The sequence below is a fragment of the Salmo salar genome, chromosome 01 (assembly GCF_965601325.2).
Source record: "Salmo salar chromosome 01, fSalSal1, whole genome shotgun sequence".
NCBI classification, from domain to species: Eukaryota; Metazoa; Chordata; class Actinopteri; order Salmoniformes; family Salmonidae; genus Salmo; species Salmo salar.
The window spans coordinates 183,040,688-183,184,866 of NC_138291.1; the positions used below are offsets into that span (position 1 = coordinate 183,040,688).

General features: G+C 44.6%; 2 protein-coding genes across 2 annotated transcripts in view; one reads left to right on the forward strand and one right to left on the reverse strand.

Moving 5' to 3' along the window:
• Positions 1-15,023: 15,023 nt before the first annotated feature.
• Positions 15,024-115,784, forward strand: LOC106572527 (lysophosphatidic acid receptor 1). Its single transcript, XM_014146771.3, has 3 exons — positions 15,024-15,295; positions 55,287-56,046; positions 111,229-115,784. The coding sequence occupies exons 2-3, from the start codon at positions 55,308-55,310 to the stop codon at positions 111,534-111,536; spliced, it is 1,047 nt and encodes a 348-aa protein (XP_014002246.1). The 5' UTR covers positions 15,024-15,295; positions 55,287-55,307; the 3' UTR covers positions 111,537-115,784.
• Positions 115,785-131,623: 15,839 nt separating this feature from the next.
• The window catches only part of LOC106572540 (muscle, skeletal, receptor tyrosine kinase), a 77,903-nt gene continuing 65,347 nt past the window's right edge, over positions 131,624-144,179 (reverse strand). Inside the window, exons 16-18 of the mRNA XM_082957075.1 lie at positions 137,528-137,676; positions 136,604-136,800; positions 131,624-135,376 (exon numbers count right to left, since the gene is read on the reverse strand). Of these exons, the coding sequence (XP_082813201.1) occupies positions 134,711-135,376; positions 136,604-136,800; positions 137,528-137,676 (1,012 nt within the window). The 3' untranslated portion in view covers positions 131,624-134,710. The remainder of the gene's footprint in view (positions 135,377-136,603; positions 136,801-137,527; positions 137,677-144,179) is intronic.

Consider the following 144,179-nt stretch of genomic DNA (forward strand, 5'->3'; position numbering starts at 1 on the left):
TTGCTAAAATTGAGAAAAACTCGTTTTCACTGTCATTCTGGGGTATTATGTGTAGATTGATGAGAGGAAAAAAATATTTAATCCATTTTAGAATAAGGCTGTAATGGAACAAAATGTGAAAAAAAATCAGGGGGTCTGAATACTTTCAGAATGCACTGTATTACACTTGATTTTTCTTGAATAAGTTCCTCCATTTATTTAAGTTTGTCCTCTATTGAATTCTGCACCTCTATGGTACACAATCTATTACTATCTATCGGCACCACTAGTCCATCTATTTCCTTTGTTATTTAATATGAACTCTTTTGACCTAAATTGATTTTTGTTTTAAACATTTGTATTGAATTGCATGGCCTCTAAAAGGCGCATTTGAAAGTGTCCCATACAATAAGGGGATCTGCTGTACCTATGTTACGTCGGAAAAAGTCAGTCATAAATTCTTCTGTCGTGGTTAAAAACAAGTTGTCATCCAATAAGCATAGAGGAGGAGGTGTAATGGTATCTTTGCTGGTGACACGGTTTGTGATTTATTTCGAATTCAAGGCACACTTAACCAGCATGGCTACCACAGCATTCTGCAGTGATATGCTGTACCATCTGGTTTGCGCTTAGTGGGACAGAAATAGTTTTTCAATAGGACAATGACCCAACACACCTCCAGGCTGTGTACGGGCTATTTGACCAAGAAGGAGAGTGATGGAGTGCTGCATCAGATGATATGGTCTCCACATTCCCCCGACCTCAACCAAATTGCCATGGTTTAGGATAAGTTGGACCGGAGAGTGAAGGAAAAGCAGCAAACAAGTGCTCAGCATATGTGGGAACTCCTTCAAGACTGTTGGAAAAGCGTTCCAGGTGAAGCTGGTTGAGAGAATTCCAAGAGTGCAAAGCTGTCATCAAAGCAAAGGGTAGCTACTTTGAAGAATCTCAAATATAAAATATTTTGGTTTGTTTAACACTTTTTTGATTACTACATGAAAACATCTAAACTCAGCAAAAAAAGAAACGGCCCTTTTTCAGGACCCTGGTCTTTTAAAGATAATTCGTAAAAATCCAAATAACTCACAGATCTTCATTGTAAAGGGTTTAAACACTTTCTCATGCTTGTTCAATGAACCATAAACAATTAATGAACATGCACCTGTGGAACGGTCGTTAAGACACTAACAGCTTACAGACGGTAGGCAATTAAGGTCACAGTTATGAAAACTTAGGACACTAAAGAGGCCTTTCTACTGACTCTGAAAAACACCAAAAGAAAGATGCCCGGGGTCCCTGCTCATCTGCGTGAACGTGCCTTAGGCATGCTGCAAAGAGGCATGAGGAATGCAGATGTGGCCAGGGCAATAAATTGCAATGTCTGTACTGTGAGACGCCTAAGACAGCACTACAGGGAGACAGGACGGACAGCTGATCATCCTCGCAGTGGCAGACCACGTGTAACAACACCTGCACAGGATCTGTACATACTAACATCACACCTGCGGGACAGGTACAGGATGGCAACAACTGCCCGAGTTACACCAGGAACTCACAATCCCTCCATCAGTGCTCAGACTGTCCGCAATGGGCTGAGAGAGGCTAGACTGAGGGCTTGTAGGCCTGTTGTAAGGCAGGTCCTCACCAGACATCACCGGCAACAACGTTGCCTATAGGCACAAACCCACCGTCGCTGGACCAGACAGGACTGGCAAAAAGAGCTCTAAACTGACGAGTCACGGTTTTGTCTCACCAGGGGTGATGGTCGGATTCAGGTTTATCGTCGAAGGAATGAGCGTTAAAACGAGGCCTGTACTCTGGAGCGGGATCGATTTGGAGGTGGAAGGTCAGTCATGGTCTGGGGCGGTGTGTCACAGCATTATCGGACTGAGCTTGTTGTCATTGCAGGCAATCTCAACGCTGTGCGTTACAGGGAAGACATCCTCCTCCCTCATGTGGTACCCTTCCTGCAGGCTCATCCTGACATGACCCTCCAGCATTACAATGCCACCAGCCATACTGCTCGTTCTGTGCGTGATTTCCTGCAAGACAGGAATGTTAGTGTTCTGCCATGGCCAGCGAGAGCCCGGCACGTCTGGGACCTGTTGGATCGGATGGTGAGGGCTAGGGCCATTCCCCCCAGAAATGTCCAGGAACTTGCAGGTGCCTTGGTGGAAGAGTGGGGTAACATCTCACAGCAGGAACTGGCAAATCTGGTGCAGTCCACGAGGAGGAGATGCACTGCAGTACTTAATGCAGCTGGTGGCCACACCAGATACTGACTGTTACTTTAGATTTTGACCCCCACTTTGTTCAGGGACACATTATTCCATTTCTGTTAGTCACATGTCTGTGGAACTTGTTCAGTTTATGTCTCAGTTGTTGAATCTTGTTATGTTCTTACAAATATTTACACATGTTAAGTTTGCTGAAAATGTGTTATTTCATATTTGTGATGTCTTCACTATTATTCTACAATGTAGAAAATAGTAAAAATAAAGAAAAACCCTTGAATGAGTAGGTGTGTCCAAACTTTTGACTGGTACTTTATATATATATAAAAAATCTTGCATTCCACCTCCTGAGTGGCACAGCGATCGGAGTGCTTAAGGTGTCACTACAGACCCGGGTTCGATCCTAGGCTGTGTCACAACTGGCTGTGACCGGGTGTCCCACAGGGCAGCGCACAATTGGCCCGGTGTCGGCTTGGTTAGGGGAGGGTTTGGCCGAGGGGGGGGGGGCTTTACTTGGCACATCGCGCTCTAGCGACTCCTTGTGGCGGGTCGGGTGCCTGCAGGCTGACTACGGTTGTCAGTTGAACAGTGTTTCCTCCAACATGGCGATCAGAGAAGAGAAGAGCGATCAGTCATGTTTTTCCATTAGGGAGTTGCAGCGATGAGACAATATCATAATTGGATCGCAATTGGGGAGGAATGTAAAAATGTTTTACTTGCATATCTTAATTTATTTCCACAATTAACGACAAATAATGTTGGCAGTTCATACGAAGGATTTTTACCTATAACCGGGATTTGGTATTACAAAAATAAAATTTGTTGGCAAACAATTACTGTGATTCATCCAATACATTCCCATAGCAACAGATGTGGGATACATGCACACCCACCACAAAAACGCACACACACACACACACACACACACACACACACACACACACACACACACACACACACACACACACACACACACACACACACACACACACACACACACACACACCACCATTCCCCCCACAAACAACCACAAGCTCAGATGTTCAACAGTTGTTCCATCCTGAGCCCAACTCAACAGATGACTTGATGTGTGAATGCATATACAGCTGTAGCTGTTTGAGAAGGCATGCAACATGGAGCAAGAATGTGGAGATTTGATTAACCAATGATATGTCCTAGCTGATGGAGCTCAGACACACCCCCCCTACCCTAGAACACACACACTGGTCCCCCGTTGTGACCATTTTCCACCGGGGCCACAATCATTTGCCCCCTCTCTGATTGTCAGAGTGTTACCCCCTTCCCCATGGGTTACTGCTGCCAGCACTGCCACTACCTGGAAGGGGACAACCCACTGGAATTCACATTCCTACTGAAACGAGATCAGATATTTACAGTCTCAAACAACTGAGGAAACTATTTCAAAGAAAAAAAATGGGGAATGACAACTGCAAGGGTAAGTTTGATCAACAATCCAAGCGTTGGAAATATCAGGGAGGAATTTACCAGTAATGAGGCGCATCATCCAAATCAAATCAATTTGTATTTGTCACATGTGCCGAATACAACAGGTGTAGACCTTACCGTGAATTGCTTACGTAAAAGCCCTTAAAACTTCTTAAAGCATTGTTGGTTAGGGAAAGAAAGTGTTAACTTTTGGAGGCTATATACAGGATGTACCGGTACAGAGTCAATGTGGAGGCTATATACAGGATGTACCGGTACAGAGTCAATGTGGAGACTATATACAGGGGGTACCGGTACAGAGTCAATGTGGAGACTATATACAGGGGGTACCGGTACAGAGTCAATGTGGAGGCTATATACAGGGGGTACCGGTACAGAGTCAATGTGGAAGCTATATACAGGGGGTACCGGTACAGAGTCAATGTGGAGGTTATATACAGGGTGTACCGGTACGGGGTCAATGTGGAGGCTATATACAGGGGCTACCGGTACAGAGTCAATGTGGAGGCTATATACAGGGGGTACCGGTACAGAGTCAATGTGTGGGGGCACTGGTTAGTCGAGGTAATTGAGGTAATATGTACATGTAGGTAGAGTTAAAGTGACTATGCATAGATAATAAACAGAGAGTAGCAGCAGCGTAAAAGAGGGGTCTGGGTAGCCCTGTGATTAGCTGTTCAGGAGTCTTAAGGCTTTGAGGTAGAAGCTGTTAAGAAGCCTCTTGGACCTAGACTTGGCTTTCCGGTACCGCTTGCGGTGCGGTAGCAGAGAAAGCAGTCTATGACTAGGGTGGCTGGAGTCTTTGACAATTTTTAGGGCCTTCCTCTGACACCGCCTGGTATAGAGGTCCTGGTTGGCAGGAAGCTTGGACCCAGTGATGTACTGGGCCGTACACATTACCCTCTGTAGTGCCTTGCGGTCGGAGGCTGGGCAGTTGCCATACCAGGCAGTGATGCAACCAGTCAGGATGCTCTTGATGGTGGAGCACGTTGAGAGCTTCAAAGTCCTTGGTGTCCACATCACTGACAAACTAACATGGTCCAAACACACCAAGACACTCATGAAGAGGGCACAACATAGCCTTTTCCCCCTCAGGAGACTGAAAAGATTTGGCATGGGTCCTCAGATCCTCAAAAAAGTTCTACAGCTGCACCATCAAGAGCATCCTGACTGGTTGCATCACCGCCTGGTAAGGCAACTCAGAGACCAATTGGTAAACTCTGATTTACCACCCCAAGATATCCCTGAACAATGTCTATTTGCGCCCCTACTGGATGGAAACTACAAGTGTAACGGCTGTGCTCAATGCAATGGCTCTTTATAAATGTAGATCCTTCAAACACCCCCAAACAGGGAAATCGATCCCAATAAAAGGTGTTATTACTCCACTAAGGCAGTTATTTATCTTATAACTTGTCCTTGTGGTAAAAAAATATGTTGGTAAAATGAAGCGCAAATTAAATTAAAAGTACGAAAAAAAATGCCAGAACTAGAAAACATGAAGTAACATGAAACAGGAGTAAAAACCGCTGATAAGCTTGACGTGACAAGACGAACTGGCAACAGACAAACAGACAGGTATAAATACACAGTGGGATAATGGGGAAGATGGGCGACAAGCACAAGACAGGTGAAACAGATCATGGTGTGACAGTACCCCCCCCTTAAGGGACGCTGCCTAGCTGCTCTCCATTTCTTCAACCGTACGTAGAATAAACTATTATTATAATTTTCAACTTCCTCTGAACTCTTCAGGAATTCAGAAACTACTTCAAAACACATTATTTTCAAGTACTTCTAGTATACTTGATCACTCACAAGCAGAATTTAATTTACAACTCCAAGTGTATTTTGAATCAATATACTCGGTTACAATGAAACCGTATGAAACTGAAGAACACTTTTAAGAGTTTGTGTTTAATGTAATGATAGTATATTCATAGTATACTTAAGATAACACATTGAAAAGTACAGCTTGTATTTGAAGTATATCATTTGAATTTGGAGTATACTTTACAAATACTGGTACTATATTCAAATATACATAGTTTTTCTCTTGAGCAACTGGCTGCTTTGATGTCTCACACATACAACACCTCTGTTTCACACACACACACACACACACACACACACACACACACACACACACACACACACACACACACACACACACACACACACACACACACACACACACACACACACACACACACACACACACCACCCCCTCTGGGTGTGTGTTCACATGACCACTTCCTTGCCATATGGCCAAAACACCCTCAAACCTACTTTTCACAGCCAACTAATTTTCAAACTACCATCAAATGCTGTACGTCACCTGCTACAACTCATCATTATAACCAGCTGAAATCACATCAGGTTGCCTTAGTCGATCCCGAGCAATAAATTAGAAAAATTACTATTTATATTTGTTACTGTACAGAAGAAGTAAAAGGTAAGGGATTGTTCCCTTTTTCTAAAAGTTTTCTGTGTTATCAGCATACATTTTACACATTTTACACTTTTGACTGACCCAAACTTAAGGAAAGCTTTGACTATGTACAGACTCAGTGAGCATAGTCTTGCTATTGAGAAAGGCCGCCGTAAGCAGACCTGGCTCTCAAGAGAATACAGGATATGTGCACAGTGCCCACAAAAATGAGGTGGAAACTGAGCTGCACTTCCTAACCTCCTGCCAAATGTATGACCATATTAGAGACACATATTTCCCTCAGATTATACAGACCCATATAAAATTTGAAAACAAACCCAATCTTGATAAACTCCCATATCTACTGGGTGAAAAACCAGTGTTCAATCACAGAAGCAAGATTTGTGACCTGTTGCCACAAGAAAAGGTCAACCAGTGAAGAACGAACACCATTGTAAATACAGCCCATATTTATGCTTATTTATTTTCCCTTTTGTACTTTAACCATTTGTACATCATTGCAACACTGTGTATAGACATAATATGACATTTGAAATGTCTTTATTGTTTTGGAACTTCTGTGAGTGTAATGTTTACTGTTCATTTTAATTGTTTATTTCACTTTAGTTTATTATCTACTTCACTTGCTTTGGCAATGTTAACATGTTTCCCATGCCAATACAGAGCAATGTTAACATGTTTCCCATGCCAATACAGAGCAATGTTAACATATGTTTCCCATACCAATACAGAGCAATGTTAGCATATGTTTCCCATGCCAATACAGAGCAATGTTAACATATGTTTCCCATACCAATACAGAGCAATGTTAGCATATGTTTCCCATACCAATAAAGCCATAGATCGATAGATAGATCGATAGAGAGAGAGGTGCAGTGTTGTGTGTGTGTATTGTTGTGTGTGTGTATTGTGGTATATATGTATTGTTGTCGTGTATGTATTGTCGTGTATGTATTGTCGTGTATGTATTGTCCAATGCTTACTGTGAATTGAGCCGTCAGCTTGTAAATATTTAAAATCTCACCTTGTGCAGATTCTGTACCACCAACAACAAAACACACAATAATACACAATTTAACACATAGACTGGCTATCTTAGCAAACCTAACATGGACATTTCATTATTGTCAGCTTGCATGGTAAGACTTTACTTGACAAATAAATAAATAATCCAAATTGCATTTGTCACATGTGCCGAATACAACAATGAAATGCTTACTTACAAGCCCTTAACCAACAATGCAGTTCAAGAAGAGTTAAGAAAATATTTACTAAATAAACTAAAGTAAAAAATAAATAAAAAAGTTACACAATAAAATAACAATGTCGAGGCAATATACCGGGGATACCGGTAACGAGTCGGGGAGGTTAGTCGAGGTAATTTGTTAATGTAGGTAGGGATAAACTGACTATGCATAGATAATAAACAGCGAGTATCAGCAGTGTAAAGACAAAGGGCATGTAGGGTGTGTCAATGCAAATAGTCCGTGTGGCCATTTGATTAATTGTTCAGCAGTCTTATGGCTTGGGGGTAGAAACTGTTCAGAAGCCTTTTGGACCTAGACTGTTCTCTCTGCTACCGCCGTGCAGTAGAGAGGACAGTCTATGACGGGTGACGGGAGTCTTTGACAATTTTTTGGGGCCTTCCTCTGACACCGCCTGGTATAGAGGTCCTGGATGTCAGGAAACTTGGCCTCAGTGATGTACTGGGCCGTTCGCACTACCCTCTGTAGCACCTTACGGTCAGATGCCAAACAGTTGCCATACCAGGCGGTGATGCAACCGGTCAGGATGCTCTCGATGGTGCAGCTTTACAACTTTTTGAGAATCTGGGGACCCATGTGAAATCTTTTCAGGCTCCTGAGGGGGAATAGGGAAAAGGCTTTGTCCTGCCCTCTTCACAGCTGCCGTGGTGTGTTTGGACCGTGATAGTTTGTTGGTGATGTGGACACTAAGGACCTTGAAACTCTCGACCCGCTCCACTACAGCCCCGTTGATGTTAAAATGGGGGCCTGTTCGGCCCTCCTTTTCCTGTAGTCCACGATCAGATCCTTTGTCTTGCTGACATTGAGGGAGAGGTTGTTGTCCTGGCACCAAACTGCCAGGTCTCTGACCTACTCCCTATAGGCTGTCTCATCATTGTCGGTGATCAGGCCTACCACCGTTGTGTCGTCAGCAAACTTAATGATGGTGTTGGAGTCGTGACTGGCCATGCAGTAATCAGTGAACACGGAGTACAGGAGGGGACTGATCACACACCTCTAAGGGGCCCCCGTGTTGAGGATCAGCATGGCAGATGTGTTGTTACCTACCCTCACCACCTCAGGAAGTCCAGGATCCAGTTGCAGAGGGAAGTGTTTAGTCCCAGAGTCCTTAGCTAAGTGATGAGCTTTGAGGGCACTATGGTGTTGAACGCTGAGCTGTAGTCAAGGAACAGCATTCTCACATAGATGTTCCTTTTGTCCAGGTGGGAAAGGGCAGTGTGGAGTACAATAGAGATTGCGTTAACTGTGGACATGTTGAGGCGGTACATGAATTGGAGTGGGTTTAGGGTTTCTTGGATAATGGTGTTGATGTGAGCCATGACCAGCCTTTCAAAGCAAGTCATGGCTACAGACGTGAGTGCAACGGGGCGGTAGTCATTTAGGCAGGTTACCTTAGTGTTCTTGGGCACAGGGACTATGGTGGTCTGCCTGAAACATGTAGGTATTACAGACTCAGTCAGGAAGAGGTTGAAAATGTTAGTGAAGACACTTGCCAGTTGGTCAGCGCATGCTCGGAGTACACGTCCTGGTAATCCGTCTGGCCCTGTGGCCTTGTAAATTACCTGTTTAAAGGTCTTACTCACATTGGCTACGGAGAGCGTGATCACACAGTCGTCCAGAACAGCTGGTGCTCTCATGCATGTTTCAGTGCCATTTACCTCGAAGCGACCATAAAAGGTATTTAGCTTGTCTGGTAGGCTCGTGTCACTGGGAAGCTCTCGGCTGTGCTTCCCTTTGTAGTCTGGAATGGTTTTCAAGCCCATCCGACGAGCATCAGAGCCAGTGTAATACGATTCAGTCTTAGTCCTGTTTTTATGAGTTGCCTGTTTGATGGTTCGCCTGAGGGCATAGCATGATTTCTTATCAGCGTTATTATATGTACAGTACCAGTCAAAAGTTTGGACACACCTACTCATTCAAGGGTTTCCCCCTCCCAAGGAGGGAGGGGCAGGCAGGGAGGGAGGGGCAGGGGCCAGGGAGGGAGGGGCAGGGGCCAGAGAGGGAGGGGGAGGGAGGGAGGGGGAAACAGGGGCCAGGGAGGGAGGGGCCAGGGAGGGAGAGAGAGATGGGGCAGAGAGAGGTAGAGAGATGGGGCAGAGAGAGGTAGAGAGATGGGGCAGAGAGAGGTAGAGAGATGGGGCAGAGAGAGGTAGAAAGGTGGGGTAGAGAGAGGTAGAGAGGTGGGGAAGATAGAGGTAGAAAGGTGGGGCAGAAAGAGGTAGGGATGGGTATAGAGGTGGGTAGAGAGATGTGGAGAGGTGGGGTAGAGAGAGGTAGTTAGAGAGGATGGGGTAAAAAGAGTAGAGTTAGAGAGGTGGGGTAGAGAGGTAGTTAGAGAGGATGGGGTAAAAAGAGAGGTAGAGAGGTAGAGTTAGAGAGGAGGGGGTAGAGAGAGGTAGAGGCAGAGAGATGTGTAGAGGTAGAGAGAGGTAGAGGAAGAGAGATGTGTAGAGGTAGAGAGAGGTAGAAGAGAGAGGTGTGTAGAGGTAGAGAGATGTGTAGAGATAGAGAGAGGTAGAGGTAGAGAGGCAGAGAGGTGTGTAGAGGTAGAGAGATGTGTAGAGATAGAGAGAGGTAGAGGTAGAGAGAGGCAGAGAGGTGTGTAGAGGTAGAGAGAGGTAGAGAGGCAGAGAGGTGTGTAGAGGTAGAGAGATGTGTAGAGTTAGAGAGGAGGGGGTAGAGAGAGGTAGAGGCAGAGAGGTGTGTAGAGGTAGAGAGAGGTAGAGTGGGGGTTTAGAGCCAGTGTGTGGAAAGCAGGGTAATTGTTTCCTGATGTCAAGTCTCTGCTCTTTGCTTCTCTAAATAATAGGCCCTTTTCCAATCCTCCGATCTGAGGGTGGCTGGAATACCTTCTAGAAGTATGTGTGTGTAGCAGTTTAGCGTGGCGCTAAAGATGCTAATCAGACTCATGTTTCAGCTGCTGCTCTACCCCATCTCCACTCAGTCTCCCAGTCAGACAGCCCTCTGAATGACTCAACTCTGGAGAATGTAGTTACTACTAGGTTTTTTCTAACACAAGGCTAGCCTATCACACTACTGCTACCACTAGGTTACTGCTAACAAGGCTAGCCTATCACACTACTGCTACTGCTAGGTTACTGCTAACAAGGCTAGCCTATCACACTACTGCTACTGCTAGGTTACTGCTAACAAGGCTAGCCTATCACACTACTGCTACCGCTAGGTTACTGCTAACAAGGCTAGCCTATCACACTACTGCTACCGCTAGGTTACTGCTAACAAGGCTAGCCTATCACACTACTGCTACCACTAGGTTACTGCTAACAAGGCTAGCCTATCACACTACTGCTACTGCTAGGTTACTGCTAACAAGGCTAGCCTATCACACTACTGCTACCGCTAGGTTACTGCTAACAAGGCTAGCCTATCACACTACTGCTACTGCTAGGTTACTGCTAACAAGGCTAGCCTATCACAGTACTGCTACTGCTAGGTTAGTGCTAACAAGGCTAGCCTATCACAGTACTGCTACTGCTAGGTTAGTGCTAACAAGGCTAGCCTATCACAGTACTGCTACTGCTAGGTTACTGTTAACAAGGCTAGCCTATCACACTACTGCTACTGCTAGGTTACTGCTAACAAGGCTAGCCTATCACAGTACTGCTACTGCTAGGTTACTGCTAACAAGGCTAGCCTATCACACTACTGCTACTGCTAGGTTACTGCTAACAAGGCAAGCCTATCACAGTACTGCTACTGCTAGGTTACTGCTAACAAGGCTAGCCTATCACACTACTGCTACCGCTAGGTTACTGCTAACAAGGCTAGCCTATCACAGTACTGCTACTGCTAGGTTACTGCTAACAAGGCTAGCCTATCACACTACTGCTACTGCTAGGCTACTGCTAGGCTACTGCCACCGCTAGGTTACTGGCTCCATGAGGTTATATTGTTGTGAGGGTTGGGTCTGGTCCAATGTAACATCGCTCTACTCTGAGTTGAGTCATAATGGCTGTCTAACGGACAGGGAGGTTGTAAACTCTACTCTGAGTTGAGTCATAATGGCTGTCTAATGGACAGGGAGGTTGTAAACTCTCATCTCCATTATGTTACCATTTCACTATGTCACACTCTGTCCTCAAACTGCTATCACTACATGACTACGTCTCCTGGCTGGAGAGTGGTCAGACCAGACCGGCGGGGAAGAAGTGAAACACATTCAGTCACTGACTCCTCAGCATCTGGGCTGTGCCATTTAGACTGACAGACATTAATTACATAAAACTCTCTAAAGCCACAAGAAACTCAGAGCAAACTGAAGGAAACAACACTGACATTCAACTTGTTGACGATTCCTGACTGACGGCCACTGGGGATCATCTCAGGTAGTAGGAAACGTGGAAAAACCAATCAGGAAAAGACAAAAGGAAGAAGAAAAAAACCCAGGATACCGAGAGACTGAGTTCCCCAGGGAATAGGGTGCCATATGGGACCTACCCTTAGTTCCCCAGGGAATAAGGGTGCCATATGGGACATACCCTTAGTTCCCCAGGGAATAGGGTGCCATATGGGACATACCCTTAGTTCCCCAGGGAATAGGGTGCCATATGGGACATACCCTTAGTTCCCCAGGGAATAGGGTGCCATATGGGACATACCCTTAGTTCCCCAGGGAATAGGGTGCCATATGGGACATACGCTTAGTTCCCCAGGGAATAGGGTGCCATATGGGACATACAGTGGGAGAAAAAAAGTATTTGATCCCCTGCTAATATTGTATGTTTGCCCACTGACAAAGAAAGGATGTCTATAATTTTAATGGTAGGTTTATTTGAACAGTGAGAGACAGACTAACAAAAATATCCAGAAAAACACATGTCAGAAATGTTATAAATTGATTTGCATTTTAATGAGGGAAATAAGTATTTAACCCCACTCAATCAGAAAGATTTCTGGCTCCCAGGTGTCTTTTATACAGGTAACGAGCTGAGATTAGGAGCACACTCTTAAAGGGAGTGCTCCTAACCGCAGCTTGTTACCTGTAAAAAAGACACCTGTCCACAGAAGCAATCAATCTATCAGATTCCAAACTCTCCACCATGGCCAAGACCAAAGAGCTCTCCAAGGATGTCAGGGACAAGATTGTAGACCTACACAAGGCTGGAATGGGCTACAAGACCATCGCCAAGCAGCTTGGTGAGAAGGTGACAACATTTGGTGCGATTATTCGCAAATGGAAGAAACACAAAATAACTATCAATATCCCTCGGCCTGGGGCTCCATGCAAGATCTCACCTCGTGGAGTTGCAATGATCATGATAACGGTGAGGAATCAGCCCAGAACTACACGGGAGGATCTTGTCAATGATTTCAAGGCAGCTGGGACCATAGCCACCAAGAAAACAATTGGTAACACACTACGCCATGAAGGACTGAAATCCTGCAGCGCCCGCAAGGTCCCCCTGCTCAAGAATACATATACATGCCCGTCTGAAGTTTGCCAATGAACATCTGAATGACTCAGAGGACAACTGGTGAAAGTGTTGTAGTCAGATGAGACCAAAATGGAGCTCTTTGACATCAACTCAACTCGCCGTGTTTGGAGGAGGAGGAATGCTGCCTATGACCCCAAGAACACCATCCCCACCGTCAAACATGGAGGTGGAAACATTATGCTTTGGGGGTGTTTTTCTGTTAAGGGGACAGGACAACTTCACCGCATCAAAGGGACAATGGACGGGGCCATGTACTGTCAAATCTTGGGTGAGAACCTCCTTCCCTCAGCCAGGGCATTGAAAATGGGTCGTGGATAGGTATTCAAGCATGACAATGACCCAAAACACACGGCCAAGGCAACAAAGGAATGGCTCAAGAAGAAGCACATTAAGGTCCTGGAGTGGCCTAGCCAGTCTCCAGACCTTAATCCCATAGAAAATCTGTGGAGGGAGCTGAAGGTTTGAGTTGCCAAACGTCAGCCTCGAAACCTTAATGACTTGGAGAAGATCTGCAAAGAGGAGTGGGACAAAATCCCTCCTGAGATGTGTGCAAACCTGGTGGCCAACTACAAGAAACGTCTGACCTCTGTGATTGCCAACAAGGGTTTTGCCACCAAGTACTAAGTCATGTTTTGCAGAGGGGTCAAATACTTATTTCCCTCATTATATCTATATAGGGAATAGGGCTGTGGTCGAAAGTAGGAGGTTGGTGGTATCTTAATAGGGGAGGACAGGCTCGTGGTAATGGCTGGAACAGAATAGGTGGAACGGTATGAAATACATCAAACACATGGTTTCCATGGTTTTGATGCCGTTCCATTTACTCCATTCCAGCCATTATTATGAGCCGTCCTCCCCTCAGCAGCCTCCTCTGATACACACACACACACACACACACACACACACACACACACACACACACACACACACACACACACACGCCTCCAGGTCTATAGATAATCTGTTAATAACTCAAGGTACTGATGCACAGTCCTCTATAGATAATCTGTTACATCAAGGTACTGATGCACAGCCCTCCAGGTCTATAGTTAATCTGATAATGAGGTTATACTGAAACACAAACAGAACACAACTATAGAGTTTTAGCTAGGTAATGCGTGTTTATGTAAACATATCTCATGTTCAGAATACTTCCACGTTTCTGACAGCCCCCATCCTCCCTGAAAACATGTCACTAACTGTTGCATAATATAAACCTAGCCATGTTGTTCAAAGCAAACTTTATCAGGAAATTATGCAGATATCTGTTGTCACCTGCTTAATTTAAAGGAAGATGTGCATTTTAAACAAAGTAGGCCTGCATGAGCAGCAGTTCTGCCTTAAATTCATTTTCAATTTGACTGGCTGTGATGCGTTTCATGTGATGGCTTCCCTGTGACTCAGTTGGTAGAGCATGGTGTTTGCAACGCCAGGTGTGTGCAACGACAGGGTTGTGGGTTCGATTCCCACGGCGGGCCAGTGCAAAAAAAATGCATGAAATGTATGTATTCACTACTGTAAGTCGCTCTGGATAAGAGTGTCTGCTAAATTACTGAAATGTAAATATAATGCTTCTGCATTGCTTGCTGTTTGGGGTTTTAGGCTGGGTTTCTGTACAGCACTTTGAGATATCAGCTGCAGATCTATAGATAATCTGTTACATCAAGGTACTGGTACACAGCCCTCCAGATCTATAGATAATCTGTTACATCAAGGTACTGGTACACAGTCCTCTATAGTTAATCTGTTACATCAAGGTACTGGTACACAGTCCTCTATAGATAATCTGTTACATCAAGGTACTGGTACACAGCCCTCCAGATCTATAGATAATCTGTTACATCAAGGTACTGGTACACAGTCCTCTATAGATAATCTGTTAGGGCTATATAAATACATTTGATTTGATTTTCATAAGCATCACTGTAGACCTAACGTTTGCGTGCCAATACGACGCTATTAAAAAAACAATCTATATTTAACCTTAGCCTATAATATCACAGAAAGAAAAACACAACTACCCAAACTAGAACATATAGAAAGCTAATTGGTAAAGAATACAATCGCGTGTCTCTCCCCCCCTCTCTCTCTCTCTACAAAAAAAAAAAAAAAGAGTGTTTTCAATTATACACTCAAGAGAACCGTGTGACGTCATACGCGTACAGCGGTCCCGGTCGAGTGGCAGCAGGGCTCTGAGACGCTGGAGAGGAGAGAGCCACCATAACTATGCAATCACAAAAGCACACTCGTCTCCATGGACTGTAAAATGAAAAGATCACACATCCTCGACTTGGATTGGAAGAAACAACACATGCGACTCTGATGACCAACACAATAACGGAATTCACTTTTTGGAGTTTGAGAGTTGACTCCGAAATATATATATATATTTTTTTGGCGTTTCAAGCAACAGTTTGTAAATATCGCTGAGACAGAACGACTGTAAGTAGGAATTCATTTATTTTTTTTATCTCGAACATAAAACATTTAATCTCCAACACGTAGCCTATTATACACGAGATGTGTCCGTTTTTCCTTCTCCCTTGCGCACCGTGAGCTGCATCTTCAGGTGTCTATGAAACCGTAGGTAGGTTGTTTACAAAAGTCGGACTAGTATGTTACCGGCCACGTATTATCATTCACAATCAATTGACAACTGTTTAAATGGTAGTTACCGCCGATGTAGTGTTCCTGGTCAACGTCTATTTAATATGTCCGAATCTCACGGCAGGAAACCGTGCAGCTGAATCATAACTTGTTGCGCCTGTGCAGTGCCTGGTAAAACTATTGAATATTTTCATTTGTTCAATTTATGATGCTTCGTTTTTCCATGGACAAAAAAAAAAAAAATAACAGATGAAACGTGGGCTTTGGAAAATGGGAATAAATGTTACCTGGGTTGATAGATTTGGGCAGCTTTTTTCACTTCGATGAATCCTTGGTAGACTTATTATTCATAATAAAACACCTGTAGTTCTGTATTCCTCCAGGCTCTATGCTGTCCCGTAGTTCTGTATTCCTCCAGGCTCTATGCTGCCCTGTAGTTCTGTATTCCTCCAGGCTCTATGCTGTCCTGTAGTTCTGTATTCCTCCAGGCTCTATGCTGTCCTGTAGTTCTGTATTCCTCCAGGCTCTATGCTGTCCTGTAGTTCTGTATTCCTCCAGGCTCTATGCTGTCCTGTAGTTCTGTATTCCTCCTGGCTCTATGCTGTCCTGTAGTTCTGTATTCCTCCAGGCTCTATGCTGTCCTGTAGTTCTGTATTCCTCCAGGCTCTATGCTGTCCTGTATTCCTCCAGGCTCTATGCTGTCCTGTAGTTCTGTATTCCTCCAGGCTCTATGCTGTCCTGTAGTTCTGTATTCCTCCAGGCTCTATGCTGTCCTGTATTCCTCCAGGCTCTATGCTGTCCTGTAGTTCTGTATTCCTCCAGGCTCTATGCTGTCATGTAGTTCTGTATTCCTCCAGGCTCTATGCTGTCCTGTAGTTCTGTTTTCCTCCAGGCTCTATGCTGTCCTGTTGTTCTGTATTCCTCCAGGCTTTATGCAGCCCTGTAGTTCTGGGTCATATATTCCTCCAGGCTCTATGCTGTCCTGTAGTTCTGTATTCCTCCAGGCTCTATGCTGTCCTGTCGTTCTGTATTCCTCCAGGCTCTATGCTGTCCTGTAGTTCTGTATTCCTCCAGGCTCTATGCTGTCCTGTCGTTCTGTATTCCTCCAGGCTCTATGCTGTCCTGCAGTTCTGTATTCCTCCAGGCTCTATGCTGTCCTGTAGTTCTGTATTCCTCCAGGCTCTATGCTGTCCTGTCGTTCTGTATTCCTCCAGGCTCTATGCTGTCCTGTAGTTCTGTATTCTTCCAGGCTCTATGCTGTCCTGTAGTTCTGGGTCATGTGTTCCTCCAGGCTCTATGCTGTCCTGTCGTTCTGTATTCCTCCAGGCTCTATGCTGTCCTGTAGTTCTGTATTCCTCCAGGCTCTATGCTGTCCTGTATTCCTCCAGGCTCTATGCTGTCCTGTAGTTCTGTATTCCTCCAGGCTCTATGCTGTCATGTAGTTCTGTATTCCTCCAGGCTCTATGCTGTCCTGTAGTTCTGTTTTCCTCCAGGCTCTATGCTGTCCTGTTGTTCTGTATTCCTCCAGGCTTTATGCAGCCCTGTAGTTCTGGGTCATATATTCCTCCAGGCTCTATGCTGTCCTGTAGTTCTGTATTCCTCCAGGCTCTATGCTGTCCTGTCGTTCTGTATTCCTCCAGGCTCTATGCTGTCCTGTAGTTCTGTATTCCTCCAGGCTCTATGCTGTCCTGTCGTTCTGTATTCCTCCAGGCTCTATGCTGTCCTGCAGTTCTGTATTCCTCCAGGCTCTATGCTGTCCTGTAGTTCTGTATTCCTCCAGGCTCTATGCTGTCCTGTCGTTCTGTATTCCTCCAGGCTCTATGCTGTCCTGTAGTTCTGTATTCTTCCAGGCTCTATGCTGTCCTGTAGTTCTGGGTCATGTGTTCCTCCAGGCTCTATGCTGTCCTGTCGTTCTGTATTCCTCCAGGCTCTATGCTGTCCTGTAGTTCTGTATTCCTCCAGGCTCTATGCTGTCCTGTAGTTCTATATTCCTCCAGGCTCTATGCTGTCCTGTAGTTCTGTATTCCTCCTGGCTCTATGCTGTCCTGTAGTTCTGTATTCCTCCAGGCTCTATGCTGTCCTGTAGTTTTGTATTCCTCCAGGCTCTATGCTGTCCTGTAGTTCTGTATTCCTCCAGGCTCTATGCTGCCCTGTAGTTCTGTATTCCTCCAGGCTTTATGCTGTCCTGTAGTTCTGTATTCCTCCAGGCTCTATGCTGCCCTGTAGTTCTGGGTCATATATTCCTCCAGGCTCTATGCTGTCCTGTAGTTCTGTATTCTTCCAGGCTCTATGCTGTCCTGTAGTTCTGGGTCATATATTCCTCCAGGCTCTATGCTGTCCTGTAGTTCTGTATTCCTCCAGGCTCTACGCTGTCCTGTAGTTCTGTATTCCTCCAGGCTCTATGCTGTCCTGTAGTTCTGTATTCCTCCAGGCTCTATGCTGTCCTGTAGTTCTGTATTCCTCCAGGCTCTATGCTGTCCTGTAGTTCTGTATTCCTCCAGGCTCTATGCTGTCCTGTCGTCCTGTATTCCTCCAGGCTCTATGCTGTCCTGTAGTTCTGTATTCCTCCAGGCTCTATGCTGTCCTGTAGTTCTGTATTCCTCCAGGCTCTATGCTGTCCTGTAGTTCTGTATTCCTCCAGGCTCTATGCTGTCCTGTCATTCTCTATTCCTCCAGGCTCTATGCTGTCCTGTCGTTCTGTATTCCTCCAGGCTCTATGCTGTCCTGTAGTTCTGTATTCCTCCAGGCTCTATGCTGTCCTGTAGTCCTGTATTCCTCCAGGCTCTATGCTGTCCTGTAGTTCTGTATTCCTCCAGGCTCTATGCTGTCCTGTAGTTCTGTATTCCTCCAGGCTCTATGCTGTCCTGTCATTCTCTATTCCTCCAGGCTCTATGCTGTTCAGTATTCCTCCAGGGTCTATGCTGTCCTGTAGTTCTGTATTCCTCCAGGCTCTATGCTGTCCTGTATTCCTCCAGGGTCTATGCTGTCCTGTAGTTCTGTATTCCTCCAGGCTCTATGCTGTCCTGTAATCCTCCAGGCTCTATGCTGTCCTGTAGTTCTGTATTCCTCCAGGCTCTATGCTGTCCTGTCATTCTCTATTCCTCCAGGCTCTATGCTGTTCAGTATTCCTCCAGGGTCTATGCTGTCCTGTAGTTCTGTATTCCTCCAGGCTCTATGCTGTCCTGTAGTTCTGTATTCCTCCAGGCTCTATGCTGTTCTGTAGTTCTGTATTCCTCCAGGCTCTATGCTGTCCTGTATTCCTCCAGGGTCTATGCTGTCCTGTAGTTCTGTATTCCTCCAGGCTCTATGCTGTCCTGTAATCCTCCAGGCTCTATGCTGTCCTGTCGTTCTGTATTCCTCCAGGCTCTATGCTGTCCTGTAGTTCTATATTCCTCCAGGCTCTATGCTGTCCTGTAGTTCTGTATTCCTCCAGGCTCTATGCTGTCCTGTAGTTCTGTATTCCTCCAGGCTCTATGCTGTCCTGTAGTTCTGTATTCCTCCAGGCTCTATGCTGTCCTGTAGTTCTGTATTCCTCCAGGCTCTATGCTGTCCTGTAGTTCTGTTTTCCTCCTGGCTCTATGCTGTCCTGTCGTTCTGTATTCCTCCAGGCTCTATGCTGTCCTGTATTCCTCCAGGCTCTATGCTGTCCTGTAGTTCTGTATTCCTCCAGGCTCTATGCTGTCCTGTAGTTCTGTATTCCTCCAGGCTCTATGCTGTCCTGTATTCCTCCAGGCTCTATGCTGTCCTGTAGTTCTGTATTCCTCCAGGCTCTATGCTGTCATGTAGTTCTGTATTCCTCCAGGCTCTATGCTGTCCTGTAGTTCTGTTTTCCTCCAGGCTCTATGCTGTCCTGTTGTTCTGTATTCCTCCAGGCTTTATGCAGCCCTGTAGTTCTGGGTCATATATTCCTCCAGGCTCTATGCTGTCCTGTAGTTCTGTATTCCTCCAGGCTCTATGCTGTCCTGTCGTTCTGTATTCCTCCAGGCTCTATGCTGTCCTGTAGTTCTGTATTCCTCCAGGCTCTATGCTGTCCTGTCGTTCTGTATTCCTCCAGGCTCTATGCTGTCCTGCAGTTCTGTATTCCTCCAGGCTCTATGCTGTCCTGTAGTTCTGTATTCCTCCAGGCTCTATGCTGTCCTGTCGTTCTGTATTCCTCCAGGCTCTATGCTGTCCTGTAGTTCTGTATTCTTCCAGGCTCTATGCTGTCCTGTAGTTCTGGGTCATGTGTTCCTCCAGGCTCTATGCTGTCCTGTCGTTCTGTATTCCTCCAGGCTCTATGCTGTCCTGTAGTTCTGTATTCCTCCAGGCTCTATGCTGTCCTGTATTCCTCCAGGCTCTATGCTGTCCTGTAGTTCTGTATTCCTCCAGGCTCTATGCTGTCATGTAGTTCTGTATTCCTCCAGGCTCTATGCTGTCCTGTAGTTCTGTTTTCCTCCAGGCTCTATGCTGTCCTGTTGTTCTGTATTCCTCCAGGCTTTATGCAGCCCTGTAGTTCTGGGTCATATATTCCTCCAGGCTCTATGCTGTCCTGTAGTTCTGTATTCCTCCAGGCTCTATGCTGTCCTGTCGTTCTGTATTCCTCCAGGCTCTATGCTGTCCTGTAGTTCTGTATTCCTCCAGGCTCTATGCTGTCCTGTCGTTCTGTATTCCTCCAGGCTCTATGCTGTCCTGCAGTTCTGTATTCCTCCAGGCTCTATGCTGTCCTGTAGTTCTGTATTCCTCCAGGCTCTATGCTGTCCTGTCGTTCTGTATTCCTCCAGGCTCTATGCTGTCCTGTAGTTCTGTATTCTTCCAGGCTCTATGCTGTCCTGTAGTTCTGGGTCATGTGTTCCTCCAGGCTCTATGCTGTCCTGTCGTTCTGTATTCCTCCAGGCTCTATGCTGTCCTGTAGTTCTGTATTCCTCCAGGCTCTATGCTGTCCTGTAGTTCTATATTCCTCCAGGCTCTATGCTGTCCTGTAGTTCTGTATTCCTCCTGGCTCTATGCTGTCCTGTAGTTCTGTATTCCTCCAGGCTCTATGCTGTCCTGTAGTTTTGTATTCCTCCAGGCTCTATGCTGTCCTGTAGTTCTGTATTCCTCCAGGCTCTATGCTGCCCTGTAGTTCTGTATTCCTCCAGGCTTTATGCTGTCCTGTAGTTCTGTATTCCTCCAGGCTCTATGCTGCCCTGTAGTTCTGGGTCATATATTCCTCCAGGCTCTATGCTGTCCTGTAGTTCTGTATTCTTCCAGGCTCTATGCTGTCCTGTAGTTCTGGGTCATATATTCCTCCAGGCTCTATGCTGTCCTGTAGTTCTGTATTCCTCCAGGCTCTACGCTGTCCTGTAGTTCTGTATTCCTCCAGGCTCTATGCTGTCCTGTAGTTCTGTATTCCTCCAGGCTCTATGCTGTCCTGTAGTTCTGTATTCCTCCAGGCTCTATGCTGTCCTGTAGTTCTGTATTCCTCCAGGCTCTATGCTGTCCTGTCGTCCTGTATTCCTCCAGGCTCTATGCTGTCCTGTAGTTCTGTATTCCTCCAGGCTCTATGCTGTCCTGTAGTTCTGTATTCCTCCAGGCTCTATGCTGTCCTGTAGTTCTGTATTCCTCCAGGCTCTATGCTGTCCTGTCATTCTCTATTCCTCCAGGCTCTATGCTGTCCTGTCGTTCTGTATTCCTCCAGGCTCTATGCTGTCCTGTAGTTCTGTATTCCTCCAGGCTCTATGCTGTCCTGTAGTCCTGTATTCCTCCAGGCTCTATGCTGTCCTGTAGTTCTGTATTCCTCCAGGCTCTATGCTGTCCTGTAGTTCTGTATTCCTCCAGGCTCTATGCTGTCCTGTCATTCTCTATTCCTCCAGGCTCTATGCTGTTCAGTATTCCTCCAGGGTCTATGCTGTCCTGTAGTTCTGTATTCCTCCAGGCTCTATGCTGTCCTGTATTCCTCCAGGGTCTATGCTGTCCTGTAGTTCTGTATTCCTCCAGGCTCTATGCTGTCCTGTAATCCTCCAGGCTCTATGCTGTCCTGTAGTTCTGTATTCCTCCAGGCTCTATGCTGTCCTGTCATTCTCTATTCCTCCAGGCTCTATGCTGTTCAGTATTCCTCCAGGGTCTATGCTGTCCTGTAGTTCTGTATTCCTCCAGGCTCTATGCTGTCCTGTAGTTCTGTATTCCTCCAGGCTCTATGCTGTTCTGTAGTTCTGTATTCCTCCAGGCTCTATGCTGTCCTGTATTCCTCCAGGGTCTATGCTGTCCTGTAGTTCTGTATTCCTCCAGGCTCTATGCTGTCCTGTAATCCTCCAGGCTCTATGCTGTCCTGTCGTTCTGTATTCCTCCAGGCTCTATGCTGTCCTGTAGTTCTATATTCCTCCAGGCTCTATGCTGTCCTGTAGTTCTGTATTCCTCCAGGCTCTATGCTGTCCTGTAGTTCTGTATTCCTCCAGGCTCTATGCTGTCCTGTAGTTCTGTATTCCTCCAGGCTCTATGCTGTCCTGTAGTTCTGTATTCCTCCAGGCTCTATGCTGTCCTGTAGTTCTGTTTTCCTCCTGGCTCTATGCTGTCCTGTCGTTCTGTATTCCTCCAGGCTCTATGCTGTCCTGTATTCCTCCAGGCTCTATGCTGTCCTGTAGTTCTGTATTCCTCCAGGCTCTATGCTGTCCTGTAGTTCTGTATTCCTCCAGGCTCTATGCTGTCCTGTATTCCTCCAGGCTCTATGCTGTCCTGTAGTTCTGTATTCCTCCAGGCTCTATGCTGTCATGTAGTTCTGTATTCCTCCAGGCTCTATGCTGTCCTGTAGTTCTGTTTTCCTCCAGGCTCTATGCTGTCCTGTTGTTCTGTATTCCTCCAGGCTTTATGCAGCCCTGTAGTTCTGGGTCATATATTCCTCCAGGCTCTATGCTGTCCTGTAGTTCTGTATTCCTCCAGGCTCTATGCTGTCCTGTCGTTCTGTATTCCTCCAGGCTCTATGCTGTCCTGTAGTTCTGTATTCCTCCAGGCTCTATGCTGTCCTGTCGTTCTGTATTCCTCCAGGCTCTATGCTGTCCTGCAGTTCTGTATTCCTCCAGGCTCTATGCTGTCCTGTAGTTCTGTATTCCTCCAGGCTCTATGCTGTCCTGTCGTTCTGTATTCCTCCAGGCTCTATGCTGTCCTGTAGTTCTGTATTCTTCCAGGCTCTATGCTGTCCTGTAGTTCTGGGTCATGTGTTCCTCCAGGCTCTATGCTGTCCTGTCGTTCTGTATTCCTCCAGGCTCTATGCTGTCCTGTAGTTCTGTATTCCTCCAGGCTCTATGCTGTCCTGTATTCCTCCAGGCTCTATGCTGTCCTGTAGTTCTGTATTCCTCCAGGCTCTATGCTGTCATGTAGTTCTGTATTCCTCCAGGCTCTATGCTGTCCTGTAGTTCTGTTTTCCTCCAGGCTCTATGCTGTCCTGTTGTTCTGTATTCCTCCAGGCTTTATGCAGCCCTGTAGTTCTGGGTCATATATTCCTCCAGGCTCTATGCTGTCCTGTAGTTCTGTATTCCTCCAGGCTCTATGCTGTCCTGTCGTTCTGTATTCCTCCAGGCTCTATGCTGTCCTGTAGTTCTGTATTCCTCCAGGCTCTATGCTGTCCTGTCGTTCTGTATTCCTCCAGGCTCTATGCTGTCCTGCAGTTCTGTATTCCTCCAGGCTCTATGCTGTCCTGTAGTTCTGTATTCCTCCAGGCTCTATGCTGTCCTGTCGTTCTGTATTCCTCCAGGCTCTATGCTGTCCTGTAGTTCTGTATTCTTCCAGGCTCTATGCTGTCCTGTAGTTCTGGGTCATGTGTTCCTCCAGGCTCTATGCTGTCCTGTCGTTCTGTATTCCTCCAGGCTCTATGCTGTCCTGTAGTTCTGTATTCCTCCAGGCTCTATGCTGTCCTGTAGTTCTATATTCCTCCAGGCTCTATGCTGTCCTGTAGTTCTGTATTCCTCCTGGCTCTATGCTGTCCTGTAGTTCTGTATTCCTCCAGGCTCTATGCTGTCCTGTAGTTTTGTATTCCTCCAGGCTCTATGCTGTCCTGTAGTTCTGTATTCCTCCAGGCTCTATGCTGCCCTGTAGTTCTGTATTCCTCCAGGCTTTATGCTGTCCTGTAGTTCTGTATTCCTCCAGGCTCTATGCTGCCCTGTAGTTCTGGGTCATATATTCCTCCAGGCTCTATGCTGTCCTGTAGTTCTGTATTCTTCCAGGCTCTATGCTGTCCTGTAGTTCTGGGTCATATATTCCTCCAGGCTCTATGCTGTCCTGTAGTTCTGTATTCCTCCAGGCTCTACGCTGTCCTGTAGTTCTGTATTCCTCCAGGCTCTATGCTGTCCTGTAGTTCTGTATTCCTCCAGGCTCTATGCTGTCCTGTAGTTCTGTATTCCTCCAGGCTCTATGCTGTCCTGTAGTTCTGTATTCCTCCAGGCTCTATGCTGTCCTGTCGTCCTGTATTCCTCCAGGCTCTATGCTGTCCTGTAGTTCTGTATTCCTCCAGGCTCTATGCTGTCCTGTAGTTCTGTATTCCTCCAGGCTCTATGCTGTCCTGTAGTTCTGTATTCCTCCAGGCTCTATGCTGTCCTGTCATTCTCTATTCCTCCAGGCTCTATGCTGTCCTGTCGTTCTGTATTCCTCCAGGCTCTATGCTGTCCTGTAGTTCTGTATTCCTCCAGGCTCTATGCTGTCCTGTAGTCCTGTATTCCTCCAGGCTCTATGCTGTCCTGTAGTTCTGTATTCCTCCAGGCTCTATGCTGTCCTGTAGTTCTGTATTCCTCCAGGCTCTATGCTGTCCTGTCATTCTCTATTCCTCCAGGCTCTATGCTGTTCAGTATTCCTCCAGGGTCTATGCTGTCCTGTAGTTCTGTATTCCTCCAGGCTCTATGCTGTCCTGTATTCCTCCAGGGTCTATGCTGTCCTGTAGTTCTGTATTCCTCCAGGCTCTATGCTGTCCTGTAATCCTCCAGGCTCTATGCTGTCCTGTAGTTCTGTATTCCTCCAGGCTCTATGCTGTCCTGTCATTCTCTATTCCTCCAGGCTCTATGCTGTTCAGTATTCCTCCAGGGTCTATGCTGTCCTGTAGTTCTGTATTCCTCCAGGCTCTATGCTGTCCTGTAGTTCTGTATTCCTCCAGGCTCTATGCTGTTCTGTAGTTCTGTATTCCTCCAGGCTCTATGCTGTCCTGTATTCCTCCAGGGTCTATGCTGTCCTGTAGTTCTGTATTCCTCCAGGCTCTATGCTGTCCTGTAATCCTCCAGGCTCTATGCTGTCCTGTCGTTCTGTATTCCTCCAGGCTCTATGCTGTCCTGTAGTTCTATATTCCTCCAGGCTCTATGCTGTCCTGTAGTTCTGTATTCCTCCAGGCTCTATGCTGTCCTGTAGTTCTGTATTCCTCCAGGCTCTATGCTGTCCTGTAGTTCTGTATTCCTCCAGGCTCTATGCTGTCCTGTAGTTCTGTATTCCTCCAGGCTCTATGCTGTCCTGTAGTTCTGTTTTCCTCCTGGCTCTATGCTGTCCTGTCGTTCTGTATTCCTCCAGGCTCTATGCTGTCCTGTCGTTCTGTATTCCTCCAGGCTCTATGCTGTCCTGTCGTTCTGTATTCCTCCAGGCTCTATGCTGTCCTGTAGTTCTGTATTCCTCCAGGCTCTATGCTGTCCTGTAGTTCTGTATTCCTCCAGGCTCTATGCTGTCCTGTCGTTCTGTATTCCTCCAGGCTCTATGCTGTCCTGTCGTTCTGTATTCCTCCAGGCTCTATGCTGTCCTGTAGTTCTGTATTCCTCCAGGCTCTATGCTGTCCTGTAGTTCTGTATTCCTCCAGGCTCTATGCTGTCCTGTCGTTCTGTATTCCTCCAGGCTCTATGCTGTTCAGTATTCCTCCAGGGTCTATGCTGTTCTGTAGTTCTGTATTCCTCCAGGGTCTTTGCTGTAGTTCTGTATTCCTCCAGGCTCTATGCTGTCCTGTATTCCTTGCAGGGTCTCTGCTGTGCCGTAGCTCTTACAGATTATTTCAGTACTTTGCTTAAACATTGGCTAGGACAGATTGATAGTCATCAAACATTCCTGCAGTTTTTTGGCGTGTCCCCAAAGTCTACGCCTTGGTGTAGTCTATCTCAGGCTCTGAGAAGGCTGTGTTCAATGCTGGGTGCCGGTCTGAGGTCTCAATAACTACGTTTTGGACATTTGACAAAATTACTCAGGTTTTTACACTTTGTTTTGCTTTAAATCAGAACCTATATTTGCCAATGCATTAACATATACCATGGATTTGATAAGGTGCTGACCATGCCTTACAATTAACAGAATATAGAAAATAGGATTAGTCAGATACTGTCTTCTAAAACATGCACTACATCACCGAAAGTATGTGGACACCTGCTCGTCAAACATCTCATTCCAAAATCATGGGTATTAATATGGAGTTGGTCCCCCCTTTGCTGCTATAACAGCCTCCACTCTTCTGGGAAGGCTTTCCACTAGATGTTGGAACATTGCTGCGGGGACTTGCTTCCATTCAGCCACAAGAGCATTAGTGAGGTCGGGTACTGATGTTGAGTGATTACACCTGGCTCGCAGGCGGCGTTCCAAATCATTCCAAAGGTGTTAGATGGGGTTGAGGTTAGGGCTCTGTGCAGTCAAGTTCTTCCACATCGATCTTGACAAACGATTTCTGTATGGACCTCGTTTTTGTGCACGGGGGAATTGTTGCCACAAATTTGGAAGCACAGAATCATCTAGAATGTCATTGTATGCTGTAGTATTACGATTTCCCTTCACTGGAACTAAGAGGCCTAGCCTGAACCATGAAAAAACAGCCCCAGACCATTATTCCTCCTCCACCAAACTTTACAGTTGGCACAACGCGTAGCCTTCTCCTGCCGTCCACCAAACCCAGATTTGTCCGTCAAACTACCAGATGATTGAAGCGTGATTCATCACTCCAGAGAACGTGTTTCCACTGCTCCAGATTCCAATGGCGGTGAGCTTTACACCTCTCCAGCCAACGCGTGCCTGGCAGAATAGTTTTCTAGGACAAACCGTTCCAGATGATTTTGTGAGAAGACCGTTTTTTCGTGATGTCTCATGGTCTGTGCAAACACCGCTCTGTCATCTTTCACAGCAGATGCGAAATTGCGACATAGGCGGATGTGGTAAATTGAGACGCATCCAATGCAAAACAGACAGATTGTTATGTTTTTTTGTTGTTGTATTATGCTAATTAGATTTCCGCGGGGGGCGTAGAAATAGACCTTAAGGTTAAGTGTAAAAATTTGCCCTCTGAAAATGTATCTGTAATCGGCTTTATAGCCGCTAGTCAAAAACACTGCATGGGTTTCACCATGTTAACACGATGGGCATCATAGTAAGAAGGCCCTGGCATGGGTTTCACCATGTTAACACGATGGGCATCATAGTAAGAAGGCCCTGGCATGGGTTTCACCATGTTAACACGATGGGCATCATAGTAAGAAGGCCCTGGCATGGGTTTCACCATGTTAACACGATGGGCATCATAGTAAGAAGGCCCTGGCATGGGTTTCACCATGTTAACACAATGGGCATCATAGTAAGAAGGCCCTGGCATGGGTTTCACCATGTTAACACGATGGGCATCATAGTAAGAAGGCCCTGGCATGGGTTTCACCATGTTAACACGATGGGCATCATAGTAAGAAGGCCCTGGCATGGGTTTCACCATGTTAACACGATGGGCATCATAGTAAGAAGGCCCTGGCATGGGTTTCACCATGTTAACACGATGGGCATCATAGTAAGAAGGCCCTGGCATGGGTTTCACCATGTTAACACGATGGGCATCATAGTAAGAAGGCCCTGGCATGGGTTTCACCATGTTAACACGATGGGCATCATAGTAAGAAGGCCCTGGCATGGGTTTCACCATGTTAACACGATGGGCATCATAGTAAGAAGGCCCTGGCATGGGTTTCACCATGTTAACACGATGGGCATCATAGTAAGAAGGCCCTGGCATGGGTTTCACCATGTTAACACAATGGGCATCATAGTAAGAAGGCCCTGGCATGGGTTTCACCATGTTAACACGATGGGCATCATAGTAAGAAGGCCCTGGCATGGGTTTCACCATGTTAACACGATGGGCATCATAGTAAGAAGGCCCTGGCATGGGTTTCACCATGTTAACACAATGGGCATCAGTATCACAGGGACGTGAGGTAGATTAATGTCACCTCGGTGGTTTTCTAAATGGCATGCTATTCCCTTTTATAGGGCTGTGGTCTAAAGTAGTTCACTGTATAGGGAATAGGGCTGTGGTCTAAAGTAGTTCACTATATAGTCCTGTGGTCTAAAGTAGTGCACTATATAGGGAATAGGGCTGTGGTCTAAAGTAGTTCACTATATAGTCCTGTGGTCTAAAGTAGTGCACTATATAGGGAATAGGGCTGTGGTCTAAAGTAGTTCACTATATAGTCCTGTGGTCTAAAGTAGTGCACTATATAGGGAATAGGGCTGTGGTCTAAAGTAGTTCACTATATAGTCCTGTGGTCTAAAGTAGTACACTATATAGGGAATAGGGCTGTGGTCTAAAGTAGTTCACTATATAGGGCTGTGGTCTAAAGTAGTTCACTATATAGGGCTGTGGTCTAAAGTAGTGTACTGTATTGGGCTCTGGTCTAAAGTAGTGTACTATATAGGGCTCTGGTCTAAAGTAGTGCACTATATAGGGAATAGGGCTCTGGTCTAAAGTAGTGCACTATATAAGGAATAGGGTGCCATTTGGGACTCTGACTGTGTTTTTGTGAATGTGACAAATGATGAGTGGTGATAGTGATTTGTTAGTGCTGTCAAACCAGGTCAGTCACAGGAGAGACCTGAGTCCTGTCCCAGCCTCAACCCCCTTCCTAAGCTCTCCTAAGGGATGGCTTCATGTTCATTTTGCTAGTAAACATGTAATAACCCTCACACTGTCTGGTGTATTATATACCCCCGTCGGCCACACGCCCAACTTGGAGGGAGAACAACACGTGGTTACTCTTAAGACTCAGTGCAAATAAGTAATGCGCTTGAGTCAATCAAGTTGTGTTGTGACAAGGTAGAGATGGTATACAGAAGGTAGCCCTATTTGGTAAAATACCAAGTCCATATTATGGTAAGAACAGCTCAAATAAGCAGAGAGAAACGACAGTCCATCATTACTTTAAGACATGAAGGTCAGTCAATCTTGAAAGTTTCTTCAAGGGCAGTTGCAAAAAACATCAAGCGCTATGATGAAACTGCCTCTCATGAGGACCACCACTGGAATGGAAGACCCAGAGTTCCCTCTGATGCAGAGGATACGTTCATTAGATTTACCAGCCTTAGAAATTGTAGCCCAAATAAATGCTTCAGAGTTCAAGTAACAGACATTTCAACATCAGCTGTTCAGAGATTGCGTGAATCAGACCTTCATGGTTGAATTGCTGCAAAGAAACCACTACTGAAGGACACCAATAAGAAGAGACTTGCTTGGGCCAAGAAATACGAGCAATGGACATTAGACCGGTGGGAATTTGTCCTTTGGTCTGATGAGTCCAAATTTGAGATTTTTGGTTCCACCCGCATTGTCTTTGTGAGACGCAGAGTAGGTGAAAGGATGATCTCTGCATGTGTGGTTCCACCGTGAAGCATGGAGGAGGAGGTGTTATGGTGTGGGGCTGCTTTGCTGGAGACACTGTCAGTGATTTATTTAGAATTCAATGCATACTTAAACAGCATTGCTACCACAGCATTCTGCAACGATACACCATCCCATCTGGTTTGCACTTCGTGGGACGCTGATTCGTTTTTCCACAGGACAATGATCCAACACACCTCCAGGCTGTGTAAGGGCTATTTGACCAAGAAGGAGAGTGATGGAGTGCTGCATCAGATGACCTGGCCTCCACAATCACCTGACCTAAACCCAATTGAGATGGTTTTGCATGAGTTGGACCGCAGAGTGAATGAAAAACAGCCAACAAGTGCTCAGCATATGTGGGAACTCCTTGTTGGAAATGCATTCCAGGTGAAGCTGGTTGAGATAATGCAAAGCTGTCATCAAGGCAAAGGGTGGCTACTTTGAAGTGTATTTGTATAACACCTTTTTTGGTTACTACATGATTCCATATGTGTTATTTCATAGTTTTGATGTCTTCACTATTATTCTACAATTTAGAAAATAGTAAAAATATAGAAATACCCTGGAATGAGTAGGTGTGTCCAAACTTTTGACTGGTACATTATATTTGTGGTAGTGTCTACAGTGGTAGTGGTAGTGTTTGCAGTAGTAATGGTAGATATAGTAGTGGTAGTGTCTGCAGTAGTAATGGTAGATATAGTAGTGGTAGTGTCTGGTTATATTAGTGGTAGTGTCTGGTTATATTAGTGGTAGTGTCTACAGTAGTAATGGTAGTGTCTGGTTATATTAGTGGTAGTGTCTATGGTAGTAATTGTATATATAGTAGTAGTAGTGTCTGCAGTAGTAATGGTAGATATAGTAGTGGTAGTGTCTGGTTATGTTAGTGGTAGTGTCTGGTTATATTAGTGGTAGTGTCTACAGTAGTAATGGTAGTGTCTGGTTATATTAGTGGTAGTGTCTGGTTATAGTAGTGGTAGTGACTGGTTATAGTAGTGGTAGTGACTGGTTATAGTAGTGGTAGTGACTGGTTATAGTAGTGGTAGTGTCTACAGTAGTAATGGTAGTGACTGGTTATATTAGTGGTAGTGTCTGGTTATAGTAGTGGTAGTGTCTGGTTATAGTAGTGGTAGTGACTGGTTATAGTAGTGGTAGTGACTGGTTATAGTAGTGGTAGTGACTGGTTATAGTAGTGGTAGTGACTGGTTATAGTAGTGGTAGTGACTGGTTATAGTAGTGGTAGTGTCTGGTTATAGTAGTGGTAGTGACTGGTTATAGTAGTGGTAGTGACTGGTTATAGTAGTGGTAGTGTCTGGTTATAGTAGTGGTAGTGACTGGTTATAGTAGTGGTAGTGACTGGTTATAGTAGTGGTAGTGACTGGTTATAGTAGTGGTAGTGACTGGTTATAGTAGTGGTAGTGACTGGTTATAGTAGTGGTAGTGACTGGCTATAGTAGTGGTAGTGACTGGTTATAGTAGTGGTAGTGACTACAGTAGTAATGGTAGATATAGTAGTGGTAGTGTCTGGTTATAGTAGTGGTAGTGACTGGTTATAGTAATGGTAGTGGTAGTGTCTGGTTATAGTAGTGGTAGTGACTGGTTATAGTAGTGGTAGTGTCTGGTTATAGTAGTGGTAGTGACTGGTTATAGTAGTAGTAGTGACTGGTTATAGTAGTGGTAGTGACTGGATATAGTAGTGGTAGTGACTGGATATAGTAGTGGTAGTGACTGGTTATAGTAGTGGTAGTGACTGGTTATAGTAGTGGTAGTGACTGGTTATAGTAATGGTAGTGACTGGTTATAGTAGTGGTAGTGACTAGTTATAGTAGTGGTAGTGACTGGTTATATTAGTGGTAGTGACTGGTTATAGTAGTGGTAGTGTCTGGTTATAGTAGTGGTAGTGTCTGGTTATAGTAGTGGTAGTGTCTGGTTATAGTAGTGGTAGTGACTGGTTATAGTAGTGGTAGTGACTGGTTATAGTAGTGGTAGTGACTGGTTATAGTAATGGTAGTGGTAGTGACTGGTTATAGTAATGGTAGTGGTAGTGACTGGTTATAGTAGTGGTAGTGTCTGGTTATAGTAGTGGTAGTGTCTGGTTATAGTAGTGGTAGTGTCTGGTTATAGTAGTGGTAGTGTCTGGTTATAGTAGTGGTAGTGACTGGTTATAGTAGTGGTAGTGACTACAGTAGTAATGGTAGATATAGTAGTGGTAGTGTCTGCAGTAGTAATGGTATATATAGTAGTGGTAGTGTCTGCAGTAGTAATGGTAGATATAGTAGTGGTAGTGTCTGCGGTAGTAATGGTAGATATAGTAGTGGTAGTGTCTACGGTAGTAATGGTAGATATAGTAGTGGTAGTGTCTGCAGTAGTAATGGTATATATAGTTGTGGTAGTGTCTACGGTAGTAATGGTATATATAGTAGTGGTAGTGTCTACGGTAGTAATGGTAGATATAGTAGTGGTAGTGTCTACGGTAGTAGTGGTATATGTAGTGTCTACGGTAGTAATTGTAGTGACTGGTTATAGTAGTGGTAGTGTCTGCAGTAGTATTGGTAGATATAGTAGTGGTAGTGTCTACGGTAGTAATGGTATATATAGTTGTGGTAGTGTCTACAGTAGTAATGGTGTATATAGTGTCTACGGTAGTAATTGTAGTGGTTATAAACTCGGCAAAAAAATAAATGTCCTCTGTCAACTGTGTATATTTTCAGCAAACTGAACATGTGTAAATATTTGTATGAACATAAGATTCAACAACTGAGACATAATCTGAACAAGTTCCAGACATGTGACTAACAAATTGAATAATGTGTCCCTGAACAAAGGGGGGGTCAAAATCAAAAGTAACAGTCAGTATCTGGTGTGGCCACCAGCTGCATTAAGTACTGCAGTGCATCTCCTCCTCACGGACTGCACCAGATTTGCCAGTTCTTGCTGTGAGATGTTACCCCACTCTTCCACCAAGGCACCTGCAAGTTCCTGGACATTTCTGGAGGGAATGGCCCTAGCCCTCACCCTCCGATCCAACAGGTCCCAGACGTGCTCAATGGGATTGAGATCCGCTGGCCATGGCAGAACACTGACATTCCTGTCTAGCAGGAAATCCCGCACAGAACGAGCAGTATGGCTGGTGGCATTGTCATGTTGGAGGGTCATGTCAGGATGAGCCTGCAGGAAGGGTACCACATGAGAGAGGAGGATGTCTTCCCTGTAACGCACAGCGTTGAGATTGCCTGCAATGACAACAAGCTCAGTCCGGTGATGCTGTGACACACCGCCCCAGACCATGACGGACCCTCCACCTCCAAATCGATCCCGCTCCAGAGTACAGGCCTCGGTGTAACGCTCATTTCTTCGACGATAAATGCAAATCCAACCATCACCCCTGGTGAGACAAAATCGCGACTCGTCAGTGAAGAGCACATTTTGCCAGTCCTGTCTGGTCCAGAGACAGTGGGTTTGTGCCCATAGGCGACGTTGTTGCCGGTCATGTCTGTTGAGGACCTGCCTTACAACAGGCCTACAAGCCCTCAGTCCAGCCTCTCTCAGCCTATTGTGGACAGTCTGAGCACTGATGGAGGGATTGTGCGTTCCTGGTGTAACTCGAGCAGTTGTTGTTGCCATCCTGTACCTGTCCCGCTGGTGTGCTGTTCGAATGTACCGGTCCTGTGCAGGTGTTGTTACACGTGGTCTGCCACTGCGAGGACGATCAGCTGTCCGTCCTGTCTCCATGTAGTGCTGTCTTAGGCGTCTCACAGTACGGACATTGCAATTTATTGCCCTGGCCACATCTGCAGTCCTCATGTCTCCTTGCAGCATGCCCAAGGAAAGTTCACGCAGATGAGCAGGGACCCTGGGCATCTTTCTTTTGGTGTTTTTCAGAGTCAGTAGAAAGGCCTCTTTAGTGTCCTAAGTTTTCATAACTGTGACCTTAATTGCCTACCGTCTGTAAGCTGTTAGTGTCTTAACGACCATTCCACAGGTGCATGTTCATTAATTGTTTATGGTTCATTGAACAAGCATGGGAAACAGTGTTTAAACCCTTTACAATGAAGATCTGTGAAGTTACTTGGATTTTTAAGAATTATCTTTGAAAGACAGGGTCCTGAAAAAGGGACGTTTCTTTTTTTTGCTGAGTTTAGTAGTGGTATTGTCTATGGTAATGGTAGTGACTGGTTATAGTAGTGGTAGTGACTACAGTAGTTATTGTAGATAGATAGGATAGCCTAAACATATATGAAAGTTGGTTTGGTGTCAATAGCTTGAACTGTAAATGAGTTACTGTTAGTGAGTTATTTTATGCAAATGTATGTAGTTAAAGTTGATAAAGATTTAAGAATTGGAAGTTAGGATTGCCTGAACACGAGAGTTTGTTTGTTGTCTCTAGATTTATATATGGTTATAGTTGATAAATGTTTTTTATAATTTGAACTTGTAGCGACAAAAGTGCAGTAATGTCTAACCAGTAATATCTAACAATTTCACAACATATACCCAATACAAACACATCTAAGTAAAGGAATGGATTTAAGAATATATAAATAAATGGACGAGCAATGTCAGAGCGGCATAGACTAAGATGCAGTATATTCATATGAGATGAGTAATGCAAAATACGTGAACATTTTTAAAGTGACTATTGTTCCATTTATTAATGTTTCCAGTGATTTCATGTCTATGTATGTGGGCAGCAGCCTCTCTGTGCTTGTGCATCTAGTTCCGACCGTGCAGTAATATCTAACAAGTAATCTAACAATTTCACAACAATTACCTTATACACACAAGTGTTAAGGAATGATTAAGAATATGTACATATATGGATGAACGATGGCCGAACGGCATAGGCAAGATGCAGTAGATGGTATAGATTACAGTATATACATATGAGATGAGTAATGTAGGGTATGTAATCATTATATAAAGTGGCATTGTTTAAAGTGGCTAGTGATACATTTATTACATCAATTTTTCCATTATTAAAGTGGCTAGAGATGAGTCAGTATGTTGGCAGAAGCCACTCAATGTTAGTGATGGCTGTTTAACAGTCTGATGGCCTTGAGATAGAAGCTGTTTTTCAGTCTCTCGGTCCCAGCTTTGATGCACATGTACTGACCTCACCTTCTGGATGATAGCGGGGTGAACAGGCAGTGGCTCGGGTGGTTGTTGTCCTTGATGATCTTTTTGGCCTCCCTGTGACATCGGGTGCTGTAGGTGTCCTGGAGGGCAGGTAGTTTGCCCCCGGTGATACAGTGGGCAGACCACACCACCCTCTGGAGAGCCCTGCGGTTGAGGGCGGTGCTGTTGCTTTACCAAGCAATGATACAGCCCGACAGGATGCTCTCAACTGTGCATCTGTAAAAGTTTGAGGGTTTTAGGTGCCAAGCCAAATTTCTTCAGCCTCCTGAGGTTGAAGAGGGGTTGTTGTGTCGCCTTCACCATGCTGTCTGTGTGGTTGGACCATTTTCAGTTTGTAGCCTGAACATGTCGGTTTGGTGTCTCTAGCTTGAACGGTTCAAGAGTTTTACTGTTGGTGAGTTTATTTCTGCAAATGTGTGTAGTTATATTTGATAAAGATGTTTAAAGAATTTGAAGTTAGGAAGTTAGCCTGAACATGTTGATTTGGCGTCTCTGGCTGGAAATATTCATGAGTTATTTGTTAATTGATGCAAATCATATTTTAATTTATTTTATTTTATCAAGGTTTGAGAGAATTTTAAGTTAGGATTGCCTGAACATTTTTAAAGATGGTCTTGTAGATGAATTGACCAAGGAGCAGGACCATTTTGAATAGCAACCATTGTATTCCTATGGTTCTCATTTAAACCCATGTTAATTTATACACATTTACAATGGTTATAGTTCCGAAAGTATACATAGTATCAGCTCACCTTTGACAAGCCATGTCAGTTTGGCCATTCTGAATATCTCAACGTTGGTTTGGTGTTGATGGCTTAAACGGTGTAGGAGGACATAGGTCTAGAATTTATATTTATTTTTTAGCATTGAAGTCTATGGACCTTTTTTTTGTCATTTGAAATGCATTGGGAACTCATTTTAAATATTGTTATAATTCAAAAAGTATAAATGCTATCAAAATCATTTTCTACAGCAACCCGGACAATCTGAACATTTGGAAGTTGGTTTGGTGTTTTAATATCGTAAATTGTTTAAGCTCTAGAGCAGGCTAACAAATACATTTCTATGAAAGAAATCTCAAGTTGAGAAGGAGGTTTGAGCTCATTCAGCAGTTTTTACCTGATTTCTGTTGAAAAATAAATGCTATCGTTATATATTGCTAAAACATCAGTTGGAAATGATACTGTTGATGCTTCCTGTTTAGTATAGCTGGGTGTCAAAACACTGGTTTTCAATGTCCAAATTCATAATCAGTAAGATGTGATATGTTGAAGACCAAGACATACATATTACTCCCTACACACGTGTCACACTTGTGTTCAGATGACTTACACTGTGTTTAGCTAAATTACTACCTTTTTAGAAACTACACAACAACATTTACCAAGCGGACACTCTAAACCGGAATTGATTAGCTTTTTCTACTGTAATCAATAGTGTGTGCAAATGAATCGCTCACATCGATATTGTATTGAAAACAATCGAACTGGGACAATAACTGTGGTGACATGTACTGTTTGCGCTCTTCTAAAAGTAGTGATGAACCACATTTTTGTTTATTTATTTTTTGTTTATTAAAAAACGAATTGATATCTGTTCAATTACTTGCATTCCATGTAGTTCTATTTTTTTAAGTGCCAGCTTATTATTTTTATTGTCCTGAGGTGGAATGTGTACAGCAGTCACGATAACAGATGAAAAACTCCCTCGGGAGGTAGAAAGATCTGCATTTGTCCATCAGGTATTCCAAGACGGGTGAATAGTGGGTCCACAATTCCACCACTAGCGTCCCACCATGACAACATCCGGTGATATTGCACAGCGCAAAATACAAAAATCATAATATTAAACATTCATGAAAATAGAAGCGTCTTACATTGTTTAAAAGCTTAACTTTTTGTTAATCCAAGTGCATTGTCAGATTTCAAAAAGGCTTTACGGCGAAAGCATACCATGCGATTATCTGAGGACAGCGCCCCGCATACACCAGCATTAAAAACATTTTTCAAACCAGCAGAGGCGTCAAAAAAATCAGAAATGGCGATAAAATAAATCACTTATCTATGAAGATCTTCCTCTGTTTGCAATCCCAAGGGTCCCAGCTACACAACAAATGGCTGTTTTGTTCAATAAAGTCCTTTATATCCCAAAAAAGTCTGTTTAGTTGATGCGTTTGATTCAGTAATCCACTCGTTCAACATGCAGACAAAGGAATCCCAAAAGTTACCGGTAAACTTCTTCCAAACAAGTCAAACAACATTTCTAATCAATCCTCAGGTACCCTAATATGTAAATAAATGATACTACATTCCGTCTTAAATTGTATGTTCGATTCCGGATATAAATAACGAAGTGCGTGCCCTCATTCAGAGTCCTAATGAGGGACACCTTGAAAAACTACAACTACTTGCTCATTTTTCAAAAAACAAACCTGAAACCCTTTCTAAAGACTGTTGACATCTAGTGGAAGCCATAGGAACTGCAATCTGTGAGGAATTATTTTAAATATCCCATAGACTAGCATTGAAATGGCCTGCCACCTCAAATATTTTTTCCCAAATGCATTCTCCTTGGGTTTTCACCTGCCATATCAGTTCTGTTGCAGTCACATACATTATTTTAACGGTCTTAGAAACTTCAGAGTGTTTTCTATCCAATGGTACCAATATATATATGCATATCCTAGCTTCTGGCCCTGAGTAACAGGCAGTTTACTTTGGGCACATCAGTCATCCGAACTTCCGAATACTGCCCCCTAGCCCAAAGAGGTTAACAAACTATAGTTTTGGCAAGTCGGTTAGGACATCTACTTTGTGCATGACACAATTATTTTTTTCCAACAATAGTTTACAGAAAGATTATTTCACTTATAATTCACTGTATCACAATGGGTCAGTGGGTCAGAAGTTTAAAGGCACAGTCAACTTAGTGTATGTAAACAGCTTGGAAAATTCCAGAAAATGATGTCATGGCTTTAGAAGCTTCTGATAGGCTAATTGGCATCATTTGAGTCAATTGGAGGTGTACCTGTGGATGTATTTCAAAGCCTACCTTCACACTCAGTACCTCTTTGCTTGACATCATGGGAAAATCTAAAGAAATCAGCCAAGACCTCAGAAAAAAAGTTGTGGACCTCCACAAGTCTTTCATCCTTGGGAGCAATTTCCGTGGCCATAATGACCATTGTTATGTTTGGAGGAAAAAGGGGGAGGCTTGCAAGCCGAAGAACACCATCCCAACCATGAAGCACGGGGGTGGCAGCATCATGTTGTGGGGGTGCTTTGCTGCAGGAGGGACTGGTGCACTTCACAAAATAGATGGCCTCATGAGGAAGAAAAGTATGTGGATATATTGAAGCAACATTTCAAGACATCAGTCAGGAAGTTAAAGCTTGGTCGCAAATGGGTCTTCCAAATGGACAATGACCCCAAGCATACTTCCAAAGTTGTGGCAAAATGGCTTCAGGACAACAAAGTCAAGGTATTGGAGTGGCCATCACAAAGCTCTGACCTCAATCCTATAGAAAATTTGTTGTCAGAACTGAAAAAGCCTGTGCGAGCGAGGAGGCCTACAAACCTGACTCATTTACACCAGCTCTGTCAGGAGGAATGGGCTAAAATTCACCCAACTTATTGTGGGAAGCTTGTGGAAGGCTACCCAAAACATTTGACCCAAGTTAAGCAATTTAAAGGCAATGCTACCAAATACACAATTAGTATGTAAACTTCTGACCCACTGGGAATGTGATGAAAGAAATAAAAGCTGAAATAAATCATTCTCTCTACTATTATTTTGACATTTCACATTCTTAAATAAAGTGGTGATCCTAACTGACCTAAGACAGGCAAGTTTTACTAGGATTAAATGTCAGGAATTGTGAAAAACTAAGGCGTATGTGAACTTCCGACTTCAACTGTACTTTCTTTAGGCACTGTAGGTAAGTCAAAAGGAGATTTTCATCATGAGGTGTTTGTGACAAAACAGACATTGTTACACAGTGTGACTAACAGATATCTCACTAGGTTGTATTACCACGCAGCAGTATTGAAACCAGACATTGTGACACAGTGTGACTAACAGATATCGCACTAGGTTGTATTACCACGCAGCAGTATTGAAAACAGGACTTTTCCGTCTGGGCTGTGTTTTTCTGAGTTTTCCTGCTTTAAAACTCAACAGAGGAACTCAGTCAGCAGAGCAACGCACTGGTTGAGTTAAACGCAGGCTCTCTCTCACACACACACACACATAGTGTATGTCCAGTGTATTCAGGCCAGAGCTCTAGAGTTGAATTGGCCGATTCTCTTCTCCCCCAACACCCTGGCAGGAAGTAATGGGCCTCTGGGCTGTGCCTGGAGCACGTGCACATGTTTGTGAAAAAGCCTGGAGCCTCAGCGTGGGTCTTGTAATCGAATCCTTATTATTTACGCACAGCAATGTGGATGTGTGTGGTCATCTTATATGTTCACATTCCTTACAGTGTCTCTATGGCAGCGTGACACAGCAATTCGTAAACTATACTGAAAAAAAGATATAAACTAACCCTGTTTGGACCCCAGGAAGAGTAGCTGCTGCCTTGTTCAGGTGTAACTGTTCCAACCCTGTTTGGAGCCCAGGAAGAGTAGCTGCTTTGGCAGCAGCTACTGGGGATCCTAATTAATACTAAATACTATATAAACAAAAGTATGAAAGCAACATGTAAAGTGTTGGTCCCATGTTTCAAGAGCTGAAATAAAAGATCCCAGAAATTTTCCATATGCACAAAAAAACATATTTCTCTCAAATGTGGTGCATAAATCTGTTTACATCCTTGTTAGTGAGAATTTCTCCTTTGCGAAGAAAATCCATCTACTTGACAGGTGTGGCCTTATCAAGAAGCTGATTAAACAGCATGATTATTACACAGATGCACCTTGTGCTGGGGACAATAAAAGTCCTCTCTAAAATGTGCAGTTTTGTCACACAACACAATGCCACAGATGTCTGAAGTTTTGAGAGAGCGTGCAATTGCAGGAATGTCCACCAGAGCAGTTGCCAGAGAATTGAATGTTAATTTCTCTACCATTAAGCCACCTCCAACATCGTTTTAGAGAATTTGGTAGTATGTCCAACTGGCCACACAACTGCAGACCACAAGTAACCACGGCAGCCAAGGACCTCCACATCCTTCCTCCTTCACCTGCGGGATCAACTGAGACCATCCACCCGGACAGCTGATGAAACTGTTTGCACAACCTAATCATTTCTACACAAACTGGCTCAGGGAAGCTCATTTTGTTCAGTATAAGTCCTAAGCTATGTCAGGCAGTTCAGGGGTCTGTATAAGTTATGGGATAGGGGTTGGGGTGGGGGGGGGTCTGACTAAATACTATAAACTGTGGAATTCATGGGCTGTGTCTGAAATGGAAGACTTTGGGGGTTGGGTGTGTTAGCACAACCTAGTGTTATATCTGTCAGTATCTGAAACGTTTCCATCTGTTCTGCTTTTATGAGTACGGCCTGACGCAATTTCAGATCCCCGTTCTTAACAGCTGTTTGTAAAATAATGATGTAAAATCTTCCAACCTTCTGCATGGCTCTTGCACAACACCGAAAACAGCTCTGGTGAAAGGAACTAACAATCTACAGTTGACTGCAGATTCTGGATCTCCCAGCATTCTCCTCTTTTCTTTTTTTTATTTTTTTTCTTGAGCGGTTGGTCTGGGGGCTGGAACATAATTACAAATAATTTGTAGACTGCAAAGTAAACCTTACGCATTGGAATACTTGGGAAAATATTTCTTAATTAAAATCACTTAGATCTGATTTACTGGTGTTTTTACAGTCTATTGACCATCCCAAAAAAAAAAAAAAAACATTTGCTCAAATCTTGGGGGGGGATAAATAAAACGGCCCGCGTGCCACCAGTTGGGAACCCTGCCGTACACCATCGTCTTGCGGTGTCTGAGAGCACACTGCTGCAGTCTAGACCACACCATCCTCCTGCGGCGTCTCAGAGAGCAACACTGCTGCTGTCTAGACCACACCATCCTCCTGCGGCGTCTCAGAGAGCACACTGCTGCTGTCTAGACCACACCATCCTCCTGCGGCGTCTCAGAGAGCACACTGCTGCTGTCTAGACCACACCATCCTCCTGCGGCGTCTCAGAGAGCACATCCTCCTGCGTTGTCTCAGAGAGCACATCCTCCTGCGTTGTCTCAGAGAGCACATCCTCCTGCGGTGTCTCAGAGAGAACACTGCTGCTGTCTAGACCACACCATCCTCCTGCGGCATCTCAGAGAGCACATCCTCCTGCGTTGTCTCAGAGAGCACACTGCTGTCTAGACCATAGCATCCTCCTGCGGCGTCTCAGAGAGCACACAGCTGCTGTCTAGACCACACCATCCTCCTGCGGTGTCTCAGAGAGCACATTCTCCTGCGACGTCTCAGAGAGCACACGGCTGTCTCTGGAACAACTGGTTTTCCTATCTCTCCAATGGGAAGCAATACATCACGATTGGAGAGTCCAGATCGGAGGAGTCTGCAGTCACATGCAATGTCCCACCGGGTATGTTTCTGTCCCTCATTTACATGCTCCCTCTCGGCCAAATCCTTAGAGACCATAATATCAACGTCCACGGCTGTTAAGCTACACTGACGATACCCAGGTATATATTACCATCTCGGCACTATCGTAAATTGGCAGCTGCCTAGATGACATCATGGTATGGATGAAATGACTTCCTCCAGCTGCAAGACTGAGGCGATGCTTATTTGAGACACCCAAGCAGGTCAGCAGTGCTGGAAACATCTGACCTACAATTGTTGGTCAAGACATCTATCTGTTCCCTGTCATATCCAACCTGGGAGTCAAGTTTGATCCTTCGCTGTCCTTTTAATGCTCATATTGAACATATCTGCTAAAGATAATGTTTCCATCTGTGAAACTCATCTACGCCTTCATCTTCTCCCGGGTTGACTACGGCAATGATCTGTTCGAGGGGCCTACCAGACAAATCACTTCAGAGGCTACAACTTCTCCAGAGTCCTGACCAAGAAGTCAGCCCACATTAACACCATCCTTTCTGTACTCCAGTGAATACCAGTCCACTGTGGGATTAACTTTTAAAAGCCTCCAGGTGTTGAAAGCCTTGAATGGATTGAGTCCCACCTACAGCCACCTCATTTCTACCAATGAGCCACCTCACACTCCCTGCTCCACTGCTTGTCTTACTGAATACTCAATAAATTAGCTGGAACACTTAAAAGAAGTCCCCATTTTTAATGTTCCCTCTAAGTGTTTCTTTCATCTGTCTGTCATTAATCAGGATACATCCCAAAAGGCACCCTATTCCCTACTTAGTGCACAACTTTAGACCAGGGTCTATGGCACCCTATTCCCTACATAGTGCACTACTTTTGACCAGAGCCCATAAAGATACAATAGGTTGCAATGTGGGACTCTGTCTTGGAGGAGCGTTATGTGTGCGAGCGTTGCAAAATTCATTTACATAAGCATGTTATTCAATCATTTCATCCAAACTGCTCGCGTGATCTTGCAGGTGAAGAAGTAGGATTTGTTCCCGTGGTTACACATGGTCTGCGGTTGTGAGGCCGGTTGGACGTACTGCCAAATTCACCAAAATGACATTGGAGGCGGCTTATGGTAGAAAAATCTACATTTAATTCTCTGGCAACAGCTCTGGTGGACATTCCTGCAGTCAGCATGTGGATTGCAAAAGCAGCTGCTACTCTAACTGGGGTCCAGACATGGGACCAACACTTTACATGTTGTGTTTTTATATTTTTGTTCAGTATTTTTTTATTTCACCTTTTATTTAACCAGTTCTCATTTACAACTGCGACCTGGCCAAGATGAAGCAAAGCAGTGGAACAAAAAACAACACCGTTTCACATGGGATAAACAAAAGTACAGTCAATAGCAATCTATATACAGTGTGTGCAAATGGAGTAAGGAGGTAAAGCAATAAATAGGCCAGTAGTAGCGAGGTAATTACAATTTAGCAAATTAACACTGGAGTGATAGATGTGCAGATGATGATGTGCAAGTAGAGGTACTGGTGGGCAAAAAAAGTAAATGAAAACAGTATGGGGATGAGGTAGGTAGTTGGATGAGCAATGTACAGCTGCACTGATCGGTAAGCTGCTCAGATAGCTGATGCTTAAAGTTAGTGAGGGAGATATAACTCTCCAACCTCAGAAAAAAAAAAAAAAAAAATATATATATATATATATATATAGACCACACCATCCTCCTGCATCCTATATATATATATATATATATATATATAGAAATTATGCAGTTTGTTCCAATCATTGGCAGCAGAGAACTGGAAGGAAAGGCGGCCAAAGTAGGTGTTGGCTTTGGGGGTGACCAGTGAGATATACCTGCTGGAGCGCGTGCTACGGGTGGGTGTTATGGTGACCAGTGAGCTGAGATAAGGCGGAGCTTTTCCTAGCAAAGACTTATAGATGACCTGGAGCCAGTGAGTCTGGCGACGAATATGTTGCGAGGGCCAGCCAACTAGAGCATACAGGTCGCAGTGGTGGGTGGTATATGGGGCTTTGGTGACAAAATGGATGACACTGCGATAGACTGTATCCAGTTTGCGTGTGTTGGAGGCTATTTTGTAAATGACATCGCCGAAGTCGAGGATCAGTAGGATAGTCAGTTTTACGAGGGTATGTTTGGCAGCATTAGTGAAGGAGGCTTTGTTGCGAAATAGGAAGCCGATTTCTAGATTTAATTTTGGATTGAAGATGCTTAATATGAGGCTGGAAGGAGAGTTTACAGTCTAACCAGACACCTAGGTATTTGTAGTTGTCCACATATTCTAAGTCAGAACCGTCCAGAGTAGTGATGCTAGTCGGGGGTGCGGGCAGTGATAGGTTGAAGAGCATGCATTTAGTTTTACTAGCGTTTTAAGAGCAGTTGGAGGCCACGGAAGGAGTGTTGTATGGCATTGAAGCTCCTTTTGAGGTTTGTTAACACAGTGTCCAAAGAAGGGCCAGATGTATACAGAATGGTGTCGTCTGCATAGAGGTGGATCAGAGACTCACCAGCAGCAAGAGCGACATCATTGATATATACAGAGAGAAGAGTTGGCCCGAGAATTTAACCCTGTGGTACCCCATAGAGACTGCCAGAGGTCCGGACAACAGGCCCTCCTATTTGAACTCTATCTGAGAAGTAGTTTGGGAACCAGGCAAGGCAGTAATTTGAGAAACCAAGGCTGTTGAGTCTGCCGATAAGAATACGGTGATTGACAGAGCCGAAAGCCTTGGCCAGGTCGATGAAGACGGCTGCACAGTACTGTCTTTTATCGATGGCGGTTATGATATCGTTTAGTACCTTGAGCGTGGCTGAGGTGCACCCGTGACCAGCTCGGAAACTGGATTGCAAAGCGAAGAAGGTGCGGTGGGATTCGAATTGGTCCGTGATCTGTTTGTTAACTTGGCTTTTGAAGACTTTAGAAAGGCAGGGCAGGATGGATATAGGTCTGTAACAGTTTGGGTCTAGAGTGTCACCGCTTTTGGAAAGCTGCCATGGTCATCCCCCTCTTCAATCTTTAGGATTCTCGGATGATACGAAAGAGAGATTGAACAGACTAGTAATAGGGGTTGCAACAATGGCGGCGGATCATTTTAGAAAGAAAGGGTCCAAATTGTCTAGCCCAGCTGATTTGTACAGGTCCAGGTTTTGCAGCTCTTTCAGAACATCTGCTATCTGGATTTGGGTGAAGGAGAAGCTGGGGAGGCTTGGGCATGTAGCTGCGGGGGGTGCAGAGCTGTTGGCCGGGGTTGGGGTAGCCAGGAGGAAAGCATGGCCAGCTGTAATGATGCATATTGGAATTCTTGATTATCGTGGCTTAATCGGTGGTGACAGTGTTTTCTAGCCTCAGTGCAGTGGGCAGCTGGGAGGAGGTGCTCTTATTCTCCATGGACTTTAGTGTCCCAGAACTTTTTGGAGTTAGAGCTACAGGATGCAAATATCTGTTTGAAAAAGCTAGGCTTTGCTTTCCTAACTGTCCGTGTGTATTGGTTCCTGACTTCCCTGAAAAATTGTATATTGCAGGGACTATTCGATGCTAGTTCAGTCCGCCACAGGATGTTTTTGTGCTGGTCGAGGCCAGTCAGGTCTGGAGTGAACCAAGGGCTATAGCTGTTCTTAGTTCTACATTTTTTCAAAGGGGCATGCTTATTTAAGATGGTGAGGAAGGCACTTTTAAGGAACGACCAGGCATCCTCTACTGACGGGTTGAGGTCAATATCCTTCCAGGATACCCGGGCCAGGTCAATTAGAAAGGCCTGCTCGCAGAAGCTCCCTCAAACACATTTGTCAGTGATGAGGGGTGGTCGTTTGACCGCGGACCCATAGTGGATACAGGCATTGAGGCAGTGATCGCTGAGATCCTGATTTCAAAACAGCAGAGGTGTATTTACAGGGCAAGTTGGTCAGGATAATATCTATGAGGGTGCTCATGTTTACAGATTTAGGGTTGTACCTGGTAGGTTCCTTTATAATTTGTGAGATTGAGGGCATCTAGCTTAGATTGTAGGACTGCCGGGTGTTAAGCATATCCCAGTTTAGGTCACCTAACAGAACATTTACATTTAAGTCATTTAGCATACATTTCATTTCATGCATTTTATTTTTTTGTACTGGCCCCCCGTGGGAATCAAACCCACAACCCTGGCGTTGTACACACCATGCTGGCATTGCAAACACCATGCTCTACCAACTGAGCCACAGGGAAGACCTTTGAAGATAGATTGGGGGCAATCAATTCACATATGGGGTCCAGGGTGCAGATGGGGACTGAGGGAGGTCGAAAAGAGGTCGGCAACAGTGAAAGATTTATTTCTGGAGAGATTCATTTTTTTAAATTAGAAGCTCGAGCTGTTTGGGCATAGACCTGGATAGTGTGACAGAACTCTGCAGGCAAGCTATCTCTGCAGTAGATTGCAACTCCTCCCCCTTTAGCAGTTCTATCTTGACAAAAAATGTTGTAGTTGGGTATGGAAATCTCCGAACTTTTGGTGGCCTTCGTAAGCCAGGATTCAGACACGGCAAGGACATCCGGGTTGGCGGAGTGTGCTAAAGCAGTGAGAAAAACGAACTTAGGGAGGAGGCTTCTGATGTTAACATGCATGAAACCAAGGCTTTTTCAATTACAGAAGTCAACAAATGAGAGTGCCTAGGGACACACAGGGTTAACCTCCACATTACCCGAGGAACAGAGGGGGAGTAGGATGAGGGTCTAGTGCGTTGGGGACAGAGAATAAAGGAGCAGATTTCTGGGCGTGGTAGAAAAGATTCAGGACATAATGTACAGACGGGTATGGTAGGGTATATATTTACTAAGATTTCAGTATTTATACCAAAGTATAAAAAACAAACTCTTGTATTTTTTTCATGTCAAAATGAATAGAATTGCAGGACATTATAATTGATTTATTTTTTATCTCAGGCAAAATTAGTAGATATGCGTGGTATTCGTTATAAAATTGCAAAGTTATTTCCGCCCTATGCGGAAATGCGTGGAATTGCAGAAAACTTCCTTTAAAAACTGCAACGTTCTTTATGGTCCATGGCAAAATGTGTAGATTTGCAGGAAATTAACATTACAACTTATCTTTCCACCGTGAAGAGGGGGGCGACTAAAATATTTTGCCGTGAGATGGGGTTGGGGCCCAACCAAATCTTGCGTAGGGCCTCCAAAATGCTAGGGCCGGTCCTGTGTGTGAGCTGTTTGATGAGACTGTGTTGAAGTGAAGGGAGGACAAAAGCTTTCTATGCTTAACTGTGTGCAGACAGTCCTCTCTCTCTCTCTCTCTCTCTCTCTCCTCTCTCTCTCTCTCTCTCTCTCTCTCTCTCTCTCTCTCCGTCAATGGGATAAAAAGACCAGGCTAGGTGTATCCCAAATGGCATTCCATTCCCTATATAGTGCACTACTTCTCACCAGATGCACATGGGCCATTTGGGACACGTCCATTCGTCTTCTCTTGTAGACAGGACCACCCTGGAGCACCCTGTGTCTAGCACTGATGAGGTCACAGCCTGCCTATTATCCTGTCGCTCCCTATGGTCAAAAGAGACAGAACAAAGGAACTCTTATCTGGTCGGATTTACAATTAAACACAGCCATTCCATGAGAATCAATGGATGCGTCCCAAATGGCTCTCTATTCCGTATTTAGTGCACTACTTTAGACTATGTCACAGGGAATAGAGTGCCATTTGGGACACAGTACCTCCATCCGCCCAGCAGAAGGTAATACATGGATAATACATATGACTGGAGGAGGAGAGGAGGTATGTCTGTAAAACATATGACTGGAGGAGAGGTATGGCTGTAATATATATGACTAGGGGCAAAGGTATGGCTGTAATATATATGACTAGGAGCAGAGGTATGGCTGTAATATATATGACTAGGGGCAGAGGTATGGCTGTAATATATATGACTGGAGGAGGAGAAGAGGTATGGCTGTAATACATACAGTGAGTGGAAAAAAGTATTTGATCCCCTGCTGATTTTGTACGTTTGAACAGTGAGAGACAGAATAACAACAAAAAAATCCAGAAAAAACTCATGTCAAAAAAGTTATAAATTGATTTGCATTTTAATGAGGGAAATAAGTATTTGACCCCTCTGCAAAACATGACTTAGTACTTGGTGGCAAAACCCTTGTTGGCAATCACAGAGGTCAGACGTTTCTTGTAGTTGGCCACCAGGTTTGCACACCTCTTAGGAGGGATTTTGTCCCACTCTTCTTTGCAGATCTTCTCCAAGTCATTAAGGTTTTGAGGCTGACGTTTGGCAACTCGAACCTTCAGCTCCCTCCACAGATTTTCTATGGGATTAAGGTCTGGAGACTGGCTAGGCCACTCCAGGACCTTAATGTGCTTCTTCTTGAGCCACTCCTTTGTTGCCTTGGCCGTGTGTTTTGGGTCATTGTCATGCTGGAATAAACATTTTCAATGCCCTGGCTGAGGGAAGGAGGTTCTCACCCAAGATTTGACAGTACATGGCCCCGTCCATCGTTCCTTTGATGCGGTGAAGTTGTCCTGTCCCCTTAGCAGAAAAACACCCCCAAAGCATAATGTTTCCACCTCCATGTTTGATGGTGGGGAAGGTATTCTTGGGATCATAGGCAACCTCTTCCAAACACGGCGAGTTGAGTTGATGCCAATGAGCTCCATTTTGGTCTCATCTGACCACAACACTTTCACCCAGTTGTCCTCTGAATCATTCAGATGTTCATTGGCAAACTTCAGATGGACATGTATATGTGCTTTCTTGAGAAGGGAGACGCTGCGGGCTTGAGATGTCTGTTACTTTTTAATTCTGTGACTCATTTATTTGGGCTGCAATTTCTGAGGCTGTTAACTCTAATGAACTTATCCTCTGCAGCAGAGATAACTCTGGGTCTTCCTTTCCTGTGGCGGTCGTCATGAGAGCCAGTTTCATCACAGCACTTGATGGTTTTTGCGGCTGCACTTAAAGAAACGTTAAGTTGTTGAACATTTTCAGGATTGACTGACCTTCATGTCTTAAAGTAATGATGGACTTTTGTTGCTCTTTGCATTTTTGTGCTGTTCTTACCATAATATGGACTTGTTTTTTTTACCAAATAGGGTTATCTACTGTATACCACCCCTACTTTGTCCTAACACAACTGATTAACTCAAACACATTAAGAAGGAAATACATTCCACAAATTAACTTTTAACAAGGCAAACCTGTTCATTTAAAATAGTAAAAATAAAGAAAAAACTGTAATATGCCTGTGTGTAGCTGGTGTAGAGGAGTCAGGCGCAGGACAGCAGATATAAGTAATAAACGTAATTACTCAAGGAATCAATAATACAACGCAATAATCTAGCACACAATAACGGACCGTATTACATACAATCACTCACATACAAACGTGGGGGAACAGAGGGTTAAATAATGAACAAGTAATTGGGGGAATGAAACCAGGTGTGTAAGACAAGGACAAAACAAATGAAAAATGGATCAGCCATGGCTAGAAGGCCTGTGACGTCGACCACTGAATGCCGCCCGAACAAGGGGAGGGACCGACTTCGGAGGAAGTCGTGACGACAACCCTTGAATGAATAGGTTTGTCCAAACTGTTGACTGGTACTATATCAAACAAACAGTGCATTCGGAAAGTATTCAGACCCCTTGACTTTTTCAGCATTTTGTTACTTTACAGCTTTTCTAAAATGGATTAAATAAATAAAAATCCTCATCAATCTACACAATATCCCATAATGACAAAGTGAATACAGGTTTTAGACATTAGACACAAAATTACAAACCGATACCTTATTTACAAAAGTATTCAGACCCTTTGATATCAGACTCGAAATTGAGCTCCGGTGCATCTTGTGTCCATTGATCATCCTTGATGTTTCTACAACTTGATTGGAGTCAACATGTGGTAAATTCAATTGGTTGGACATGATTTGGGAAGACACACACCTGTCGAGATAAAGTGCTGAAGTTGACAATGCATGTCAGCAAAAAAAACAAGTCATGAGGTCGAATTAATTGTCCGTAGAGCTCCAAGACAGTATTGTGTCGAGGCACACATCTGGTGAAGGGTACCAAAACATTTCTGCAGCATTGAAGGTCCCTAAGAACACAGTGGCCTCCATCATTCTTAAATGGAAGAAGTTCAGAACCACCAAGTCTCTTCCTAGAGCTGGCTGCCCTGCCAAAATGAGCAATCAGGGGAGAAGATCCTTGGTCAGGGAGTTGGCTACATGATTCCATATGTGTTATTTCATAGTTTTGATGTCTTCACTATTATTCTACAATGTAGAAAATAGCAAAAATAAAGAAAAGCCCTTGAATGAGTAGGTGTCCAAACTTTTGACTGGTACTGTACATTTAAATATACATTTTACATACATTTGTACTTTTCTATACAGCGATCACATAACAATAATACGTTGCTGAACATAAGCTCTTTATCCTCTTTATCTTTATCTCTTTATTTTAAAGTCTTTATCTTTATTTAACATATATTTATGTTCAGCCACTCTCAGACCATCCCACCTGTTTGGTTTCCATGTGCCATATATATTTTTCAATTGCGCTGTGATGTTTTACATTTTTGCCAAAGCTCAAAACCTTTACAAGTGTATATATATTATATTTATTTACTATCAGTTTCTTTCAGCCAATCCTCAGTCATTTGTGTCAGTGCTGAGCATGAGTGCCCTTTCCTATAAGCATTTTCTTTTGTAAATTAACTTTGTATTTGATCAAATATATTTTTTCCCAAAAGTTTACTAAGCACTGGTAACAGGCTGATTTGATTGGCTGTTTGAACTATTAAAGGGTGCTCTGCTATTCTTGGGTAGCTGAATGACCTTTGACTACCTCCATGTCTGAGGGCACACACCGTTTTCTATGCTTAAAATGAAGATGTGCAATACAAGTCACAATGTATTTCTCTACCAATCTCAGTAATTTACCATCCAAAAAGCCTTTCGACCATCTTGAATGGCCTTTTCCATTCAAAACTTTGGAAGCGTTCAACTTTTACAACCTAAATAATAAAGGTAATAACAATATTTATATAAATGTCCTGAGGCAAAAATATACACAAATAATACATTATCTGATGAAATTGCTTTAGAAAGGGGCACAAGACAGGGATGTCCTCTCTCCCCTCTCCTGTTTGCACTGGCAATTGAACCGCTTGCAGAAAGAATTAGACAGGACCCAAACGTAACAGGTAAACATTAAAATAAACGTATTTGCACATGATCTCCTGATATACCTGACCAATACTGAAAACTCGATGTCCCCCTTGCTATAAATATTTTCAGAATACTCTAAAATCTCTCAATTATAAAGTTAATGTGGAAACAAACAGAAATAATGGCAATAGGAAAAATTTTAAGAATAACTCACCATCTACAGCAATGCTTTAAGTGGACCACAAAAAATATCTAATACTTAGAATGCTTAAGGATCAAACACTTTTTTTTTTCAATTTTCGCCTAAAATGACATATCCAAATCTAACTGCCTGTAGCACAGGACCTGAAGCAAGGATATGCATATTATTGATACCATTTGAAAGGAAACACTTTCACGTTTGTGGAAATGGGAAATTAATGTAGGAGAATATAACACCTTAGATCTGGTAAAAGATAATATAAAAACATGTTTTCTATTTGTTTTTTTTGTTTCATCTTTGAAATGCAAGAGAAAGGACCATACATTGAGATTTGGATTTTAGGTGTAATTTAGATGTTGTCCACAAGATGGCAGCAGTGTGTGTGAAAAGTTTCAGACTGATCCAGTGAAGAATTAAATCACTACACAATATTTTCCATCAATTTTGCACAAATGTGCTGAATTGGTCAATTTATACATTCTCAACTACATAGAGACTAACTACAGAGAACATACAAACATGCTATCGTAATACATGTTTTTTTTTTGTTTACACGATGGATCATTAGCTTCCCTACAGAAAAGACACTAACCTTCACACATCTAGATGGCCGGGTGGGTGTGGAGCCAGACACAGCAGGGGTTCAAACTGTAGAACTGTAGATAGTTCCTACATTTGAATGTAAAAATTGATTTTATCAAACAAAACTATGCTGCATTTTACCTCTGGGACCTTCAGGATGACAAATCAGAGCAAGAATTGCCTTGACAAGTGTTTTATTTTTGCAATATCCTCAAACAATAGCATGTTATTTTTTTTGCTGTGATAGCTACTGTAAGGTGGACACTGCAGTTAGGTTAACACAATTCTTCCCATACATCTTAAAGTTAGAATAAAACTCTTCAGAATGCTCCCAAAGTTTTAATTTTTATTCTTGATAATACCGAGGACATTCTTTTAAAAAGTATACTCGGTCATAACAGACTTTTTATATGGGCAAATTAAGTTTTAAGTCTTCCTGAGTCTGTGGGTGGTTTTAACCTTCCAGATTTGGAATTGTATCAACTAACCACCCAACATATAGTTAAATCACTAAAGAGGAACAATGGGTTCATATTGAAAATGCACATCCCCAGAATATACACAACCCTATGGAACGATCCTTGGATAGATTTTCACAATTCACTGATACATTGACCCACATGGAATACTAAAGGCATAGAAACCGTAAATTACTTTTTAAAAGGAAATGCATATATTTCCATGACGGAATTAAAAAGCAATTTTGGACTGACCAATGTGCCTTTCAGAAAGTATTCACACCCCTTGACTTTTTCCACATTGTTGTGTTAGTCTGATTTTAAAATTGATTAAATTGAGTTTTTTGGTCACTGGCCTACACACAGTACTCCATAATGTCAAAGTGGAATTATGTTTGTCAAAGTTTTACAAATGGATTAATAATGAAAAGCTGAAATGTCTTGAGTCAAAAACTATTCCACCCCTTTATGACAAGCCTAAATAAGTTCAAGGGTAAAAATGTGCTTAACAAGTCACATAATAAGTTGCATGGACTCACTCTGTGTGCAATAGCTCGTCCCGTATGCGGGATCAACATCCAGCGTAAAATCATTTTGCCATATTCATAACCAAACAATAGATTTTTTTTTGTAATAATTTTTTTTCAAATATAGGACAATTTTATATCGTTTTATAGATACACCTCTCCTGAATTGAACCACGTTGTCCGATTTCAAAAAGGCTTTACAGCAAAAGCAAAACATTAGATAATGTTAGAGGAGTATATCGTCAAAGTATTCACATAGCCATTTTCCGACCAACCACATGCATCACAAATAACCAAAAAACAGCTAAATGCAGCACTAACCTTTGACAATCTTCATCAGATGACACTCCTAGGACATCATGTTACACAATACATGCATTCTTTTGTTCGATAAAGTTCATATTTATATATAAAAACAGCATTTTACATCGGCGCGTGACGTTGAGAAACTATTTTCCTTCAAATGCATCCGGTGATCAGTGCTACAATTTACTAAATTACTATTCGAAAACATTTTTAAAATGTAATATTGTCATTCAAAGAATTATAGATGAACATCCCGTGAAAGCACCTGCATTGCCAGATTTTAAAATAACTTTACTGGGAAATCACACTTTGCAATAAAAGGGGATGCTATACTCAGAAAAATAGGCAAGCAATACAGGTCAGCGCCATCTTGGAACAATCGAATATCAAATCTACTCTTGTATACTATTGTAAATATTCCCTTACCTTTGATTATCTTCATCAGAAGGCACTTCCAGGAATCCCAGGTCCCCAACAAATGTAGTTTTGTTCGAAAAAGTTCATAATTTATATCCCAATAGCTTCTTCTTGTTAGTGCGTTCCAAAGGCACCTCAAAATGTTTCGTCATGCACGGGACTTCTCCTCACGAAAGCCCCCCCCAAAAAGATTTAAGTTCGTTCAAACATGTCAAATGTTGTATAACATAAATCTTTAGGGCCTTTTTCAACCAGAGCTTTAATAATATTCCATGGGGACGATTGCATTGTCTTTCAAAACGTTTCGAAAGGGGAGGGTAGCCAGGGGCGCCCGCATCATAATGGTAACGGCCCTCCCCATGTGACCAAGATCAACAGCCTCTCATTCGGTCAGTTTTCACAGTAGAAGACTCAAACCACTTTGTAAAGACTGGGGACATCTAGTGGAAGCCATAGGAAGTGCTCAATGAATCCTAACTCACGGTGTGATTTATAGCCAAAGTGCTGAAGTTGAGTCCGCAAATCAGATTTCCACATCCTGTTAGAAACTGTCTCGGGGTTTTGACTGCCATATGAGTTCTGTTATACTCACAGACACCATTCAAACAGTTTTAGAAACTTTAGGGTGTTTTCTATCCACATCTATTAATTATATGCATATCCTAGCTTCTGAGTTTGAGTAGGAGGCCGTTTAAAATGGGCACATATTTTTTCAAAAATCGCTGTAGCGCCCCCTATCCTGGGCGTGCGTCAAGAGGTTAACATGAATTTTGAATGACTACCTCATCTCTGTACCCAACACATACAATTATCTGTCAAGCAGTGAATTTCAAACACAGATTCAACCACATAGATCAGCGCGGTTTCCCAATGCCTTGCAATGAAGGTCACCTATTGGTAGATGGCAAAAAAATACATTGAATATCCCTTTGAGCATGGTGAAGTTATTAATTACACTTTGGATGGTGTATCAATACACCCAGTCACTACAAAGATACATGCGTCCTTCCTAACTCGGTTGCCAGAGAGGAAGGAAACCATTCAGGGATTCCACCATGAGGCCAATGGTGACTTTAAAACAGTTACAGAGTTTAAAAGGCTGTGATAAGAGAACTGAGGATGGATCAACAACATTGTAATTACGCCACAATACTAACCTAATTGACAGAGTGAAAGGAAGGAAGCCTGTACAGGATAAAAAAAATATTCCAAAACATACATCCTGCACTAAAGTAATACTGCAAAAAAATGTGGCAAAGCAATTCACTTTTGTTGTGCATAGAAAGTGTTACGTTTAGGGAAATTCTAATACAACACATGACTGAATACCACTCTCCATATTTTCAAGCATAGTGGTGGCTGCATCATGTTATGGGTATGCTTGTAATCGTTAAGAACTGGGGAGGTTTTCAGGATACAAAATAAACAGAATGGAGCTAAGCACAGGAACAATCCTAGAGGAAAACCCTGGTTCAGTCTGCTTTCCACCAGACACTGGGGGATGAATTCACCTTTCAGCAGGACAATAACCTAAAACACAAGGCCAAGTCTACACTAGAGTTGCTTACCCACCTTGCAGCAAAATATTTTATCCCCCCCCCCTTCACGGTGGAGAAAAATTACAATTACAATTCTGCAAAAAAATTAATTGCGGCGTAAAGAAAATGTTGCCGTCGTTTTAAAGGCAAAAATGTGATTTCCTTTGTTTTATATACAGTGCATTCAGACAGTATTTAGACCCCTTCCCTTTTACCCCGTTTTGTTACGTTACATCCTTATTCTAAAATGGATTAAATAAATAAAAAATCCTCACCAATCTACACACAATACCCCATAATGACAATGTGAAAACATTTTTTCTGTAATTTTTTGCAAATATATTAAATGTAAAACATGAATACCTTATTTACATAAGTATTCAGACCCGTTGCTATGACTAATACCATGCTAATATGATGTCTGAGTGAGAGGTCAGGGCCCCTGCAGTTGGTCCATGATTACTACTAACCCCTGTCTCCCTAACAACCTACTGTGACTCTCTCTATCCCCTGTCTCCCTAGCAACCTACTGTGACTCTCTCTAACCCCTGTATCCCTAGCAACCTACTGTGACTCTCTCTAACCCCTGTCTCCCTAGCAACCTACTGTGACTCCCTCTAACCCCTGTCTCCCTAGCAACCTACTGTGACTCTCTCTAACCCCTGTCTCCCTAGCAACCTACTGTGACTCCCTCTAACCCCTGTCTCCCTAACAGCCTACTGTGACTCTCTCTAACCCCTGTCTCCCTAACAGCCTACTGTGACTCTCTCTAACCCCTGTCTCCCTAGCAACCTACTGTGACTCTCTCTAACCCCTGTCTCCCTAACAGCCTACTGTGACTCTCTCTAACCCCTGTCTCCCTAGCAACCTACTGTGACTCTCTCTAACCCCTGTCTCCCTAGCAACCTACTGTGACTCTCTCTAACCCCTGTCTCCCTAGCAACCTACTGTGACTCTCTCTAACCCCTAACAGCCTACTGACTCTCTCTAACCCCTGTCTCCTCTCCTCCAGACCCCCTAACAACCTACTGTGACTCTCCAACCTACTGTGACTCTCTCTAACCCCTGTCTCCTTAGCAACCTTCTGTGACTCTCTCTAACCCCTGTCTCCCTAGCAACCTACTGTGACTCTCTCTATCCCCTAACAGCCTACTGTGACTCTCTCTATCCCCTGTCTCCTCTCCTCCAGACCCCCTAACCTACTGTGACTCTCCAACCTACTGTGACTCTCCAACCTACTGTGACTCTCCAACTTACTGTGACTCTCTCTAACCCCTGTCTCCTCTCCTCCAGACCCCCTAACAACCTACTGTGACTCTCTCTAACCCCTGTCTCCTCTCCTCCAGACCCCCTATCCAGCCTTCAAGATGGAGGAGGAACAGTGCTTCTACAATGAGTCCATTGCCTTCTTCTACAACCGCAGTGGAAAGTACCTGGCTACAGAGTGGAATACCGTCAGTAAGCTGGTGATGGGGCTGGGTATCACAGTATGTATCTTCATCATGCTGGCTAACTTGCTGGTCATGGTGGCTATATATGTCAACCGCCGCTTCCACTTCCCTATTTACTACCTGATGGCCAACCTGGCCGCCGCGGACTTCTTTGCCGGCCTGGCGTACTTCTACCTGATGTTCAACACGGGCCCGAACACGCGGCGCCTCACGGTCTCCACGTGGCTTCTCCGACAGGGTCTCATCGACACGTCCCTCACGGCGTCCGTGTGTAACCTCCTCGCCATCGCCATCGAACGCCACATCACCGTTTTCCGCATGCAGCTGCACACGCGCATGTCCAACCGGCGTGTGGTGGTGGTGATTGTAGTCATCTGGACCTTGTCTATCGTCATGGGAGCCATCCCGTCGGTGGGGTGGAACTGTATCTGTGACGTCAGCACGTGTTCTAGCATGGCGCCGCTGTACTGTAACTCCTACCTGGTGTTCTGGGCCATATTCAACCTGGTCACCTTCTTGGTCATGGTGGTGCTGTACGCTCACATCTTTATGTACGTGAGACAGAGGACCATGAGGATGAGCAGACACAGCTCTGGACCACGCAGGAACAGAGACACCATGATGAGCCTGCTGAAGACTGTCGTCATCGTACTGGGTAAGAACCTCGACTACCTTCACAACAGACACTATGTGTTAGATTCTGGTACTGGGTAGGTTAGAGTTAGGACCACATAGGAATAGACACTATGTGTTAGATACTAGTACTGGGTAGGTTAGAGTTAGGACCACGTAGGAATAGACACTATGTTAGATACTAGTACTGGGTAGGTTAGAGTCAGGACCAGACACTATGTTAGATACTAGTACTGGGTAGGTTAGAGTTAGGACCACATAGGAATAGACACTATGTGTTAGATACTAGTACTGGGTAGGACCACGTAGGAACAGAGACATCATGATGAGCCTGCTGAAGACTGTCATGATTGTACTGGGTAAGACCTTACCCTTGACATCCCATAATAACATAACACAGTATCCCTGTGAGACTGAGGTTAAAGAACCTTGAGTAAGGACTAGGGATGTTGTCATGACCGTATTACCGCCACACTGTAAGTCGTCAGTCACGACCGCAGTAAAATTCCACGTGACCGTTGAGCCCAGGTAATCCCCTCTATTGTCCCTCCATCAGGACCTAATGGCCAGGTAATCCCCTCTGTTGTCCCTCCATCAGGACCTAATGGCCTGGTAATCCCCTCTGTTGTCCCTACATCAGGACCTAATGGCCAGGTAATCCCCTCTATTGTCCCTCCATCAGGACCTAATGGCCAGGTAATCCCCTCTGTTGTCCCTCCATCAGGTCCTAATGGCCAGGTAATCCCCTCTGTTGTCCCTCCATCAGGTCCTAATGGCCAGGTAATCCCCTCTGTTGTCCCTCCATCAGGACCTAATGGCCAGGTAATCCCCTCTGTTGTCCCTCCATCAGGTCCTAATGGCCTGGTACTCAGGGCTCTGTTGTCCCTACATCAGGTCCTAATGGCCTGGTACTCAGGGCTCTTTTGTTCCTACATCAGGTCCTAATGGTCTGGTACTCAGGGCTCTGTTGTCCCTCCATCAGGTCCTAATGGCCTGGTACTCAGGGCTCTATTACTACCATCAGTTCCTAATGGCCTAGTACTCAGGGCTCTATTGCTACCATCAGGTCCTAATGGCCTAGTACTCAGGGCTCTATTGCTACGATCGGGTCCTAATGGCCTGATAGTGCATTTGTATTTAATTTTGTATAACCTAGTGAGAGGGCGTTGTTTTATATTTTCATAATTAATTGGGTGACACATTAACCTGTAGCTCCAGAATCTCTCCACCATGCGTTTCCATCTCCTCCCCTCTTCTTCATTCCTTTCTCCAGAACATCTCTCCACTATGCGTTTCCATCTCCTCCCCTCTTCTTCATTCGTTTCTCCAGAACATCTCTCCACCATGCGTTTCCATCTCCTCTAGAGGTCGACTGATTAAACGGAATGGCCGATTAATTAGGGCCGATTTCAAGTTTTCATAACAATCGGTAATCGACATTTTTGGACACCGATCATGGCCGATTACGTTGCACTCCACGAGGAGACTGCGTGGCAGGCTGACTACCTGTTATGCGAGTGCAGCAAGGAGCCAAGGTAAGGTGCTAGCTAGCATTAAACGTATCTTATAAAAAACAATCAATCTTAACATAATCACTAGTTAACTACACATGGTTGATGATATTACTAGTTTATCTAGCTTGTCCTGTGTTGCATATAATCGATGCGGTGCCTGTTAATTTATCATCAAATCACAGCCTACTTCGCCAAACAGGTGATTTAACAATCGCATTCGCGAAAAAAGCACTGTCGTTGCACCAATGTGTACCTAACCATAAACATCAACGCCTTTCTTAAAATCAATACACAGAAGTATATGTTTTTAAACCTGCATATTTAGTTTTAAAATTCATGTTTGCAGGCAATATTAAGCTAGAGAAATTGTGTCACTTCTCTTGTGTTCATTGCACGCAGAGTCAGGGTATATGCAACAATTTGGGCCGCCTGGCTCGTTGCGAACTAATTTGCCAGAATTGTACATAATTATGACATAACATTGAAGGTTGTGCAATGTAACAGCAATATTTAGACTTAGGGATGCCACCCATTAGATAAAATACAGAGCGGTTCCGTATTTCACTGAAAGAATAAACGTTTTATTTTCGAAATGATAGTTTCCGGATTTGACCATATTAATGACCAAAGGTTTGTATTTCTGTGTGTTATTATATTATAATTAAGTCTATGATTTGATAGAGCAGTCTGACTGAGCGGTGTTAGGCAGCAGCAGGCCCGTAAGCATTCATTCAAACAGCACTTTACTGTGTTTGCCAGCAGCTATTGCGCTGTTTATGACTTCAAGCCTATCAACTCCTGAGATTAGGCTGGCAATAATAAAGTACCTATTAGAACATCCAATAGTCAAAGGTATATGAAATACAAATGGTATAGAGAGAAATATTACTATAATAACTACAACCTAAAACTTCTTACCTGGGAATATTGAAGACTCATGTTAAAAGGAACCACCAGCTTTCATATGTTCTCATGTTCTGAGCAAGGAACTTAAACGTTAGATTTTTTTACATGGCACATATTGCACTTTTACTTTCTTCTCCAACACTTTTTGTTTTTGAAATATTTAAACCAAATTGAACACGTTTCATTATTTATTTGAGACTAAATTGTTTTTATTGATGTATTTATATTAAGTTAAAATAAAAGTGTTAATTGTTCATTCAGTATTGTTGTAATTGTCATTATTACAAATATATATATTAAAATCGGCCGATTAATCGGCAGCAGGGTTTTTGGGCCTCCAATAATCGGTATCGGCGTTGAAAAAAAATCATAATCGGTCGACCTCTAATCTCCTCCCCTCTCCTTCATTCCTTTTTCCAGAATATCTCTCCACCATGCGTTTCCATCTCCTCCTCCCCTCTCCTTCATTCCTTTCTCCAGAACACAGAGAGGGGCTGTCAACAGTTTAATGAAATATGTGTCCTTGTGAAAACATGTTACTATTGATGTTCCCGAACAGATTTCACTTTGTTTTCCCACATTATTCACTGGGTAGCTGCACGAACAGGGTTAGGGAGCCCATGGCATCCAGAGTACTGGGTAGCTACAGGAACAGGGTAGGAAAGACCATGGCATACAGAGTACTGGGTAGCTACAGGAACAGGGTAGGAAAGACCATGGCATACAGAGTACTGGGTAGCTACAGGAACAGGGTAGGCAAGACCATGGCATACAGAGTACTGGGTAGATGCAGGAACAGGGTAGGAGAGTCCATGGCATACAGAGTACTGGGTAGCTACAGGAACAGGGTAGGAGAGTCCATGGCACACAGAGTACTGGGTAGATGCAGGAACAGGGTAGGAGAGTCCATGGCATACAGAGTACTGGGTAGATACAGGAACAGGGTAGGAGAGCCCATGGCATACAGAGTACTGGGTAGCTACAGGAACAGGGTAGGAGAGCCCATGGCATACAGAGTACTGGGTAGCAGCAGGAACAGGAACAGGGTAGGAGAGTCCATGGCATACAGAGTACTGGGTAGCTCACCTCATGTTTCAGCATGATAATGCACAGCCCCATGTCGCAAGGATCTGTACACGATTCCTGGAAGCTGAAAATGTCCCAGTTCTTCCATGGCCTGCATACTCACCAGAAATGACACACATTGAGCACGTTTGGGTTGCTTTGGATCGACGTGAATGACAGCTTGTTCCAGTTCCCGCCAATATCCAGTAATTTCACACTGTGGGACAACATTCCACAGGCCACAATCAACAGCCTGATCAACTCTATGTGAAGGAGATGTGTCACGCTGCATGAGACAAATGGGGGTCACACCAGATACTGACTGGTTTTCTAATCCACACCCCTACCTTTTCTTTAAGGTATCTGTGACCAACAGATGCATATCTGTATTCCCAGTCATGTGAAATCCATAGATTAGGTCCTAATTCATTTATTTCAATTGACTGATTTCCTTAAATGAGCTGTAACTCAGTAAAACTGTTGAAATTGTTGTGTTTACATAGCGTTTTAGTTAGGTCCTAGCGAAGAGAGATGGACTCTTAAGCTTCCTGCACAGTGGTTAATGTGTCAGGGTTGGGGAGTTGAACAATACAGCTGATTGTCTGAGCCTACTGCAGTGTCTGACACCATAGCAGCCCTGCTGCCAGAAAAGTCCCAGTGTCTGCATAGCACGGCATAACGTCACATTGTTGAAGCACCAGAACTTTCAGTCTTTACAGTAGTACAGGACATCGGCCAAGCCATGAGCCCCGGGCGGAGGCCAGCCCCCGGGCGGCGTAGGCCAGACCCCGGGCGGCGGAGGCCAGCCCCCGGGCGGCGGAGGCCAGCCCCCGGGCGGCGGAGGCCAGCCCCCGGGCGGCGGAGGCCAGCCCCCGGGCGGCGGAGGCCAGCCCCCGGGCGGAGGCCAGTGGTTTGTTAGACTTACCATTGCAGTTTCAGCATTATCTCAGTCCCTTTCTCACCGTACTGAAGATCATTTAAAGTCAAGCACATCCAATTTATATATATTTTTTTCTGTCAGATTTATCGCAATCAACCAACACTACAATTTGTTTTCTAAAATGACATAGAGCTCTAAGTTAGATAAATTGACCACCAGGTACACTAGTGATATCTATTTTGTAGAATGAGTTATGAGATTCTCATATCATCACAATATATCACTTCTCAAAGCTATTGTTTGCTTCAGCCTCCTGCCATTACTAATGGTGTGTGTGTGTATATTTCAGAGGAAGCACGGTGGGTGGATTTGAAGTTTTCTCTCTTCAGCTGAAGTGAGTTTAGTTTAATAGTTGGAGGGAAAAACTTAACATATTTCCAAGTAACACATCTGGAAAGCAGATGAGGTGCGGCAGATTCCAGCTTTCTGGTACTGCTGTAAAATATGTTATTCCTGATTTCTCCTGGGAACATCTATCAGAGAAAAGAGCAGGATCCCTAACTAGCACCAACCCATCTGCCCATAGCTTAATAAACATGTTGTGTCCATCCCACATGATAACCTGTTCTGGGAATAGTGCACTACATTTTGACCAGGGGCTCTAAAGTGTAATACAAAGGGAAAAGGTTGGCATTTGGGACGAAGATGTAATACCCAGGCACATCCACATTCACCTGTCACTTCTTATTGGCTAATGGAAGACCAGAGGTCACTGTGATGAAGATCCACTCAGGTGTGCGTGTGAAACAAACCAAACTTTATTAGTACCAGGTGTGTTTCCCAGCAGCTCCTAAAGATGACCGAGATGGAGCTATGGGACCTGGGCTGGCTGGCACGGACACTCACACTAACACTCACTCATTCAGGACTGTAACCTGAATCTGATTGATTGTCCGTGTTAATGTGTCTGTAATAACACCAAATGTAAAGTTTCAGATTACTGCATAACCCTGTCTAATTCACTATTATATCACTCTTTCACACGCGCGTGCACACAGAGGGAGAGGAAGGAGAGAGAAAGACAATAATACTGTTCTAGATTCAGACACACTGCCTTTGAAACAATGAGTTGTGTGTTTCTGCCCTGTGAATTCAGAACAAATGACTGGCTGCGTCACAAGTGGCACCAGGGCCCATAGGGCTCCCTACATAATGGCCGTAGGGCTCTGGTCGAAGGTAGTGCTCTATGTAGGAATAGGGTGCCATTTGTGGCACAGACACTGTCCACTAGCCAAGCCCTCCCATCTCTGGCCTGCCTGCCTTAAACCATGGGCCAAGCCCTCCCATCTCTGGCCTGCCTGCCTTAAACCATGGGCCAAGCCCTCCCATCTCTGGCCTGCCTGCCTTAAACCATGGGCCAAGCCCTCCTGTCTCTGGCCTGCCTGCCTTAAACCATGGGCCAAGCCCTCCCATCTCTGGCCTGCCTGCCTTAAACCATGGGCCAAGCCCTCCCATCTTGAACCATGGGCCAAGCCCTCCCATCTTAAACCATGGGCCAAGCCCTCCCATCTTAAACCATGGGCCAAGCCCTCCCATCTTGAACCATGGGCCAAGCCCTCCCATCTTAAACCATGGGCCAAGCCCTCCCATCTTGAACCATGGACCAAGCCCTCCCATCTTGAACCACGGGCCAAGCCCTCCCATCTTGAACCATGGGCCAAGCCCTCCCATCTTAAACCATGGGCCAAGCCCTCCCATCTTGAACCATGGACCAAGCCCTCCCATTTTGAACCATGGGCCAAGCCCTCCCATCTTGAACCATGGACCAAGCCCTCCCATCTTGAACCATGGACCAAGTCCTCCCATCTTGAACCATGGGCCAAGCCCTCCCATCTTGAACCATGGACCAAGTCCTCCCATCTTGAACCATGGACCAAGCCCTCCCATCTTGAACCATGGACCAAGCCCTCCCATCTTGAACCATGGGCCAAGCCCTCCCATCTTGAACCATGGACCAAGCCCTCCCATCTTGAACCATGGGCCAAGTCCTCCCATCTTAAACCATGGGCCAAGCCCTCCCATCTTGAACCATGGACCAAGTCCTCCCATCTTGAACCATGGACCAAGTCCTCCCATCTTGAACCATGGGCCAAGTCCTCCCATCTTGAACCATGGACCAAGTCCTCCCATCTTGAACCATGGACCAAGTCCTCCCATCTTGAACCATGGACCAAGTCCTCCCATCTTGAACCATGGACCAAGCCCTCCCATCTTGAACCATGGACCAAGTCCTCCCATCTTGAACCATGGACCAAGTCCTCCCATCTTGAACCATGGACCAAGCCCTCCCATCTTGAACCATGGACCAAGCCCTCCCATCTTGAACCATGGACCAAGTCCTCCCATCTTGAACCATGGACCAAGTCCTCCCATCTTGAACCATGGACCAAGTCCTCCCATCTTGAACCATGGACCAAGTCCTCCCATCTTGAACCATGGGCCAAGCCCTCCCATCTTGAACCATGGGCCAAGCCCTCCCATCTTGAACCATGGACCAAGCCCTCCCATCTTGAACCATGGACCAAGCCCTCCCATCTTGAACCATGGACCAAGCCCTCCCATCTTGAACCATGGACCAAGTCCTCCCATCTTGAACCATGGACCAAGTCCTCCCATCTTGAACCATGGACCAAGTCCTCCCATCTTGAACCATGGACCAAGTCCTCCCATCTTGAACCATGGGCCAAGCCCTCCCATCTTGAACCATGGACCAAGTCCTCCCATCTTGAACCATGGGCCAAGTCCTCCCATCTTGAACCATGGACCAAGTCCTCCCATCTTGAACCATGGACCAAGTCCTCCCATCTTGAACCATGGGCCAAGCCCTCCCATCTTGAACCATGGACCAAGTCCTCCCATCTTGAACCATGGGCCAAGTCCTCCCATCTTGAACCATGGACCAAGTCCTCCCATGGTTGGTTTGACAGCTGTAAACATTCTCCTGAGCACAACTCATCTGCTTCATTCTGTCTTTCCATGTCTACACTTCTGCAGTCTGCCTAGGTCTGCCTGGGTCTGCCTAGGTCTGTCTGGGTCTGCCTAGGTCTGTCTGGGTCTGCCTAGGTCTGTCTGGGTCTGCCTAGGCTCTGCCTGGGTCTGCCTGGGTCTGCCTAGGCTCTGCCTGGGTCTGCCTAGGCTCTGTCTGGGTCTGCCTAGGCTCTGCCTGGGTCTGCCTAGGTCTGCCTAGGCTCTGCCTGGGTCTGCCTAGGCTCTGCCTGGGTTTGTCTAGGTCTGCCTAGGCTCTGCCTGGGTTTGTCTAGGTCTGCCTAGGGTCTGCCTAGGTCTGTCTGCCTAGGTCTGCCTAGGTCTGTCTGCCTAGGTCTGTCTGCCTAGGTCTGTCTGTCTAGGTCTGTCTGCCTAGGTCTGTCTGTCTAGGTCTGTCTGGGTCTGCCTGCCTAGGTCTGCCTAGGTCTGCCTAGGTCTGCCTAGACTCTGCCTGGGCTCTGCCTGGGCTCTGCCTAGGTCTGTCTGCCTAGGTCTGTTTGCCTAGGTCTGTCTGCCTAGGTTGTCTGCCTAGGTCTGCCAGAGGTCTGTCTAGGTCTGCCAGAGGTCTGTCTAAGTCTGCCAGAGGTCTGTCTAGGTCTGTCTAGGTCTGTCTAGGTCTGTCTGGGTCTGCCTGGGTCTGCCAGAGGTCTGCCAGAGGTCTGCCAGAGGTCTGCCAGAGGTCTGCCAGAGGTCTGCCAGAGGTCTGCCAGAGGTCTGCCAGAGGTCTGCCAGAGGTCTGCCTAGGTCTGCCTGGGTCTGTCTGGGTCTGTCTAGGTCTGTCTAGGTCTGCCAGAGGTCTGCCAGAGGTCTGCCAGAGGTCTGTCTGGGTCTGCCTAGGTCTGCCTAGGTCTGCCAGGGGTCTGTCTAGGTCTGTCTGGGTCTGCCTGGGTCTGCCTAGGTCTACCTAGGTCTGCCAGAGGTCTGTCTAGGTCTGCCTGGGTCTGCCTGGGTCTGCCTGGGTCTGTCTAGGTCTGTCTAGGTCTGTCTGGGTCTGTCTAGGTCTGTCTAGGTCTGCCTGGGTCTGCCTGGGTCTGTCTAGGTCTGCCAGAGGTCTGTCTAGGTCTGCCTGGGTCTGTCTAGGTCTGTCTGGGTCTGCCTGGGTCTGTCTAGGTCTGCCTGGGTCTGTCTAGGTCTGCCTGGGTCTGTCTAGGTCTGCCTAGGTCTGTCTAGGTCTGCAAAGCTGTGGGTCCAACAACCTTGGTCAGTTATTTTTTTTTTTTATCCCAATAGCTGATTCCATAACGTCAGCTATTCTTCCTGGTGTCCAACACAGAACAAAATATACATTTACAAACAATTACGTTTTACATTGACGTTACAGAGAAAATACCTTGCATGTAATACACTTAACGTTTTATGTGATTTAGTATCTGTCCAGTCATATGATCGATAGCGTTAGATGTTATTTTGTTGTTTTCTTGAAGGTGGATTAACTTTTTACCTGATTTTGTAAAGCAGTCAATTTAGTGATGACTCTGTATATTATTGGAGATTTGTCCTTGGTCTGAGGCGTATCAGATTACCTGAATTTACCTGTCTGGTTTGGTGGTTATGTTCATTGCTAGTATACACTAATTGGTCTGAAAGATACCTTCCTTTTTTTCCTTAAAAAAAAAAGTATTACTACATTCTTTAAAAAAAATCAAGACTGGACACTAATTTGCTTTCATCAGGGAACCATGAGCAGTTCAGGTGCATTGATATGAAGTTCTAGGGGAAGCCATGAGAGATTAAAATGCATGTGGTTGACCTTCTAGGGGAAGCCATGAGAGATTAAAATGCATGTGGTTGACCTTCTAGGGGAAGCCATGAGAGATTAAAATGCATGTGGTTGACCTTCTAGGGGAAGCCATGAGAGATTAAAATGCATGTGATTGACCTTCTAGGGGAAGCCATGAGAGATTAAATGCATGTGGTTGACCTTCTATGGAAAGCCATGAGAGATTAAATGCATGTGGTTGACCTTCTAGGGGAAACCATGAGAGATTAAAATGCATGTGGTTGACCTTCTAGGGGAAACCATGAGAGATTAAAATGCATGTGGTTGACCTTCTAGGGGAAACCATGAGAGATTAAAATGCATGTGGTTGACCTTCTAGGGGAAACCATGAGAGATTAAAATGCATGTGGTTGACCTTCTAGGGGAAACCATGAGAGATTAAAATGCATGTGGTTGACCTTCTAGGGGAAACCATGAGCGATTAAGATTCATTGGGTTGACATTCAATCATATAGAGCTAGGAAGAGCTAGTCTGGCAGCCATGTTTTGAGAGTTGGAGCTTTTTTAGGTATTTGTTTTGCTGCAGATGACCATATGACTGGACACTTCTCTAGGTGTGACAGAACCAGAGTTTTAATCACCTGATTCAGAGTGCTGGATGTTACATAGTCAGAACATTTTCTTGTTATGGCAATGTCCTTACCAATTTTAATTTCAATGTTATCTATATGTTCAGACCAGAATAGAGCTGCGTTGGATGTGACATTCAGTAGTTTGGTCTTTTTAACTTGTTATACAGCCAACCCATCCTTCAAAAAGTTTAATTGAGGGTCACCAGTAAGCATATATGTTGGACCAAATACAATACATTTTGTTTTACAAAAATATTCCATCACCAATGTGTTCAAATTAACCCATTCAGACACCGTTCTTAGTTCTCTGCTCAGTACATCTGTTAGCTCATTAAATGTTGATGCAGCACTATACATTGTAGAGTCATCAGCATACTTAACCACTCTTGCTTCGTTTGTTACTGAGGGTAAACCATTAGTAAAGATGGAGTAGAGGAGTGGTCCCAGGCAGCTGCCTTGAGGAACACCACAGGGTAAAGTGAATAGAGGAGTGGTCCTAGGCAGCTGCCTTGAGGAACACCACAGGGTAAAGTGAATAGAGGAGTTGTCCTAGGCAGCTGCCTTGACGAACACAACACGCTAAAGATAGAGTATTTGCAATTATTATGGATCCACATTAGTTCCTGCGAAGGCAGCAGCTACTCTTCCTGGGGTTTATTATGGATCCTCATTAGTTCCTGCCAAGGCAGCAGCTACTCTTCCTGGGGTTTATTATGGAGCCCCATTAGTTCCTGCCAAGGCAGCAGCTACTCTTCCTGGGGTTTATTATGGATCCTCATTAGTTCCTGCCAAGGCAGCAGCTACTCTTCCTGGGGTTTATTATGGATCCCCATTAGTTCCTGCCAAGGCAGCAGCTACTCTTCCTGGGGTTTATTATGGATCCTCATTAGTTCCTGCCAAGGCAGCAGCTACTCTTCCTGGGGTTTATTATGGATCCTCATTAGTTCCTGCCAAGGCAGCAGCTACTCTTCCTGGGGTTTATTATGGATCCCCATTAGTTCCTGCCAAGGCAGCAGCTACTCTTCCTGGGGTTTATTATGGATCCTCATTAGTTCCTGCCAAGGCAGCAGCTACTCTTCCTGGGGTCTAAACAATTAAGGCACGTACATCACACACAAAAAAATTAATAAAACAGTACATAATATAACATTATTACACCACTACAACATGTATAATACCACCAATATTAAAATGTATGCCGGTGTGCTAGAGTATGCGGGTGTCTGTTCCTGTGTTTCTTCACAGTCCCCACTGTTCCATATGGTGTATTTTAAAGTTTTTTTTAAAGTAAAAAAAAAATAATCTGATTCTATTGCTTGTATCAGTTACCTGATGTGGAATAGAGTTCCATGTAGTCATGACTCCATGTGGTACTGTGCGCCTCCCAGAGTCTGTTCTTGACTTGGGGATTGTAAAGAGACCTTTGGTGGCATGTCTTGTGGGGTATAGGGATGCACCGATATGACATTTTTAGCCGATACCGATATCCAATATTTTCCATGCCCCCCCCAAAAAACGATACCGATAACCGATATTGAACATTTTTGCGGCCTTTTAAGCATTCTAGTACAGTTAAATAGTTAACACACATTGACGCAGCGGTCATAGGCACTGCATCACAGTGCAAGAGGTGTCACTACAGTCCCTGGTTCGAATCTAGGCTGCATCACATCCGGCTGTGATTGGGAGTCCCATAGGGCGGCGCACAATTGGCCCAGCGTCGTGGCCGGGGGTAGGACGTCATTGTAAATAGGAATTTGTTCTTGACTGACTTGCCTAGTTAAATAAAGGTTACATAGACACCACACTGTCCCCCCGCAAAAAATGTGGTGGCATTTACGTATGTCCCCATTACCAGTAAAACATAACGAAAACCTATTTCTTTCACTTACTTGCGGTTTTATTGTTCATTTGTTCAGTCTCAACCAGAATTTCATCATACATGTCAAGCAATGAAGTTTCAGCTCTGTCTGTCCATGGTCTCTCTTCCTCAGTGCGCACTGTCACTGTGTCCGTTTCCATCTTGTCCAGCTGTGTCTGTAACATTTCACGTGAACACTGTTTCTTGTCTGCACCGAAGTAGCGGTCCTTGTACTTAGCATCGAGCATGGTGGCGACACAGTAAAGAGGCTCAGAGAGAATACCACTGAATCACTTGTTCACAGCCTCGAGTACTTCTGTAAGTTTTAACCCCACGGTCTGTCGGCAGTTTTGTTGAGTTTCAATGCCATGACAGATAGGTATCACGTCTACTGCAGACACAGTTGATGGGCTTATTTCTCCAGTCAGTTGGTCGAATGGCGCTAGGAGTGTGTTCATGTTCTCAAATGCCATTGAAATGGCAGCAGTGGTATGAGAACCAGCACATTCTTGAGCATGCAATACGGCTTTCCTCAGTACGAAATCCTCGCCGACCCGCTGTGCTGTCAGACTCAGCATGTTCATGGGGCTGACATCGCTGGTCCAAATGTCAGTCGTGACGCTAATAACAGTGATGCTAATACCAGTGCTAAATGTACATCAGGGATGTACATTTCAACAATACTGTGTAACTCCGGCAGGGCAACATCCCAAAAAATAGTGTGTACCGGGGCCCGACCAGTCGGCGAAAAGCCAACATCATCCACGACAGAGGACGGTTGATTGTCAAGGGCAATGAAATCCATTATCTTATATATCGTGTGTCTCGCTGAAATGTTCTTACTCTTTCAAATGACTGCTGGACTTGAACTTGTTTAGTTGTTGGAAGTGTGCGCTTAGTGTTTTTCTGCTTTTGTTCTGTGTTTTTCATGGCGTCATTACGTCATCTACTTGTACTTTATATAGGTATGCACATCAGCTTTGACATCGGTTTTGTACATTGGCATTAAACTAGACAATGTTGGCATTTATAGCCTATATCGTCCGATTCCGATAGGCTCACCAATATATCGTTTGTCCCTGCCTGTGGGTTATGCATGGGTGTCCAAGCTGTGTGCTCGTAGGTTAAACACCTCTTCTAGATAGGAGCCTATATACATCATTTCAAAGGGATTTTCTGATGATCAATTAGCCTTTTTAAAATGATAAACTTGGATTAGCTAACACAACATGCCATTGGAACACAGGAGTGATGGTTGCTGATAATGGGCCTCTGTACGCCTATGTAGATATTCCATTAAAAAATCAGCTGTTTCAAGCTACAATAGTAATTTACAACATTAAAATGTCTACACTGTATTTCTGATCAATTTGATATTATAATGGACAAAAATGTGCTTTTCTTTCAAAAACAACGACATTTCTAAGTGACCCCAAATGTGTGTGTGTGTGTGTGTGTGTGTGTGTGTGTGTGTGTGTGTGTGTGTGTGTGTGTGTGTGTGTGTGTGTGTGTGTGTGTGTGTGTGTTGTCGTGTCTTTGGCATCATTAAAGGTGAAGACTGTTATTTTATCAAATCAAATCTCTGTAATTATTACGTGATTATTCTAATCATGTAAATTTAATTAACTAGGAAGTCGGGGCACCAAGGAAAATATTCAGATTACAAAGTTATAATTTTCCTAATATAACTCTTCAGATGTTTTAATATCTGATCAATTAGTCTTCTGATTAATGTATTATTCTTTACTTCACGTCAGTCTCATTTCAAACGTCGTAGAATTCTTGATTATCTGCACGAACCCTGTCTTCACTATGAATCATCAATACACCAATTGGCTTAATCATTTATTTACTAACTAACTAATCAGAGAAATGCAAAAACAAACAGTAGATATTGGTTACTAACAATGATAGGGAAGATTCGCTAGTGGGCTAAGCCGATATGACAGCTTGGTGGTTCGTAATGATGGCTGACCTTCATGGGCTGATTAAAGTGTTGTGTAGCCAATACGTAATATGTAATAATGAAACAAGTTTGGTTGCCTTCTCGAGTGTATGAGGACTGCACAGAAACTGAATTTGACCGGATTAAGCAACGTTTTCCAGATTTTTAGATTTCATTGTTTTGATGAAAGAGTCAGAGTTCATTAAAACCGTTGTGTTGGATATAAAAACGGATTTTATCAAACAAAAATATGCTACATTTTATCTCTGAGACTCTCAGGATGATAAATCAGAGCAAGATTACTCAATGTAAGTACATTGTTTACCATCAATGTAAGTACATTGTTTACCGTCAGAGGTGAATGTATCAAACCAGTTGCCTTTAAGTGTTTTGTTGTTGTGCACTATCCTCAAGCAATAGCATGCTATTTGTTTTGCTGTATTAACTACTGTAAATTGGACCCTGCAGTTAGATTAACACACCTTTTTAAGGTTTCTGATGATATAAGGCATGTCTATGTCCCGGAAAGTTGGCTGTTGTTTACAATGCCATTCTAGTCACATATTGAGCAAAAAACTGTCCCGATTTTGAGAAAGTGATCCTGTAGAAGTTAAACAGACACCTTGGTGCATTCAGCATGTCAACACTTATTACAAAAACAAGTAGAAATGAAGTCAACCTCTCCTCCACTTTGAGCCATGCATATTATTAATGTGGCCAGCCCTCTTTGTGTCACCTGACCACTACAGGAAGGAGTCCATCCAAATCATCTCGGCTCCTGGACTCTGTCCACACATTTCAAGGCTGAGTTGAAGCCATGACTGGTAAATGATCCAGGACCAGCTCAGTTAATCCCTACCATTGTTTCAATGAGTCGTCATAATGCTGCATCAAATGTACATGATCTTAGGGGCATTGGCAAACACAATGTAAGTCATTTAATTTATGTCCCCCTAATTGCAGCGAATACATCTGTTTATCCTACAGCTATTGTCAGCAGTAATCATGAGCCTATAAACCAGAGTTACACTGTTAGCACCGAGGCGCTGTGCAATAGTAGGAAGACGACTTTATGCAGCTCGCCCTGCACTATCAGCTCCAATGTAAATAACGTGAGTAAGTCTACCTCTGATAACCTTCCCAGTAAAGCATTAAGAAACAATCAAGCAGCCCAGAAAAGTGCTAAAAATAGCCCATGATTTCTCAATTTGCAGTACGTTTGCCAATCAGACTTATTTGCCATACCTTTTGCCTCGTCCCTCTCAAACATACCATTTTTCAATTCCTCATCAATCCAAGGGGATTTAACAGTTTTTACAGTCGTGCTCTTAATAGCTGCATGCTTATTTATAACTGGAATAAGCAATTTCATAAATGTGACAAGTGCAGCTTCTGGTTGCTCCTCATTACACACCACAGATACACAAATATTATTTACATCATCAACATATGAATCACTACACAACTTATTGTATGACCTCTTATACACTATATTAGGCCCAGCCTTTTGGAACTTTGGTTTTCCTAGATATGGCTGCTATATTGTGATCACTACATCCAACGAATTTGGATACTGCTTTAAAGCAAATATCTGCAGCATTAGTAAAGATGTAATCAATACATGTTGATTTATTTCATTCCTGCGCTGTTAAATTATTATTATTATTTGTATTTATGTAACCTTTATTTAACTAGGCAAGTCAGTTATGAACAAATTTTCATTTACAATGATGGCCTACCCCGGTCAAACCCTAACCCGTATGATTCTGGGCCAATTGTGCGCCGCCCTTTTGGACTCCCAATCACGGCCGGTTGTGATACAGCCTGCAATCGAACCAGGGTCTTTAGTGATGCCTCTAGCACTGCGATGCAGTGCCTTAGACCGCTGTGCCACTCGGGAGCTCTACCCTGACAGGTTGACTGATAATCTGAAACAGGAACTCCAAGACTGTTGGAAAAGCAATGACATCAATCAATCAATCAATCAAGCATCACAGAAAATTGCTAAAAATAGCCCACATTAATGTAGCCTAAGAAGGAGTTCCAATTATAGTGGGTTTATCGGTGGTGAGAGTGTTTCCCAGCCTCAGTGCAGTGGGCAGCTGGGAGGAGGTGCTCTTATTCTCCATGGACTTTACAGTGTCCCAGAACTTTTTGGAGTTAGTGCTACAGGATGCAAATTTTTGTTTGAAAAAGCTAGCCTTTGCTTTTCTAACCGACTGTGTATATTTGTTCCTAACTTCCCTGAAAAGTTGCATATCACGGGGGCTATTCGATGCTAATGCAGAACGCCACAGGATGTTTTTGTGCTGGTTGAGGGCAGTCAGGTCTGGAGTGAACCAAGGGCTATATCTGTTCCTGGTTCTATATTTTTTGAATGGAGCATGCTAATTTAAAATGGTGAGGAAAGCACTTTTTAAAGAATAACGTGCATCCTCTACTGACGAGATGAGATCAATGTCATTCCAGGATACCCCGGCCAGGTCGATTAGAAAGGCCTGCTCGAAGAAGTGTTTTAGCATGGCCTCCTGTAGCACGGCCTCCTGTAGCACGGCCTTCTGTAGCACGGCCTCCTGTAGCACGGCCTCCTGTAGCACGGCCTCCTGTAGCACGGCCTCCTGTAGCACGGCCTTCTGTAGCACGGCCTCCTGTAGCACGGCCTCCTGTAGCACGGCCTCCTGTAGCACGGCCTTCTGTAGCACGGCCTCCTGTAGCACGGCCTCCTGTAGCACGGCCTCCTGTAGCACGGCCTTCTGTAGCACGGCCTCCTGTAGCACGGCCTCCTGTAGCACGGCCTCCTGTAGCACGGCCTCCTGTAGCACGGCCTTCTGTAGCACGGCCTCCTGTAGCACGGCCTTCTGTAGCACGGCCTCCTGTAGCACGGCCTCCTGTAGCACGGCCTCCTGTAGCACGGCCTCCTGTAGCACGGCCTCCTGTAGCACGGCCTTCTGTAGCACGGCCTCCTGTAGCACGGCCTCCTGTAGCACGGCCTTCTGTACTGTAGCACGGCCTCCTGTAGCACGGCCTCCTGTAGCACGGCCTCCTGTAGCACGGCCTTCTGTAGCACGGCCTCCTGTAGCACGGCCTCCTGTAGCACGGCCTCCTGTAGCACGGCCTTCTGTACTGTAGCACGGCCTCCTGTAGCACGGCCTCCTGTAGCACGGCCTCCTGTAGCACGGCCTTCTGTACTGTAACACGGCCTCCTGTACTGTAGCACGGCCTCCTGTACTGTAGCACGGCCTTCTGTAGCACGGCCTCCTGTACTGTAGCAAGGCCTCCTGTACTGTAGCACGGCCTCCTGTAGCACGGCCTCCTGTAGCACGGCCTTCTGTACTGTAACACGGCCTCCTGTACTGTAGCACGGCCTCCTGTACTGTAGCACGGCCTTCTGTAGCACGGCCTCCTGTACTGTAGCACGGCCTCCTGTACTGTAGCACGGCCTCCTGTACTGTAGCACGGCCTCCTGTACTGTAGCACGGCCTCCTGCACTGTAGCACGGCCTCCTGTAGCACGGCCTCCTGTAGCACGGCCTCCTGTAGCACGGCCTTCTGTACTGTAACACGGCCTCCTGTACTGTAGCACGGCCTCCTGTACTGTAGCACGGCCTTCTGTAGCACGGCCTCCTGTACTGTAGCAAGGCCTCCTGTACTGTAGCACGGCCTCCTGTAGCACGGCCTCCTGTAGCACGGCCTTCTGTACTGTAACACGGCCTCCTGTACTGTAGCACGGCCTCCTGTACTGTAGCACGGCCTTCTGTAGCACGGCCTCCTGTACTGTAGCACGGCCTCCTGTACTGTAGCACGGCCTCCTGTAGCACGGCCTCCTGTACTGTAGCACGGCCTCCTGTACTGTAGCACGGCCTCCTGTACTGTAGCACGGCCTTCTGTAGCACGGCCTCCTGTAGCACGGCCTCCTGTAGCACGGCCTCCTGTAGCACGGCCTTCTGTAGCACGGCCTCCTGTAGCACGGCCTCCTGTAGCACGGCCTTCTGTAGCACGGCCTTCTGTAGCACGGCCTCCTGTAGCACGGCCTTCTGTAGCACGGCCTCCTGTAGCACGGCCTCCTGTAGCATGGCCTTCTGTAGCACGGCCTCCTGTAGCACGGCCTCCTGTAGCACGGCCTCCTGTAGCACGGCCTTCTGTACTGTAGCACGGCCTCCTGTAGCACGGCCTCCTGTAGCACGGCCTCCTGTAGCACGGCCTTCTGTACTGTAACATGGCCTCCTGTACTGTAGCACGGCCTCCTGTACTGTAGCACGGCCTTCTGTAGCACGGCCTCCTGTACTGTAGCACGGCCTCCTGTAGCACGGCCTCCTGTAGCACGGCCTTCTGTACTGTAACACGGCCTCCTGTACTGTAGCACGGCCTCCTGTACTGTAGCACGGCCTTCTGTAGCACGGCCTCCTGTACTGTAGCACGGCCTCCTGTACTGTAGCACGGCCTTCTGTAGCACGGCCTCCTGTACTGTAGCACGGCCTCCTGTACTGTAGCACGGCCTCCTGTACTGTAGCACGGCCTCCTGTACTGTAGCACGGCCTCCTGTAGCACGGCCTTCTGTAGCACGGCCTCCTGTAGCACGGCCTTCTGTAGCACGGCCTCCTGTACTGTAGCACGGCCTCCTGTAGCACGGCCTTCTGTACTGTAGCACGGCCTCCTGTAGCACGGCCTTCTGTCCTGTAGCACGGCCTCCTGTAGCACGGCCTCCTGTACTGTAGCACGGCCTCCTGTACTGTAGCACGGCCTTCTGTACTGTAGCACGGCCTTCTGTAGCACGGCCTTCTGTCCTGTAGCACGGCCTCCTGTAGCACGGCCTCCTGTACTGTAGCACGGCCTCCTGTAGCACGGCCTCCTGTACTGTAACACGGCCTCCTGTACTGTAGCACGGCCTCCTGTACTGTAGCACGGCCTCCTGTACTGTAGCACGGCCTCCTGTAGCACGGCCTTCTGTCCTGTAGCACGGCCTCCTGTAGCACGGCCTCCTGTAGCACGGCCTCCTGTAGCACGGCCTTCTGTACTGTAGCACGGCCTCCTGTACTGTAGCACGGCCTCCTGTACTGTAGCACGGCCTCCTGTAGCACGGCCTCCTGTAGCACGGCCTCCTGTAGCTCAGCTCAGTCTTGGGTGATAATTTGTGTTGGCCGTTTTAGAGTTTTATCTCAGCGAGACTACTCCATGACTGAAGCTAAAACCTCCTCAGAGACATTGCATATATCCCAAATGGCACCCTATTCCCTACATAGATCACTGCTTTTAGTCCACTATGTAGAGAATAGGGTGCCACTTGGGACGTCAACATAAATATTATAAACAATATTAAAAAAACATCATAATGGCTTCCTGTAATGGAGAAATAGGACACCAATTCCTGCATTTACCCACAGTTCATTTTCAAACAGAATTATTGAAAGTGCCTTTTTAGACCAAATGAGTTCAGGAAAGAGTTCCCATGGTGATGTATTTAGTCACTCAGAACCATTTCTATAGGAGATCTATGAGGAAGTGATTGGTAATGACGCTGTTGGTGAGAATGATGATGAGGTAGAGATAGTTCCTTTCAGCACATTGTATTATTTGTTTGTTATGCAGAGCCTTTTGTGATGATATACCCAAGCAGGACAACAGATGAGTGACAGGCCAATAGCGAGAGGACTATAGCAGCATACTAGAACAGCTTTCAGAGGACTATAGCAGCATACTAGAGCAGCTTTCAGAGGACTATAGCAGCATACTAGAACAGCTTTCAGAGGACTATAGCAGCATACTAGAGCAGCTTTCAGAGGACTATAGCAGCATACTAGAACAGCTTTCAGAGGACTATAGCAGCATACTAGAACAGCTTTCAGAGGACTATAGCAGCATACTAGAGCAGCTTTCAGAGGACTATAGCAGCATACTAGAACAGCTTTCAGAGGACTATAGCGGCATACTAAAACAGCTTTCAGAGGACTATAAGGGGAAAATTAAAACAGCTTTCAGAGGACTATAGCAGCATACTAGAACAGCTTTCAGAGGACTATAGCAGCATACTAGAACAGCTTTCAGAGGACTATAGCAGCATACTAGAACAGCTTTCAGAGGACTATAGCAGCATACTAGAACAGCTTTCAGAGTACATGAGAGGAACAGATGTGTTATTTTAACTCTCCCAGTCTGACATCTGAAGAGAGTTGGACTGGGATATGATATGTTTGAAACAATATGAATGTTCCTAACAGAATAGACAGACAATGTGAATGTTCCTAGCTGAATAGACAGACAATGTGAATGTTAATTTGCTGTGTGTTTCTCTGGTGTGTTTTCTTTTCTCTGGGGTGTGTTAGGGATGGGCTGTGTTGTGTTTTAAATAGTCTCTGTTCATCCCTGTCATCTGGTATAAATTAGTCATCGTCATGTTCCCACAACTTCCCAGGTCTCAGAAACTAGGAGGGAGAAGGGTTTTCACACAGCATCTCTCCCCTCTCATACAGCCTCTCTCTCCTCATATACAGTCGCTCTCTCCTCTCATACAGCATCTTTCATACAGCCTCTCTCCCCTCTCATACAGCATCTTTCATACAGCCTCTCTCCCCTCTCATACAGCCTCTCTCTCCTCATATACAGTCGCTCTCTCCTCTCATACAGCCTCTCTCCCCTCTCATACAGCCTCTCTCCCCTTTCATACAGCCTCTCTCCCCTTTCATACAGCCTCTCTCCCCTTTCATACAGCCTCTCTCCCCTTTCATACAGCCTCTCTCCTCTCATACAGCCTCTCATACAGACTCTCTCCTCTCATACAACATCTCTCATACAGCCTCTCTCCCCTTTCATACAGCCTCTCTCCCCTTTCATACAGCCTCTCTCCCCTCATACAGCCTCTCCCTCCTCTCATACAGCCTCTCTCCCCTTTCATACAGCCTCTCTCCCCTCATACAGCCTCTCTCTCCTCTCATACAGCCTCTCTCCCCTTTCATACAGCCTCTCTCCCCTCTCATACAGCCTCTCTTCACTCTCATACAGCCCCTCTCCCCTTTCATACAGCCTCTCTCCCCTCATACAGCCTCTCTCTCCTCTCATACAGCCTCTCTCCCCTCTCATACAGCCTCTCTCCCCTTTCATACAGCCTCTCTCCCCTCATACAGCCCCTCTCATACAGCCTCTCTCTCCCCTCATACAGCCTCTCTCTCCCCTCTCATACAGCCTCTCTCCCCTCTCATACAGCCTCTCTCCCCTCTCATACAGCTTCTCTCCCCTCTCATACAGCTTCTCTCCCCTCTCATACAGCTTCTCTCCCCTCTCATACAGCCCCTCTCTCCCCTCATACAGCCTCTGTCTTCACTCTCATACAGCCCCTCTCATACAGCCTCTCTCATAAAGCATCTTTCCTCTCTCCCCATTCACAACCCACAGCTGTATACTACACCAGCTCTGATGCTCGTCAGATGTGGCAGGGCTTACAAACTATTACGAAACTTATATAAAAAGAGAAACGCTGCCGCGAGTTGCCCAGTGATGCAAACCTACCAGCCGGGCTAAATGCCTTTTATGCTCGCTTCAAGGCAAGCAACACTGAAGCATGCATGAGAGCCCCAGCTGTTCCGGACAACTGTGTGATCACGCTCTACATAGCCGATGTGAGCAAGACCTTTAAACAGGTCAACATTCACAAAGCCGCAGGGCCAGATGGATTACCAGGACGTGTATTCAGAGCATGCACGAACCAACTGGCAAGTTTCTTCACTGACATTTTCAACCTCTCCCTGACCGAGTCTGTAATACCTACATGTTTCAAGCAGACCACCATAGTCCCTGTGCCCAAGAAAGCGAAGGTAACCTGCCTAAATGACTAACGTCCCGTAGCACTCATGTCAGTAGCCATGAAGTGCTTTGAAAGGCTGGTCATGGCTCACATCAACACCATTATCCCAGAAACCCTAGACCCTCTCCAATTTGCATACCGCCCATACAGATCCACAGATGACACAATCTCAACCATACTCCACTGCCCTTTCCCACCTGGACAAAAGGAACCCCTATGTGAGAATGCTGTTCATTGACTACAGCTCAGCGTTCAACACCATAGTGCCCTCAAAGCTCATCACTAAGCTAAGGACCCTGGGACTAAACACCTCCCTCTGCAACTGGATCCTGGACTTCCTGACGGGCCGCCCCCAGGTGGTAAAGGTAGAATACAACACGTCTGCCACGCTGCTCCTCAACACTGGGGCCCCTCAGGGGTGCGTGCTCAGTCCCCTCCTGTACTCCGTGTTCACCCACGACTGCATGGCCAAGCACGACTCCATCACCATCATTAAGTTTGCTGATGACACAACGGTGGTAGGCCTGATCACCGACAACAATGAGAGGCTATAAGGAGGAGGTCAGAGACCTGGCAGTTTGGTGCCAGGACAACAACCTCTCCCTCAACGTGAGCAATACAAATGAGCTGATCGTGGATTACAGGAACAGGCCTCCATTCACATCGACGGGGCTGTAGTGGAGCGAGTTGTGAGTTTCAAGGTCCTTGGTGTCCACATCACCAACAAACTATCATGGTCCAAACACACCAAGACAGTTGTGAAGAGGGCACAACAAAGCCTATTCCCCCTCAGGAAACTGAAAACATTTGGCATGGGTCCTGAGATCGTCAAAAGGTTCTACAGCTGCACCATCGAGAGCATCCTGACTGGTTGCATCACAACCTGGTACGGCAACTGCTCGTCATCCTACTGTAAGGCGATACGAAGGGTAGTGGGTATGGCCAAGTACATCACTGGGGCCAAGCTTGCTGCCATCCAGGACCCAGAGGCCCAAAAAGTTGTCAGTCACCCCAGTCATAGACTGTTCTCTCTGCTACCGCATGGCAAGTGGTACCGGAGCGTCAAGTCTAGGTCCAAAAGGCTCCTTAACAGCTTCTACCCCCCAAAGCCATCAGACTGCTGAACAGTTCATCAAATGGCCACCAGACTATTTACCTTGACACCCCCCCCATTTGCTTTTACACTGCTGCTACTTGCTGCTTATTATCTATACATAGTCACTTTACCCCTACCTATATGTACAAATTAACTCAAATAACCTAATATTTTCTTAACTCTAATTCCTGAACTGCATTGTTGGTTAATGGCATGGTACTTACCTGTTGTATTCAGCGCATTACAAATAACATTTGATTTGATTTGACAGATGTCTCTCTCGCTCTCTCCTCATTCACAATTCACAGCTGTCAATTCAATGGGTTTTATTGGCATGGGAAATATACTGTATGCTTACATTGCCAAAGCAAGTGAAATAGATAATAAACAATATAAAATGAACAGTAAACATTACACTCAAAGTTCCAAAGAAAAATAAATATTTCAGATGTCATTGTTACTTTCTCTCCTCTCTCTCTCTCTCTCTCTCTCTCTCTCTCTTTCCATTCACAACCCACAGCTGTCATCTTCTCTCCTGTCTCTCTCTCTCTCTCTCTCTCCATTCACAACCCACAGCTGTCTCCTCTCTCTCCTCACTCCCTCTATCCTCTCTCCTCATTCACAACCCACAGCTGTCATCTTCTCTCCTCTCTCTCTCTCTCCATTCACAACCTACAGCTGTCTCCTCTCTCTCCTCACTCCCTCTATTCTCTCTCCTCATTCACAGCCCACAGCTCTCATCTTCTCTCCTCTCTCTCTCTCTCTCTCTCTCTCCATTCACAACCCACAGCTGTCTCCTCTCTCTCCTCACTCCCTCTATCCTCTCTCCTCATTCACAACCCACAGCTGTCATCTTCTCTCCTCTCTCTCTCTCTCCATTCACAACCTACAGCTGTCTCCTCTCTCTCCTCACTCCCTCTATTCTCTCTCCTCATTCACAGCCCACAGCTCTCATATTCTCTCCTCTCACTCTCTCTCATCATTCACAACCCACATCTGTCTCCTCTCTCCTCACTCCCTCTATCCTCTCTTCTCATTCACGGCCCAGATCTCTCATCTTCTCTCCTCTCCTCTCTTTCTCATCATTCACAGCCCACAGCTCTCATCTTCTCTCTCTCTCATCATTCACAGGCCACAGCTGTCTCTCCATCCATCTCCTCTCTCTCCTCTCCCTGTCCTCTCCTCTCTCCAGTTGGTTGGGAGAACCTAAAGGTTATTTTGGGTTCCAGGTAGAACCCTTTCCACGGAGAGGAAAGGGTGTAGGACATGTTCTCTTACAGCTTGTTTAACTCTCTCTCGGCATATCTGAGACGTGAGGTGTAGAGCCAGACCCGCAGAGCAGAACATAAAGCAGAGAAAATAGCTTTCACAGAAGATCTGCTCTCTTACAAAAATAACATCTGAGTCTGAATATCGTTATTATTTTTTTTAACACAGAGATTTTCAGCAGAATGACATCGTAGAGCGTCAATCTTCATGCATCTTTTGTCTTTGGATATAATCAGAATGTTATGTTGATAAAAGCAGAATTGTAGCTATATGTATAAATGATGTTGCTGTGTTGGTCAAGAACGTGTTGTCTTTAGTTGGAGATAAGAGGAGAATAATATTGTGTCAGAGGAAGCAAGGAGAGGCCTTGTCCTTAACAGAGAACTACTCAGAGGAACCAAGGAGAGGCCTTGTCCTTAACAGAGAACTATTAACTATGTATGCGTCCTATTTGGGACACGCCTACAGTACCAGTCAATAGTTTGGACACACCTACTCATCCCATTCTTTTATATTCTACATTGTAGAATAATAGTGAAGACATCAAAACTATGAAATACCACATATGGGATTATGTAGTAAGCAAAAAAGTGTTAAACAAATCAAAATAGATTTTTATATTTGAGATTCTAAGTAGCTAGCCTTTGCCTTGATGACAGCTTTGCATTCTCTCAACCAGAGTCATGAGGTCATCACCTGGAATGCATTTTAATTAACAGGTGTGACTTGTTAAAAGTTAATTTGTGGAATTTATTTCCTCCTTAATGCGTTTGAGCCAATCAGTTGTGTTGTGACAAAGTAGGGGTGGTATACCAGGGCTCTACGCTAACTTTCTCCCCAAGGAGTACATGTGCTCCTAAATGAAAAAATTTAGGAGCACAGTGAAAAATGTAATACAGAGTTTATTAACAATTTATTACATACATATTTATACTGTGTGTGTGCTAAGAGACACACATCTGTGGAACAGCACATACCACCAAAATCACCCATTGATCCCGTGCCTAGGGCAGCTTCTTGTCGAATTCTTAATCCGGTTCTGAGCAGAGAAGCCTCGCTCACACTGGGCGGCTGAAATGGGCAGCACCAGCATAAGCTGTACCGACTCCAGTATGTTCTAGGGAAAAGATTAATTTAAACTCCATTAACTTATCAAACCCAACCATAGGATACCATACATAACCACTCAGGACTGTTAGTCTACCTTGTAATCGTGCCCGTAGGGGTCCTTTGTCAACATGGTCTCCCAGAGGCCACTGTAGGACTTGTCCTTGAAATTGTGACTGACCAGGATTTTCAGCCCCTTGCCACTCATCCTGGATTGCAGCCATGTTGCACCCCGATCTGCAGGATTGAACAGAGCAAGTGAGTTTGCAAAATATGCAAACATAACATTGTCTCATATGGCAATGCAGTGTCAAATAAATCCTTAGCTCTCTAGAGGCTCCTTGAAATGCCTCATCGGGTCTGCCACACCATCATCGCCGAAGGTGAGAAGGCTGGCCTGGTCTTCTGGCCATGTGTCGGGAATTAGTGCTCTGAAAGACTCCACTGGGGTCTGGACACCCTCCTTTCCCCCCTGTCTCTTGTGCCAACAGAAAACAATAATTCTGTGGTATTTACCATTCCAGCACTTAGTGCACACACGCACACAGACACACACACACAGTATTGTTTAACATTCTCTGCTAGCAAATAAAACTAAATCATAGAGGATTTATTAGTTACAAACCTATGTGGCATACAGTGGATTTGGGATTATATGCCCCCCCCCTGCCTCTCTCTGCAGGTGGTGCAATCACTCCCCCACGGTGGCCCATGTTCACGGAGGCACCATCTACCACGAAGGAGATGCACCTCTTCCTCCATGACCCTCCATCCTCCTCTGGGCAAACAGCACGAAATGTGGCCTTGGTGGCATCCAAAACACCTCGAATGACAACACACAACAACAACAAAAATTATACAAAAGTATTTCTGACAAACTAAATGATCTCCATTATGAAGAATGATTCAACTTTACACAAGAATAAAACCTATAAAGAGGAACAATTTACCAATGGCATGGGAATGCTCAAAGGTCTGTTGTCCGACTAGGAGATTGACTGGCTTCCCATCCTCCAACAAGCGCATGTAGACAATCTCTCATTCGGTGTTGGACATATCAGTGTCTCCATCTATTAGAACAGCAAGATGCTTCACTGACAGGCTCTCTCTCATTATGTCAGCAATATGACCGATCATCTCCGCACATCTTACATCATTGTCGTATGTGGGATTAATGTCAACTCCGTTTTTGTGGTGGAGTCTGATAAACTGCCCAAATTTGACGAAAGGTTCTTATTCTTTCGCAATGAAGTGCATCTTTTATTTCCATCTGCCTCCTCTCCTCCTCACGGCTGCTGACACCGTGCCTGATGGTTTCTCCTGTCTCAACAGGTACAGATCTCTGCACTGGATATGCTGCCGCCGCGAGATGTTATGTTTCGCTACACTCTCTCTTTTCAGATGCGGGTTTCCTGACACGATGGACGACTTTTCTGCCCTCTACAATATTTGCAGAACATAACATTGTTTTCTAACTTTCTAGCCATGGGAACATTTTTCAGCCAATTCGTATTGAATTTATATGTTCGCCCTCTACGGGCTACAGCCGGGGTCGCTTCGCTAACGTTGTTCTCAACATCCCTAACATAGGCCACCTCAGGTAAACCCCGTGAAGAGGCTTCATTAGTTGAACCTTTGCTGATTCCTCTTTCTCCTCGTCTCTTTTACGCTTAAAATAAAATTGAATGGGCTTCATTTTTTAGCGATGTGTGCACGTTAATTTATAGCCTATACCGATACTATTATCCAGTGGTCACCTTTCTCTCTCTGACTGGACTGTTTCATCACAGAAAGCTACTGTGGTTGGTGCATGCTGCTTGTGGAATGTGGGACTTGTAGTTTTTAAACAATTAGCAGCGGGGGGGAAAATACATTACGGTAGGTTGTAATCTTTAATAGCACACTGTGCTCGTAAATAAAAAAAAATCTCTTCGCACATATCTATTTTTAGGGGCAAATGTGAGTGAAATACTCGCGCTGTAGAGCCCTGTTTTCAGAAGATAGCCCTATTTGGTAAAAGACCAAGTCCATATTATTTACATTTACATTTAAGTCATTTAGCAGACGCTCTTATCCAGAGCGACTTACAAATTGGTGCATTCACCTTATAATATCCAGTGGAACAACCACTTTACAATAGTGCATCTAAATCTTTTAAGGGGGGGGTTAGAAGGATTACTTTATCCTATCCCAGGTATTCCTTGAAGAGGTGGGGTTTCAGGTGACTCCGGAAGGTGGTGATTGACTCCGCTGTCCTGGCGTCGTGAGGGAGCTTGTTCCACCATTGGGGTGCCAGAGCAGCGAACAGTTTTGACTGGGCTGAGCGGGAACTGTGCTTCCTCAGAGGTAGGGAGGCGAGCAGGCCAGAGGTGGATGAACGCAGTGCCCTTGTTTGGGTGTAGGGCCTGATCAGAGCCTGAAGGTACGGAGGTGCCGTTCCCCTCACAGCTCCATAGGCAAGCACCATGGTCTTGTAGCGGATGCGAGCTTCGACTGGAAGCCAGTGGAGAGAGCGGAGGAGCGGTGTGACGTGATTTGGTAAGAACAGCTGAAATAAGCAAAGAGAAATGACAGTCCATCATTACTTTATGACCCGAAGGTCAGTCAATACGGAGAATTTCAAGAACTTTGAAAGTTTCAAGTGCAGTCTCAAACACCATCAAGTGCTATGATGAAACTGGCTCTCATGAGGACCGCCACAGGAAAGGAAGACCCAGAGTTACCTCTGCTGCAGAGGATAAATTCATTAGAGTTACCAGCCTCAGATTGCAGCCTAAATAAATAAATGCTTCACAGAGTTCAAGTAACAGACACATCTCAACATCAACTTTTTTTTATTTAAATGTAACCTTTATTTAACTAGGCAAGTCAGTTAAGAACAGATTCTTATTTTCAATGACAGCCTATCGGGGAACAGTGCCTCAACTGCCTTGTTCAGGGGCAGAACGACAGATTTTTACCTTGTCAGCTCAGGGATTCGATCCAGCAACCTTTCGGTTACTGGCCCAACACTCTAAACACTAGGCTACCTGCCGCCCATGTTCAAAGGAGACGTCGTGAATCAGTATCAGTAGTAGAGACCTATGTTTCCTGTTTCTATAATCATGTCTCACAATAATATATGGAAAATACACTTGAAACGCAGCCATATATTCTTGTCTCATATACTTGTATTAGGTGAATTCATTTGAATTCAATCACTTTTTGACAGCATCCCTTCTGATTTAAATAAAACTTTCCGTACATGTTTGCAGATGGAAAAAGTAGTCAGGAAGTGATTTTAGGACCTGAATACCAACACATTCAGGAGATGGAGGTGCCTAAAGTGGACTCATTTTGCAAACCCCACCATATCATGAGACATGTTTTTGTCACTGAAAAAGATAAAACTCAACTGTTTATATCATTTAAAAGCTTACAAACAGGGTTGTCCCAAAAAATACAAATAAACAGACTTTTTGTTTTTACCTTTAACGGCAATTATCTAAAAACGTGTATACTCAGATTTTTTTCTGTTGTAGCTTAGACCCTACTTTACATAATTTGAGTTTTTTTTGTGTCGTGCCCGCCATCGGTTGAGACACAGCATGCTCCTGAATACAGGGTGGGTGTCACTTCAATCATAGAAACAGAATTCATAGAATGGACCTATCCCTTCAGAACACTGTAATTTAGCTGGTACACCATTGAAATTAAATAGAATTTGAACTTCGTAATTACTACCACAAAGATGGCCGCCTGTCCACCCACCATCGACTGTGAACATAAATGGTCATGTCTAACGTTTTTTGGGGCACTAAGCAAATTGTAGGTTTTGTGAGAGGAAACTTGAATGTTGTGAGAATTTTGTGCAACTTCCGGTGTGCGTTTACAGTGAACACTGAGGCTGTAACCCTTAGTGTTAGACAGTAGCCAATAGGATGAACCCTGACAGTTTCAGTAGCCAATAGGCTGAACCCTGACCAGTTTTAGACAGTAGCCAATAGGATGAACCCTGACAGTTTCAGTAGCCAATAGGCTGAACCCTGACCAGTTTTAGACAGTAGCCAATAGGCTGAACCCTGACAGTTTTAGACAGTAGCCAATAGGCTGAACCCTGACAGTTTCAGTAGCCAATAGGCTGAACCCTGACCAGTTTTAGACAGTAGCCAATAGGATGAACCCTGACAGTTTCAGTAGCCAATAGGCTGAACCCTGACCAGTTTTAGACAGTAGCCAATAGGATGAACCCTGACAGTTTCAGTAGCCAATAGGCTGAACCCTGACCAGTTTTAGACAGTAGCCAATAGGCTGAACCCTGACCAGTTTTAGACAGCAGCCAATAGGCTGTAACCCTTAGTGTTAGACAGTAGCCAATAGGATGAACCCTGACAGTTATAGACAGTAGCCAATATGCTGTAACCCTTAGTGTTAGACAGTAGCCAATAGGCTGAACCCTTAGTGTTAGACAGTAGCCAATAGGCTGAACCCTGACAGTTTCAGTAGCCAATAGGCTGAACCCTTACAGTTTAGACAGTAGCCAATAGGCTGAACCCTGACAGTTTAAGTAGCCAATAGGCTGAACCCTGACAGTTTCAGTAGCCAATAGGCTGAACCCTGACAGTTATACATTTACATTACATTTAAGTCATTTAGCAGACGCTCTTATCCAGAGCGACTTACAAATTGGTGCATTCACCTTATGATATGTAGTGGAACAACCACTTTACAATAGTGCATCAAATCTTTTAAGGGGGGGGGGGGGGGTTAGAAGGATTACTTTATCCTATCCTAGGTATTCCTTAAAGAGGTGGGGTTTCAGGTGTCTCCGGAAGGTGGTGACTGACTCCGCTGTCCTGGCGTCGTGAGGGAGCTTGTTCCACCATTGGGGTGCCAGAGCAGCGAACAGTTTTGACTGGGCTGAGCGGGAACTGTGCTTCCTCAGAGGTAGGGGGGCCAGCAGGCCAGTGGTGGATGAACGCAGTGCCCTTGTTTGGGTGTAGGGCCTGATCAGAGCCTGAAGGTATGGAGGTGCCGTTGCCTTCACAGCTCCGTAGGCAATCACCATGGTCTTGTAGCGGATGTGAGCTTCAACTGGAAGCCAGTGGAGAAAGCGGAGGAGCGGGGTGACGTGAGAGAACTTGGGAAGGTTGAACACCAGACGGGCTGCGGCGTTCTGGATGAGTTGTAGGGGTTTAATGGCACAGGCAGGGAGCCCAGCCAACAGCGAGTTGCAGTAATCCAGACGGGAGATGACAAGTGCCTGGATTAGGACCTGCGCCGCTTCCTGTGTGAGGCAGGGTCGTACTCTGCGAATGTTAGACAGTAGACAATAGGCTGAACCCTTACAGTTATAGACAGTAGCCAATAGGCTGAACCCTGACAGTTTCAGTAGCCAATAGGCTGAACCCTGACAGTTTCAGTAGCCAATAGGCTGAACCCTTAGTTATAGACAGTAGCCAATAGGCTGAACCCTGACAGTTTCAGTAGCCAATAGGCTGAACCCTTACAGTTTAGACAGTAGCCAATAGGCTGAACCCTGACCAGTTTTAGACAGTAGCCAATAGGCTGAACCCTGACAGTTTCAGTAGCCAATAGGCTGAACCCTTAGTTATAGACAGTAGCCAATAGGCTGAACCCTGACAGTTTCAGTAGCCAATAGGCTGTAACCCTTACAGTTTAGACAGTAGCCAATAGGCTGAACCCTGACAGTTTCAGTAGCCAATAGGCTGAACCCTGACAGTTTCAGTAGCCAATAGGCTGAACCCTGACAGTTTCAGTAGCCAATAGGCTGAACCCTGACAGTTTCAGTAGCCAATAGGCTGAACCCTGACAGTTTCAGTAGCCAATAGGCTGAACCCTGACAGTTTTAGACAGTAGCCAATAGGCTGAACCCTTACAGTGTTAGACAGTAGCCAATAGGCTTAACCCTGACAGTTTCAGTAGCCAATAGGCTGAACCCTGACAGTTTTAGACAGTAGCCAATAGGATGAACCCTTACAGTTTCAGTAGCCAATAGGCTGAACCTTGACAGTTTTAGACAGTAGCCAATAGGCTGAACCCTGACAGTTTTAGACAGTAGCCAATAGGCTGAACCCTTACAGTTTCAGTAGCCAATAGGCTGAACCCTGACAGTTTTAGACAGTAGCCAATAGGCTGAACCCTGACAGTTTCAGTAGCCAATAGGCTGAACCCTGACAGTTTTAGACAGTAGCCAATAGGCTGAACCCTGACAGTTTTAGACAGTAGCCAATAGGCTGAACCCTGACAGTTTTAGACAGTAGCCAATAGGTTATTGTGGATATTGGAGCATAATGTCGGTCTACCAACAAAACCAATGGAGCAAATCACTTAACATTTTCACATGGAAATAGCTTTTTATTTCTATGATATAGTCTACAGTAGTCTATATGAGGTGTTCAGGCCTACAGTAGTCTATATAAGGTGTTCAGGCCTACAGTAGTCTATATGAGGTGTTCAGGCCTACAGTAGTCTATATGGGGTGTTAAATACAGACCTACAGTAGTCTATATGAGGTGTTCAGGCCTACAGTAGTCTATATGAGGTGTTCAGGCCTACAGTAGTCTATAAAGGTGTTCAGGCCTACAGTAGTCTATATGAGGTGTTCAGGCCTACAGTAGTCTATATGAGGTGTTCAGGTCTACAGTAGTCTTTTTGAGGTGTTCAGGTCTACAGTAGTCTATATGAGGTGTTCAGGCCTACAGTAGTTTATATGAGGTGCTGTGCAGGTCTACAGTAGTCTATATGAGGTGTTCAGGCCTACAGTAGTCTATATAAGAGGTGTTCAGGCCTACAGTAGTCTATATGAGGTGTTCAGGTGTTCAGGCCTACAGTAGTCTATATGAGGTGTTCAGGTCTACAGTAGTCTATATGAGGTGTTCAGGTCTACAGTAGTCTATATGAGGTGTTCATGCCTACAGTAGTCTATATGAGGTGTTCAGGCCTACAGTAGTCTATATGAGGTGTTCAGGCCTACAGTAGTCTATATGGGGTGTTAAATACAGACCTACAGTAGTCTATATGAGGTGTTCAGGCCTACAGTAGTCTATATGAGGTGTTCAGGCCTACAGTAGTCTATAAAGGTGTTCAGGCCTACAGTAGTCTATATGAGGTGTTCAGGCCTACAGTAGTCTATATGAGGTGTTCAGGTCTACAGTAGTCTATGGAACCCTGACCTGTTCACCGGACGTGCTTGTTGCACCCTCGACAACTACTATGATTATTATTATTTGACCATGCTGGTCATTTATGAACATTTTAACATTTTAACATCTTGACCATGTTCTGTTATAATATCCACCCTGCACAGCCAGAAGAGGACTGGCCACCCCTCATAGCCTGGTTCCTCTCTAGGTTTCTTCCTAGGTTTTTGGCCTTTCTAGGGAGTTTTTCCTAGGGAGTTTTTCCTAGCCACCGTGCTTCTTTCACATGCTTTGCTTGCTGTTTGGGGTTTTAGGCTGGGTTTCTGTACAGCACTTTGAGATATATAGTCTATATGAGGTGTTCAGGCCTACAGTAGTCTATATGAGGTGTTAAATACAGACCTACAGTAGTCTATATGAGGTGTTCAGGCCTACAGTAGTCTATATGAGGTGTTCAGGTCTACAGTAGTCTATATGAGGTGTTAAATACAGACCTACAGTAGTCTATATGAGGTGTTCAGGCCTACAGTAGCCTATATGAGGTGTTCAGGTCTACAGTAGTCTATATGAGGTGTTCAGGTCTACAGTAGTCTATATGAGGTGTTCAGGTTTACAGTAGTCTATATGAGGTGTTCAGTTCTACAGTAGTCTATATGAGGTGTTCAGGTCTACAGTAGTCTATATAAGGTGTTCAGGCTTACAGTAGTCTATATAAGGTGTTCAGGTCTACAGTAGTCTATATGAGGTGTTCAGGCCTACAGTAGCCTATATGAGGTGTTCAGGTCTACAGTAGTCTATATGAGGTGTTCAGGCCTACAGTAGTCTATATGAGGTGTTCAGGTCTACAGTAGTCTATATGAGGTGTTCAGGCCTACAGTAGTCTATATGAGGTGGTGTGCAGGTCTACAGTAGTCTATATGAGGTGTTCAGGCCTACAGTAGTCTATATGAGGTGTTCAGGTCTACAGTAGTCTATATGAGGTGGTGTGCAGGTCTACAGTAGTCTATATGAGGTGTTCAGGTCTACAGTAGTCTATATGAGGTGTTCAGGCCTACAGTAGTCTATATGAGGTGTTCAGGCCTACAGTAGTCTATATGAGGTGTTCAGGCCTACAGTAGTCTATATGAGGTGTTCAGGTCTACAGTAGTCTATATGAGGTGTTAAATACAGACCTACAGTAGTCTATATGAGGTGTTCAGGTCTACAGTAGTCTATATGAGGTGTTCAGGCCTACAGTAGTCTATATGAGGTGTTCAGGCTTACAGTAGTCTATATGAGGTGTTCAGGCCTACAGTAGTCTATATGAGGTGTTCAGGCCTACAGTAGTCTATATGAGGTGTTCAGGTCTACAGTAGTCTATATGAGGTGTTCAGGCCTACAGTAGTCTATATGAGGTGGTGTGCAGCTCTACAGTAGTCGATATGAGGTGTTCAGGCCTACAGTAATCTATGAGGTGGTGTGCAGGACTACAGTAGTCTATATGAGGTGTTCAGGTCTACAGTAGTCTATATGAGGTGTTCAGGCCTACAGTAGTCTATATGAGGTGTTCAGGCCTACAGTAGTCTATATGAGGTGTTCAGGCCTACAGTACTCTATATGTTGTGTTCAGACCTACAGTAGTCTATATGAGGTGTTCAGGTCTACAGTAGTCTATATGTGGTGTTAAATACAGACCTACAGTAGTCTATATGAGGTGTTCAGGCCTACAGTAGTCTATATGAGGTGTTCAGGCCTGCAGTAGTCTATATGAGGTGTTCAGGTGTTCAGGCCTACAGTAGTCTATATGAGGTGTTCAGGTCTACAGTAGTCTATATGAGGTGTTCAGGCCTACAGTAGTCTATATGAGGTGTTCAGGTCTACAGTAGTCTATATGAGGTGTTCAGGCCTACAGTAGTCTATATGAGGTGTTCAGGCCTACAGTAGTCTATATGAGGTGTTCAGGCCTACAGTAGTCTATATGAGGTGTTCAGGCCTACAGTAGTCTATATGTGGTGTTCAGGCCTACAGTAGTCTATATGAGGTGTTCAGGCCTACAGTAGTCTATATGAGGTGTTCAGGCCTACAGTAGTCTACATGAGGTGTTAAATACAGACCTACAGTAGTCTATATGAGGTGTTCAGGTCTACAGTAGTCTATATGAGGTGTTCAGGCCTACAGTAGTCTATATGAGGTGTTCAGGCCTACATTAGACTATATGAGGTGTTCAGGCCTACAGTAGTCTATATGAGGTGTTCAGGCCTACAGTAGTCTATATGAGGTGTTCAGGCCTACAGTAGTCTATATAAGAGGTGTTCAGGCCTACAGTAGTCTATATGAGGTGTTCAGGCCTACAGTAGTCTATATGAGGTGTTAAATACAGACCTACAGTAGTCTATATGAGGTGTTCAGGCCTACAGTAGTCTATATGAGGTGTTCAGGTCTACAGTAGTCTATATGAGGTGTTAAATACAGACCTACAGTAGTCTATATGAGGTGTTCAGGCCTACAGTAGTCTATATGAGGTGTTCAGTTCTACAGTAGTCTATATGAGGTGTTCAGGTCTACAGTAGTCTATTTGAGGTGTTCAGGCCTACAGTAGTCTATATGAGGTGTTCAGGCCTACAGTAGTCTATATGAGGTGTTCAGGTCTACAGTAGTCTATATGAGGTGTTAAATACAGACCTACAGTAGTCTATATGAGGTGTTCAGGCCTACAGTAGTCTATATGAGGTGTTCAGGTCTACAGTAGTCTATGGAACCCTGACCTGTTCACCGGACGTGCTTGTTGCACCCTCGACAACTACTATGATTATTATTATTTGACCATGCTGGTCATTTATGAACATTTTAACATCTTGACCATGTTCTGTTATAATATCCACCCTGCACAGCCAGAAGAGGACTGGCCACCCCTCATAACCTGGTTCCTCTCTAGGTTTCTTCCTAGGTTTTTGGCCTTTCTAGGGAGTTTTTCCTAGGGAGTTTTTCCTAGCCACCGTGCTTCTTTCACATGCTTTGCTTGCTGTTTGGGGTTTTAGGCTGGGTTTCTGTACAGCACTTTGAGATATATAGTCTATATGAGGTGTTCAGGCCTACAGTAGTCGATAGGAGGTGTTCAGGTCTACAGTAGTCTATATGAGGTGTTAAATACAGACCTACAGTAGTCTATATGAGGTGTTCAGGTCTACAGTAGTCTATATGAGGTGTTCAGGCCTACAGTAGTCTATATGAGGTGGTGTGCAGGTCTACAGTAGTCTATATGAGGTGGTGTGCAGGTCTAAAGTAGTCTATATGAGGTGTTCAGGTCTACAGTAGTCTATATGAGGTGTTCAGGCCTACAGTAGTCTATATGAGGTGTTCAGGCCTACAGTAGTCTATATGAGGTGTTCAGGCCTACAGTAGTCTATATGAGGTGTTCAGGTCTACAGTAGTCTATATAAGGTGTTAAATACAGACCTACAGTCGTCTATATGAGGTGTTCAGGTCTACAGTAGTCTATATGAGGTGTTCAGGTCTACAGTAGTCTATATGAGGTGTTCAGGCCTACAGTAGTCTATATGAGGTGTTCAGGCCTACAGTAGTCTATATGAGGTGTTCAGGCCTACAGTAGTCTATATGAGGTGTTCAGGTCTACAGTAGTCTATATGAGGTGTTCAGGTCTACAGTAGTCTATATGAGGTGTTCAGGTCTACAGTAGTCTATATGAGGTGTTCAGGCCTACAGTAGTCTATATGAGGTGGTGTGCAGGTCTACAGTAGTCTATATGAGGTGTTCAGGCCTACAGTAGTCTATGAGGTGGTGTGCAGGACTACAGTAGTCTATATGAGGTGTTCAGGTCTACAGTAGTCTATATGAGGTGTTCAGGCCTACAGTAGTCTATATGAGGTGTTCAGGTCTACAGTAGTCTATATGAGGTGTTCAGGCCTACAGTAGTCTATATGAGGTGTTCAGGTCTACAGTAGTCTATATGAGGTGTTCAGGCCTACAGTAGTCTATATGAGGTGTTCAGGTCTACAGTAGTCTATATGTGGTGTTAAATACAGACCTACAGTAGTCTATATGAGGTGTTCAGGCCTACAGTAGTCTATATGAGGTGTTCAGGCCTACAGTAGTCTATATGAGGTGTTCAGGTGTTCAGGCCTACAGTAGTCTATATGAGGTGTTCAGGTCTACAGTAGTCTATATGAGGTGTTCAGGCCTACAGTAGTCTATATGAGGTGTTCAGGTCTACAGTAGTCTATATGAGGTGTTCAGGCCTACAGTAGTCTATATGAGGTGTTCAGGCCTACAGTAGTCTATATGAGGTGTTCAGGCCTACAGTAGTCTATATGAGGTGTTCAGGTCTACAGTAGTCTATATGTGGTGTTAAATACAGACCTACAGTAGTCTATATGAGGTGTTCAGGCCTACAGTAGTCTATATGAGGTGTTCAGGCCTACAGTAGTCTATATGAGGTGTTCAGGTGTTCAGGCCTACAGTAGTCTATATGAGGTGTTCAGGTCTACAGTAGTCTATATGAGGTGTTCAGGCCTACAGTAGTCTATATGAGGTGTTCAGGTCTACAGTAGTCTATATGAGGTGTTCAGGCCTACAGTAGTCTATATGAGGTGTTCAGGCCTACAGTAGTCTATATGAGGTGTTCAGGCCTACAGTAGTCTATATGAGGTGTACAGGTCTACAGTAGTCTATATGAGGTGTTCAGGCCTACAGTAGTCTATATGAGGTGTTCAGGTCTACAGTAGTCTATATGAGGTGTTCAGGCCTACAGTAGTCTATATGAGGTGTTCAGGCCTACAGTAGTCTATATGAGGTGTTCAGGCCTACAGTAGTCTATATGTGGTGTTCAGGCCTACAGTAGTCTATATGAGGTGTTCAGGCCTACAGTAGTCTATATGAGGCGGTGTGCAGGTCTACAGTAGTCTATATGAGGTCTTCAGGCCTACAGTAGTCTATATGAGGTGGTGTGCAGGTCTACAGTAGTCTATATGAGGTGTTCAGGTCTACAGTAGTCTATATGAGGTGTTCAGGTCTACAGTAGTCTATATGAGGTGTTCAGGTCTACAGTAGTCTATATGTGGTGTTAAATACAGACCTACAGTAGTCTATATGAGGTGTTCTGGTCTACAGTAGTCTATATGAGGTGTTCAGGCCTACAGTAGTCTATATGAGGTGTTCAGGTCTACAGTAGTCTATATGAGGTGTTCAGGTCTACAGTAGTCTATATGAGGTGTTCAGGTCTACAGTAGTCTAAATTAGGTGTTCAGGCCTACAGTAGTCTATATGAGGTGTTCAGGCCTACAGTAGTCTATATGAGGTGTTCAGGCCAACAGTAGTCTATATGAGGTGTTCAGGTCTACAGTAGTCTATATGAGGTGTTCAGGCCTACAGTAGTCTATATGAGGTGTTAAATACAGACCTACAGTAGTTTATATGAGGTGTTCAGGCCTACAGTAGACTATATGAGGTGTTCAGGTCTACAGTAGTCTATATGAGGTGTTAAATACAGACCTACAGTAGTCTATATGAGGTGTTCAGGCCTACAGTAGTCTATATGAGGTGTTCAGTTCTGCAGTAGTCTATATGAGGTGTTCAGGTCTACAGTAGTCTATATGAGGTGTTCAGGCCTACAGTAGTCTATATGAGGTGTTCAGGCCTACAGTAGTCTATATGAGGTGTTCAGGTCTACAGCAGTCTATATGAGGTGTTCAGGCCTACAGTAGTCTATATGAGGTGTTCAGGCCTACAGTAGTCTATATGAGGCGGTGTGCAGGTCTACAGTAGTCTATGAGGTGGTGTGCAGGACTACAGTAGTCTATATGAGGTGTTCAGGTCTACAGTAGTCTATATGAGGTGTTCAGGCCTACAGTAGTCTATATGAGGTGTTCAGGTCTACAGTAGTCTATATGAGGTGTTCAGGCCTACAGTAGTCTATATGAGGTGTTCAGGTCTACAGTAGTCTATATGAGGTGTTCAGGCCTACAGTAGTCTATATGAGGTGTTCAGGTCTACAGTAGTCTATATGTGGTGTTAAATACAGACCTACAGTAGTCTATATGAGGTGTTCAGGCCTACAGTAGTCTATATGAGGTGTTCAGGCCTACAGTAGTCTATATGAGGTGTTCAGGTGTTCAGGCCTACAGTAGTCTATATGAGGTGTTCAGGTCTACAGTAGTCTATATGAGGTGTTCAGGCCTACAGTAGTCTATATGAGGTGTTCAGGTCTACAGTAGTCTATATGAGGTGTTCAGGCCTACAGTAGTCTATATGAGGTGTTCAGGCCTACAGTAGTCTATATGAGGTGTTCAGGCCTACAGTAGTCTATATGAGGTGTTCAGGTCTACAGTAGTCTATATGTGGTGTTAAATACAGACCTACAGTAGTCTATATGAGGTGTTCAGGCCTACAGTAGTCTATATGAGGTGTTCAGGCCTACAGTAGTCTATATGAGGTGTTCAGGTGTTCAGGCCTACAGTAGTCTATATGAGGTGTTCAGGTCTACAGTAGTCTATATGAGGTGTTCAGGCCTACAGTAGTCTATATGAGGTGTTCAGGTCTACAGTAGTCTATATGAGGTGTTCAGGCCTACAGTAGTCTATATGAGGTGTTCAGGCCTACAGTAGTCTATATGAGGTGTTCAGGCCTACAGTAGTCTATATGAGGTGTACAGGTCTACAGTAGTCTATATGAGGTGTTCAGGCCTACAGTAGTCTATATGAGGTGTTCAGGTCTACAGTAGTCTATATGAGGTGTTCAGGCCTACAGTAGTCTATATGAGGTGTTCAGGCCTACAGTAGTCTATATGAGGTGTTCAGGCCTACAGTAGTCTATATGTGGTGTTCAGGCCTACAGTAGTCTATATGAGGTGTTCAGGCCTACAGTAGTCTATATGAGGCGGTGTGCAGGTCTACAGTAGTCTATATGAGGTCTTCAGGCCTACAGTAGTCTATATGAGGTGGTGTGCAGGTCTACAGTAGTCTATATGAGGTGTTCAGGTCTACAGTAGTCTATATGAGGTGTTCAGGTCTACAGTAGTCTATATGAGGTGTTCAGGTCTACAGTAGTCTATATGTGGTGTTAAATACAGACCTACAGTAGTCTATATGAGGTGTTCTGGTCTACAGTAGTCTATATGAGGTGTTCAGGCCTACAGTAGTCTATATGAGGTGTTCAGGTCTACAGTAGTCTATATGAGGTGTTCAGGTCTACAGTAGTCTATATGAGGTGTTCAGGTCTACAGTAGTCTAAATTAGGTGTTCAGGCCTACAGTAGTCTATATGAGGTGTTCAGGCCTACAGTAGTCTATATGAGGTGTTCAGGCCAACAGTAGTCTATATGAGGTGTTCAGGTCTACAGTAGTCTATATGAGGTGTTCAGGCCTACAGTAGTCTATATGAGGTGTTAAATACAGACCTACAGTAGTTTATATGAGGTGTTCAGGCCTACAGTAGACTATATGAGGTGTTCAGGTCTACAGTAGTCTATATGAGGTGTTAAATACAGACCTACAGTAGTCTATATGAGGTGTTCAGGCCTACAGTAGTCTATATGAGGTGTTCAGTTCTACAGTAGTCTATATGAGGTGTTCAGGTCTACAGTAGTCTATATGAGGTGTTCAGGCCTACAGTAGTCTATATGAGGTGTTCAGGCCTACAGTAGTCTATATGAGGTGTTCAGGTCTACAGCAGTCTATATGAGGTGTTCAGGCCTACAGTAGTCTATATGAGGTGTTCAGGCCTACAGTAGTCTATATGAGGCGGTGTGCAGGTCTACAGTAGTCTATATGAGGTCTTCAGGCCTACAGTAGTCTATATGAGGTGGTGTGCAGGTCTACAGTAGTCTATATGAGGTGTTCAGGTCTACAGCAGTCTATATGAGGTGTTCAGGCCTACAGTAGTCTATATGAGGTGTTCAGGTCTACAGTAGTCTATATGAGGTGTTCAGTTCTACAGTAGTCTATATGAGGTGTTCAGGTCTACAGTAGTCTATATGAGGTGTTCAGGCCTACAGTAGTCTATATGAGGTGTTCAGGCCTACAGTAGTCTATATGAGGTGTTCAGGTCTACAGCAGTCTATATGAGGTGTTCAGGCCTACAGTAGTCTATATGAGGTGTTCAGGCCTACAGTAGTCTATATGAGGTGTTCAGGCCTACAGTAGTCTATATGAGGCGGTGTGCAGGTCTACAGTAGTCTATATGAGGTCTTCAGGCCTACAGTAGTCTATATGAGGTGGTGTGCAGGTCTACAGTAGTCTAAATGAGGTGTTCAGGCCTACAGTAGTCTATATGAGGTGTTCAGGTGTTCAGGCCTACAGTAGTCTATATGAGGTGTTCAGGTCTACAGTAGTCTATATGAGGTGTTCAGGTCTACAGTAGTCTATATGAGGTGTTCAGGCCTACAGTAGTCTATATGAGGTGTTCAGGCCTACAGTAGTCTATATGAGGTGTTCAGGCCTACAGTAGTCTATATGAGGTGTACAGGTCTACAGTAGTCTATATGAGGTGTTCAGGCCTACAGTAGTCTATATGAGGTGTTCAGGTCTACAGTAGTCTATATGAGGTGTTCAGGCCTACAGTAGTCTATATGAGGTGTTCAGGCCTACAGTAGTCTATATGAGGTGTTCAGGCCTACAGTAGTCTATATGTGGTGTTCAGGCCTACAGTAGTCTATATGAGGTGTTCAGGCCTACAGTAGTCTATATGAGGCGGTGTGCAGGTCTACAGTAGTCTATATGAGGTCTTCAGGCCTACAGTAGTCTATATGAGGTGGTGTGCAGGTCTACAGTAGTCTATATGAGGTGTTCAGGTCTACAGTAGTCTATATGAGGTGTTCAGGTCTACAGTAGTCTATATGAGGTGTTCAGGTCTACAGTAGTCTATATGTGGTGTTAAATACAGACCTACAGTAGTCTATATGAGGTGTTCTGGTCTACAGTAGTCTATATGAGGTGTTCAGGCCTACAGTAGTCTATATGAGGTGTTCAGGTCTACAGTAGTCTATATGAGGTGTTCAGGTCTACAGTAGTCTATATGAGGTGTTCAGGTCTACAGTAGTCTAAATTAGGTGTTCAGGCCTACAGTAGTCTATATGAGGTGTTCAGGCCTACAGTAGTCTATATGAGGTGTTCAGGCCAACAGTAGTCTATATGAGGTGTTCAGGTCTACAGTAGTCTATATGAGGTGTTCAGGCCTACAGTAGTCTATATGAGGTGTTAAATACAGACCTACAGTAGTTTATATGAGGTGTTCAGGCCTACAGTAGACTATATGAGGTGTTCAGGTCTACAGTAGTCTATATGAGGTGTTAAATACAGACCTACAGTAGTCTATATGAGGTGTTCAGGCCTACAGTAGTCTATATGAGGTGTTCAGTTCTGCAGTAGTCTATATGAGGTGTTCAGGTCTACAGTAGTCTATATGAGGTGTTCAGGCCTACAGTAGTCTATATGAGGTGTTCAGGCCTACAGTAGTCTATATGAGGTGTTCAGGTCTACAGCAGTCTATATGAGGTGTTCAGGCCTACAGTAGTCTATATGAGGTGTTCAGGCCTACAGTAGTCTATATGAGGCGGTGTGCAGGTCTACAGTAGTCTATGAGGTGGTGTGCAGGACTACAGTAGTCTATATGAGGTGTTCAGGTCTACAGTAGTCTATATGAGGTGTTCAGGCCTACAGTAGTCTATATGAGGTGTTCAGGTCTACAGTAGTCTATATGAGGTGTTCAGGCCTACAGTAGTCTATATGAGGTGTTCAGGTCTACAGTAGTCTATATGAGGTGTTCAGGCCTACAGTAGTCTATATGAGGTGTTCAGGTCTACAGTAGTCTATATGTGGTGTTAAATACAGACCTACAGTAGTCTATATGAGGTGTTCAGGCCTACAGTAGTCTATATGAGGTGTTCAGGCCTACAGTAGTCTATATGAGGTGTTCAGGTGTTCAGGCCTACAGTAGTCTATATGAGGTGTTCAGGTCTACAGTAGTCTATATGAGGTGTTCAGGCCTACAGTAGTCTATATGAGGTGTTCAGGTCTACAGTAGTCTATATGAGGTGTTCAGGCCTACAGTAGTCTATATGAGGTGTTCAGGCCTACAGTAGTCTATATGAGGTGTTCAGGCCTACAGTAGTCTATATGAGGTGTTCAGGTCTACAGTAGTCTATATGTGGTGTTAAATACAGACCTACAGTAGTCTATATGAGGTGTTCAGGCCTACAGTAGTCTATATGAGGTGTTCAGGCCTACAGTAGTCTATATGAGGTGTTCAGGTGTTCAGGCCTACAGTAGTCTATATGAGGTGTTCAGGTCTACAGTAGTCTATATGAGGTGTTCAGGCCTACAGTAGTCTATATGAGGTGTTCAGGTCTACAGTAGTCTATATGAGGTGTTCAGGCCTACAGTAGTCTATATGAGGTGTTCAGGCCTACAGTAGTCTATATGAGGTGTTCAGGCCTACAGTAGTCTATATGAGGTGTACAGGTCTACAGTAGTCTATATGAGGTGTTCAGGCCTACAGTAGTCTATATGAGGTGTTCAGGTCTACAGTAGTCTATATGAGGTGTTCAGGCCTACAGTAGTCTATATGAGGTGTTCAGGCCTACAGTAGTCTATATGAGGTGTTCAGGCCTACAGTAGTCTATATGTGGTGTTCAGGCCTACAGTAGTCTATATGAGGTGTTCAGGCCTACAGTAGTCTATATGAGGCGGTGTGCAGGTCTACAGTAGTCTATATGAGGTCTTCAGGCCTACAGTAGTCTATATGAGGTGGTGTGCAGGTCTACAGTAGTCTATATGAGGTGTTCAGGTCTACAGTAGTCTATATGAGGTGTTCAGGTCTACAGTAGTCTATATGAGGTGTTCAGGTCTACAGTAGTCTATATGTGGTGTTAAATACAGACCTACAGTAGTCTATATGAGGTGTTCTGGTCTACAGTAGTCTATATGAGGTGTTCAGGCCTACAGTAGTCTATATGAGGTGTTCAGGTCTACAGTAGTCTATATGAGGTGTTCAGGTCTACAGTAGTCTATATGAGGTGTTCAGGTCTACAGTAGTCTAAATTAGGTGTTCAGGCCTACAGTAGTCTATATGAGGTGTTCAGGCCTACAGTAGTCTATATGAGGTGTTCAGGCCAACAGTAGTCTATATGAGGTGTTCAGGTCTACAGTAGTCTATATGAGGTGTTCAGGCCTACAGTAGTCTATATGAGGTGTTAAATACAGACCTACAGTAGTTTATATGAGGTGTTCAGGCCTACAGTAGACTATATGAGGTGTTCAGGTCTACAGTAGTCTATATGAGGTGTTAAATACAGACCTACAGTAGTCTATATGAGGTGTTCAGGCCTACAGTAGTCTATATGAGGTGTTCAGTTCTACAGTAGTCTATATGAGGTGTTCAGGTCTACAGTAGTCTATATGAGGTGTTCAGGCCTACAGTAGTCTATATGAGGTGTTCAGGCCTACAGTAGTCTATATGAGGTGTTCAGGTCTACAGCAGTCTATATGAGGTGTTCAGGCCTACAGTAGTCTATATGAGGTGTTCAGGCCTACAGTAGTCTATATGAGGCGGTGTGCAGGTCTACAGTAGTCTATATGAGGTCTTCAGGCCTACAGTAGTCTATATGAGGTGGTGTGCAGGTCTACAGTAGTCTATATGAGGTGTTCAGGTCTACAGCAGTCTATATGAGGTGTTCAGGCCTACAGTAGTCTATATGAGGTGTTCAGGTCTACAGTAGTCTATATGAGGTGTTCAGTTCTACAGTAGTCTATATGAGGTGTTCAGGTCTACAGTAGTCTATATGAGGTGTTCAGGCCTACAGTAGTCTATATGAGGTGTTCAGGCCTACAGTAGTCTATATGAGGTGTTCAGGTCTACAGCAGTCTATATGAGGTGTTCAGGCCTACAGTAGTCTATATGAGGTGTTCAGGCCTACAGTAGTCTATATGAGGTGTTCAGGCCTACAGTAGTCTATATGAGGCGGTGTGCAGGTCTACAGTAGTCTATATGAGGTCTTCAGGCCTACAGTAGTCTATATGAGGTGGTGTGCAGGTCTACAGTAGTCTAAATGAGGTGTTCAGGCCTACAGTAGTCTATATGAGGTGTTCAGGTGTTCAGGCCTACAGTAGTCTATATGAGGTGTTCAGGTCTACAGTAGTCTATATGAGGTGTTCAGGCCTACAGTAGTCTATATGAGGTGTTCAGGTCTACAGTAGTCTATATGAGGTGTTCAGGCCTACAGTAGTCTATATGAGGTGTTCAGGCCTACAGTAGTCTATATGAGGTGTTCAGGCCTACAGTAGTCTATATGAGGTGTTCAGGTCTACAGTAGTCTATATGTGGTGTTAAATACAGACCTACAGTAGTCTATATGAGGTGTTCAGGCCTACAGTAGTCTATATGAGGTGTTCAGGCCTACAGTAGTCTATATGAGGTGTTCAGGTGTTCAGGCCTACAGTAGTCTATATGAGGTGTTCAGGTCTACAGTAGTCTATATGAGGTGTTCAGGCCTACAGTAGTCTATATGAGGTGTTCAGGTCTACAGTAGTCTATATGAGGTGTTCAGGCCTACAGTAGTCTATATGAGGTGTTCAGGCCTACAGTAGTCTATATGAGGTGTTCAGGCCTACAGTAGTCTATATGAGGTGTACAGGTCTACAGTAGTCTATATGAGGTGTTCAGGCCTACAGTAGTCTATATGAGGTGTTCAGGTCTACAGTAGTCTATATGAGGTGTTCAGGCCTACAGTAGTCTATATGAGGTGTTCAGGCCTACAGTAGTCTATATGAGGTGTTCAGGCCTACAGTAGTCTATATGTGGTGTTCAGGCCTACAGTAGTCTATATGAGGTGTTCAGGCCTACAGTAGTCTATATGAGGCGGTGTGCAGGTCTACAGTAGTCTATATGAGGTCTTCAGGCCTACAGTAGTCTATATGAGGTGTTCAGGCCTACAGTAGTCTATATGAGGTGTTCAGGCCTACAGTAGTCTATATGAGGTGTTCAGGTGTTCAGGCCTACAGTAGTCTATATGAGGTGTACAGGTCTACAGTAGTCTATATGAGGTGTTCAGGCCTACAGTAGTCTATATGAGGTGTTCAGGTCTACAGTAGTCTATATGAGGTGTTCAGGCCTACAGTAGTCTATATGAGGTGTTCAGGCCTACAGTAGTCTATATGAGGTGTTCAGGCCTACAGTAGTCTATATGTGGTGTTCAGGCCTACAGTAGTCTATATGAGGTGTTCAGGCCTACAGTAGTCTATATGAGGCGGTGTGCAGGTCTACAGTAGTCTATATGAGGTCTTCAGGCCTACAGTAGTCTATATGAGGTGGTGTGCAGGTCTACAGTAGTCTATATGAGGTGTTCAGGTCTACAGTAGTCTATATGAGGTGTTCAGGTCTACAGTAGTCTATATGAGGTGTTCAGGTCTACAGTAGTCTATATGTGGTGTTAAATACAGACCTACAGTAGTCTATATGAGGTGTTCTGGTCTACAGTAGTCTATATGAGGTGTTCAGGCCTACAGTAGTCTATATGAGGTGTTCAGGTCTACAGTAGTCTATATGAGGTGTTCAGGTCTACAGTAGTCTATATGAGGTGTTCAGGTCTACAGTAGTCTAAATTAGGTGTTCAGGCCTACAGTAGTCTATATGAGGTGTTCAGGCCTACAGTAGTCTATATGAGGTGTTCAGGCCAACAGTAGTCTATATGAGGTGTTCAGGTCTACAGTAGTCTATATGAGGTGTTCAGGCCTACAGTAGTCTATATGAGGTGTTAAATACAGACCTACAGTAGTTTATATGAGGTGTTCAGGCCTACAGTAGACTATATGAGGTGTTCAGGTCTACAGTAGTCTATATGAGGTGTTAAATACAGACCTACAGTAGTCTATATGAGGTGTTCAGGCCTACAGTAGTCTATATGAGGTGTTCAGTTCTGCAGTAGTCTATATGAGGTGTTCAGGTCTACAGTAGTCTATATGAGGTGTTCAGGCCTACAGTAGTCTATATGAGGTGTTCAGGCCTACAGTAGTCTATATGAGGTGTTCAGGTCTACAGCAGTCTATATGAGGTGTTCAGGCCTACAGTAGTCTATATGAGGTGTTCAGGCCTACAGTAGTCTATATGAGGCGGTGTGCAGGTCTACAGTAGTCTATGAGGTGGTGTGCAGGACTACAGTAGTCTATATGAGGTGTTCAGGTCTACAGTAGTCTATATGAGGTGTTCAGGCCTACAGTAGTCTATATGAGGTGTTCAGGTCTACAGTAGTCTATATGAGGTGTTCAGGCCTACAGTAGTCTATATGAGGTGTTCAGGTCTACAGTAGTCTATATGAGGTGTTCAGGCCTACAGTAGTCTATATGAGGTGTTCAGGTCTACAGTAGTCTATATGTGGTGTTAAATACAGACCTACAGTAGTCTATATGAGGTGTTCAGGCCTACAGTAGTCTATATGAGGTGTTCAGGCCTACAGTAGTCTATATGAGGTGTTCAGGTGTTCAGGCCTACAGTAGTCTATATGAGGTGTTCAGGTCTACAGTAGTCTATATGAGGTGTTCAGGCCTACAGTAGTCTATATGAGGTGTTCAGGTCTACAGTAGTCTATATGAGGTGTTCAGGCCTACAGTAGTCTATATGAGGTGTTCAGGCCTACAGTAGTCTATATGAGGTGTTCAGGCCTACAGTAGTCTATATGAGGTGTTCAGGTCTACAGTAGTCTATATGTGGTGTTAAATACAGACCTACAGTAGTCTATATGAGGTGTTCAGGCCTACAGTAGTCTATATGAGGTGTTCAGGCCTACAGTAGTCTATATGAGGTGTTCAGGTGTTCAGGCCTACAGTAGTCTATATGAGGTGTTCAGGTCTACAGTAGTCTATATGAGGTGTTCAGGCCTACAGTAGTCTATATGAGGTGTTCAGGTCTACAGTAGTCTATATGAGGTGTTCAGGCCTACAGTAGTCTATATGAGGTGTTCAGGCCTACAGTAGTCTATATGAGGTGTTCAGGCCTACAGTAGTCTATATGAGGTGTACAGGTCTACAGTAGTCTATATGAGGTGTTCAGGCCTACAGTAGTCTATATGAGGTGTTCAGGTCTACAGTAGTCTATATGAGGTGTTCAGGCCTACAGTAGTCTATATGAGGTGTTCAGGCCTACAGTAGTCTATATGAGGTGTTCAGGCCTACAGTAGTCTATATGTGGTGTTCAGGCCTACAGTAGTCTATATGAGGTGTTCAGGCCTACAGTAGTCTATATGAGGCGGTGTGCAGGTCTACAGTAGTCTATATGAGGTCTTCAGGCCTACAGTAGTCTATATGAGGTGGTGTGCAGGTCTACAGTAGTCTATATGAGGTGTTCAGGTCTACAGTAGTCTATATGAGGTGTTCAGGTCTACAGTAGTCTATATGAGGTGTTCAGGTCTACAGTAGTCTATATGTGGTGTTAAATACAGACCTACAGTAGTCTATATGAGGTGTTCTGGTCTACAGTAGTCTATATGAGGTGTTCAGGCCTACAGTAGTCTATATGAGGTGTTCAGGTCTACAGTAGTCTATATGAGGTGTTCAGGTCTACAGTAGTCTATATGAGGTGTTCAGGTCTACAGTAGTCTAAATTAGGTGTTCAGGCCTACAGTAGTCTATATGAGGTGTTCAGGCCTACAGTAGTCTATATGAGGTGTTCAGGCCAACAGTAGTCTATATGAGGTGTTCAGGTCTACAGTAGTCTATATGAGGTGTTCAGGCCTACAGTAGTCTATATGAGGTGTTAAATACAGACCTACAGTAGTTTATATGAGGTGTTCAGGCCTACAGTAGACTATATGAGGTGTTCAGGTCTACAGTAGTCTATATGAGGTGTTAAATACAGACCTACAGTAGTCTATATGAGGTGTTCAGGCCTACAGTAGTCTATATGAGGTGTTCAGTTCTACAGTAGTCTATATGAGGTGTTCAGGTCTACAGTAGTCTATATGAGGTGTTCAGGCCTACAGTAGTCTATATGAGGTGTTCAGGCCTACAGTAGTCTATATGAGGTGTTCAGGTCTACAGCAGTCTATATGAGGTGTTCAGGCCTACAGTAGTCTATATGAGGTGTTCAGGCCTACAGTAGTCTATATGAGGCGGTGTGCAGGTCTACAGTAGTCTATATGAGGTCTTCAGGCCTACAGTAGTCTATATGAGGTGGTGTGCAGGTCTACAGTAGTCTATATGAGGTGTTCAGGTCTACAGCAGTCTATATGAGGTGTTCAGGCCTACAGTAGTCTATATGAGGTGTTCAGGTCTACAGTAGTCTATATGAGGTGTTCAGTTCTACAGTAGTCTATATGAGGTGTTCAGGTCTACAGTAGTCTATATGAGGTGTTCAGGCCTACAGTAGTCTATATGAGGTGTTCAGGCCTACAGTAGTCTATATGAGGTGTTCAGGTCTACAGCAGTCTATATGAGGTGTTCAGGCCTACAGTAGTCTATATGAGGTGTTCAGGCCTACAGTAGTCTATATGAGGTGTTCAGGCCTACAGTAGTCTATATGAGGCGGTGTGCAGGTCTACAGTAGTCTATATGAGGTCTTCAGGCCTACAGTAGTCTATATGAGGTGGTGTGCAGGTCTACAGTAGTCTAAATGAGGTGTTCAGGCCTACAGTAGTCTATATGAGGTGTTCAGGTGTTCAGGCCTACAGTAGTCTATATGAGGTGTTCAGGTCTACAGTAGTCTATATGAGGTGTTCAGGCCTACAGTAGTCTATATGAGGTGTTCAGGTCTACAGTAGTCTATATGAGGTGTTCAGGCCTACAGTAGTCTATATGAGGTGTTCAGGCCTACAGTAGTCTATATGAGGTGTTCAGGCCTACAGTAGTCTATATGAGGTGTTCAGGTCTACAGTAGTCTATATGTGGTGTTAAATACAGACCTACAGTAGTCTATATGAGGTGTTCAGGCCTACAGTAGTCTATATGAGGTGTTCAGGCCTACAGTAGTCTATATGAGGTGTTCAGGTGTTCAGGCCTACAGTAGTCTATATGAGGTGTTCAGGTCTACAGTAGTCTATATGAGGTGTTCAGGCCTACAGTAGTCTATATGAGGTGTTCAGGTCTACAGTAGTCTATATGAGGTGTTCAGGCCTACAGTAGTCTATATGAGGTGTTCAGGCCTACAGTAGTCTATATGAGGTGTTCAGGCCTACAGTAGTCTATATGAGGTGTACAGGTCTACAGTAGTCTATATGAGGTGTTCAGGCCTACAGTAGTCTATATGAGGTGTTCAGGTCTACAGTAGTCTATATGAGGTGTTCAGGCCTACAGTAGTCTATATGAGGTGTTCAGGCCTACAGTAGTCTATATGAGGTGTTCAGGCCTACAGTAGTCTATATGTGGTGTTCAGGCCTACAGTAGTCTATATGAGGTGTTCAGGCCTACAGTAGTCTATATGAGGCGGTGTGCAGGTCTACAGTAGTCTATATGAGGTCTTCAGGCCTACAGTAGTCTATATGAGGTGGTGTGCAGGTCTACAGTAGTCTATATGAGGTGTTCAGGTCTACAGTAGTCTATATGAGGTGTTCAGGTCTACAGTAGTCTATATGAGGTGTTCAGGTCTACAGTAGTCTATATGTGGTGTTAAATACAGACCTACAGTAGTCTATATGAGGTGTTCTGGTCTACAGTAGTCTATATGAGGTGTTCAGGCCTACAGTAGTCTATATGAGGTGTTCAGGTCTACAGTAGTCTATATGAGGTGTTCAGGTCTACAGTAGTCTATATGAGGTGTTCAGGTCTACAGTAGTCTAAATTAGGTGTTCAGGCCTACAGTAGTCTATATGAGGTGTTCAGGCCTACAGTAGTCTATATGAGGTGTTCAGGCCAACAGTAGTCTATATGAGGTGTTCAGGTCTACAGTAGTCTATATGAGGTGTTCAGGCCTACAGTAGTCTATATGAGGTGTTAAATACAGACCTACAGTAGTTTATATGAGGTGTTCAGGCCTACAGTAGACTATATGAGGTGTTCAGGTCTACAGTAGTCTATATGAGGTGTTAAATACAGACCTACAGTAGTCTATATGAGGTGTTCAGGCCTACAGTAGTCTATATGAGGTGTTCAGTTCTACAGTAGTCTATATGAGGTGTTCAGGTCTACAGTAGTCTATATGAGGTGTTCAGGCCTACAGTAGTCTATATGAGGTGTTCAGGCCTACAGTAGTCTATATGAGGTGTTCAGGTCTACAGCAGTCTATATGAGGTGTTCAGGCCTACAGTAGTCTATATGAGGTGTTCAGGCCTACAGTAGTCTATATGAGGCGGTGTGCAGGTCTACAGTAGTCTATATGAGGTCTTCAGGCCTACAGTAGTCTATATGAGGTGGTGTGCAGGTCTACAGTAGTCTATATGAGGTGTTCAGGTCTACAGCAGTCTATATGAGGTGTTCAGGCCTACAGTAGTCTATATGAGGTGTTCAGGTCTACAGTAGTCTATATGAGGTGTTCAGTTCTACAGTAGTCTATATGAGGTGTTCAGGTCTACAGTAGTCTATATGAGGTGTTCAGGCCTACAGTAGTCTATATGAGGTGTTCAGGCCTACAGTAGTCTATATGAGGTGTTCAGGTCTACAGCAGTCTATATGAGGTGTTCAGGCCTACAGTAGTCTATATGAGGTGTTCAGGCCTACAGTAGTCTATATGAGGTGTTCAGGCCTACAGTAGTCTATATGAGGCGGTGTGCAGGTCTACAGTAGTCTATATGAGGTCTTCAGGCCTACAGTAGTCTATATGAGGTGGTGTGCAGGTCTACAGTAGTCTAAATGAGGTGTTCAGGCCTACAGTAGTCTATATGAGGTGTTCAGGTCTACAGTAGTCTATATGAGTTGTTCAGGTCTACAGTAGTCTATATGAGGTGTTCAGGTCTACAGTAGTCTATATGAGGTGTTCAGGTCTACAGTAGTCTATATGAGGTGTTCATGCCGACAGTAGTCTATATGAGGTGTTCAGGCCTACAGTAGTCTATATGAGGTGTTCAGGCCTACAGTAGTCTATATGTGGTGTTCAGACCTACAGTAGTCTATATGAGGTGTTCAGGTCTACAGTAGTCTATATGTGGTGTTAAATACAGACCTACAGTAGTCTATATGAGGTGTTCTGGTCTACAGTAGTCTATATGAGGTGTTCAGGTCTACAGTAGTCTATATGAGGTGTTCAGGTCTACAGTAGTCTATATGAGGTGTTCAGGTCTACAGTAGTCTATATGAGGTGTTCAGGTCTACAGTAGTCTATATGAGGTGTTCAGGCCTACAGTAGTCTATATGAGGTGTTCAGGCCAACAGTAGTCTATATGAGGTGTTCAGGTCTACAGTAGTCTATATGAGGTGTTCAGGCCTACAGTAGTCTATATGAGGTGTTAAATACAGACCTACAGTAGTTTATATGAGGTGTTCAGGCCTACAGTAGACTATATGAGGTGTTCAGGTCTACAGTAGTCTATATGAGGTGTTAAATACAGACCTACAGTAGTCTATGTGAGGTGTTCAGGCCTACAGTAGTCTATATGAGGTGTTCAGTTCTACAGTAGTCTATATGAGGTGTTCAGGTCTACAGTAGTCTATATGAGGTGTTCAGGCCTACAGTAGTCTATATGAGGTGTTCAGGCCTACAGTAGTCTATATGAGGTGTTCAGGTCTACAGTAGTCTATATGAGGTGTTAAATACAGACCTACAGTAGTCTATATGAGGTGTTAAATACAGACCTACAGTAGTCTATATGAGGTGTTCAGGTCTACAATAGTCAATATGAGGTGTTCAGGCCTACAGTAGTCTATATGAGGTGTTCAGGTCTACAGTAGTCTATATGAGGTGTTCAGGTCTACAGTAGTCTATATGAGGTCTTCAGGCCTACAGTAGTCTATTTGAGGTGGTGTGCAGGTCTACAGTAGTCTATATGAGGTGTTCAGGTCTACAGTAGTCTATATGAGGTGTTCAGGCCTACAGTAGTCTATATGAGGTGTTCAGGTCTACAGTAGTCTATATGAGGTGTTCAGGTCTACAGTAGTCTATATGAGGTGTTCAGGTCTACAGTAGTCTATATGAGGTGTTCAGGTCTACAGTAGTCTATATGAGGTGTTCAGGCCTACAGTAGTCTATATGAGGTGTTCAGGCCTACAGTAGTCTATATGAGGTGTTCAGGCCTACAGTAGTCTATGTGGTGTTCAGACCTACAGTAGTCTATATGAGGTGTTCAGGTCTACAGTAGTCTATATGTGGTGTTAAATACAGACCTACAGTAGTCTATATGAGGTGTTCTGATCTACAGTAGTCTATATGAGGTGTTCAGGCCCACAGTAGTCTATATGAGGTGTTCAGGCCTACAGTAGTCTATATGAGGTGTTAAATACAGACCTACAGTAGTCTATATGAGGTGTTCAGGTCTACAGTAGTCAATATGAGGTGTTCAGGCCTACAGTAGTCTATATGAGGTGTTCAGGCCTACAGTAGTCTATATGAGGTGTTCAGGCCTACAGTAGTCTATATGAGGTGTTAAATACAGACCTACAGTAGTCTATATGAGGTGTTCAGGTCTACAGTAGTCTATATGAGGTGTTCAGGTCTACAGTAGTCTATATGAGGTGTTCAGGTTTACAGTAGTCTATATGAGGTGTTCAGGTCTATAGTAGTCTATATGAGGTGTTCAGGTCTACAGTAGTCTATATGAGGTGTTCAGGCCTACAGTAGTCTATATGAGGTGTTCAGGTCTACAGCAGTCTATGAGGTGTTCAGGTCTACAGTAGTCTATATGAGGTGTTCAGGCCTACAGTAGTCTATATGAGGTGTTCAGGCCTACAGTAGTCTATATGAGGTGTTCAGGTCTACAGTAGTCTATATGAGGTGTTCAGGCCTACAGTAGTCTATATGAGGTTTTCAGGCCTATAGTAGTCTATATGATGTGTTCAGGCCTACAGTAGTCTATATGTGGTGTTCAGGCCTACAGTAGTGTATATGAGGTGTTCAGGCCTACAGTAGTCTATATGAGGTGTTCAGGCCTACAGTAGTCTATATGAGGTGTTCAGGCCTACAGTAGTCTATATGAGGTGTTCAGGTCTACATTAGTCTATATGAGGTGTTAAATACAGACCTAATGTAGTCTATATGAGGTGTTAAATACAGACCTACAGTAGTCTATATGAGGTGTTCAGGCCTACAGTAGTCTATATGAGGTGTTCAGGCCTACAGTAGTCTATATGAGGTATTCAGGTCTACAGTAGTCTATATGAGGTGTTCAGGTCTACAGTAGTCTATATGAGGTGTTCAGGTCTACAGTAGTCTATATGAGGTGTTCAGGTCTACAGTAGTCTATATGAGGTGTTCAGGCCTACAGTAGTCTATATGAGGTGTTCAGGCCTACAGTAGTCTATATGAGGTGTTCAGGCCTACAGTAGTCTATATGAGGTGTTCAGGTCTACAGTAGTCTATATGAGGTGTTCAGGTGTTCAGGCCTACAGTAGTCTATATGAGGTGTTAAATACAGTCCTACAGTAGTCTATATGAGGTTTTCAGGTCTACAGTAGTCTATATGTGTTGTTTAATGCAGACCTACAATGCATGAGACTTTTTAAAATTCGTTTTTACATTTTACTTGGTCTGTAGCACCACGGGCCAAATACGTGACTGTAAATTGTATTGTGTTGAATGCAGGAAGCCACTTTACAAAATACAATTGTTTATTATTACCATACAGGGAATTAGACAATGTAAACTACCCTTCTGCCTATTGGCTAATTTACATATTAATTTTGTCTCAAAATACAACACTGCCCCTTTAATTAAGACATACGCTTTTTACCTGACTGGTTTTTGTGCTCTTGTAGGAAGCAGTAACCCCCCCATCTATAATTGGGCTAATAACTTGCTAACTAACAAAGAATATCTATAAATGTTCCCACGCGCGCCTCTGCATCTTAACTGATCTGAAAAGCTCGTTCACTATGCGGATGATTGACAGACCGTTGTGCTCTGGCTCTGCCTACAACAAAATCACACTCAATCTAGCAAAGTTACATTTGTTTTGGTTTGTTGCATTCAAATGGGGCTGATATGTTGTTGATTCGATCATAGAAACAACGTGGATTTATATACCACAAACTAATGGGGCGGATCGCTTGGCGCAGTTTAGAGGGGACACCGAATAGACTGTAACAATGTTTCAGTAGGTTTCCTATAGAGTATTGACACTATCATTTTTTTTTTGTGGTACCGTTTGTAAGTGAATTTTACTAAATGTATCAGCCAAGATATGTCCCCCCCCTGTAGTCAAGTGCATGTTGTGTCTCAACAAACCTCTAATGTGAAATAAGGTCCAACATTTAGATACTTTAAGTTTTAACTTTTAAGGTTAAGAAATGAAGAAATTAAGTGTTTCTCAAGAAATTATAAAACAGTTTGACAATCCCTGCTTGTAAGCTTTTTAAAAGATATCCATCTTTTCCAGTAATGAAGACGTCTCGTGGTATGGTGAGGTATGTAGAATAGGTTAACTTTGAGAACATCTCCTGAATGTTTTGCCATTCAGGTCCCAAAAAATCACTTCCTGACCACTTCTACAATGGAAAAACATGTATGGTAGGTTTCATTCAAATCGAAAGGTGTGCTGTGAAAATATACAAGAGCAAGAATATGTGGCTACGTTTCAAATGTCTTTTCTATATAGAAATCAATAATTTTCGGTTGATTCAGACTAACTTCTGGCCACACTGAGCAGTCCCGTTCTCTAACCAATCATATCCCAGAGGTCAGATTAACGGAACAGTCCCGTTCTCTAACCAGTCATCTCCTATTGGTCAGATTAACGGAACAGTCCCGTTCTCTAACCAGTCATCTCCTATTGGTCAGATTAACGGAACAGTCCCGTTCTCTAACCAGTCATCTCCTATTGGTCAGATTAACGGAACAGTCCCTTTCTCTAACCAATCATCTCCCAGAGGTCAGATTAACGGAACAGTCCCGTTCTCTAACCAATCATCTTCAAGTGGTCAGATTAACGGAACAGTCCCGTTCTCTAACCAATCATCCTCTGGTAGTCAGATTAACGGAACAGTCCCGTTCTCTAACCAGTCATCCCCCGGTGGTCAGATTAACGGAACAGTCCTGTTCTCTAACCAATCATCTCCTATTGGTCAGATGAATCAATAAAATGTATATTCAAAGTGTTCTTTGTAAATGCAGTTCCTGATTCCTTTTTTGAAATCAGATTTTACTGAACAGTCTTACTTTTTCCTCCTCCAGGTGCGTTCATCGTCTGCTGGACTCCAGGCCTGGTTCTCATCCTCCTCGATGTGTTCTGTGCCAACTGTAACGTCCTGGACTTTGAGAAGTTCTTCCTGCTTCTGGCTGAGTTTAACTCTGCTATGAACCCAATCATATACAGCTACCGGGACAAGGAGATGAGCGCCACCTTCAAGCAGATCCTGTGCTGCCAGCGCCAGGAGAACGTTAACGGGACGGCAGCCGAGGGCTCTGACCGCTCAGCCTCCTCTATCAATCACACCGTGCTGAGTGGAGGGAAACAAAACAATGATCACTCAGTGGTCTGAGGAGAGGGACTGGAGATGGGAGGAGAGGAGAGGGACTGGGGCTGGAGACAGGAGGAGAGGGACTGGGGCTGAGGAGAGGAGAGGGGCTGGAGACAGGAGGAGAGGGACTGGGGCTGGAGACAGGAGGAGAGGGACTGGGGCTGGAGACAGGAGGAGAGGGACTGGGGTTAGAGACGGGAGGAGAGGAGAGGGACTGAGGAGAGGGACTGGAGCTGAGAGGAGAGGGACTGGAGCTGAGAGGAGAGAGACTGGAGCTGGAGACAGGAGGAGAGGGACTGGAGACAGGAGGAGAGGGACTGGGGCTAGAGACGGGAGGAGAGGAGAGGGACTGGAGCTGAGAGGAGAGGGACTGGGGCTGAGGAGAGGGACTGGAGACAGGAGGAGAGGGACTGGGGCTGAGGAGAGGAGAGGGGCTGGAGACAGGAGGAGAGGGACTGGAGCTAGAGATGGGAGGAGAGGAGAGGGACTAAGGAGAGGGACTGGGGCTAGAGACGGGAGGAGAGGGACTGGAGCTGAGAGGAGAGGGACTGGAGCTGAGAGGAGAGGGACTGGAGCTGAGAGGAGAGGGACTGGAGCTGAGAGGAGAGGGACTGGAGCTGAGAGGAGAGGGACTGGAGCTGAGAGGAGAGGGACTGGAGCTGAGAGGAGAGGGACTGGAGCTGAGAGGAGAGGAGAGGGGCTGGAGACAGGAGGAGAGGAGAGGGATTGGAGCTGAGAGAAGAGGAGAAGGACTGGGGCTGGAGACGGGAGGGACTGGGGCTAGAGACCAGAGGAGAGGAAAGGGGGCTGCAGTGTGGAGCGCAGCCCAGCGGTGGCCAGGAGATGGGTGGGGGGGACGAGGGCATGCTGGGGCCAGGGAGGTGGGTGGCCAGGAGATGGACAGTTGGACCTACTATAATTGACCAGGGTGTTGCCATGGAGACGGGTCGGAGCAGAGGGTAGATTCATTGCAAGACTCTTATTGGTCGTCAGTTATTTGTTTTCTATTTTTTTAAAGTGTTGTTGACGCCACATGAACTATTTAAAGACTTTAATCTATGATGATGTGAAGTATTTACCTGTAGAAGCTCTCTATATCCCCCATCTCTCTTACTAAACCTCCTAACTATCATTATAAACATATTACCATCACAATACGAAGAAGGGTCTGACTAAACTTCATAACTATCATTATAAACATATTACCATCACAATACGAAGAAGGGTCTGACTAAACTTCATAACTATCATTATAAACATATTACCATCACAATACGAAGAAGGGTCTGACTAAACTTCATAACTATCATTATAAACATATTACCATCACAATACGAAGAAGGGTCTGACTAAACTTCATAACTATCATTATAAACATATTACCATCACAATAGGAATAAGGGTCTGACTAAACTTCATAACTATCATTATAAACATATTACCATCACAATACGAAGAAGGGTCTGACTAAACTTCATAACTATCATTATAAACATATTACCATCACAATAGGAATAAGGGTCTGAACAGCTTTTACCCAGGTCTTTTGGGCCTTCATTGTGACCACACAATTTAGATAGTTGTTACTGTCTGTATTCTGTTGTTGGGCCAACCAAGTAAGTCTGTCAAGACCAAGTAGTTAGTCTGCCAAGACCTGGGATGTGTCCCAAATTGGCCCTGGTCTAAAGTAGTGCACTACAAAGGGAATAGAGTACCATTGGGGACATAGACCTATTCAGCATTTTAACTTTCTGTTGTCAAGTATGTTGATCCATTGACTGAAAGCTTGGTGACCTGTTTTACCCAACTCTCGTCTACCTATGGCTCTGGCCAGATTCCATCCCAAAGTCTGTTGTTATCAAACACGACTGATCATAAAGCGTGCACATTCCAGATGTTTTAATGTCAGACATTCAGGTAAACACACTCTGTCCTGGACAATGACCAGAGGCAAGGATGTGTCTCTCTGTTAAATTCTCTCTAGATCTATCTACATTTAGGGTCTATAGATGGCCTGCAGTGCTTACAGGAGGTGTATTGATGGCATTAATGCAATTGATCTGAATGGGTGCCTCTAATACAGCTATCCTGAGTGATATCACCTCTAATACAGCTAACCTGAGTGATATCACCTCTAATACAGCTAACCTGAGTGATATCACCTCTAATACAGCTAACCTGAGTGATATCACCTCTAATACAGCTAACCTGAGTGATATCACCTCTAATACAGCTAACCTGAGTGATATCACCTCTAATACAGCTATCCTGAGTGATATCACCTCTAATACAGCTAACCTGAGTGATATCACCTCTAATACAGCTAACCTGAGTGATATCACCTCTAATACAGCTAACCTGAGTGATATCACCTCTAATACAGCTAACCTGAGTGATATCACCTCTAATACAGCTAACCTGAGTGATATCACCTCTAATACAGCTATCCTGAGTGATATCACCTCTAATACAGCTAACCTGAGTGATATCACCTCTAATACAGCTAACCTGAGTGATATCACCTCTAATACAGCTAACCTGAGTGATATCACCTCTAATACAGCTAACCTGAGTGATATCACCTCTAATACAGCTAACCTGAGTGATATCACCTCTAATACAGCTAACCTGAGTGATATCACCTCTAATACAGCTATCCTGAGTGATATCACCTCTAATACAGCTAACCTGAGTGATATCACCTCTAATACAGCTAACCTGAGTGATATCACCTCTAATACAGCGAACCTGAGTGCCAGTTTGTTGGTGCTGTCATGCAACTACCTTTCACTCATTGTCATGCCAAATACAGGGATCTGCCAAAATCTAGAAAAACCCAGCATACAGGGTGGGTTGGACCAACATGGAGGAACTCTTAAACTTTAATTTAACCCAGTTTATCTATTCATCTTGTTGCACCAAACTTTAAACCTATTTTTAAACAAATCCTAGTTAAAATGAATCCTTCCTCTAATCTAAGTTTAGTTTTCACTTTAAAACTTAGAGTAATTTTAAGCTTGTATATAAACTTAGATTGGAGATGAATTCTGAACTGCCACTTGAGGTGGTTGAACTGCTAAAATGACAGAATATCTACTGTGGAGAGACCAGAACAACATCCTCAGAGAACATGAAGAGACAGGATGTGTTTTATGATGATAATGATGAGTTTTCAAGGAGATGTCGCTTCTCCAAGGACTCTCTGTAATGAAACTGGAAAGAAAGGTTCGCGGCTGTACCCCCACTTCTTCAGCTCCCGGTGGTTTCTACGGGTCTACGTAACTGGATGTTTCCAGATGGTGGATGGATGTGGACCTTTCTGGACTCCACAAGTCAACCCGTCTGCAGGATTGTAAGTCAGAGTGTCCAGTGCTATTGCCCGGTCTGAAGAATCAGTACATCAGGTTCAGTCCTACAGAGGAAACAGCAGATGGATTTTTACAGGAAAGCGAGATTCCCAGGTGTACTAAGGGCAATAGACTGTTCACAAATTCCTATTCCCAACCCTGGTGGTGAGAATGGAGAACTATTCCGTAATCGGAAAGGTTACTGCTTCATCAACGTGTAGGCTGTCTGTGATGTCAAAGGTCAACTCACCAACATCCTAGCTAGACGGCCAGGATCCAGCCATGACAGCAGAATCTTTGACAATAGTCGTCTGTGTGCAATGCTGGAAAGGAGGGCATATGAAGGCCCCCTACTAGGTGACAGTGGATATGCCTGTCGTGGGTACCTTATGACTCCCCTTTTAAACCCCCAGACACCTGAAGAGAAACAATACACCACCTCTCATATCCTGACAAGAGATCTCATAGAGAGAGTTTTTGTAGTGTGGAGGAAAAGATTCCCTCCCCTAGAATCCAGGTGGTGCTCTGCATGAAGATGGACGCTACACTGACAATCACTATTGCAGTGGCAGTTCTGTATAACTTTAGCAAGAGACAAGGAGACGATCTACCTGAGGAGGACCTACCTGATGAGATTGGAGAAGATGGCCAGGTGCAACATGCTGTAGATGTGGATGCGTTGAGGAGAACCTTGATTGAGAACAATTGTGGGCAGCCTAACGTGTGTGTATTTTGTAACATGTAAAAAGCAATATTATATTTTGATAGACAAGTGCAATTCTTAATTAGATTATCTGTATTAAAATGTATTATTAAATCCTTGTTATTCTCAATAGCGGAACTGGAAGCACCAGAACATGAGTAGGGACACCACATTACTTGGGAATTGTTTTAATAAATAACAAGAGGATTATTCTCTCCACATTTGTTTCCCTGAAGGAGTTTCTGTTTCTGAATTTGCAGTAGCTCTTTTTTGTAAACTCAGGATCTCAGTCTGAGGAATATTTTTCTCTCCTCTCCAGCTCCAAAACATCAATATGAACTGGTTTGTCTCGGGTTCTGGGGCGTTTGCTTGGCCAGGCGTTGCTGTTTCTCCACGGCAACAGGGTGTCAGCTCAACTAAAGGAAAGAGAATCAACTCAATATTAGAACTTCCCATTTTTTTGTAATTTAATTAGAGTTTAGGATACACCTTGGTAGAATGATGACGTTATACAACATGCTGTAACTGGACTGAGAACGGTAACATTCTAGTGAAATAGCATTAGTGTTCGTTTTCAGTGGTGGAAAAAGTAATTGTCACACTGTAGTAAAAGTAAAGATATCTTAATAGAAAATAACTCAAGTAAAAGTCAGCCAGTAAGATACTACTTGAGTAAAAGTATTTGGTTTTAAATATTCTTAAGTATCAAAAGTAAAAGTATAAATCATTTTATATTCCTTGTATTAAGCAAACCAGGTGGCACCATTTTCTTGTTTTTTTTACATTGACAGTTAGCCAGGGTCAAACTCCAACACACAGACGACATTTACAAATGAAACATTTGTGTTTTAGTGAGTCCGCCAGATCAGATGCAGTGGGGATTATCTCGATAAGTGCCTGGATTTGGACCAGTTTCCTGTCCTGCTAAGCATTCAAAAAGTAACGAGTACTTTTGCGTGTCAGGGAAAATGTGTGGAGTAAAACGTATTTTTATTTTTTTTTAAATGCATTTTCTTTAGGAATGTAGTGAAGTAAAAATAAAAGTTGTCCAATATATAAATAGTAAAGTACAAGATACCCCCCCCCAAAAAACGACTTGTGGTACTTTAATGTATTTTAACTTTAGTACTTTACACCACTGTTTATTTTTTAACGTGCATTGTAGTCATTGATGTTAACCAGTTATTTGTGGGATGAGTTGTCCGTCGTCATCATAGGGTTAACTGTTCGGGTATCAACACATGTGTTCTGTGAGAGAGAATCTGGTCTGAAATAGCTTCCGCCTCTCGTCTGCTGAATTCTTTTTGGCTTTTCGCTTTGAAGTTTTTCCAGCAGCCTTCATCTGATTTGTGTCCCTCTCCTCTTTTATGTGCATCATTTAAATCTGTCGCATAGAAGAGCCCAGGTGTTATCTTTCATCCTCCAGTACGTTACTAAATTCCTCCATCCTCCAGTACGTTACTAAATTCCTCCATCAGCTCAGCACGTTACTAAATTCCTCCATCAGCTCAGCACGTTACTAAATTCCTCCATCAGCTCAGCACGTTACTAAATTCCTCCATCAGCTCAGCACGTTACTAAATTCCTCCATCAGCTCAGCACGTTACTAAATTCCTCCATCAGCTCAGCACATTACTAAATTCCTCCATCAGCTCAGTACGTTACTAAATTCCTCCATCAGCTCAGTATGTTACTAAATGCCTCCATCAGCTCAGCACGTTACTAAAACGAAGTTTACATACACCTTAGCCAAATACAGACGTGGCCAAAAAGTTTTGAGAATGACAAATATTAATTTCCACAAAGTTTGCTGCTTCAGTGTCTTTAGATATTTTTGTCAGATGTTACTATGGATACTGCAGTATAATTACAAGCATTTCATAAGTGTCAAAGGCTTTTATTGACAATGACATTGAAGTTGATGCAAAGAGTCAAAATTTGCAGTGTTGACCCTTCTTTTTCAAGACCTCTGCAATCCGCCCGGGCATGCTGTCAATTAACTTCTGGGCCACATCCTGACTGATGGCAGCCCATTCTGGCATAATCAATGCTTGGAGTTTGTCAGAATTTGTGGGTTTTGATTTGTTCACCCGCCTCTTGAGGATTGACCACAAGTTCTCAATGGGATTAAGGTCTGGGGAGTTTCCTGGCCATGGACCCAAAATATTGATGTTTTGTTCCCCGAGCCACTTAGTTATCACTTTTGCCTTATGGCAAGGTGCTCCATCATGCTGGAAAAGGCATTGTTTGTCACCAAACTGTTCCTGGATGGTTGGGAGAAGTTGGTCTCAGAGGATGTGTTGGTACCATTCTTTATTCATGGCTGTGTTCTTAGGCAAAATTGTGAGTGAGCCCACTCCCTTGGCTGAGAAGCAACCCCACACATGAATGATCTCAGGATGCTTTACTGTTGGCATGACACAGGACTGATGGTAGCGCTCACCTTGTCTTCTCCGGACAAGCTTTTTTCCAGATGCCCCAAACAATCGGAAAGGGGATTCATCAGAGAAAATGTCTTTACCCCAGTCCTCAGCAGTTTCAATCCCTGTACCTTTTGCAGAATATCAGTCTGTCCCTGATGTTTTTCCTGGAGAGAAGTGGCTTCTTTGCTGCCCTTCTTGACACCAGGCCATCCTCCAGAAGTCTTCGCCTCACTGTGCGTGCAGATGCACTCACACCTGCCTGCTGCAATTCCTGAGCAAGCTCTGTACTGGTGGTGCCCCGATTCCGCAGCTGAATCAACTTTAGGAGACGGTCCTGGCGCTTGCTGGACTTTCTTGGGCGCCCTGAAGCCTTCTTCACACCAATTGAACTGCTCTCCTTGAAATTCTTGATGATCTGATAAATGGTTGATTTAGGTGCAATCTTACTGGCAGCAATATCCTTTCCTGTGAAGCCCTTTTTGTGCAAAGCAATGATGACGGTAACCAGGTAACCATGGTTGACAGAGGAAGAACAATGATTCCAAGCACCACCCTCCTTTTGAAGATTCCAGTCTGTTATTCGAACTCAATCAGCATGACAGAATGATCTCCAGCCTTGTCCTCGTCAACACACTTTGCAATTAATTGCAATTCATCTGATCACTCTTCATAACATTCTGGAGTATATGCAAATTTCCATCATACAAACTGAGGCAGCAGACTTTGTGAAAATTAATATTTGTGTCATTCTCAAAACTTTTGGCCATGACTACACACTTAAACTCAGTTTTTCACAATACCTGACATTTAATGACATTTAATCCTAGTAAAAAATCCCTGTCTTAGGTCAGTTAGAATCACCACTGTCAGAATGATAGTAGAGAGAATGATTTATTTCAGCTTTTATTTATTTCATCACATTCCCAGTGGGTCAGAAGTTTACATACACTCAATTAGTATTTGATAGCATTGCCTTTAAAATGTTTAACTTGGGTCAAATGTTTCGGGTAGCCTTCCACAAGCTTCCCACAATAAGTTGGGAGAATTTTGACCCATTCCTCCTGACAGAGCTGGTGTAACTGAGTCAGGTTTGTAGGCCTCCTTGCTCGCACACGCTTTTTCAGTTCTGCCCACAAATGTTCTATAGGATTGAGGTCAAGGCTTTGTGATGGACACTCCAATACCTTGACAGTGTTGCCCTTAGGCCATTTTGCCATAACTTTGGAAGTATGCTTGGGGTCATTGTCCATTTGGAAGACCCATTTGCAACCAAGCTTTAACTTCCTGACTGATGTCTTGAGATGTTGCTTCAATATATCCACATAATTTTCCATCCTCATGATGCCATCTATTTTGTGAAGTGCACCAGTCCTTCCTGCAGCAAAGCTCCCCCACCACATGATGCTGCCACCCCCGTGCTTCACGGTTGGATGGTGTTCTTCAGCTTGCAATCCTCCCCCTTTTTCCTCCAAACATAACGATGGTCATTATGGCCAAACAGTTCTATTTTTGTTTCATCAGACCAGAGGACATTTCTCCAAAAAGAGTTATCTTTGTCCCCATCTGCAGTTGCAAAACGAAGTCTGGCTTTTTTTGGGCGGTTTTGGAGCAGTGGCTTCTTCCTTGCTGAGCGACCTTTCAGGTTATGTCGATATTGGACTCGTTTTACTGTGGATATAAATACTGTTGTACCTGTATCCTCCAGCATCTTCACAAGGTCCTTTGCTGTTGTTCTGGGATAGATTTGCACTTTTCGCACCAACGTACGTTCATCTCTAGGAGACAGAATGCGTCTCCTTCCTGAGCGGTATGACGGCTCCGTGGTCCTATGGTGTTTATACTTGCGTACTATTGTTTGTACAGATGAACGTGGTACCTTCAGGCATTTGGAAATTGCTCCCAAGGATGAACCAGACTTGTTGAGGTGTACAATTTTTTTCTGAGGTCTATGCTGATTTCTTTTGATTTTCCCATGATGTCAAGCAAAGAGGCACTGAGTTTGAAGGTAGGCCTTGAAATACATCCACAGGTACACCTCCAATTGACTCAAATTATGTCAATTAGCCTATCAGAAGCTTCTAAAGCCATGACATAATTTTCTGGAATTTTCCAAGTTGTTTAAAGGCACAGTCAACTTAGTGCATGTAAACTTTTGACCCACTGGAATTGTGATACAGTGAATTATAAGTGAAATAATCTGCCTGTAAACAATTGTTGGAAAAATTACTTGTGTCATGCACAAAGTAGATGTCCTAACCGACTTACCAAAACTATAGTTTGTTAACATGAAATTTGTGGAGTGGTTGAAAAAACAATTTTTATTGACTCCAACTTAAGTGTATGCAAACTTCTGACTTCAACTGTATATGCTGTGTATAGAGCCCCACAGTGGAGGCGTGTACCTATACAACCTAGTGGTGAAACAGGGAAATGGTTACAGTTCATTTTCCACCATTCATTCTTCCCATTGGGTATTTTAGAAACACTTCAAATAAGGTCTGTGTGCATTCACTACTGTAAGTCGCTCTGGATAAGAGCGTCTGCTAAATGACTAAAACGTCTGTAATGTAATGTGTGGTTTGATGTCCTTGCCAACACCAAGACACACCCATCTGTCAGAACCTTGCCTGCAGCTGTTTCCTCCCACTCATTCACAACAAACAAACCTCCTGCAGGTTCAGTGCAATAACTACAGGCAGATGTATGGTGAGATGCCAGAGAGAGCTTTGACTAAGGTCAGTAGTCTACAGAGTAATATGAGAAGAATGCAATTGTAGAATATATGTAGATATTCTAAACTCAGTGTTTTTGATAACTTTCAAATGTAGTAACAGGTCCATGTAGAATAAACAACCCTTTACATAATACCATAGAATAAGTGTTCTGCTAATATAACAATGTGTACCTTTTCATTGTCATTCCCAATCGATACAGATACTGCTTCCTGTCTGCTGGTAATGGGGTTACCATGGTAACATGTCAGTGTTCAGACCTTCCTGTCTGCTGGTAATGGGGTTACCATGGTAACAAGTCAGAGTGTTCAGCCCTCCCTCCCCATATTGACTGATCCTGGTCCAGAATACACAGGGTTTCTCTCTCCCCTTATTGACTGATCCTGGTCCAGAATACACAGGGTTTCTCCCTCCTCATATTGACTGATCCTGGTCCAGAATACACAGGGTTTCTCTCTCCCCATATTGACTGATCCTGGTTCAGAATACACAGGGTTTCTCCCTCCCCATATTGACTGATCCTGGTCCAGAATACACAGGGTTTCTCTCTCCCCATATTGACTGATCCTGGTCCAGAATACACAGGGTTTCTCCCTCCCCATATTGACTGATCCTGGTCCAGAATACACAGGGTTTCTCTCTCCCCATATTGACTGATACCTGATCCTGGTCCAGAATACACAGGGTTTCTCTCTCCCGATATTGACTGATACCTGATCCTGGTCCAGAATACACAGGGTTTCTCCCTCCTCATATTGACTGATCCTGGTCCAGAATACACAGGGTTTCTCTCTCCTCATATTGACTGATCCTGGTCCAGAATACACAGGGTTTCTCCCTCCCCATATTGACTGATCCCTGATCCTGGTCCAGAATACACAGGGTTTCTCTCTCCCCATATTGACTGATCCTGGTCCAGAATACACAGGGTTTCTCTCTCCCGATATTGACTGATACCTGATCCTGGTCCAGAATACACAGGGTTTCTCCCTCCTCATATTGACTGATCCTGGTCCAGAATACACAGGGTTTCTCTCTCCTCATATTGACTGATCCTGGTCCAGAATACACAGGGTTTCTCCCTCCCCATATTGACTGATCCTGATCCAGAATACACAGGGTTTCTCCCTCCTCATATTGACTGATCCTGGTCCAGAATACACAGGGTTTCCCCCTCCCCATATTGACTGATCCTGGTCCAGAATACACAGGGTTTCTCCCTCCTCATATTGACTGATCCTGGTCCAGAATACACAGGGTTTCTCCCTCCCCATATTGACTGATCCTGGTCCAGAATACACAGGGTTTCCCCCTCCCCATATTGACTGATCCTGGTCCAGAATACACAGGGTTTCTCCCTCATATTGACTGATACCTGATCCTGGTCCAGAATACACAGGGTTTCTCTCTCCTCATATTGACTGATCCTGGTCCAGAATACACAGGGTTTCTCTCTCCCCATATTGACTGATCCTGGTCCAGAATACACAGGGTTTCCCCCTCCCCATATTGACTGATACCTGATCCTGGTCCAGAATACACAGGGTTTCCCCCTCCCCATATTGACTGATCCTGGTCCAGAATACACAGGGTTTCTCTCTCCCCATATTGACTGATACCTGATCCTGGTCCAGAATACACAGGGTTTCTCTCTCCCCATATTGACTGATCCTGGTCCAGAATACACAGGGTTTCTCCCTCCTCATATTGACTGATCCTGGTCCAGAATACACAGGGTTTCTCTCTCCCCATATTGACTGATACCTGATCCTGGTCCAGAATACACAGGGTTTCTCCCTCCCCATATTGACTGATAACATTCAATTCAATCATAAAAAAAAGACAATACAAGTAAAAGTTGTGTCTAGTAAAATGTTATTGCAGAGTGCGAGGTCTCTGTCCGTTCAGAGACATACGTATCAAGCCCATCTGCTGGTCTGGACTTCATCACATCATCTTGCTAGTCTCCATGTCCTGGCTCCATACATGCTTCTGTTAACACATAGACACACATAGTCACTGTTCTATTACCAATGGCAGTTAGGATAGGTAATATCTGACGCAGAAATGGGTACTATGTTGAAGTTTGAACAGGTCAGAATCTGGTCTCCCCATTGAAGACCGTTGGTGAGCAGGCAAGAGGTGAGACTGGAGGTAAGGTTATTGATGGGCACAGCAGCACAGATCAGTTGGACCCTCATCAAATATACTGGTCGGTCACACACACACACAGCACTGATGACCTGATGAATGGTGGTTATGATTAGCATGATGGAACCAACCTGATCGCTGCTTTCACTTTCGTTCAGATATCATGACATGTGTTGTGAAATAGAATGGTAAACGCAGCCATCAGGCTGGTTCCACCAGGCTATGTTATGAAGGTGAATTGGGACAAAACTCAACTGTTTTGTCCTTTGACCAGGTCATATTGCTGTGAGTGCTGCTATCTGTCCCTGGATCCTGACAGATTCTGTATAGGGGGAAAGACGCGAAAGCCCAGCTAGACTAGCTGGCTCGGCGGTCTCAAAATGAGGCCGCTATTCAACTTTTCCAGCACTGCAGGAGCTGTGTTTGCTTTGTTCCGGGACAATGTGGGCCACGCTGATTTTCAATGTAGCAACTGCTTGCTTGCGGAGGACTACAGGAGCGAAGTGGCTACTCTTAGCAAGCAGGTAGAAAACCTTCACAAGCTACTGGAGAACCCACACCCACCTACTTTAAATTTTTCTTCCACTCCAGTAGCCGTACGCCGCTCTGGTCTGGAGGAAGTTTAGGCGTCCGTGTTGGCTCTCCACAGCCGACTGGCCGGTGCTTGGCAGGGTTCCATCCCCGAAGGGGTCTCCCCCTTCCCTGGAGAACGGAGCTGATCTCGACCCAACCAACCAGCCATGGAGATACGTCACTCGCAGCGGAAGTCGAAGAAGGCGTCCTCTGGCAACGGGGGTCTCCATGGAGATGTTGAGCCCGGAACTGGCACAGACCAGAAACTGTTTTGCCTCCCTGGATCCAGAGGTTCCAGTGCCTTCATCCTTGGTGGCTTCCCAATCAAGATCGGATCCGGAGGTACCTGTGTGTTCGTCCTCGGCTCTGTCTCCCTCTCCGGTGGCTTCTACCTCGGGTTCAGATCCTCGGAGCTCCGTGAGGCTGCCTGAGAGACCGGCCCGTTCAACATCACCAGCTGTCATCATAGGCAGCTCTATGGTGAGAAACATCTGCCTCACCTAAAGCCCATTTTTTGTGGGAAGCTGCTATAGACCACCAAGTGCTAACAGTCAGTATCTGGTTAATGTGTGAAATGCTTGATAATGTATGTGATATCAACAGAGAGGAATATTTTCTAAGTGATTTAAATATTGACTGGCTTTCATCAAGCTGCCCACTCAAGAGAAAGCTTCAAACTGTAACCAGTGCCTGCAACCTGGTTCAGGTTATCAGTCAACCTACCAGGGTAGTTACAAACAGCACAGGAATTAAATCATCAACATGTGTTGGTCACATCTTTACTAATGCTGCAGAAATCTGCTCTAAAACGGTATACAAATCCATCGGATGTAGTGATCACAATATAGCAGCCATATCTAGGAAAACCAACGTTCCAAATGCTGGGCCTAATATAGTGTATAAGAGGTCATACAAGAAGTTTTGTAGTGATTCATATTTTGATGATGTGAAGAATATTTGCTGGTCTGTGGTGTGTAATGAGGAGCAACCAGACGCAGTGCTTGACACATTTATGAAACTACTTATTCCAGTTACTAATAAGCACCCATTAAGAACATGACTGTAAAAACTGTTAAATCTCTGTGGATTGATGAGGAATTTAAAAATTGTATGGTTGAGAGGGACGAGGCAAAAGGTATGGCAGCCCAACTGATTGGCAAACGTACTGCAAATTAAGAAATCATGTGACTAAATTAAAAGAAAAAGAAACTACACTATGAACCAAAGATAAAGTATATTAAGAATGATAATAAAAAGCTTAAATGATATTTTGGGAAATAAAAGCCAACTTGGCTCCTTCATTCATTGAATCAGATGCTCATTCATCACAAAACCCACTGATATTGTAAACTACTTTAATTACTTTTTTATTGGCAAGACAAGCAAACTTTGGGATGACATGCCAGCAACAAACGCTGACACTACACATCCAAGTATATCAGACCAAATTATGAAAGACAAGAATTGTACTTTTGAATTCCGTAAAGTCAGTGTGGAAGAGGGAAAAAAATTATTGTTGTCTATCAACAATGACAAGCCACCGGGGTCTGACAATACGGATGGAAAATTACTGAGGATAATAGTGGACGATATTGCCACTCCTATCTGCCACATCTTCAATTTAAACCTACTAGACAGCGTGTGCCCTCAGGCCTGGAGGGAAGCTAAAGTCATTCCGCTACCCAAGAATAGTAAAGCCCCCTTTACTGGCTCAAATAGCCGACCAATCAGCCTGTACCCAACCCTTAGTAAACTTCTGGAAAAAAATGTGTTTGACCAGATACAATGCTATTTTACAGTAAACAAATTGACAACAGACTTTCAGCATGCTTATAGGAAAGGACATTCAACAAGCACAGCACTTACACAAATGACTGACTGACTGGCTGAGAGAAATTGATGCTAAAATGATTGTGGGGGCTGTTTTGTTAGACTTCAGTGCAGCTTTTGACATTATCGATCATAGTCTGCTGCTGGAAAAACGTAGGTGTTGTGGATAAAGAGTTACTTGTCTAACAGAACACAGAGGGTGTTTTTTAATGGAAGCCTTTCAAATATAATCCAGTTAGAATCAGGAATTCTGCAGGGCAGCTGTTTAGGCCCCTTGCTTTTTTCAATTTCTACTAACAACATGCCACTGACTTTGAGTAAAGCCAGAGTGTCTATGTATGAGGATGACTCAACACTATACATGTCAGCTACTACAGCGACTGAAATGACTGCAACACTCAACAAAGAGATGCAGTTAGTTTCAGAGTGGGTGGCAAGGAATAAGTTAGTCCTAAATATTTCTATAACTAAAAGCATTGTATTTGGAACAAAACACTCACTAAACCTCAACTAAATCTTGTAATAAATCATGTGGAAATTGAGCAAGTTGATATGACTAAACTGCTTGGAGTAACCCTGGATTATAAACTGTCATGGTGAAAACATATTGATGCAGTAGTAGCTAAGATGGGCATAAGTCTGTCTGTCTATAATAAAGCTATGCTCTGCCTTCTAATCAACACTATCAACAAGGCAGGTCCTACAGGCCCTAGTTTTGTCACACCTGGACTACTGTTCAGTCATGTGGTCAGGTGCCACAAAAAAGGACTTAGGAAAATTGCAATTGGCTCAGAACAGGGCAGCACGGCTGGCCCTTGGACGTACATGGAGAGCTAATATTAATAATATGCATGTCAATCTCTCCTGGCTGAAAGTGGAGGAGATTGACTTCATCACTACTTTTATTTATGAGAGGTATTAATGTGTTGAATGCACCGAGCTGTCTGTCTAAAAGACTGGCACACAGATAGGACACCCATGCATACCCCACAAGACTTTCCACAAGAGGTCTCTTCACAGTCCCCAAGTCCAGAGCAGACTATGGGAGGCACACAGTACTACATAGAGTCATGACTACATGGAACTCTATTCCACATCAAGTAACTGACGCAAGCATTAAAATTTGATTAAAAAAACAGATTAAAAAACACCTTATGGAACAGCGGGGACTGTGAAGCAGCACAAACATTGACACATACACACACACACACGATAACATATGCACTGTACATACAGTGAGGGAAAAAAGTATTTGATCCCCTGCTGATTTTGTACATTTGCCCACTGACAAAGAAATGATCAGTCTATAATTGTAATAGCAGGTTTATTTGAACAGTGAGAGACAGAATAACAACAACAAAAATTTCCCTCATTAAAATGCAAATCAATTTATAACATTTTTTACATGCGTTTTTCTGGATTTTTTTGTTGTTATTCTGTCTCTCACTGTTCAAATAAACCTACCATTAAAATTATAGACTGATCATTTCTTTGTCAGTGGGCAAACGTACAAAATCAGCAGGGGATTAAATACTTTTTTCCCTCACTGTACACATGGATTTAGTACTGTAGATATGTGGTAGTGGTGGAGTAGAGGCCTGAGGGCACACAGTGTTTTGTGAAACGTGAATGTATTGTAATGTTTTTAAAAAGTATAAACTGCCTTAATTTTACTGGACCCCAGAAAGAGTAGCTGCTGCTTTGGCAGGAACTAATGGGGATCCATAATACATACAAATACAGTGAAGCATGGTGGTGGAAGCATCATAATGTGGGGATGTTTTTCAGCTGCAGGGATTGTGAAACTAGTCAGGATTGAGGGAAAGATGAATGGAGCAAAGTACAGAGAGATCCTTGAGGAAATCTCCGGAGCACACAGGATTTCAGACTGGGTCGAAGAATCACCTTTCAACAGGACAACGACCCTAAGCACACAGCCAAGACAACGCAGGAGTGGCTTCGGGACAAGTCTCTGAATGTCCTTGAGTGGCCCAGCCAGAGCCTGGACTTGAACCCGATCGAACATCTCTGGAGAGACCTGAAAATAGCTGTGCAGCGACGCTCCCCATCCAACCTGACAGAGCTTGACAGGATCTGAAGAGAAGAATGGGAGAAACTCTCCAAATACAGGTGTGCCAAGCTTGTAGCTTTGTACCCAAGAAGACTTGAGGCTATAATCAACGCCAAAGGTGCTTCAACAAAGTACTGAGTAAAGGGTCTGAATATTTATGTAAATATTATATTTCATTTGCTAAAATGTTTAAAAGCGTTTTTTTTTTTCTCTGTCATTATGGGGTATTATACGTCGATTGATGAGGGGGAAAAACAATTTTAGGATTTGTCTGTAACGTAACAAAATGTGGAAAAGTCAAGGGGTCGGAATACTTTCCGAATGCATTGTATGTACAGTTTGGAACAAAATACATCTCAAATTTGGACTCATCAGAGCAAAGGACAAATTTCCACCAGTTTGATGTCCATCGCTTGTGTTTCTTTGCCCAAGCAAGTCTCTTCTTATTGGTGTCCTTAAGTAGTGGTTTCTTTGCAGCAATTTGACCTCTGAACAGTTGATGTGGAAATGGGTCTGTTACTTGAACTCTGTGAAGCATTTATTTGGGCTGAAATTTGAGGATGGTAACTCTAATGAACTTATCCTCACCAGCAGAGGTAACTCTGGGTCTTCCACTCCTGTTGTGGTCCTCATGAGAGCCAGTTTCATCATAGCGCTTGATGGGTTTTACGACTGCACTTTAAGAAACTTTCTTGAAATGTTCCGCATTGACTGACCTTCATGTCTTAAAGTAATGATGGACTATCGTTTCTCTTTGCTTATTTGCTTATTTGAGCTGTTCTTGCCATAATATGGACTTGGTCTTTTACGAAATAGGGCTATCTCCTGTATACCACCCCTACCTTGTCACAACACAACTGATTGTCTCAAACGCATTAAGAAGGAAAGCAATTCCACAAATTAACTTTTATCAAGGCACACCTGTTAATTGAAATGCATTCCAGGTGATGACCTCATGAAGCTGGTTTAGAGAATGCCAAGCGTGTGCAAAGCTGTCATCAAGGCAAAGGCTGGCTACTTTGAAGAATATAACATATATTTTAATTAGTTACTTTTTTAAGTTACTACATGATTCCATATGTGTTATTTCATAGTTTTGATGTCTTCACTATTATTCTACAATGTAGAAAATAGTACAAAGAAAAAGAAAAACTTGAATCAGTAGCGTCCAAACTTGACTGGTGTTTTCAAAGTTAATCAACAAGGAAAGGGAATGTTTTAACAGGCCAATCAGAGTTTTGTGGGTGTGGCCCCTCTTGTCTATATAACACCCTGCTCTGGTTTCCTCATTCTAAGAACATGAGTCTTACAAGAGATGTCTCCCTCAACTCCTTCAGAAAACCAGGGGTCACACACCATAACCCAAAGTTCTCTTTCAGTCCACCCGGTTCGACATCTTACTATGGGACACTTGTAAAACACACCGATTGCCTGAAAAGACACATCCAGTACGTGACTGATGTTTCCAGGCAAAACACAGAGGAAGTAGCGAAAAGCCGTGGCTCTCTCCATGGTGAGGGCTGCCCGACAGGCTATGGAGACGATCCCCTAATACTTTTCTGCTTGGTCGGTAAGAGCAAGCTTTTGGCACAATTTATCCTGAAGCCTAGAGCAAGCAGGTGCGACAACAGCTGGGCTGTGTGCTCCGTTGCCTGAGCCCAAGTGTCCGCGCAGATCAACCAGTCGTCGATGTACGTCAGGACTCTTAAGCCTCTCTCCTGTAGAGGGGCTAGGGTTGCTTTGGCACACTTGGTGAATGTCCGTGGGTCAAGGGGCAGACCGAATGGTAAGGTGAGATATTCGTAGGCTATGCCCCTGAAGGGAAACGTTAGATATCTCCTGCAGGATAAACTTCTTAAGCTTTACTGTGGTGAACCACGTGTTCCAATCTGACAGCATGCAATGCTTTGGCATTTGAAATGTGTAGACTCTCAGATGCTTGTTGAGGTGACATAAATCCAGAATGGAGTGTACCCCAGGAGCCAGGGAAGCAGAAACAGAAAGCTTTATTTACCAGGGCGGCGGTATTATTACAGTAGAGCCAACAGGGATGCTAGATAATTAGCCTGAGTGATGATAGCCAGCTAGTCGAGCCGTAGCATGAGATACCAAGTGCAGACTTGGTGTGTAAACCAAGTAACTCGAGGTAAAAGGTGTTTCAATGGTGGGGTAACACGCTGAAGAAACAGCACTGCTCGTGCTAGCCAAACAAACCGGATGGGGGTTTAGCCAAGAGGTTACTAACTAAAACGCCAGTGGTACTGTTAGTCCACTAACTAGTCAAGACACTCGAAAGTTCAGCTAGCTAACTCCAAGCGGTGGGAACCGACGGAGAGCTAGAAACTCCGGGTAGAAGTAGCTAAAATGTGTGGGAACCTGCTATTAGCGGGATGCTAAAGCAGTGGAGCTAGCTAACAACGCCAATTGTGTGTAGGCCAGGCAACAAGTGTACTGCAGCTAGCCGACGACAAAAACCGCTGCTAATAAGCTAACTGAGGTAACTTCACTCTGTAAAGTGAATCTGAAGTTAGCAGAAGAGTGGAGGGAAGGAAGTGGGAAAGGGAAGAGGGGTAGACTGGGGTGGAGGAAGGCTGAGAACATGGGGGGGTCTACTACATGTGGGGGTCTACTACATGGGGGATCTACTACATGGGGGGTCTACTACATGGGGGGGTCTACTACATGGGGGGGTCTACTACATGGGGGGTCTACTACATCTACTACATGGGGGGTCTACTACATGGGGGGTCTACTACATGGGGGGGTCTACTACATCTACTACATGGGGGGTCTACTACATGGGGGGGTCTACTACATCTACTACATGGGGGGTCTACTACATCTATTACATGGGGGGTCTACTACATGGGGGGGTCTACTACATTACTACATGGGGGGTCTACTACATGGGGGGGTCTACTACATTACTACATGGGGGGTCTACTACATGGGGGGGTCTACTACATCTACTACATGGGGGGTCTACTACATGGGGGGGTCTACTACATCTACTACATGGGGGGTCTACTACATGGGGGGTCTACTACATTACTACATGGGGGGTCTACTACATGGGGGGTCTACTACATGGGGGGGTCTACTACATCTACTACATGGGGGGTCTACTACATGGGGGGGTCTACTACATCTACTACATGGGGGGTCTACTACATCTATTACATGGGGGGTCTACTACATGGGGGGGTCTACTACATTACTACATGGGGGGTCTACTACATGGGGGGGTCTACTACATTACTACATGGGGGGTCTACTACATGGGGGGGTCTACTACATCTACTACATGGGGGGTCTACTACATGGGGGGGTCTACTACATGGGGGGTCTACTACATCTACTACATGGGGGGTCTACTACATTACTACATGGGGGGTCTACTACATGGGGGGGTCTACTACATTACTACATGGGGGGTCTACTACATGGGGGGGTCTACTACATCTACTACATGGGGGGGTCTACTGCATCTTGCCTACGCCGTTCGGCCATCACTCATTTATATATTTTTATGTACATATTCATTCCTTTACACTTGTGTGTACAAGGTAGTTGTTGTGAAATGGTTAGATTACTTGTTAGATATTACTGCACGGTCGGAACTAGAAGCACAAGCATTTCGCTACACTCGCATTAACATCTGCTAACCATGTGTATGGACCAATAACATCTGCTAACCATATGTATGGACCAATAACATCTGCTAACCATGTGTATGTGACCAATACATTTGATTTGATTTGAGAAGGGGGGCTGGAGGGGGGGGGGGGGGGGCTGGAGGGGGGCTGGAGGGGGGGGCTGGGGGGGGGGGGGGGGGTGTACTTTATCTAGTACTTTAACTATTTGCACATAATGACATTTGTAATGTCTTTATTCTTTTGGAACTTTTGGAAGTGTAATGTTTATTGTTTTATTTCACTTTTGTTTATTTTCTCCTTCACTTGCTTTGGCAATGTTAGCGTATGTTTCCCATGTCAATAAAGCCCCTTGAATTGAAATGTACTAATTGGGTGGGAACAGTGGAAGGGAGGACCAGTAAATTAGTGAATCCTTATGGTTGAGCATGTTGCCTTTTTCTTCACTTTCTGAAGCCAGTTTTTATGCAAACTGACAAAATCATTAGAGAAACATTTATGTTGGTTTGTGTGGTGGAGGTGGTGAATCCTGTGTGTCGGTTTGGTAAAGTGCTCTATCGTGTCGACGTTGTCTATGTTCTCTTCAGAGAAAGAGCACATGCTGGAACAATTATGTGCCCTCGACTTTTCTTTATGGACCAAACGTTTATTGAACTGAGGGTGATTGTGGTGAAACAGTGCCATCTATCTTACAAGATCTGTAACAAACATGTTGACCAATACAACAATTATGATTTACTAGGGAATCAAATTACACCTCATTCCCTATTCAGTGCACTAATGTAGGGAATCAAATTACACCTCATTCCCTATTCAGTGCACTAATGTAGGGAATCAAATTACACCTCATTCCCTATTCAGTGCACTAATGTAGGGAATCAAATTACACCTCATTCCCTATTCAGTGCACTAATGTAGGGAATCAAATTACACCTCATTCCCTATTCAGTGCACTAATGTAGGGAATGAAATTACACCTCATTCCCTATTCAGTGCACTAATGTAGGGAATCAAATTACACCTCATTCCCTATTCAGTGCACTAATGTAGGGAATCAAATTACACCTCATTCCCTATTCAGTGCACTAATGTAGGGAATCAAATTACACCTCATTCCCTATTCAGTGCACTAATGTAGGGAATAACATACCATTTGGGACATACAGTCACAGAAATAAGGGTTCTTTATGCTGCTAGTAAAGGGTTGATGGGTCTACACTACATGAGCTTACAGGTCGTTATTTATGTGAGATGAGCAAAAAAAAAACGTTTCTATTTAAACCATCAGTATCAAACCACACATTTTGAAAAAGTTCACAAGTGGTTTAAAACATTTTAGTTAATTGATCATATAAATCCATGTTGTGCTGATGATCACACACGTTTAATTTATCTTAAAATAATAATTGACACTCTTCACAAATCAATATCCAACTCAACACCACAACACCCAACAAATCTCCAGAAATTCACATTTAGAATTCAAACAGCTTATTAGAAGACATTTGTTGCAATGCATTTCAAACGGACCGTTGTTAACCTAGAATGATCACTACCCAGTCAACAGTCTCCCACAGAAAGCTGTGCTCAAGTCTATAAGAATCATTCTATCTAAAGGTGCTATGTCGATAAAGTATACAAGATTAAAAAAAGGACCAATAGTACAACATAATGAGAATGCCCGAAAGTGGAATAGCAAAAAACAACAAGCTAAAACTTTACAGTAAATATGTGTTGGTGTTGGAATATGCTGAGCCTATTTGATGGCATATTGTCAGTATGTTTCAATGATGTACTAGTTAAGTACTGAATGAATTGACTGTACTAGTTAAGTACTGAATGAATTGACTGTACTAGTTAAGTACTGAATGAATTGACTGTACTAGTTAAGTACTGAATGAATTGACTGTACTAGTTAAGTACTGAATGAATTGACTGTACTAGTTAAGTACTGAATGAATTGACTGTACTAGTTAAGTACTGAATGAATTGACTGTACTAGTTAAGTACTGAATGAATTGACTGTACTAGTTAAGTACTGAATGAATTGACTGTACTAGTTAAGTACTTAATGAATTGACTGAACTAGTTAAGTACTGAATGAATTGACTGTACATTAGCTCTCTAACCTCTGTAATCTGCCTCTAATTATTCCCTTCTAGTCATCTTTCAGCTCGCAGATGTGGCAGATGAATGGGTGAATATTCCCATGGCTTGCTTCACACTAGAAACATTCACGTTTATATAGAGTATGGGCAATGAGTTACATGTGGATTAACACGTTCTCGGTTCAGCTGCAGCTCTGTCTCTTGTTCCATGTGGATTAATAACACGTTCTCTGTTCAGCTGAAGCTCTGTCTCTTGTTCCATGTGGATTAATAACACGTTCTCGGTTCAGCTGCAGCTCTGTCTCTTGTTCCATGTGGATTAATTACACGTTCTCGGTTCAGCTGCAGCTCCGTCTCTTGGACTTTATCAGGTGGTTGTTTCTAAAATATTGTTTCCAGGCATGGGAGAGGTGAACCAGTGAATTAGTTTTGAAACAGAAGTGAACCAGTTTGAAGCAGTGAAGCAGATGTCAGTTTGAGGGATAGCAGTGGAGGATTAACAGCTCGTAATCACGACGTCCACTCCGATATCAGCCTCTCCTAAATATCCAGTTGTCTTGGCAGTACACTTAGTTCATGTCATTTCATCAGTCTGCTGCCCCTGTCCTGACCAACAACATTACCGTCTACCATCGCTGATCTTCTTCACCATGAATCAGTGGATATGAACAATGATGCCCCCTGTCCTGACAAACATTATGTGAGTCTGAGACGAGACAGGATCCAGAGATCTTACCTCTGGGGAGGGACAGGATCTATTAAAATCACTAATGACTGTACATTTGAGTAAATGCCTGGCAGCTTGTCGTATCAATCAATTGGCTCCGGCTCCGGCCCCGGGCACAGGGCACAGGGCAGGGTGGGGGGAAAAGGGAGATAGGTTAGGTAGGGCAGGCAAGGTTGGCAGGATGGATAAAGTGGGTCTTAACTCCAGGTATGGCAGGGTGGATAGAGTGGGGTTGGTAGAGTGGATGAAGATGGTTTTAACTCCGGCGTCGGCATGGCCGGTCTCAGCGTCTGCTCATGAATCCTTTCCAGGATGCGGTGGATACTACTGAAGCCTGGTCTGTCCGTAGGGTGCCCGCTCCAACACAGTCTCATCAGATTGAACAGCTCTACAGGACAGTTCTCAGGGCAGGCCAAGATGTGGCCGTCTCTAACGTAGTAGATAACCTCTTCATGGGCCATGCCGTAGTACGGTTGCATGCCGTGGGAGAAGATCTCCCAGAGAAGGACCCCGTAGGCCCACACGTCCGACTCTGTGGTGTAACGGTTGTAGAATATGGACTCTGGGGGCATCCAACGGATGGGGATAGCATCGTTCTCATTGGCCTTGTAGTAGTCAGCAGAGTAAATGTTTCTGGATAAACCGAAGTCGGCGATCTTAACCACCATCTCCTCTCCTACGAGGCAGTTCCGGGTGGCCAGGTCGCGGTGGACGAACTTCCGTGGATATGAACAATGATGCCCCCTGTCCTGACAAACATTATGTGAGTCTGAGACGAGACAGGATCCAGAGATCTTACCTCTGGGGAGGGACAGGATCTATTAAAATCACTAATGACTGTACATTTGAGTAAATGCCTGGCAGCTTGTCGTATCAATCAATTGGCTCCGGCTCCGGCCCCGGGCACAGGGCACAGGGCAGGGTGGGGGGAAAAGGGAGATAGGTTAGGTAGGGCAGGCAAGGTTGGCAGGATGGATAAAGTGGGTCTTAACTCCAGGTATGGCAGGGTGGATAACTCTGGGGTTGGTAGAGTGGATGAAGATGGTTTTAACTCCGGCGTCGGCATGGCCGGTCTCAGCGTCTGCTCATGAATCCTTTCCAGGATGCGGTGGATACTACTGAAGCCTGGTCTGTCCGTAGGGTGCCCGCTCCAACACAGTCTCATCAGATTGAACAGCTCTACAGGACAGTTCTCAGGGCAGGCCAAGATGTGGCCGTCTCTAACGTAGTAGATAACCTCTTCATGGGCCATGCCGTAGTACGGTTGCATGCCGTGGGAGAAGATCTCCCAGAGAAGGACCCCGTAGGCCCACACGTCCGACTCTGTGGTGTAACGGTTGTAGAATATGGACTCTGGGGGCATCCAACGGATGGGGATAGCATCGTTCTCATTGGCCTTGTAGTAGTCAGCAGAGTAAATGTTTCTGGATAAACCGAAGTCGGCGATCTTAACCACCATCTCCTCTCCTACGAGGCAGTTCCGGGTGGCCAGGTCGCGGTGGACGAACTTCCGTTCTGACAGGTACGCCATGCCCGCCGCCACCTGGCGAAGAGGATGGGAAACCAAGAGTTAGCTTGGTAGCGTTAGCCATCATGAAAATATATAACTGTACATGCCCAGCTAGTGTTAGCTTGACGGCTAAATGTCTCTTGTTATCCTATGGGAAATCCTAAAAGTTTCCTGTCTTAGTAATAACTGTTTTTGTTGGTAATCTAGTATAAGCATCGCGGCTAAGTTTGACATGTTTTTATATGGGAAATGCTAACAGTTCCCTACTATTAGCCTAACACTGTCTGTTAGCATGGCAGCTAAGTGTGTCATGTTTTTCTATGGGAAATGCTAACAATATTAACATTTCTATTGTCTGTATTGTAATGTTGAATTAAAAGAAAAAATGTAATATTTTCAGTACCAGTCAAAAGTTTGGACACCTACTCATTCAAGGGTTTTTCTTTATTTTTACTATTTTCTACATTGTAGAATTTCAGTGAAGACATCAGAACTATGAAATAACACATGTAGTAACAGAAAAAGTGTTAAACAAATCAAAATATATTTTATTCTTGAGATTCTTCAAAGTAGCCACCCTGTGCCTTGATGACAGCTTTGCACACGCTTGGCATTCTCTCAACCAGCTTCATGAGGTAGTCACCTGGAATGCATTTCAATTAACAGGTGTGCCTTGTTAATTTGTGGTATATCTTTCCTTCTTAATGTGTTTGAGCCAATCAGGTGTGTTGTGACAAGGTAGAGGTGGTATTCAGAAGACAGCCCAATTTGGTAAAAGACCAAGTCCATATTATGACAAGAACAGCTCAAATAAGCAAAGAGAAACGACAGTCCATCATTATCACATGAAGTTTCTTCAAGTGCAGTCGCAAAAACCATCAAGCGCTATGATGAATCTGTCTCTCATGAGGATCGCCACAGGAAAGGAAGACCCAGAGTTACCTCTGCTGCAGAGGATGCGTTCATTAGATTTAAGTACACTTCAGATTGCAGCCCAAATTCAAGTAACAGCCCAAATTCGCTGGTTGAGAGAATGCCAAGATTGTGCAAAGGGTGGCTACTTAGAATCTAAAATCTAAAATATATTTTGATTTGTTTAAAACTTTTTTGGTTACTACATGATTTCATATGTTATTTCATAGTTGTGATGTCTTCACTATTATTCCACAATGTAGAAAATAAAAAATAGTGAAAAACCTTTGAATGAGTAGGTGTGTCCAAACTTTTGACTGGTACTGTATGTACCACATTTCGTTGCACCTGCTTGGATATGAACAGCTGTTCTTCGCAGCACAGTGGCCCCAACTCCAGTTCGGAGGAGAAGCTGCGTCCTGATAGGCTGGCCTGGCTCAGGCTGTGTTGCTGGGTGGGGCTACGGCGACGCAGGTACTCGTTCAGGTCTCCGTAAGACATGTACTCAAACATCAGACACATGGGCTTCCCCACCGCACACACACCTGGGAGGGGAGAACATGCTCACGCATACGCTAGTGTTGCCTCATAGCATACAAACCAAATACTTTGCGACCTCTGTCCTTTCTGATGTAAACATAGTGTGTTAGCAGAATAACTACAGCGTCACTGCGACTATGGAATTAATCTGGTGACACTGGTTTCTGGGGACCGGGATGACATGCATGACTTGTCCCTATCCTACAGCGCACATAAAGGGTCACCCCCAAACTAACTAACTCACCTAGTAGCCTCACTATGTTGGGGTGGTCAAACTAACTAACTCACCTAGTAGCCTGACTATGTTGGGGTGGCCAAACTAACTAACCTAGTAGCCTGACTATGTTGGGGTGGTCAAACTAACTAACTCACCTAGTAGCCTGACTATGTTGGGGTGGTCAAACTAACTCACCTAGTAGCCTGACTATGTTGGGGTGGTCAAACTAACTAACTCACCTAGTAGCCTGACTATGTTGGGGTGGTCAAACTAACTAACTCACCTAGCAGCCTGACTATGTTGGGGTGGTCAAACTAACTAACTCACCTAGTAACCTGACTATGTTGGGGTGGTCTAACTAACTAACTAACTCACCTAGTAGCCTGACTATGTTGGGGTGGTGAACCTAACTAACTCACCTAGTAACCTGACTATGTTGGGGTGGTCAAACTAACTAACTAACTAACTAACTCACCTAGCAGCCTGACTATGTTGGGGTGGTCAAACTAACTCACCTAGTAGCCTCACTATGTTGGGGTGGTCAAACTCAGCCATCAGAGCGGCTTCTCTCTGGAAGTCGTTCTGCATGTCAGCAGATGCTTCTTCCTTCAGCATCTTCACTGCCACCATGGTGAAGGGCTTAATGGGCTGGAGACCTGGGGCTCTGAGGAACAACACAATAATAACAGATATACAAAGTAAACACCTCATATAGATACTAATCCTAATCCATCACGGCTACGTGCTGAAGGACTCCTGAACCTAATCCATCACGGCTACGTGCTGAAGGACTCCTGAACCTAATCCATCATGGCTACGTGCTGAAGGACTCCTGAACCTAATCCATCACGGCTACGTGCTGAAGGACTCCTGAACCTAATCCATCACGGCTACGTGCTGAAGGACTCCTGAACCTAATCCATCACGGCTACGTGCTGAAGGACTCCTGAACCTAATCCATCATGGCTACGTGCTGAAGGACTCCTGAACCTAATCCATCACGGCTACGTGCTGGAGGACTCCTGAACCTAATCCATCACGGCTACGTGCTGAAGGACTCCTGAACCTAATCCATCACGGCTACGTGCTGAAGGACTCCTGAACCTAATCCATCACGGCTACGTGCTGAAGGACTCCTGAACCTAATCCATCACGGCTACATGTTGAAGGACTCCTGAGCCTAATCCATCACTGCTACATGTTGAAGGACTCCTGAACCTAATCCATCACGGCTACGTGCTGAAGGACTCCTGAACCTAATCCATCACTGCTACGTGCTGAAGGACTCCTAATCCATCACTGCTACGTGCTGAAGGACTCCTAATCCATCACTGCTACGTGCTGGAGGACTCCTGAACCTAATCCATCACGGCTACATGCTGAAGGACTCCTAATCCATCACGGCTACGTGCTGAAGGACTCCTAATCCATCACTGCTACGTGCTGAAGGACTCGTGATGCTCTGGGTGTCTGGGATACTGAACCACCCAGGTGCTGACCTGGGATTCAGTAGCATGGTTTAACATGGGAGTCAGCCTAATCAGCCTGCCATGATGGATCCTCTGGGGTGCTGACCTGGGATACAGTAGCATGGTTTAACATGGGAGTCGGCCTAATCAGCCTGCCATGATGGCTCCTCTGGGGGTCTGGGGTGCTGACCTGGGATACAGTAGCATGGTTTAACATGGGAGTCGGCCTAATCAGCCTGCCATGATGGATCCTCTGGGGTGCTGACCTGGGATTCAGTAGCATGGTTTAACATGGGAGTCGGCCTAATCAGCCTGCCATGATGGATCCTCTGGGGTGCTGACCTGGGATACAGTAGCATGGTTTAACATGGGAGTCGGCCTAATCAGCCTGCCATGATGGATCCTCTGGGGTGCTGACCTGGGATTCAGTAGCATGGTTTAACATGGGAGTCGGCCTAATCAGCCTGCCATGATGGATCCGTTATGGGAATGACTTTATAGTATGTGTGCATGTGTACAGTTGACCCGTAATGGCAGCCGTTCAGGAAGCTAGACCAAAGAAATCAGCTTGGCCATAGTTAGTTTTCGTGCCATTTCATTTCAGCCCCACTTCCTCTGTTGTCTCCTGAGTGTTCCTGGATACAGTCAACAGCGCTCTCTCTGTCTGTGTCCCAAATGGAACCCATAGGACTCTGGTCAAAAGTAGTGCCCTATAGAAATAGGTTGTCATTTGTGAAGCAGCATCTCTTTGAAGGGGTTACGAATATCTGTTTTACCAGTCTCTCTCTGCTGACAGTCTCTGCTGACCCACTGAGGAGGCTAAAGGGAGGGAAGTGTCACATCAGACCCATGATCTGATGCAGCTGATATCCAGTCCCTGTCTGCTCTATTTTGGGCTGGGTTAGGAGGGGAGAGGAGAGAAGAGGGAGGGTCTGGGGATTGTAAAGGGGTTTTGGAAGGAGGTGTCATCATGAGGGTGTGATGTGGGCTTATATATTTATTTATACTTCTGTCCCACGCTACACTAGGCTAGTTGTTGGCTAGCTGTTGTTCCCAGGAGTCTCCATGTACAGGAGGAATGTTATATGCTGCCCAGGGGATTACATGAGATAAGTAGCTACCCTCTTGGGAAAAAAGGAGCTATCTAGAACCAAAAGGGGTTATTTGGTGTCCCCATAGGAGAACCCTTTGAAGAACCCTTTTTGGTTCCATGTATAACAATTTTGGGTTCCATGTAGAACCCTTTCCACAGAGGGTTCTCCATGGAACTCAAAATAGGTATTCTATCTGGAACCAAAAACGGTTATTCTATGGGGACAGTCAAAGAACCCTTTTGGAACCCTTTTTTCTAAGACTGTAGATCCTCTCAAGCTAAAGGTGCTCTGGAACCCTGGAACCTCTAAAGAACTCATTCTACTGATGACCTGGAGCCAGTGGTTCTGGCGACAAATATGTAGCGAGGGCCAGCTGACGAGAGCATACAGGTTGCAGTGGTGGACGGTATATGGGGCTTTGGTGACAAAACGGATGGCACTGTGATAGACTGCATTCAGTTTGCTGAGTAGAGTGTTGGAGGCTATTTTGTAAATGACATCGCTGAAGTCAAAGATCGGTAGGATAGTCAGTTTTACGAGGGTATGTTTGGCAGCGTGAGTGAAGGAGGCTCTGTTGCAAAATAGGAAGCCGATTCTGGATTTAATTTTGGATTGGAGATGTTTAATATGAGTCTGGAAGGAGAGTTTACAGTCTAGCCAGACACCTAGGTATTTGTAGTTGTCCACATATTCTAAGTCAGAACCGTCCAGAGTAGAGATGCTATTCAGGCAGGCAATTGCGCGCAGCGATCGGTTGAAGAGCATGCATTTAGTTTTACTAGCGTTTAAGAGCAGTTGTAGGCCACGGAAGGAGTGTTGTATGGCATTGAAGCTCATTTGGAGGATTGTTAACACAGTGTCCAAAGAAGGGCCAGATGTATACAGAATCGTGTCGTCTGCGTAGAGGTGGATCAAGGAATCACCCGCAGCAAGAGCGACATCGTTGATATATACAGAGAAAAGAGTCGGCCTGAGAATTGAACCCTGTGGCACCCCCATAGAGACTAACAGAGGCCCGGACAACAGGCCCTCCGATTTGACACACTGAACTCTATCTGAGAAGTAGTTGGTGAACCAGGCGAGGCAGTCATTTGAGAAACCAAGGCTGATGAGTCTACCGATAAGAATACGGTGATTGACAGAGTTGAAAGCCTTGGCCAGGTCGATGAAGACGGCTGCACTGTACTGTCTTTTATTGATGGCGGTTATGATTTTGTACAGCATATATATGTGGTAGTGGTGGACTAGGGGCCTGAGGGCACACAGTCTGAAACCACCCAAAGACCACATTCTGCTGCCCTGAAACCACATTCTGCTGCCCTGAAGCCACCCAAAGACCACATTCTGCTGCCCTGAAACCACCCAAAGACCACATTCTGCTGCCCTGAAACCACCCAAAGACCACATTCTGCTGCCCTGAAACCACCCAAAGACCACATTCTGCTGCCCTGAAACCACCCAAAGACCACATTCTGCTGCCCTGAAACCACCCAAAGGCCACATTCTGCTGCCCTGAAACCACCCAAAGACCACATTCTGCTGCCCTGAAGCCACCCAAAGACCACATTCTGCTGCCCTGAAACCACCCAAAGACCACATTCTGCTGCCCTGAAACCACCCAAAGACCACATTCTGCTGCCCTGAAACCACCCAAAGGCCACATTCTGCTGCCCTGAAACCACCCAAAGACCACATTCTGCTGCCCTGAAACCACCCAAAGTCCACATTCTGCTGCCCTGAAGCCACATTCTGCTGCCCTGAAACCACCCAAAGACCACATTCTGCTGCCCTGAAACCACCCAAAGACCACATTCTGCTGCCCTGAAGCCACCCAAAGACCACATTCTGCTACCCTGAAGCCACATTCTGCTGCCCTGAAACCACCCAAAGACCACATTCTGCTGCCCTGAAACCACCCAAAGACCACATTCTGCTGCCCTGAAACCACCCAAAGACCACATTCTGCTGCCCTGAAACCACCCAAAGACCACATTCTGCTGCCCTGAAACCACCCAAAGACCACATTCTGCTGCCCTGAAGCCACCCAAAGACCACATTTTGCTGCCCTGAAACCACCCAAAGACCACATTCTGTTGCCCTGAAGCCACCCAAAGACCACATTATGCTGCCCTGAAACCACCCAAAGACCACATTCTGCTGCCCTGAAACCACCCAAAGACCACATTCTGCTGCCCTGAAGCCACCCAAAGACCACATTCTGCTGCCCTGAAGCCACCCAAAGACCACATTCTGCTGCCCTGAAACCACCCAAAGACCACATTCTGCTGCCCTGAAGCCACCCAAAGACCACATTCTGCTGCCCTGAAGCCACATTCTGCTGCCCTGAAACCACCCAAAGACCACATTCTGCTGCCCTGAAACCACCCAAAGGCCACATTCTGCTGCCCTGAAGCCACCCAAAGACCACATTCTGCTGCCCTGAAGCCACCCAAAGACCACATTCTGCTGCCCTGAAACCACCCAAAGACCACATTCTGCTGCCCTGAAACCACCCAAAGACCACATTCTGCTGCCCTGAAGCCACCCAAAGACCACATTCTGCTGCCCTGAAGCCACATTCTGCTGCCCTGAAACCACCCAAAGACCACATTCTGCTGCCCTGAAACCACCCAAAGACCACATTCTGCTGCCCTGAAGCCACCCAAAGACCACATTCTGCTGCCCTGAAACCACCCAAAGACCACATTCTGCTGCCCTGAAGCCACCCAAAGACCACATTCTGCTGCCCTGAAACCACCCAAAGACCACATTCTGCTGCCCTGAAGCCACCCAAAGACCACATTCTGCTGCCCTGAAACCACCCAAAGACCACATTCTGCTGCACTGAAACCACATTCTGCTGCCCTGAAACCACCCAAAGACCACATTCTGCTGCCCTGAAGCCACCCAAAGACCACATTCTGCTGCCCTGAAACCACCCAAAGACCACATTCTGCTGCCCTGAAACCACCCAAAGACCACATTCTGCTGCCCTGAAGCCACCCAAAGACCACATTCTGCTGCCCTGAAGCCACATTCTGCTGCCCTGAAGCCACCCAAAGGCCACTTTCTGCTTTTCAACAAATTATTATGTCTGGGATTCAAACATAGCAAAATGTGCCACTTCACTTTTAAAGCCACTTTCCCGATGTTCACAGAGATCTCATTTGTTTAAAAAGTTGTGGATGTTGACTCAAATATAATTGCCTTTAAAAGTTCATTGTAGAGTGTTAGTTTGAATCCAGGCCTTTTTCCGATTTAAGGAAGACATCATCAAGGCAGATGTAGGAGTTATTGGTAGTAGCCTCCGTGTTCATACATCCTGTTCATTGTAGTAGGCTGAGTTATTGACCACAAAATATCAACACCATGTGATGTACTATGAGTGCTATTGTCTCTTCCTCTCTTCTACAGCCTCTCCTAGAGCAGACATTCACTCCTCTTCCTCCCTCCTCCTCCGCTTCCTCCCTCCTCCTTCACCACCACCACCACATCCTCCTCCTCCTCCACCATATCCTCTTCCTCCTCCTCCACCCACACATCATCCTCCTCCACCATATCCTCTTCCTCCTCCTCCACCCACACATCATCCTCCTCCACCATATCCTCTTCCTCCTCCTCCACCACCACATCATCCTCCTCCACCACATCCTCTTCCTCCACCACCCACACATCATCATCCTCCACCATATCCTCTTCCTCCACCACCACCACATCCTCTTCCTCCACCACCCACACATCCTCCTCCACCACCACCACATCCTCTTCCTCCACCACCCACACATCATCCTCCTCCACCATATCCTCTTCCTCCTCCACCATATCCTCTTCCTCCACCACCACCACATCCTCTTCCTCCACCACCCACACATCCTCCTCCACCACCACCACATCCTCCTCCTCCTCCACCACATCCTCTTCCTCCACCACCCACACATCATCCTCCTCCACCATATCCTCCTCCACCATATCCTCCTCCACCATATTCTCCTCCTCCTCCACCACCACCACATCAGACTGATGTGTGGTTAATTATAGACTCTGACACAGCAACCTGTAGAAACTGAACACTACAGTCTCTGACACAGCAACCTGTAGAAACTGAACAATGCAGACTCATGATATAACAACCTGAGAGAAGGTCCTTGTTGGGGGATCTTGCTACATGTAATGTAATCTACCCAGCTAGCACATTTGGTTCCTTGAAATTTTTCGGAACTAATGTTTTTGGTTTTCCATTGGTTCTGGGAATAAAGCCATACATTTCCTTACTGGTAAAACTGAACGTTTTTTTTAAAGTTCTGATAATGGAAGTGAACATTTTGCTTGTACTGGGAACCATTATTTTTAGTTTGCAGGGAGGTTCGAAGAACGTTTTACTCTGGTTCCATGAACGTTTTCCTGGAGGTTTTATTAACGCTCTGAGAATGTAAATTGTAGTTAATTTTATGTTTTTTCATAACTTCCTACTACACTGTCACTGAATGTTCGAATAAGACTTTTAACTCCAGTCTAAGCCCTGTCTACGCCGGGGAAAAGAGGTTCTACTAAGCTAACAGGTGGAATTGTTTTAAGAAGGTCATACCAAGGTTTATTCGTGCAAA

Bases quoted from the DNA above. Each gene is read 5' to 3' on its own strand.
- LOC106572527 (XM_014146771.3), top strand. From the start codon at position 55,308: ATGGAGGAGGAACAGTGCTTCTACAATGAGTCCATTGCCTTCTTCTAC. The intron at 56,047-111,228 runs GTAAGAACCTCG...TTCCTCCTCCAG, and splicing joins GACTGTCGTCATCGTACTGG to GTGCGTTCATCGTCTGCTGG.